Below are 126,257 nucleotides of genomic sequence, written 5' to 3'. Positions count from 1 at the left end.
AATGGCCTCATAAAATGAGTTGGGAAGTGTTCCTTATATTTTCTGGAAGAAGTTGTGTAAAATTTGTGTTCACTCTTCAAATGTTTTTGAAAAACTTCCAGTGGAGACAACCTGGGCCCAAGGATTTCTTTTGGGGGAGCTTTATGATACAAATTCAATTTCTTTAATGGTTATTTGGGATAAGTTTCATTTTAGTTGAGATTTAGTAGCCTGTGGGGTTTTGTCTTTGTTTTGGGGAGTGTTTGTTTTGTTTTTTCCCTGACACAGGGTTTGCAAGGTCTGCTTCCTAACCAGCAATTGAATCTAGGCCATGGCAGTGAAAGCACCAAATCCTAGCCAGTAGACCTCTTCCTTAGTAGTTTGTGTGTTTTGAGAAATTGAGTACAATTAGTTCTACACTTGAAATTTTTCAACACCACTCCCCTAATAAAAATTTTGAAGTTCATTGTGTGAGGCTGGTAGCATAGCCGTAGTTTCAAAGTCAAACAGGAGCAGATAATAATAGATTTTTGCTGTAAATGATAATAAATACTCTAGGTTAAAATATAAATAACATCTAACATACAATTAAAAGAATACAAAGGAATACCACTTTCCAGAATGTCTTAAGATTTAACTTTTCTAGATTAATTCCAGAGTTTAGGAATTATCTTTCTAAGAAATGTTTATGATGGAAAATTGACTTGACACAGTCTCAAGTCATTTTCGTTATCTTAATGTGTGGTTTTGGAATATGATACATTTTTCAAGCTTCTTTGAGGGTGACCCAAATAAAGAAATACATTTTACATGTTATTTCCAGTATGAAAAAAATTTTAATTAATATTTCAAATAATACTGTTTCTTGGAGAAGTTCATTGAAACCACATTTGACTGAATGCTTAATACTTGGCTTAAGACAAATGCACACAAAAACAATTCTGGTATACAAAAAATCTGAGAAATTTTTTATTTTTTTGATAGATTTTTTAAAATGATTTCAAAGTTTTTTTCATCATGAAATTTGAGGGTTTTTTCCTTGAGGTAGGAACTCTATTTTCTTTTTAGATATAATTGACATAAGTGCTATTTTAGTTTCAGGTGTATGACGTGTTTATTCAATACTTGCATATATTTCAAAATGATCACCAAAGTAAGTCTAGTTAACATCTGTCACTAGATGGAGAAATTGTGGGAAAAGGGAACCCTCCTATACTATTGATGGGATGTAAATTGGTGCAGCCACTAGAGAGAACAGTATGGTGGGTTGTTAAAAAGAACTAAAAACAGAGCTACCATATGATTCAGCAATCCCATTCCTGGGCACATATCCCAAGAAAGCTCTAATTCAAAAGGATACATGCACCCCAATGTTTATAGCGGAAATGTTTACAATAACCAAGACATGAAAGCAACCTAAATGTTCACTGACAGATGAATACATAAAGAAGAGGTGGTACATGTATACAATGGAATACAACTCAGCCATAAAGAGAGATGACAATGCCATTTGCAGCAACATTGATGGATCCAAAAATTATCATCATAAGTAGGTCAGAAAGAGAAAGACAAATACTATGTGATATCTCTTATACATGGAATCTGAAATATGATACAAATGATATACAAACCAAACAGACTCAGAGAGAACAGATTTGTGGTTACCAAGGGGGAGGGGGATAGAGGAAGATGGAGTGGGAGTTTGGGATTAGCAGATGCAAACTATTATATAGAGTGGATAAACAAAATGGTCCTTCTGTATAGCAAAGAGAACTGTATTAAATATCCTGTAAAAGGGAATTATCCGGCACTCCAGTGGTTAGGATTCCATGCTTCTGCTGCAGGGGCACAGGTTTGAGTCCTGGTCGTGGAACCAAGATATGGCAAGCTGCACGGTGCAGCCAAAAAATTAACAATATCCAGTAATAAACCATAATGGAAAAGAATATGAGAAAGAATATATGTAGACATATAATTAGGGCTTCCCTGGTGGTTCAGATGGTAAAGAATCTGCCTGTGATGCAGGAGACCCGGGTTTGATCCCTGGGTCAGGAGTATTCCCTGGAGAAGGGAATGGCTACCCACTCCAGTATTCTTGTCGGGAAATCCCATGGATAGAGGATCCCAGCAGGCTATTGGAGAAGGCAATGGCACCCCATTCCAGTACTCTTGCCTGGAAAATCCCATGGACGGAGGAGCCTGGTAGGCTGCAGTCCATGGGGTCGCTGAGGGTCAGACACGACTGAGCGGCTTCACTTTCACTTTTCACTTTCACGCACTGGAGAAGGAAATGGCAACCCACTCCAGTGTTCTTGCCTGAAGAACCCCAGGGACGGGGGAGCTGTCATGTTTTGGGCTGCCATCTATGGGGTCGCACAGAGTTGGACACGACTGAAGTGACTTAGCAGAAGCAGCGGCAGGCTATAGTCCATGGGGTCACACAGAGTTGGGCACGATTGAGCAACTAACAAGAAAGAAAGATACATATAACTGAATCACTATTGTACAGCAGAAATCAACACAATTTTTTAAATCAACTATACTTAAAACTTTTTTTAAAAAGCATAAAGATTAATTGCCTAATTATCCAACTTAAAATGTGGGGGAGAAAATGGCAATAAACCAAAAGAAAGTACAAACAAGGGAATAATAAAGATAAGACTAAAAAATAAACCTATATACTGGAGAAGATTAACAAGGTCCCAAATAGGTCTTTGTGTTATCATATACCAAAAACTATGTCAATCAAGAAATCAATCCTGAATATTCATTAGAAGGACTGATGCTGAAGCTGAAGCTCCAATACTTTAGCCACCTGATGTGAAGAGCTGACTCATTAGAAAAGACCCTGATACTGGGAAAGATTGAAGGCAGGAGGAGAAGGGGACGACAGAGGATGAGATGGTTGGATGGCATCACTGACTCAATGGACATGAGTTTGAGCAAACTCCAAGAGATGCTGAAGGACAGGTAAGCCTGGTATATTGCAGTCCATGGGGGTCACAAAGAGTTGGACACGACTGAGTGACTGAACAACAACAATCAAGATCATGTACATATTACAGGAAATAATAAATTAATCAACAGATTGAATAAAGACCCTCCCCCATCAGTTCCATACATATACGTTAATCTAATTTATGACTGTCAATAAGAAGGGAAATGATGGCCTTTTCATGTTCTGGAACAACTGGTGTACACACACATAAATTATACTCTTTTATCTTTCAGAAACAGATTGATTCCAAAAGATTTTATAACCAAAAATGTGGAAGACAAAACAATAAACCTTTAAGAAGATAATGTAGGAGACTAAATTTAAGACCTTGGTGTAAGATATTGATTTCTTGAAACACAAAAAAAGAACAAGTCTTAACATTTTTTTTCATAAATCTGACATTAGAGAACTTCTACTTATTGAAAGATTCCCTAGAGAATGAAAAGACAAGCTTTCAACATATATGACTAACACAAGATAAACATCCAGAATATTTTTAATAAAATTCTGTAAGACAATTTAAGAAAAAAATGAGCACATAACTTTAATATGCATTTCATATTAGACAAATGGCCAGTAAATATTTCCAGATAAAACCTTAACCTTAATTAGAGAAATGCAAAGTAAAACCAAAATGAGATTTCATCTCATATCCATCTACCAGATTGATCTAAACTTAAAATTCTGACAATTTCAAATGTTAGTAAGGAATAAAAGTTGAAAAATCTCCTTTGGAAAATACTGCATTGTCTAGTAGAGGTGATAATATTTGCATGTTCCAAATACCCTATGTTCAGTGATACAACATTCATAATATACATCCTAGAACAAAGGCCGGCAAACTATATCCACCCCCCTCCCCAGCTAAATCCTGCCACTGCCTGTTTCTGTAAATAAAGTTTTATTGGAACACAGTTACACTCATTCATTTTTATACATATAATTTTTATTTATTTATTTTTGGATGTGCTGGGTCTTCATTGCTGTGCAGGCTTTTCTCTAGTTGTGGTGAGCAGGGGCTGCTCTCTAGCTGCGGTGCACAGGCTTCTCATGGAGTGGCTTCTCTTGCGGAGCACAGGCTCTAGGGTGCACAGGCTTAATTAACTGCTGCACATGGGCTCAGTAGTTGTCCTTTATTGTGCTCATCTTTGCATGAAATGTTCCCTTGGTATCTCTAATTTTCTTGAAGAGATCTCTAGTCTTCCCCATTCTATTCTTTTCCTCTATTTCTTTGCACTGATCACTGAGGTAGGCTTACTTATCTCTCCTTGCTATTCTTTGGAACTCTGCATTCAAGTGGGTTTATCTTTCCTTTTCTCCTTTGCTTTTCCCTTCTCTTCTTTTCTCAGATATTTGTAAGGCCTCCTCAGACAACCATTTTGCCTTTTTGCATTTCTTTTTCTTGGGGATGGTCTTGATCCCTGCCTCCTGTACAATGTCACAAACCTCCGTCCTTAGTTCTCAGGCACTCTATCAGATCTACTCCCTTGAATCTCTTTGTCACTTCCATTGTATAATTGTAAGGGATTTGATTTAGGTCATACCTGGATGGTCCAGTGGTTTTCCCTACTTTCTTCAATTTAAGTCTGAATTTGGCAATAAGGAGTTTATGGTCTGTGCCACAATCAGCTCCCGGTCTTGTTTTTGCTGACTGTATAGAACTTCTCCATCTTTGGCTGCAAAGAATATAATCAATCTGATTTCGGTATTGACCATCTGGTGATGTCCATGTATAGAGTCTTCTCTTGTGTTGTTGGAAGAGGGTGTTTGGTATGACCAGTGCATTCTCTTGGCAAAACTCTATTAGCCTTTGCCCTGCTTCATTCTGTACTCCAAGGCCAAATTTGCCTTGGCGTCTACCACACAATTGCACTCATCTCACATGCCAGTTAAAGTAATGCTCAAAATTCTCCAAGCCAGGCTTTAACAGTACGTGAACTGAGAACTTCCAGATGTTCAAGCTGGATTTAGAAAAGGCAGAGGAACCAGAGAGAGATCAAATTGCCAACATCCGTTGGATCATCGAAAAAGCAAGAGTTCTAGAAAAACATCTACTTCTGCTTTATTGACTATGCCAAAGCCTTTGACTGTGTGGATCACAACAAACTGGGAAATTCTGAAAGAGATGGAAGTATCAGACCACCTGACCTGCCTCTTGAGAAATCTGTATGCAGGTCAGGAAACAACAGTTAGAACTGGACATGGAACAACAGACTGGTTCCAAATCAGGAAAGGAGTATGTCAAGGCTGTATATCGTCACCCTGCTTGTTTAACTTATATGCAGAGTACATCATGCAAAATGCCAGGCTGGATGAAGCACAAGCTGGAATCAAGATTGCCGGGAGAAATATCAATAACATCAGATATGCAGATGACACCACCCTTATGGCAGAAAGTGAAGAAGAACTAAGGAGCCTCTTGATGAAAGTGAAAGAGGAGAGTGAAAAAGTTGGCTTAAAACTCAACACTCAGAAAACTAAGATCACAGCATCTGGTCCCATCACTTCATGGGAAATAGATGGGGAAACAGTGGAAACTGTGACAGACTTTATTGTTTTGGGCTCCAAAATCACTGCAGATGATGACTGTGGCCATGAAATTAGAAGATGCTTGCTTCTTGGAAGAAAGCTATGACCAACCTAGACAGCATGTTAAAAAGCAGAGACATTACTTTGCCAACAAAGGTCCATTTAGTCAAAGCTACGGTTTTTCCAGTATTCATGTATAGATGTGAGAGTTAGACTATAAAGAAAGCTGAGCGCTGAAGAATTGATGCTTTTGAACTGTGCTGTTGGAGAAGACTCTTGAGAGACCCTTGGACTGCAAGAAGATCAATCCAGTCAATCCTAAAGGAAATCAGTCCTGAATATTCACTGGAAGGACTGATGCTGAAGCTGAAACTCTCAATACTTTGTCCACCTGATGCGAAGAACTGACTCATTGGAAAAGACCCTGATGCTGGGCAAGATTGAAAGCCACAGAAGAAGGGGATGACAGAGGATGAGATGGTTGGATGGCATCCCCAACTCAATGAACATGAGTTTGAGTAAACTCCAGGAGTTGGCAATGGACAGGGAAGCCTGGTGTGCTGCAGTCCATGGGGTCACAAAGAGTAGGACACGACTGAGCAACTGAACTGAACTGATGTGATATACTAGGATGCATACAGCAGTGCCTCTAGTATTCTTGTCAAATATATTTAAATGTAACCTAGTCGTGACAAAACAAGGAAATTCAGAATGTTAGGCTCAACATTCTAGCCTCTTCAATTCTTTAAAATGTTATTATGAAACACAAAACAAGTGAAGGGAATGCTGCTGCTGCTCTTGCTAAGTTGCTTCAGTCATGTCCGACCGCGCGACCCCATAGATGGCAGCCCACCAGGCTCTGCCGTCCCTGGGATTCTCCAGGCAAGAGTACTGGAGTGGGTTGCCATTGCCTTCTACGGAAGGGAATACTGCTCTGCATTAAAAAGATAGGCCCTTTTTTCACCATGTGAGAAAACAGCAAGATGGTGGCCATCTGTAAACCAGGAAAGGCTCTCAGAAGGAACAAAATCTGCCTGTATCTTGATCTTGGACTTCCCAGCTTCTAGAACTGTGAGACAAAAGCTGGTCCACTGCAACGTGTAACTTTGATTTGGAGTATGTATCAGTTTTTAAAATGCACATATAGGGTATCTGGGAACAACTGGGACAATGTAAAAGCAGATTATATATTAGATGATATTATGAGTCAATGTTAAATTTCTTACGTATATTCATGGTGTTGAATACTCATAATATTGCACTTATAAATAGAGCAAAAAACAAACAAAAATAGGTAAATAAGCATAGACAGATTAAGAGAATGGTGCAAAATGTTAAAAACTGGTGAATCTAGGTAAAGGACATAGAGTATACATCATTATAATATTCTTTTGCTTTTCCTATATCTTAAATTTTTAAAAATAAAAACAGTGAAAAATAATTATAAAAATACTTGAGAACCTGAGATCACTGAATAAATGCCTGACTCATATGTACTGGTATAAATCTAATCTATTGCCAGCATTGATAAAGAGTCTTAAAGAAAATGACCCGATGCCAGGAAAAAGAATATATTTACCAGTAATGTTCATGGGCAACCACTACCATGGGCTCTAGTTGCTGGGCTCAAGCGATAACTAATCCTTGAGGGTCTGGGCCATAATGTAAATCTGAAACTCCCGCTAATAAACAGGGAACCTGGGTCTTATGAAAATTATTGCTTGTGTATTCTTTCCCCTTTGCAGTTTTCTCCATGGTTTTTCTGGATTTTATCTTCTTCCACAGAATTTAGGTTCCTTGACTCATTTCTTGCTCCAAAATCTTCAACATCTCCATTTTCTTTGAATTTTAAGATTAAAATTTACATACATGAGTAATATGTTTTCCTTGTAAGGAAAAAAAGAGATTATCATTAATACCTAAAGTCCTCTTTGACACTCTCCCCCTTTACAATAAGTCCTCGCTTCTTGCCTCAAAGGTTACTATTGACAGGGGCATATCCTTCCAAAAATATATATTATTTTTTATATTAAATATATCATATAGTATGCTGAAAAAAGATCCTCCTCAGCTTCTGTGATCTTTATTTCTAAAGGTCTTTAGTTCTGGGGGGGTCAAAGTACCTCTGTGAATCTGATAAAGGTGCCTCTACTTTCTCTGGAAAAGAAAAATCACATTTATACACATACAAAATGTCATAAGTTTAATATACAATAAGAAACCCATCTACATAGAATCTATTCATCTCAGGTTAGTAATTCCTGTTTTTTAAACAATAACCTTTTTTCTCTTGCAAGCAATCATCACAACTATTCAAAAGCCAAAAGAGACAACAGACAATCAAGATGTGGCTTGAGACCTATGCACATCTGTCTAATTTGAAACCAGAATGTGTCACCTCTTTAAAAAAACAAACTACATTTCCTATGTATCCTCTTGAAAAAATTTTGGTCCACTCTGACATTCTGACCCACTCTAAGTCAGAGCGATTTGACTATCTCTATTTCACACAGCTATACTGGATCAAGCACACAGGTTCATTCACTCAACAATCTTGGTCACCAAACTTGCTACTCCACAAAATTGGGAAGAAATCAAAGTATTTGGTGCTGCTGCTGCTGCCAAGTCGCTTCAGTCGTGTCCGACTCTGTGCGACCCCATAGACGGCAGCCCACCAGGCTTCACCATCCCTGGGATTCTCCAGGCAAGAACACTGGAGTGGTTGCCATTTCCTTCTCCAATGCATGAAAGTGAAAAGTGAAAGTGAAGTCGCTCAGTCGTGTCCGACCCTAGCGACCCCATGGACTGCAGCCTATCAGGCTCCTCCTTCCATGGGATTTTCTAGGCAAAAGTACTGGAGTGGGGTGCCATCGCCTTCTCCTAAGTATTTGGTAAATGGTCCTAAAAATCAGATAAGCTTTATTAGTTCTTGATCTTCCGCCCCCTAAGCAGTGATGAAACAACAGCTCCATCTCTTTTGGGCTGGATGTTCACAAGTTTATGATTTTTTTTTTTTAAGAACAGGAGGTCATGAAGTAAGTGAAGACAAGCCCAGGCTTATCAACAGACCTACATTAAGTTCTTTTCTCTCTTTGAGTCAAGGTACGCTCATAGAATGGAGAAGGAAATAGCAACCCACTCCAGTACTCTTGCCTGAAAAATTCCATGGATGGAGGAGCCTGGTAGGCTACAGTCCATGGGGTCACAAAGAGTGGGACATGACTGAGCAACTTCACTTTCTTTCTTTCTATAGTTTCTTTTGGAGAAGTAAATGGCGACCCACTCCAGTGTTCTTGCCTGGAGAATCCCATGGATGGAGGGGCCTGGTGGGCTGCGGTCTATGGGGTTGCAGAGTTGGACACGACTAAGCAACTAACTCACACATGCTCATAGAAAAGGGGAACAGGGTTTGACCTAGAATTCAGGAAATCTGACTAATGTTGGACTCTACTGAAATTTACTTTTCTTATGTATAAAGTTATTTTATTGTTTTATTAACTGGATGCCTCTCAACCTTACCCAACAAAGTCCCCTTAATAGTAGAAAAGAATGCCTACTTTGAAGGGCTGTGGTGGAGGAAAAAGAGGATACCCTAAGGTTGCCTTTGAAAATATGCTTCTTAAAAAAAAAAAACAGCCGACTAAGTTGATTTTGCATTCTTCCCCATAATTACATGTATTTGATCCAGTAGAAAAATCAGGCCTAAATTATTTGCCAAATGAACTGATGACCTTTTCCAGATTATCAAATTGGTGTTCAAGGAAGAAATAATTTGACCATCCATCTTTTTTTCACAATCACATATATGTTCTTTTGCTAGTCACACTCCTACAGACGTTCAGATGTAGGCATGATAAAAGTACCTTTATATAAGAAATCATCACCAGTCACACAACCACTCTCAATTATGGACACAAAACAAACTACAAAGGCAGAGGCTCCATAATCTCTCAGACAATCCCACACAGTTATAAAATGCTATTACTATGCAGCTTCTAGTACGAATCACCTGACATCCAGCAGCACATAGAATCACACACAGGCAGAAACACAATCCTACACCCGGTCACTGAGGGACTCCTAGTCCACCCGAAAATATCTCGCAATATCTCGCACATATTCACCTGCACCAAAGGGACACACAGGGTCTCGTGTCAATCTGACGCTCAAACTGATTCCCTGCACCTGCCCTATCTGCCTGTCCCACTTTGTCCTGACCGGCCAACACCACTCAACAGCAGCCGCAGTCTTTGCCCCAAAGGCTAGAGCCAAGCGCGTCCCACGCCTGCGCAATGAGCGCAGGCGGGCTCTCCCAGAAATCTCCGGGGCGCGGCATTTGGAGCTAACTGGTTCTAGCAGCAGTGGGGTCCACGAAGCCCGCCGGGAGTTGGTGAACTAGGTCTCCTAGCGTCCTGGCCGTCAGCCACAGCCTGCCCGGAGTTGGACTACATTTCCCAGAGCCACCGCGTCCCGAAGCGGCTTCATTTCCTTTTTTTTTTCGCGTGATTTGGGGACGTCGCATGGGGAGAGGGCTGCGTCCCTGGAGGAGTTTGGCCTGGCTCCCGCAGGGCGGGCGAACCCGAAACCGGGCAGGGACTCCGGGCACCAGATCCTGGGCCCTGAACTGCACCCTCTATCGAGGTATGTCCGGAACGCCAGGGCGGAAACGCTCCGAGGAAGCGTCGTGGTGTGTGTGTGTGTGTGTGTGTGTGTGTGTGTGTCAGGCAACCTGGTATTGGTTACCGTATCGGCGAATGGGCGTGTACTACTGTGGTTTTGTGTGTAAGCGTTTGTGTGAGTGTGAGTTGTTTGTGACTCTGAGGATGTGGTAGTTCTGCTTTGACTGTATTCCTGACCGCTTGCTTCCCTGAGTGGAAATGTGCTTATGTGACAGTATAATTGTGTGTGGACCGTTTGTTCAAGACTGCGGCTTGCGACAGTGTTGTTGTGACAGGCTGTTTGGAAGTGCTTGTGTTACTTTGAGGTTGTGTGTGTGTTACTGGGGTTTGCCTGTGACTTTGAGGTGTTATGATCGTGTTTCTGTAACACGATGTTTGTGATTGCCTGTTTCCTTGAACTGGTACTTGGTTGTGTTTTTCTGACTATCTGATTGAATGACTGTGAAAAGAGTAAAAGTGTTGTTGTGAAAGGTTATTTTGGGCTTTGTGTGTCCCCAGCAGGGTGCTTGTATGTGCTTGAGTGATGTGTATGTTCGGTGTAGGATTGGATTTTCAGACTAGATGGTCAAACAGTGAAGTGTTAACTTGGTGATTGTGACTGGCTGTGAGACTGTGGAAATGTGATCGTGTGCGACTCTGTAAGTCATTTGTATGTTTCATAGCCTGTGACCTTATGGAAGTTTATCTGGATACAGAGGTAAAATTGCATCTTGGTATTTCTGGATTCATTCTGGGGCTGAGTCTGCCTGTGGATCAAGAATCCCATGTGGGTACCTCCCTGGTGATCCAGTAGCTAAGATGCCCTGCTTCGGATCCAGGGGGCCTGGGTTCCATCCCTGGTTTGGGAATTAGATCCCACATGCTGCAACTAAAGATCCTTCATGCTGCAACTAAGATCTGGAACAGCCAAATAAATAAATATTACAAAAAAAAAAAAAAACACAAAGAATCCCATGTGGTCCTCTGAGGATGACTTCTTTCTCTTTTGATCACAGTGATTCATTTCCCCTCTTTTCACACATTGGCTGTGGTGCTTCATTTTTCATATTTATCCTTAGTTTGCTGTGGAATTTAAGATGTAACTTCCCTACTGCTTGCTGGTGCCCTCTCACCTTATAACCTTCAGGGTTTTGAATGCAGAAAAGTGACAGGAAGGAATAAGTCAGAAATTTGAACTCCTGATTCAAGAATATTAGTTATTTCTAAAGCACAGATTTTTGAGATGAGAATTTTAGAACTGATGGCACCTTCAAGACAGGTCACTGGGAAATGTAATGGAATTCCAGGAGTGGAAATACTTCCAGAGAGTGTTCTAGAAGAGTCAGTGAGAGACTTGGGAAATTGTATACTCCACTGCAGCTTGTCTCCAACAGACAGCTTTGAATTCAGAAACAGATTCTAGCCCAAGATGGCTGTGATCTTGGCCCTTCTTTCTAATACAGAAAGTGCAGAACTGTTCTAGTTTCCTTCTGATTTTCCTCTGTATTAAATGAGGGGTAGATTAATGGGGTGGGGGTTCTAATTTAGAGTATACCTTCAGAAAGGGCCAGTATCTCATGGTTCTTTTTTTTTCCCCCTCTGAGAGTAGCACCCAGAGGAAGGAAGAATGACTGTTGTACAGTCAGAAGCAAGCTTCAAGGTGTGTATATGTTTCCTCTTTGTTTCATGAAATGATTTTGTTTTTTCAGGACGTAAGAATCTTTTCTTTTTGAAATGTCCCACCTAAGCCTTCTCAAATGATGGAGGGGGCAGGCAATTTTCTGTAGACTGGGAGCAAGGAATTTATGTGCAGTTAATTGTGATAGATGCTTCCTGCTGCTGCTGCTGCTGCGTGGCTTTAGTCGTGTCCGACTCTGTGCGACCCCCACAGACGGCAGCCCACCAGGCTCCCCCGTCCCTGAGATTCTCCAGGCAAGAACACTGGAGTGGGTTGCCATTTCCTTCTCCAGTGCATGAAAGTGAAAAGTGAAAGTGAAGTTGCTCAGTCGTGTCCAACTCTAGCGACCCCATGGACTGCAGCCCACCAGGCTCCTCTGTCCATGGGATTTTCCAGGCAAAGTACTAGAGTGGGGTGCCATTTCCTTCTCCAGTGCATGAAAGTGAAAAGTGAAAGTGAAGTCGCTCAGTCGTGTCCGACTGTAGCGACCCCATGGACTGCAGCCCACCAGGCTCCTCGGTCCATGGGATTTTCCAGGCAAGAGTACTGGAGTGGGGTGCCATTGCCTTCTCTGTAGATGCTTCCTGCTACTGCTAAGTCACTTCAGTCGTGCCCGACTCTGTGCGACCCCATAGACGGCAGCCCACCAGGCTTTCCCATCCCTGGGATTCTCCAGGCAAGAACACTGGAGTGGGTTGCCATTTCCTTCTCCAGTGCATGAAAGTGAAAAGTGAAAGTGAAGTCGCTCAGTCGTGTCTGACTCCTAGCGACCCCATGGACTGCAGCCTACCAGGCTCCTCCGTCCATGGGATTTTCCAGGCAAGAGTACTGGAGTGGGGTGCCATTGCCTTCTCCCAGATGCTTCCTAGTAGTGGTTAAATTGAGGAAGAAGGACCTTGAGATCCATAAATTTCAAAAGGAAGAGCTCTGTTGTGTTATTTCTGACATAGCAGCATTCTGTTTTAACTTTTTTTTTTTTTTTCAGAGATACACAAAAGTGTAATGAACTATCACATGCCCACCTTAAAAGTTATCACTTGGTAATCTTATTTCAGTTATTCTGCCTTCAGTTCATAATCCCTCCTAATTTGCCTTTGGATTTCTTCTTTGTCGTTATGGGGTTATTTAGCAACACTTTATTTAGTTTTCAAACATAAGAAAAAGAAGAAAACAAAAGAAAAAAAAGAAAAAGAAAAAGATCATTTTAAGGATCTTCCAGATGTTTTTCTGCTACTGATTTCTAATTTCATTCCATTATGTTCAGAGAATACACTTCATATGACTTGAATCGTTTTAAATTTATGAACATTTATTTTATGACCCAGAACGTGTGGGCTCTCCTATAAATGTTTGGTGTGCACTGAAAAGACTGTATTCTGCCACTGTTGGGCGGAATGTTCTGTGAATACTTGCTAAGACTGTTGGATTGGTAGTGTTTAAATCTTCTGTGTGCTGTACTCAGTCGCTTCAGTTGTGTCCAACTCTTTGCATCCCTATGGACCTGAGCCTGCCAGGCTCCTCTGTCCATGGGATTCTCCAGGCAAGAATACTGGAGTGGGTTGCCATGCCCTCCTCCAGGGGATCTTCCCAACCCAGGGATCAAACCCACATCTCCTGCATTGCATTCTTTACCCCTGAGCCACCAAGAAAGCCCCCTTAAATCTTCTGTACTCTTATTGAGTGAGTTGGATTTACCTTTCTTTGTAATTTCTATCAGTTTGTTTCATTTATTTGGAGGCTGTATTATTAGTTACATAAATATTTCAGACTATATGTCCAGATGTTGAATTGACCCCTTTATCATTCTGAAATGGTTTCCTCTGGTAATATTCTTTGCTTGAACATTTAATTTATCTGATATTTAATATAGCCACTTCAGCTGTTTTTCATTAATGTTAGCATGGTATATCTTTTTCTGTGTTGTTACTGTGCAGGTGCTAAGTTGTGTCTGAGTCTTTGAGACCCCATGGACTGCAGCATGCTAGGCCTCCCTGTCCTTCACTATCTCCTGGAGTTTGCTCAGATTCATGTCCATTGAATCGGTGATGCTATCTAGCCATCTCGCCCTCTGCCGCCCGCTTCTCCTTTTGCCTTCAGTCTTTCCCAGCATTAGGGTCTTTTCCAGTGAGTTGGCTCTTCACATCAGGTGGCCAAAGTATTGGAGCTTCAGCGTCAGTCCTTCCAATGAATATTCATGGTTGATTTCCTTAGGATTGACTATTTGATCTCCTTACAGTCCAAGGGACTCTCAAGAGTCTTCTCCAGCACAGTTCCCCACAGGCATCAATTCTTTGGCACTCAGCTTTCTTTAAGGTCCAGTCTTTTTCTGTACTTTTAACCTATTTGTGTTCTGATAAAGTACATTTCTTGTAGGCAGCAGTTCGTTGGATCTTGTGTTTTTATCCAGTTTAACAATATCCATTTTTTAATTGGAGTGTTTTTACTATTTGTATTTAGTGTGGTTAATGGTACAGTTTGGGTCAAATCTATCATCTTGCCATTTATATTTGTTTCATCTGTTCTTTCTTTTTCCATTTTTTTCTGCTTCCTTTTGGATTGAGAGGAAGAGTTTCAAAATAACAAGGCCAACATTTTTGCTAATCTTATAAATACAGAAAACAGCCCAGACTTCATGTAGTTCAATAGGACATAACCCACTAAAGGATCTGTAATCAAATTCTATGTTTTTAAAGTCACCTATAATAACCTTTCTTATAGGTAAACCATCAACTTGAGAGACACAGGCTCCTTTGTTTCACCTTGCTTTCTACTTTTAGGGATTGTCTTCTCACCACTTTGATTTAATTTTGTTTTAAAATCACATAAAATATTTACATATTTCTAAAATCAAAACTATAGAACAAGGTGAATTTAGAGAAGTCTAGCATCCATTCCTGTCCCTTTCACCTTGTCTCTTCCCTCTGTAGATAACTCCCTGTACTTGCCTTTATTCTTCTACTTTTCTTTCAAGTGATATATATGTATGAGTGCATGTGTTTGTATGTATCTGAAGTAGTGAATAACATTTGGTTGTTTCCTTTATATGATGTTAGCAGCCATTGATAATCTTTCCTTTAGAATCCATTATTTTATCAGAAGTTACAGAATATTATTTAATTCTATAATTTCTTCTGCATTTATTAGCTGGGATACTTCTACAAAGGGAACCATCCTCTCATCAGTGTCTTAGTTACTCTGAAGTATAGCTTATGCAAAAAAAGTAGAATAGGGAATTCCCTGATGGTCCCGTGTTAGCACTCGGTGATCTCACTGCCCAGGCCCAGGGTTAGTCCCTGGTGGGAGAACTAAAATATGGCAAAAAAAAAATAGGATGAGAGCTTAATTTTACATCTCATTATTTTTCAGTGTCTTTCAAAATTTATCCTATGTTTTTCTTTTAAATTACCATTAAGAACTTGTTGATTCAAATATGTTTGGTATGTTCAGTCTGTAGCAGTTATTCTTATTAAAACTTAAATTATCTTTTACCAGTGGGATCTTCTTTACTACTTTACTACTTCTGACTTGGCTCTTTTTGAATTCCTTATGATGGCTTTTGGAGTCTTTGGTAGATTCCAAACTTTCTGGTGTGACAGGATGTTCTAAGCCCATATTTTCCTGTGTTAAATATGAAATCAGCCACTTCTATATGGAGCTGTGGTTCCTTTTAGTGGTAAACTGTTTTAAAAAGCCACAATTAGGGTAATAGTTTTCATTGCTTCTGGTTGTTATTGCTTGTAGGTTTTTTTGTGTTTTTTTTGCTTGTAGGTTTTTATAGAGCTGGTTACATATGTATTTTTTAGAAGGAGAAAAATAGATCCTGAGTTTATACTGATATTTCCAATGAATTTAAAGGTTATAGTTTTTCTTAATTTTTACATTTGTATCTCTTTTTGTACTCTGGAAATCTTTATTCTTAATAACATTAAGATAACTACATATTTGCTTCATTTTCATTGATATTTGTGTACCTGATGTTATTATTTCAGAATGTAAATATTTTAGAATAAGAATGCCAATATAATTAATAACAGTATAGCTGCTGAAAAACAGTTTATATTTATTTTGTCTGTAGGTTATATTGCACTAGGAATCTAATGTCAAATGTATATATTTTAAAGTTCCTTGAAATAAACACTTCCTTTCTGTGTTTACCCTGCTAGTATTATGAACAGATAAGTTTGTTTCAATTTGCTTTTGGTTCTTAGGGGTTTTTTTTCCAGTTTGATTTAATTTTGTCTTATATGAAACACAGTTCCAAAGTCAAATGGAGTCTATTTGATATTACCTTACAATTTTTTGTGTGTCTGTGTTAATGAGAGATACTGAACTATAATTTTTTTCTTGTAATATTTTTGTCAAGTTTGGTATTATGGGTTTTTTGCCTCAAAATGTAAAAAAGAATGTTTACTCTTTTTCCTACTTTCTGAAAAAGTTTATGCAAGAATAGTACTATATCAGCCTTAAATGTTGGTAGAATTTACTGGTGAAGTCATCTGGGTCCTCTCTGTGGACAGGGTGTTTTGTTTTTTACTGAAAATTCAATTTCTCTAATATCTGTGGGGCAGTTTCTTTTTTGTTTCTTCTTCTGTGACTTTTAATAATTTGTCTTTTAAGGTATTTGTCCATATCATTCATGTTGTCAAGTTTATTGGCATAGAGTTGTGTCATCCTTTTAATGCCTGTGAAGTCTGTAGTGTATTCTCCATATTGGTAATTTCTTTTTCTCCATAGACTTGCTAGAAGCTTATCAATTGTATTAATCTTTTGAAAGAACACATTTTTTACTTTGTTGATTCCCTGTCAATCCATTTTGGATTTTAATGGATCCATTTTGAATCCATTGTGGATTTTGTGTTTATTTCTTTATTTCTTTTCCTCTTACTTTGAGCTTCATTTGTTCTTTTCCAGCTCCTGAATGTGGGAACCTAAATCACTGATGGGATCTCTCTCTTTTTACCTATCATTTAAAGCTATAAAATTTCCTTTAAATACTGGTTTTGCTACAGCCCACAAAATTTGGTAATTTGCAGCTTGTGGAATCTTAATTCCCTGACCTGAGATTGAATCCATACCCCCTGCAAGAGAACTGTGGAGTCCTAACCACTGGACTTCCAGGGAAGTTCCAATAAGTTGTGTTTTCATAGTCATTCAGTTCAATCTATTTTCTAATCTCCTGTGATTTCTTCTTATGGGTTATTTAGAAGTATGTTTAATTTGCAGATATTTGAAGTTCCTACTAAAACTCTTATTGTTATTTCTAATTTAATTGTGTGTGAACCAAGACCAGAAAATATACTCTGAATGACTCACACTTAAAATATTTTTAGTACTTTGGTTGTGGTTATCCTAAGGGAGTTGCAGTCCAGGATTCAGGCCCCCTCGCCAGTCATGCTCTTAATGCACATCTGCCTTTCTAACCCAAGTGCCTCCATTATAATCTCTCTCGCCTCCATTATAATCTCTCTCTCTTTTTAAAGAGTACATTTATTTTACCTATTTGGTTGCTGCTGTGCACAGGTTTTCTCTAGTTTCAGAGAGCTGTAGTTGTGGCGCTGTGCTTAGTTGCTCTGTGGCATGTGGGAATCTTCCCAGACCAGGGATTGAACCTTTGTCCTGTGCACGGGCGGGCAGATTTTTATCCACTGTACCACCAGGGAAGTCCTTCAATACCTCTTTATCAGGTAACTCTGCCAAGAGTTCCTTATCATGGATAGGGAGGCAAACCTTGATACTTTGTCTCCACTGTGACTTGGTACTCAATACTCTTCTGCTCCTAGCCCTTCCTCTATCTCCCTCTCCATGAAATGGGAGGGGCCTCTTTTTTTGGTACTCCTTTGACAGTGAGATGATTCCACGCATCTGTATTTATCCTTCTGACCCTCTTTACGTGCTGTTTCGTGGGGGAAAATGGATCAGTAGGGGAGTCAGCACTTTCTCTTGGCTAGCCTCTTGCTTATACTAGCTGATTAGTAAGTGATTAAAGATTAAGGGCTTGACTGGTACTTTATTTTGGCTGTTGTCTTCATCAGCTTTTCTAACAACTGGCAGCTCAGCTCACTCTAGCACATCTCAGCTTTTGACAGTTGAGTGTGATGTTCTTGACAGTTGGGTATGATAGCAATTATATCACAGTGCTTGATAGTTTTGAATAAATCCTCTATATTGTTACTAATTTTTAAAAATTTTTGTTGTATCATTTACTGAGAGAAAGATGTTAAAATTTCCAAATCTGATTGTGGATTTGTCTATTTCTTTTAGTTCTGTCAAGTTTTGCTTTCAGTATTTGATATTTTTTTGTTAAGTCTCTACACATTTAGGATGGCTATGTTTTCTTGATAAATTTATCATTTATTTCCAGTATTACTCTTTGTCTTGAAATCTATTTTGCCTTATATTAATATGAGTATATAAGCTTTCTTTTTTTTTTAATTTTATTTTATTTTTAAACTTTACAATATTGTATTAGTATTGCCAAATATCAAAATGAATCTGCCACAGGTATACCTGTGTTCCCCATCCTGAACCCTCCTCCCTCCTCCCTCCCCATACCCTCCCTCTGGCTCGTCCCAGTGCACCAGCCCCAAGCATCCTTATACTTAGCGTTTGTATGATATATATTTCTCCATTTAACTTTTAACCTATCTGTGTCTTTGTATTTAAAGTGTGTTTCTTATAGACAGCATATAGTTGGAATTTGCTTTTTGTCTTGTTTTGATATTGTCCTTTTATTGAAATAATTGGATTATTTACCTTTAAGGTAAGTAAAATTTAGTTTAAACCTGCCATGAATGGGAGCATCCACATAGGTCTTTTAAGAAAAACTTGGCACTGTTTGGAGTTTAATTAGTTCACTTAAATTTGTATCTTTAGCTCTGTGATGCATTTTTAATTGTGATTTTCATTTCACCTGAATTCTCTTTTATTGTTATGATGGGCATAGTTACCTATTGCAGCTGGAAGAAGTGGAGTTTCTAATTATTTGTTGAGCACCTGTATCAGTGATTCTCTGTAGAGGCAGTGACTTTCTGCAGGGATGTTTTAGAAATATAACTGGGTGCTTGTCAATGTTAAGATAACTGAACTGAGGTTGAAGGCTTCTGGCTTTTGAAAGACTGAAGCAAACCATGAATCTAGATCATAGGTTTGACAGCTTTTCTGTATAGGGCTAGACGGTACATATTTTAGGCTTAATGGGCCATATGGTCTCTTGCAACTCTCAACTCTGCCATTATAGTGTGGAAACCACCAAAGACAGTATATAAATGAATGAGTATAGAGTATAGATGTATTTCAGTAAAGCTTTATTTTAAAAGATAGTTGGTGGGCAATAGTTTGTCCAACTTCTTGATCTAGATGTCCTGCAGTACACAACAAAAAAATTGTTCAGTGACCCGCAAAATGAGGACCACAGCTGCGGGCGGGGTGGAATGTGTTTTTTATTATTTGGGTCTAGAATCTCTCGCATACTTTTCAAATTGTTCAACTTTTCTCTTTTACTATTAATTGCATAGTTTTACTATTAGCTAAATCTTCCAGGAATGCTATCATGGTTTGATAAAAGATTGTACTTTGTTTTATTCAGAAATTTACTGAGTTTTTAAAAACCGTTTTAAAAAGTTACAGCACTGGTGGCAACGCTGCTTGTGATATTTGACTTGCCAGTTAGCTCATACTTGTAGAAGTCTCTGTTTGTAGTTAATGTGTTTCCTTGATTCTACAGACACAGACACACAGACACACACACATATGGCCTTTATTTTAAACTGTCAACTGTAAGTGATGTCAACAACATGTTTTCTGTGGTTGTAAGCATAAGTGTTTAACTGTTTGTGCCTTCTGTGTTGTTGTGTGTGATCATTAACATATTAAAATGTAACAGGTGGGCATTCTCTCTTCTTTTTGGTATGAATGAGTGAAGTCGCTCACTCATGTCCAAGTCTTTGTGACCCCATGGACTATAACCTACCAGGCTCCTCTGTCCATGGGATTTTCCAGGCAAGAGTACTGGAGTGGGTTGCCATTTCCTGTACTGTATATAAATGTGTCTTATTGCCTACAAGTTTCATTTTAGAAACAGAGAAGTTGTAAATATTTTCTTTTGTATATTGAGAGAGCATTGAGTTTGACCAGGGTAACAGCCATCACCTACCTCTTTCACCCCTGCTTAGTGTGTATTTTGTGGATAGTAGAAAGAGACAGGAAGAGGTAAACAACAAAGATAACTCTGACTTATCCATATGGAGCTTTGTACAAAGCATGGGCTCATGGTTTTGTTTTTCCCTCCCCAGCACTACCTTTTCCAGACTGTGCTTCTCTAAAATAGGAATCTAGAAGATGATCAATCATGTCTCACAGCTCTAAAAACCATGGCTCAGGTAAACCAGTACCCTCTTTGAATAATCACTTTTTTACAGAGTATGTGCATGTTTGTATTGCTTATTCTGAAAACTTCCTTCCTGACTCACCGCACTCAGAAATGTGCTTTCTGGTTTGTTTCATTGTTATAAGTGATAGTGTTTTCCCTAAGTATGCCTTTCTAATCTAGTTTATACTCACATGCTTAGGCAAAAATCCAATGAGCATCTTTGACTGGGAGCACTGATATAACAAAAGCAGAGACACAGAGATGTTTACACACCACACAGGAGAAAACTTTGAAATTCTCTTTAGACCTAAGTTTCCTGGTTAGACAAGGTAGGATTTGCTGTTTACTGGGCTTAGTGTCCGTACATAGCAAGACCTCATGCTTTGTGAGCTTTTAAGATTATCAGCATAATTAGGGATTGAATACAGAGGGATCAGGGATCTACCCTGGGAATCCTTGATTGACCAGTACCAATAACATGGATCATTTCGAGATTCAGTATGTTGGGCTAATCTTGAATGTGTAAGTTTAGATTATCCATGCCACCTTTCTGTTGCTTGGAATAAGGAAAAAGGTGAGTTTTTTAAGTGATGAATAGCAACAAGAAAGATCATTATTCATATGATGATGCTATTGAGAATTATAAACTCCCAAAAGTAAGAAATGCTTACAAGGTTTTTATATAACCTAAAGTATTTAAAGATGCACACTTACTAAGTTAGATATAGTCATTATATGGAGCTGTTGTATAGCCTATTTTAAGTATTTATTAAATCGTTGGTAATAGGAAAATGCTTATGATGTAATGTTCTTTTTTTTTTGATGTAATGTTCTGATATTAATATAATGAACCTGAGGTTTCAGTAAATTCTTTCATTTTATACAAATCTTACAGAGATTTTATAAGATTTTACAGAAATATTTACCAAATGTTTTTCTTTCTTAAATGGAGAAGAAAGAGAAACTCGCATTTATTGAGCATGTATGGTATATAAGATACATATTATACAGGGTACTTTGTGTGCTATTTCTTTTAATTGGGATGTTGCATTTACTTTATGAATTTCCAGATTTATGTGTATAATGAGATATTCTATATGCAGCAACATAGATGGATAATCTATCTACAGCGACAAGCATAAAAAGAAACCTGAGAAGCACCCATTTGTTTAGTGTCTCATCCATGTAAAAGACTGCCCAGCCAAATTGCTCGGTTCCCTTCTTTGTAGAGAGCTCTCTCCATCATCTCCCCTTCCATTGAAAAAGTATTTTCTTTATTTTCACAACTACTATTATGTTTCTGTTTCAGAGATCAGTGATGTTCAGGGATGTTGCCATTGACTTCTCTCAGGAAGAGTGGGATTGCCTGGACTCAGCTCAAAGAGATTTGTATAGAGATGTGATGTTGGAGAACTATAGTAACTTAGTGTCACTAGGTAAGAACATCTACCCCTAGTATTTCAGGATCTATCTTTGGAATGGCTGTTTTCGTTTCCATTATTTCAATGTTGTTTTTAAGTAATTAACTGCGTTTTGTATTATTCTCAAAGGAATACTTTTAAATTGCTAGAAGTAGAATGGATAGTTTCATTCAGTTCAGTTCAGTCGCTCAGTTGTGTCCGACACTTTGCAACCCCATGGACTGCAGCATGCCAGGCCTCCCTGTCCATCACCAACTCCTGGAGTTTACTCAAACTCATGTCCATCATGTGGGTGATGCCATCCAACCATCTCATCTTCTGTCGTCCTCTTCTCCTCCTGCTTTCAATCATTCCCAGCATCAGGGTCTTTTCCAATGAGTCAGCTCTTCGCATCAGGTGGCCAAAGTATTGGAGTTTCAGCTACAGCATCAGTCCTTCCAATGAATATTCAGGACTGATTTCCTTTAGGATGGTCTGGTTGGATCTCCTTGCAGTCCAAGGGACTCTCAAGAGTCTTCTCCAACACCACAGTTCAAAAGCATCAATTCTTTGGCCCTCAGCTTTCTTTATCGTCCAACTCTCACATCCATACATGACAACTGGAAAAACCATTGCCTTGACTAGACAGACCTTTGTTGGCAAAGTAATATCTCTTCTTTTTAATATGGTGTCTAGGTTGGTCATAACTTTTCTTCCAAGGACCATGAGTCTTTTAATTTCATGGCTGCAGTCACCATCAGCAGTGATTTTTGGAGCCCCCAAAAATAAAGTCAGCCACTGTTTCCACTGTTTGCCCATCTAATTGCCATGAAGTGATGGGACCGGATGCCATGATCTTCGTTTTTTGAATGTTGAGCTTTAAGCCAACTTTTTCACTCTCCTCTTTCATGTTCATTAAGAGGCTCTTTACTTCTTCTTCACTTTCTACCATAAGGGTGGTGTTATCTGCATGTCTGAGGTTATTGATATTTCTCCCAGCAATCTTGATTCCAGCTTGTGCTTCAACGAGCCCAGCGTTTCTCGTGATGTACTCTGCATATAAGTTAAATAAGCAGGGTGACAATATACATCCTTGACGTACTCCTTTTCCTATTTGGAACCAGTCTGTTGTTCCTTGTCCAGTTCTAACTGTTGCTTCCTGACCTGCATACAGATTTCTCAAGAGGCAGGTCAGGTGGTCTGGTATTCCCATCTCTTTCAGAATTTCCCACAGTTTGTGGTGATCTACACAGTGAAAGGCTTTGGCATAGTCAGTAAAGCAGAAGTAGATGTTTTTCTGGAACTCTCTTGCTTTTTTGATGATCCAGCGGATGTTGGCAATTTGATCTCTGGTTCCTCTGCCTTTTCTGAATCCATCTTGAACATCTGGAAGTTCATCGTTCACGTATTGTTGAAGCCTGGCTTGGAGAATTTTGAGCATTACTTTACTAGCATGTGATATGAGTTCAGTTGTGCGGTAGCTTGAGCATTCTTTGGCATTGCCTTTCTTTGGGATTGGAATGAAAACTGACCTTTTCCAGTCCTGTAGCCACTGCTCAGTTTTCCAAATTTGCTGGCATATGGAGTGCAGCACTTTCACAGCATCATGTTTTAGGATTTGAAATAGCTCAACTGGAATTCCATCACCTTCACTAGCTTTGTTTGTAGTGATGCTTTCTAAGGCCCACTTGACTTCACATTCCAGGATGTCTGGCTCTAGGTGAGTGATCACACCATCGTGATTATCTGGGTCATGAAGATCTTTTTTGTATAGTTCTTCTGTGTATTCTTGCCACCTCTTCTTAATATCTTCTGCTTCTGTTAGGTCCATACCATTTCTGTCCTTTATCGAACCCATCTTTGCATGAATTGTTCCCTTGGTATCTAATTTTCTTGAAGAGATCTCTAGTCTTTCCCATTCTATTGTTTTCCTCTATTTCTTTGCACTGATTACTGAGAAAGGCTTTCTTATCTCTCCTTGCTGTTCTTTGGAACTCTGCATTCAAGTGAGTATATCTTCCCTTTTCTCCTTTGCTTTTTGCTTCTCTTTTCACAGCTATTTATAAGGCCTCCTCAGACGGCCATTTTACTTTTTTGGATTTCTTTTTCTTGGGGATGGTCTTGATTGCTGCCTCCTGTACAGTGTCATGAACCTCCATCCATAGTTCATTGGGTACATTTATCTCCTCTATCCTTTAAATATAATTGCTTATCTTCCTTCTGTCTTCCCTCCTGTCTTCCTTGATGATCAGGGGAGAGAAATGAATTCTGGGACACTTGTAGTATTGCCAGAAAAAGCAAGCTATGATTCATTGTTAGAATTTAGATCTACCAAAGCAACTCTAAATATTTTTTAAATAGGTGCAGAAATGTATGGTTTTTCTGACAACAGAAGAGCTTATAATTAATATAGTGAGACAGAGGATCAATGTATTTTACTAACTATTCAAGTAAACACAGTTCATTACAAAAAAATTCTCTTATTTGTGTTCTGTAGTTGAATATCATATTTTAAGAACTGCGTATTTTACAAAGAATGAATATGCTAGAACTGCCTTTTATTGGAAATTAGCTCAGGAAGAACCTGTGATTGTCGAAGAAAGTTGATTTTTTTTTCCTATAGCAAAAGAAGGAACAGAGCCTATATCAATGAGAACTTTAATAAGTGATTTTCCTACCTAAATAATGACTTTAGTCCTTGGACTCTTCAAGTCACTAGCATATAATTGTCTCTTGCCTCTTCCCTCCCCTTCTCCTGCTCCATAACAGCCCTTTTATATAAATTTGAGGGTCAGTTACTTTCCAGACTTTTCTGTATTTAGATTTATTGTCTCCATTTCAAAAACTATGTTTGTTTATTCAAAATCTATTTATTTATTGGGAAGACTATTCTCTGCCAATGATTGTAGTAGGCACTGGAGAAATAATGATCTAAACAAGGATCCTATTCTGCTGAAACTTACATTCTTGTGGGAGAAATACAAAAAAATAAGGAAACAAAAATATGTGTGTGTGTGTGCATGTATGTGTACATATATTTATTTAATAAATATGTCAATTGCAGGTAGCAGTAAAGAGTATGAATAAAGGTAAAGTCGAATAGGCAAATAACTAAATGGCAAATGGAGGGGTGCATTATTTTAGGTAGATTTTGGAAAAACCTCTCTAAGAAAATAATACTTGAAGAAAGACTACCTGAATAAGGGCGTGAGTCAGGGGGAACAGTATTCCAAGTAGATGGAGTAAATAGTAAGTATAAAGGGCTTGGGGTGGGCATTAACTTTGTAGGAAAAATAGGAAAACATTTTACCTAAAGAAAAGTGAATGACAGAGTAATAAGAAATATAGTTAAAGAATAGAAAAAAAAGAGTTGACATTTTATTCTCTAAGGTGATGCCCTCTGAATCCTGGCCGAAGCAAATGCATATTGTCTCTGAAGCAAAGTAAGAGGGCTTTAAAATTCTCACAAATTAAGATCAACAAAAGATGAGCTCACAAATATCATCAAACTCACAAGGAAACAGGTCACAGGTGAGTGATAGATAATCTAAGGAAACAACAGATTATGTGGCAAATGACTTCACATATTGGAATTTTTAAATGTAAGTATAAACTAGTGGTGAAATATTCAAAGAAATAAACTGAATCACAAAAATGACAAGCAATAAAAGGTTTTTATAAAGGAACAGATTTGGAGGAGAACCAAATTGAATATTTCTAAAGGTTCTGTTTAGTTCTTTTAAAAAATATTAATAATCATTCTAAGATTGATAATTTGACTGCATGGAAATTATTCTCTTTATAAAAAGACATAAAAGATAAGCCTTGAATTTGGTGAAGATACTTGCAATGCATATTCAGAAGAATTAAATTAGTATGTGGAATATAAAAATCTTCTATAGATGGTTAAGAAAAAGGTAAAAGACATTTATAGACAGTTCAAGGAAAAGGGAATGCAAATAGCCAATAATCATGAAAAACTTTAACCTCATTAGCAGTCCAGAAATGCAAATTAAAACCAGTGAGATAATTGTTTCACACACACTAGATTGGCAAAAATTAAGAAGTATGACAGTATCAAGCGTTTACAACTATTTAAGGCAGAAGTATTATATACTTCATTATTCACAATAGCAAAAAAATGGAAATGACCCAAATGTCTGTCAGCTGAATGGATGAATAAAACTGATATATCCTTATAATGGAATATTAGTCAGCAATTAAAAAAGAATGAAGTTGTGATACATACAACATGGATGAACCTTGAAAATATGCTAAATGAAAGAAGCCAGACACAAAGACTATTTATATGATTCCCTTTAAATGAAATGTCCACAATAGACAAATCCATGGAGAAAGAAAGTGTATTAGTGGGTGCCCAGCCCTGGGGTGGGGGCTGGGAGGTGAGGGTGGATAGAAAAGTGAAAATGGGGGAGTTGAAAATGGCTGCTAATCGATATAGGGTTTCTTATTGAAGTGATAAAAATGTTATAAAATTTGATTGTGATGATTGTTGCACACACAACTCTGTGAATATAGTAAAAACTGTTGAGTTGCATGTATGCTAAATGAATGAACTGTAGGTATATGAATTATACATGAGTAGATCTGTTTCTTTTAAGAGTTCTATACCTTACTGACATTGGTATCAATTGGCATAACCACTTTGGAAAAATATTTAGAAATGATTTCCAAACTTATATACACTTTGGAAATAGCAGGGTTCCTTTTAAAATTTCAGGTCCAAAGCCACACCCCAGACCAATTAAATCAATGAGTACAGGACACTGATATTATTTTTTTGAAGGTTCCTTAGGTTCAAATAAATGTTCTGACATGTTTGGTGGCTACTGTAATATATTATCTGAGAATTTATATTTTAAATTTAACTGTTATTGTCAATATGAATATGTTTGGATTTATTTCTCTCCTGTTTTAATGCTTTAGGTTTACTCTTTTTTTTTTTTTTTGAGTGTGTGGCATGCAAGGTCTTAGTTTTCCAGCAGGGATTAAACCTGTGCCTTCTACAGTGAGAGCACAGAGTTTTCACCACTGAACTACCAGGGAATTCCCTTGGCTTACTCTCTTGATCTTCTTTGATTCCTTTTAAAATCTTTCCTTAATTGGGATGGGTAGAGTTATTTTTTTTAGGTCCATTTCCTCCCTTGTTTAGTTTGGAAGACATATACCATTTATATGCTCTTACTGGCTATCTTTAATTTTTTTTATCACATGCACTTTATTCATTTTAATGCAGTGCAGTTTTGTAGTTTTCAGTAATTGTAATATTTGAAAAATTTTACATTTTAATGGAAGTTAAATATTTTACTAGATATTAACTTTTAATTAATAGTAAAACATAGTTATTCTTTCCACATGTAATATTTGGTTTGAATACTGCTTTGCAGAGGTCTTGTGATAAACTATATGCCTCACTCTCATACCTAGGATTTCAGGGGCAACAATTAAAAACCACAGATATAAAGGATTGTTCAGTTCAGTTCAGTTGCTCAGTTGTGTCCGACTCTTTGCGACCCCATGAACCACAGCATGCCAGGCCTCCCTGTCCATCACCAATTCCTGGAGTTTACCAAAACTCATGTCCATCAAGTCGGTGATGCTATGCAACCATCTCATCCTCTGTCGTTCCCTTCTCCTTACACCTTCAATCTTTCCCAGCATCAGGGTCTTTTCAAATGAGTCAGCTATTCACATGAGGTGGCCAAAATATTGGAGTTTCAGCTTCAACATCAGTCCTTCCAATGAACACCCAGGACTGATTTCCTTTAGGATGGACTGGTTGGATCTCCTTGCAGTCCAAGGGACTCTCAAGAGTCTTCTCCAACACCACAGTTCAAAGCATCAGTTCTTCGGCGCTCAGCTTTCTTTACGTCCAACTCTCACATCCATACATGACCACTGGAAAAACCATAGCCTTGACTATACAGACCTTTGTTGACAAAGTAATGTCTCTGCTTTTTAATATGCTGTCTAGGTTGGTCATAACTTTCCTTCCAAGAAGTAAGTGTCTTTTAATTTCACGAGTGCAGTCACCATCAGCAGTGATTTTGGAGCCAAAAAAAATAAAGTCAGCCACTGTTTCCCCATCTAATTGCCATGAAGTGATGGGACCAGATGCCATGATCTTCGTTTTCTGAATGTTGAGCTTTAAGCCAACTTTTTCACTCTCCTCTTTCATGTTCATCAAGAGGCTCTTTACTTCTTCTTCACTTTCTGCCATAAGGGTGGTATCATCTGCATATCTGAGGTTATTCATATTTCTCCCAGCAATCTTGATTCCAGCTTGTGCTTCAACTAGCCCAGCATTTCTCGTGATGTACTCTGCATATAAGTTAAATAAGCAGGGTGACAATATACATCCTTGACGTACTCCTTTTCCTATTTGGAACCAGTCTGTTGTTCCATGTCCAGTTCTAACTGTTGCGTCCTGACCTGCATACAGATTTCTCAAGAGGCAGATCAGGTGGTCTGGTATTTCCATCTCTTTCAGAATTTTCCACAGTTTGTGGTGATCCACACAGTCAAAGGCTTTGGCATAGTTAGTAAAGCAGAAATAGATGTTTTTCTGGAACTCTTGCTCTTTTGATGATCCAACGAATGTTGGCAATTTGATCTCTGGTTCCTCTGCCTTTTCTAAATCTATCTTGAACATCTGGAAGTTAACGGTTCACATATTGTTGAAGCCTGGCTTGGAGAATTTTGAGTATTACTTTACTAGCATGTGAGATGAGTGCAATTGTGCGGTAGCTGGAGCATTCTTTGGCATTGCCTTTCTTTGGGATTGGAATGAAAACTGACCTTTTCCAGTCCTGTGGCCACTGCTGAGTTTTCCAAATTTGCTAGCATATGGAGTGCAGCACTTTAAAAGCATCATCTTTTAGGATTTTAAATAGCTCAACTGGAATTCCATCACCTCCACTGGCTTTGTTTGTAGTGATACTTCCTAAGGCCCACTTGACTTCACATTCCAGGATGTGTGGCTCTAGGTGAGTGATCACACCATCGTGATTATCTGGGTCATGAAGATCTTTTTCGTATAGTTCTTCTGTGTATTCTTGCCACCTCTTCTTAATATCTTCTGCTTCTGTTAGGTCCATACCATTTCTGTCCTTTATTGAGCCCATCTTTGCATGAAATGTTCCCTTGGTATCTCTAATTTTCTTGAAGAGATATCTAGTCTTTCCCATTCTGTTGTTTTCCTCTATTTCTTTGCATTGATCGCTGAGGATGGCTTTCTTATCTCTCCTTTCTATTCTTTGGAACTCTGCATTCAAATGGATACATCTTTCCTTTTCTCCTTTGCTTTTCACTTCTCTTCTTTTCACAGCTATTTGTAAGGCCTCCCCAGACAGCCATTTTGCTTTTTTGCATTTCTTTTTCTTGAGGATGGTCTTGATCCCTGTCTCCTGTATAATGTCACGAACCTCTGTCCATAGTTCATCAGGCACTCTTGTCTATCAGATCTAGTTCCTTAAATCTATTTCTCACTTCTACTGTATAATCATAAGGGATTTGATTTAGGTCATACCTGAATGGTAGTGGTTTTCCCCAGTTTCTTCAATTTCAGTCTGAATTTGGCAATAAGGAGTTCATGATGTGAGCCACAGTCAGCTCCTAGTCTTGTTTTTGCTGACTGTATAGAGCTTCTCCATCTTTGGCTGCAAAGAATATAGTCAGTCTGATTTCGGTGTTGACCATCTGGTGATGTCCATGTGTAGAGTCTTCTCTTGTGTTGTTGGAAGAGGGTGTTTGCTATCTACCTTGAAATGAATTGGTGGCTGCTGTGGCAGTGAGTAGAGATTTATAAAAAGATGTGAAATTGACATGTCTATGTCAAATACACATTTCATTTTCACAAAATTCTTATCAGGATTGTACCAGCAGTGTGTGACTGTACTCTTTTTCTACACTTTGATGAACATTGGATAATTATTACATTAAAATACGTGTCAATTTGTAGATAAAAAATTGAATGACATGAGTTTAAATATTTTAGGAGTATTTCTGTCTATTTTGGTCATTTAATCATTACTGTTATTGTTTGTGTCACTTAAAAAACACATCCTTAAGAAAGGTGACAATATCTCCCTTCTCCCAGGACAATAAAGAATGTTAGAATACTTTCATTTTGATTAATCTTTCCAATCTGATATGTTATTTTTGACTAATATTTTAATTGTTTCCTTTAACCCCCCACAGTGGGCATTAATTTTGTTTTATAGTGGTAGTATTTGGTTGTAGATTTATTTGCATGATTATCTTTTTATTTGCACACTGTTCCTCTCCCATCATACCTTCCTACTGGGATTGAAATACATTAGGCAAGACCAATTATTAGTAAATACTCTTCATTTTATATTTTTTGCTTCACCTTTATTTTTACCTGATGATTTAAGTGGGTATAGAATTCTATGCTGACAATTATTTTTTTCTCAGCGCTCTGAAGATATTATTCCACTGTCTTCTGGCTTCTGTTGTTGCTCTTGAGAAGTCTGCCATCTGTCTCATTGTTGTTCCTTTTGTAAGTAATCTGTATTTTCTCTCTGTTTTAAGATATTTTCTTAAGATCTTAATATAATTGATTATATTGTTTTATTTCTAGAACTTTGTTATTTTCCCTCTCCTTTAGATGTTTTCATTTCTTCTATATTTCCTCTCGTTTTGATTTTATATTTTCATATATTTCAAGCATTTATATTACATGTATCATTCAGTAATTACAGTTCCTGGGAAACCAGTCTAATTCTTCAGTTTCTTGCAAGCATGGGGGCTCTTGTGTAATGATAAATTATCCATAGCACTTTTTCTTCATTTGATAGAGATTCTAGGGCAAGATAAAAATGTTCCTTGTCGTTTTCCTTTGAGGTCAGATGGATCTTTTTCCTTTCTCTTTTTCCTTTCCTTTCTCTGTAGGCCTTGGACAGTTCTGATTTTGTGAAGAGAAGCAGTGCCAATCCTTGACCTTTTTGTCTCTTGGTTTTTTTCAATACCGTTAAGATACAGACATTTAGGCAAGTGAAGTCAGCAAATGTCCCAAGGGTAGCTGTGACTTCAGAGCTAACCTCTGGCTTCTGATGATCTCTTCATTTTGCCCCCTTTGGATCTGCTTTACTTTTTTTTTTTTTCTTTTTTGAGGACTTCCCTGGTGGCTCAGACGGTAAAGCGTCTGTCTACAATGCGGGAGACCTGGGTTTGATCCCTGGGTCGGGAAGATCCCCTGGAGAAGGAAATGGCAATCCACTCCAGTACTATTGCCTGGAAAATCCCATGGACAGAGGAGCCTGGTAGGCTACAGTCCATGGGGTCGCAAAGAGTTGGACACGACTGAGTGACTTCACTTTCACTTTACTTTTTTTTAACTGTGGAATACTTGTAAAAGGAATACTTGTAATACTTTGTCATATATTACCTAGCATTTCTTGGTGTTTTGGGGAAATCTGACCACTGTTCATCTACTTGCAGTATTGAATCCTTCTACCTTTGAACATACTATATCTACTTTTCTTTTTATGTCCTCTATAAAGTTTCATTGCCTTTTTAAAAGATCTTGCACATTTTTTGGTAAGTAATTTCCGTAGTACTTCATAAATTTTGTTCATATTATAAATAGGAATATTTTGTTCTGTGAAAAAATTCATAGATATAAATACACATACATAGAGTGAAATATTCATCTCTGTAAATTGATAATAACCTTACAGAAGTATCTAATAGTTTTTCAGTGGATCATTTTGGATTTCTAGGTTGATAATTTGCTCTCCACATATAATATATGATCCTTTTATTTTCTATATGTACCATTAAAAGAAAACTAATCAGTAGAAGGAGCTGAGTATTTGAGTATATCACATTTTGAAAACAGTTAGTTTTGTTTTTCAAACTAATTGGGGGTGCTTCTAATGTTTAATTTAAAAATTTTCTATTAAATATGTTTATGTAGGTTTCTGGTTAATACCCTTAATTAGGTTAAGGAAGAGCCATTTGGTCTTAGAGTCTTAAAATACATTTTCTGATGTTGAGCTATTTCTGTGTTTGTAGGATAAACCTTATTTGATAATGATGTATTAGTCCTTAAATACACAGCTAGATTCTCTGTTGCTAATATTTTACTTTTAAAAATTTACCTATGTTTGTTTGTGAAATTGGATTGGTTTTCCTGAGCTTTCTTTGTCCAGTTTTGTTACCTGAGTTCATTTAATTTTGTAAAATGACTTGGATGGATTTCTATATTTTTATATGTTCAAGAACAGTTATATATGATCTTGCCAATAATACTGTCAGTCATCAGTATCTATTGCCTTTTAGGAGCATAGACATTGAACTCAAATTTTAAATTCTAATGTGGTTATTGATATATATTCAGATTTTCTATCTTCATGGGTCATTTTAAAAATTATTTTCATCCATTTCAGCATTTTTTAATTTACTGTTTAGTTATATATAGTTTTTTTTGTCATAAGCACTTTTTAATTCCTTTGGATTTGGGGGATTTAAGGTCTTTTCTTTTCCAGTGTTTTGGCTTTGTGCCCAATCTGATTTTTTTCCTACATGTCAAAGTTCTGTATCATGTATTGGTGTTTGCAAATAATTAACTTGTAGTTTTGCTAGCCATTTCTATTCTTTCTGCATTCTAGTTTACTTGTTTATTGATTTTTAGATAGCTAATTGTTTTATTTCTCTCTCTCCTTCTTGAGTTGAACCTTAATTCTCTTGTTTTTAATTATTTCTTATTTTCTAATAAATGGAGTTAAGGCTATAAGTTTTCTGTGGTACATTAGCTGAATCTCATGGGATTTCCCACAAGGCTACTCTTGGTATTTAGTTTTAAATTGTGGGTTTTACTTTTCTGTCATTTTCCTTTTATGATAATCATTATATGGAAGTATCTTAATTACATTATATATTTTTTGCATGCTTTTGTAATTTCTAATTTTGTTGTAATGTGTTAACATGTCATCAGTTTTACCCATCTACCCATCTTATGTTCCAGTCTTCTCTGTCTTTATTTCTTGTCTGTTTATATTAGGTCCTAAAAGGGGGTAAAATACTGTTTCCTTCTACTTACACAACACTTTTGATCCTAGATGTGTGGATTTTCCCATACCAAGCAATTCTCTAGTTCTTGGTGGACACCAACTGGGTATTCTAAAGTTTAACTCAGTTCTGACACTGACTCCCCAGAGTAGTACAGACACCACAAGTTAAGGACTCAGTCCAATAAGATTGACCACCACTTCAGATGACAATTCCAAGTTCCAAGTTGTCACAGGTACTTCTGACTGACTGGCTGTAAATCAGGGTTTCTCAGTGGCTATAAATCTCAGGTTCAATAATTTGCTAGAATGGTTCACAGATCTTAGAGAAACGTTGACACTTAACAGTTTATTATAAAGGATACAACTCAGGAGCAGCTAAATGAAAGAAATGCGTAGTTTTTACTGTTTATGCTGGAATCAGCCTATCAATAATCAATACTGTGGCCAGACCAGCCCTTGTAGTTCTTATGATGATTGCAAGTATGTATCAGTAGTATGTATCAGGAAAACTTTAAGAAAATAGAAGTTTATTTACTTACAGGACCTGGAAATTACACAGCACATCTGAGGCCATACAGTGAGGTTATTAGGGAAGGGAGAATGCAGGAGAGAGAAAGAGAGCCAGCACACAGGCCTGTGTGAGCCTGGGGTTCTGCTTTAACTGGGATTGAGGATTTCACAGGCCCACTCATTAGTGAATTTAAAACGTGGAATTGGGAGTCTAAAGCGTGGGAAGATAAAAAACAAGTGGCCCAGTTTATTGAAATCAACTAAGGTCTCTAAAACAAAGGAGCTCACTGTGGGGATGCAGCCTGCCTCAGCCTGCCTCTATCTAGTTGTGTGGCTGGCAGCGTGTTTATTGGTGCAGACATGCTTGAAATGAATGCCTTGACAATCAAAGTTTAACTCATACTCTTGCATTACAGAAAAGAAAAAGAAAAAAAAAAAAAAAAGAAAAAAACACCAACTGTAAGGCTTATACCATAGGAAGGTATGGAGAAGAGTTGCAGAGCTTCCATACCCTCTCCAGGTATACCACTCTTTTAACACTTCAGTGTATTCACTGACTCAGAAGCTCTCTGAATCCCTTCTGTTAGGACTTTTCATGAAGGTTTCATTACATAGGCATGACTGATGAACTCACTGGTCATTTGTAATTAATTCAACTTCCAGGGGATCTTCCTGACCCAGGGATGGAGCCCACATCTCCTGCATTGGCAGGTGGGTTCTTTACCACTGGGCCATTAGGGAAGCTCCAGCAACACTTTACTGTGGCATGAAATCAGTTTAGTGGTTTTTGACTCTGTGTGTGAGAGAAGATGGAGTGGAGAGGAAAAAGATGACTAAAATGGTGTAGTATAGAATAAAATAGAAAACAGAATAGGCATTGTTTTATAAAACCAAATATATATCAGGTTCTGATGTGAAAGGTAAGTAGTACACAATGTTTGGAAAACACTGAGGTTATTTCCTATGGATATTATTTCCATATATATTTTTTCATATACAGTCTTTTCTACTATGGAAGTTCTTTTGAAATGACAACAGAAATTTTCCTCTTACCTTTCAGACTTGCCCTCAAGGGGGGCAAACAAGCTCTTATCTCCAAAAAAGGACATTTATGAAACAGGATTATCCCAATGGGAAATGAGTGCCAGACTTGAAAACTGTGATCTTGAGAACTCTAGTTCCAGAGATCATTTGGAAGTCAAAGGCACATTGGAAAAGCAACAAGAAAATCAGGCATATTTCAGTCAAGGAATGATCATATATGACAACATGTCTATTTTCAACCAGCATGCTTATTTATCTCAACATCCCAGGTGTCATTCTACTGAGAAACCCTATAAATGTAAGGAATGTGGGAAGGCCTTTAGACGAGCCTCACACCTAACTCAACATCAGAGTATTCATACTGGTGAAAAACCCTATGAATGTAAGCAATGTGGGAAGGCCTTTAGTCGTGATTCACAGCTCAGTCTTCATCAGAGACTTCATACTGGTGAGAAACCCTATGCATGCAAGGAATGTGGGAAGGCCTTTACTCAGAGCTCCCAACTTATTTTACATCATAGAATTCATACTGGTGAAAAACCATATAAATGCGAAGAATGTGGGAAAGCCTTTATTCGAAGCTCACAACTCACCCGACATCAAAAAGTCCATACTGGGGAGAAACCTTATGAATGTAAAGAATGTGGGAAGGCCTTTACTCAGAACTCACAACTTACCCTGCACCAGAGACTTCATACTGGTGAGAAACTCTATGAATGTAAAGAATGTAGGAAGGTCTTTACACAACTCTCACAACTTATTCTTCATAAGAGAATTCATACTGGTGAAAAACCCTATGAATGTAAGGAATGTGGCAAAGCTTTTATTTGTGGCTCACAGCTTTCTCAACATCAGAAAATACATAATGGGGAAAAGCCATATGAATGTCAGGAGTGTGGAAAGGCCTTTATTCGTGGCTCATTACTTATGCAACATCAGAGGATTCATACTGGTGAAAAACCCTATAAATGTGAAGAATGTGGGAAGGCCTTTATCCGTGGCTCACAACTTACTCAACACCAGAGAATTCATACCAATGAGAAGCCCTATGAATGTAAGGAATGTGGAAAGACCTTTAGTCATGGCTCACAACTTACTCAACATCAGAGAATTCATACTGGTGAGAAACCCTATCAGTGTAAGGAATGTGGAAAGGCCTTTAATCGTGGCTCCCTCCTTACCCGACATCAAAGGATTCACACTGGTGAAAAACCCTATGAGTGTAAGGAATGTGGAAAGACCTTTAGTCGTGGCTCAGAACTTACTCAGCATGAGAGAATTCACACTGGTGAGAAACCCTATGAGTGTAAGGAATGTGGGAAGTCTTTTATTCGTGGCTCACAGCTTACACAACATCAGAGAATTCATACTGGTGAGAAGCCCTATGAATGTAAAGAATGTAGAATGGCCTTTACGCAGAGTTCACATCTTTCTCAGCATCAGAGACTTCATACTGGTGAGAAACCCTATGTATGTAATGAATGTGGGAAGGCCTTTGCTCGTGGCTTACTACTTATACAGCACCAGAGAATTCATACAGGTGAGAAACCGTATCAGTGCAAGGAATGTGGGAAGGCCTTCATTCGTGGTTCACAACTTACTCAACATCAACGAATTCACACTGGAGAAAAACCCTATGGATGCAAGGAATGTGGGAAGGCCTTTAGTCACGGTTCTCAACTTACTCTACATCAGAGAATCCATACTGGTGAGAAACCCTATGAATGCAAAGAGTGTAGAAAAGCCTTTACTCAAAGCTCACATCTTTCTCGACATCAGAGAGTTCATACTGGTGAGAAACCATATCAGTGTCGGGAATGTGGGAAGGCCTTTACTCGTGGTTCACAACTAACTCAACATCAAAGAATTCATATCAGTGAGAAATCTTTTGCATATAAGGAATGTGGGATAGACTTCAGTCATGACTCACAAGTTTATATATGAATTACCTGATGCTTGTAATTAATATAGAGAGCCTTCTCTGGTCATTAATTCATTATTATCAAAGAATTGTTAAAATGTGAACATGTAAACACATGTGCTTCATAAAGTTCAGAATCAGTGAATTTGTATGGGGGAAAGATAATGCTAATGTAATCCATGTAGAAAAACCTGTCATTACTGGAAACCTACTCAAATTTAACAAATTATAATAGACAATAATTCTGTTCATGTAAATATAGGAAGACTTTTAGCCATAGACATATGTCTTTTTCAAAATTATCTGACTCTTTCAGTTGCTTTCCTTTGTGATGTTTAACATGATAATTAACTGCTGCTTTGGTTTACTCAGTTATCAGATAGACCTAAGAAGAATACCTTCCTTATAAGATTCTCAGAAGTATTATATAAGTTATTAAATGTAAGGTTCTTAGACCAGTGCCTTCAACATAGCATTTTACAAATATTAGCTATCATTATTACTCGTGTTATTTTAGAGAATTTGCACGAGAAGACATTTATGAGTATAATGAATATTGAGAAATCTTTCATTAGCCCTGAACCTTGATTATTTGAGAGGAGGGCACTGTATGCTGTAATGAATATGAGAATGCTTTCATTCACATCTTGTCCCATATGCTGTAAGAGGAAATTCATAATGAGAAAAAGAACCCTGTAGATTTAATCAGTGAATCGTTGAAGAGATTTGAATTGTAACAAAGTCCAAAAGCTCTTATTTTCTGCCATCTCTGACCACTAGGTACGAGTGTTACTTAGAAAGGAAAAAAAAAAAAATGGATAGCCAAAATAAATCTTTCTACTAAGAAATTTTTAAAAATTTGAATGCACAGCTTTTGAGTTAAACTAAAAAAACTGATATTATAGTCTATTTTGCAATTAAAAATGATGTGAATCTGTATCAGAGACTATTTCCCTACCCCAAATTCATTCTTTTTTCTTCAGTAATAGAATTCTTGGCTGAAAAACTTTCTCAGCCTCCCTTGAAGATCTATAAGCTGGAAGAAGTGTTTGTATGAATAGAACATTTAAGAAATAATTTCCTTTTTTGCACTTTTTTGTTTCACTGCCTACAATGTGGATATTTAAATCTGCAGCTCTGGCAATTCTGTAGGAACTTTGAGAATGGTATCTGAGTATTAAGGATGATGGAACAGGATTACAGAACATGTCTCCACTTACGTTGATTTTATGGAACAGCCATACCATTTTGGGTCTGCCTGCCTTCTGTATTTCTTTATATAAAATTAAACTTGTTTGTTGATGCTGTTGTCATTTTGTTATTGACACTAAAAATTACAATGGATATAAAAGTTTGTACCTGAAAGTGCAATGCTGTGGGTAAAAGAAATCTCAAATATGGCATTAACTTAGGGTGATGGGGAATGAGGATATATGCTCAATTCTGGCTAGAGAACTGAAATGAGCAGTCATCTTACAAGAAAGGTCTTGTACCAATTAAGGCTTTAATGTTGGAAGAAATGGTAGAAATGACTCAGAGTGTGTGTGTTGAATGTTTTTTGCTGCTTTCTTTCAGTAATATCCTGTGAAAGACATAAACTTAGTGTAGAATTAGCTAGAGAGAGCCTGCTAGCAGAGATTGAAAGCAATATTGCTTTATTAAGAGATGCTGTCTCAGGGCTGCAGGTGCTCAATCCAGTTTAATGGTACCTTCTTAATTTTGGAACTTGTGGGATTCAAAATAACAAAATTGATTCTCTACTCCTAACTGAAGCCACTTTAGAGTGGTCTTCAATAGCAGTCTGAACAAAAAAAAAATGAGACCATTGCCCCATCCATGGAAAGACACTGAGTCTCCTTCAAAGACTTTAAAGTATTTTCCCCACCCAAGCCTGTCATTTTAAAACTAGTCATATTTACTACGTTCCAGCTACTGTCTTAGGTGTTAGGATATATTAATGAGAATTCTAGCAGAAGAAGATGGAATAATAAATTGTAGAGTATGTTAGAACATAAATGGTATGGGGGGGGGCTTTAAAAAGGAGTTGGGAGGAATATGATAATATTTGTTGCTGTATGAAATAGAATGACCACAGTAGACCATGGAGAAGGAAAGATCTGAGTCAAGATTTGAAGGTGTGAGGGAGTAAGTCTGGTTATCTAAGGGAAGAGCATACTAGACAGAGAAAGTTAGAGCAAAGGCCTCACAGTGGAACTCTGCTGGTGTATTTGAGGAATATGGGGAAAGTTATAGTAGAGGTCTGTGTAAAGGGATGATTGATAGAGGAGGTCAGGTAACAGGGCCATATCTTGTAAGTCACTGTAAGCATTTTGGATTTTATTCTGAGGGAAATGGACAGTCCTTGGAGAGTTTTGAATGGAGGACATAATTTGTCATGTTGCTTTTGTGTTAAAAAAATAAAAACTGGGTACAAGACTATGGTATTAATTCAGATAAATAATGGTGGCTCAGACCAGGGTGATAACAATGGTGAGAAGTGATTGGATTATAGATACATGTTAAATATGATGGAGCAGGCAAAATCTGTTTAGGGAAAGGATGTCAGTTGTGAGAGGAAGAGAAAAGCCCAAGGTGACATTACCTCAAAGGTTTTGGTTCCAAGCAACTGGCAAGGTATGTTCCCATCTGCTGAGATGCGGAAAGCTACAGTTCCATCAGTTTTATTGAGTAACCACTTGGATATTCTAGCTTGTACTAGTCTAGAGATGATATTAATTTAGTAGTCATTGCCTATGTATATTTAAATTAAGGAGGCAGGCTAAGATTATTAAGGACCTACATGTAAATGAAAGAATAGCAAAGACTGATCCACAGTGTGTTCCAACATTAAAGAGTTCATGGGTAAAAGCACAGACCAGTAAAAAATGCTAAGGAAGACCAGTGAGATGGAAGGAAAACCGAGACTGACATTACAGAAGCCAAATGAAAGTGAGTCAAAGAAAGGATAATCAGAGATACAGATACCTTTGGCAAGTTACATAATTGTGTAAGGCTTGAGAATTGACTATTGGATTTAGATGTTACTGTTGACCTTGAAAAGAGCAGGGTTATTTCTGATGTCTCTATTTTGGAGTGAAATGAAAGCCTGATAAGAGAATAGAAATTGGAGACAGTATAGAGATAACTGTTTGGAGGTGTTGTGCTGCAAAAGAAAACAAATAATAATTAGTTAATAATTAGTGTAGCAGTAGGAATGGGAGTGTTTTGTTTTCAGGATGGGAAAGTAATAGCAATTTTGTATGCTGATTGGAATAATCCAGTAAGGGACAAGGATGGATGATTTAAGACAAAGAAGAAAGACTTACTGGAGCAAAGACCTTGTGTAGGTGAGAGGGAATAAGATGAGAGGATGGGAGGATTAATTTAGGTGATACCATGGGAGACTTATTCCTGGCAATAAAATGGCAGAATATAGAGTACAGATGCTGGGAAGTGAGTAATGATGTAGAAGTCTTCAGAAGTGTTCTTCTGCTCCCTTCAGTGCATTCATGAAGTGGTAAGCAAGGTTAGCTGGAAGTATGAGAGATAAGTTTGGGGTTTAAAAGAAGAGAGATATGAAATAGTCACTAAAATGAGATACTTAATGTACTGTATAATTAGGAACATTAAAAGGCAAACAGGCTAGTAAAAAGAATCATAAAGTTTAAAACTATGTTAACACAAGACCTTTGGAATTGCCATTCAGTTCAGTTCAGTTCAGTTGCTCATTCGTGTCTCTTTTCGACCCCATGAATCGCAGCACGCCAGGCCTCCCTGTCCATCACAAACTCCCGGAGTTCATGTCCATCGAGTCGGTGATGCCATCCAGCCATCTCATCCTCTGTCGTCCCCTTTTCCTCCTGCCCCCAATCCCTCCCAGCATCAGAGTCTTTTCCAATGGGTCAACTCTTCACATGAGGTGGTAATTGCCATTAAACAGTAGCAAATAGTTTGAAAGGTTCCTGTTTTTGAGGAAATTGTTCTAATTAAACCCAGTTGTAGCCTGCCGCAGTCTGATTCAAACCCCTCAAACAGTCCTCATACTATGATACAAACCCATCAGGAAATTATCCATTTATGTAAATTCTCCATAGGAAACTATGTAAGAAAAAAATATATACATCTATACCGCATGTGGTCTTTCTTCATTTGCTTTTCAAAAGAAACTATTACATATATATAAATTTTAATGTGCTTTGCTTTTTCACTTATTTTGGCAGTTGTTCAAATTTTCTGTTGCTGCATTAACAACTGCCCCAAACTTGGCTTAAAAAACAACAATCATTTATTTAACTCACACATCTACAAAAATTTGTCAAGACTTAGCAGTGACGTCTCAAGTGGAGTAACTTGAAAGCTGGGAGTCATCTGATGGCTAAAGGCTAGAATCACCAAAAGACTCACTCACATGCCTGGCATTTGATTCTGGTTGTCTGCTGAACCACAGAATAGTTGGCCACAGTAACTACATATGATGTCTCTATGTGGCCGCCTAACCTGTGACTTGAGTTCCAAGAGTGTATCCCAAAGAAGGTGGAAGTGCATACAATTACTATTATCTAGCCTCAGAAATCACATAACATCATTGTATCATACTCCCTTGGTTGAGGCAGTTTTAACTCAATGAAGTATCAAAGTAAAAAGAGCTTGTAGGATAAGATACATTGTGCTATATGTGGAAAATACAATATGCCACAAAGATGCTTCCATACTTAACTTTGGAAGTCACATAATCTCACTTCTGCCATTCTCCATTGCTTTAAGCAGTTACATTTTTTTTTTTTTTTAATTCCTTAAAAAAAAAAATGGCTGCACCAGGTCTTAATTGTGGCACATGAGATCTTTAGTTGCGGTATGTGGGATCTAGTTCCCTGACCAGGGATCAAACCCAGGCCCCCTGCACTGGGAGCTTGGAGTCTTAGCCAATGAACCACTAAGGGAAGTCCCTCAAAAAAATTTCTGAAGCACTCATTTTTTATTATTTAAATATAATTGATATACTTTTATTACATTTCAGGTATATTACATAATGATTTTGTATTTGCTAAATGATCACCATGATAAATCTAGTAACATCTGTCCCCATACAATGTTATTACAGTATTATTGACAGTATTCCTTATGATGTGTATTGTATTCCCATGGCTTATTTATTTTATAACTGGAGATTTGTATCTCTTTATCCCCTTCACCTATCCCCTGCCCCAAATATCCATTCTTCCCTTTGGCAGCCACCCATTTGTTTTCTATGAGTGTTTTCCTTTGGCAGCCACCCATTTGTTTTTTTTTGTTTTTTTTTTTTAATTTTATTTTATTTTTAAACTTTACATAATTGTATTAGTTTTGTTTTTTAGACTCTACATATAAGTGAAATCATATGGTATTTGCCTTTATTTTATTTAGCATAGTACCCTCGATGCATACGTTATTAAAATGGCAAGATTTCATTTTTATGAAATGAGTAATTCCATTGAGTATACTGAGTTGAATATCTATATATCTATATACACCCACACACACACACACACACATACCACATATTCTTTATCCATTCATCTATTACTAGACACTTAGGTTGCCTCCACATCTTGGCTTGTAAATAATGCTGCAGTGAACATTGGGGAGCATATATCTTTTTGAATTAGTGGTTTTTTCTTTGGGTAAATACCCAGAAGTGAAATTTCTAGGCCATATGGCAGTTCTATTTTTAATTTTTGGAGGACCTCCCATAATATTTTCCATAGTAGCTTCATCAATTTACAATCCCGTCAACAATGTGCAAGTGTCCCCTTTCCTCCACATTTTTGCTAAAACTTGCCATTTGTTATCTTTTTTAATGACAGCTATTCTGACAGGTGTAAGGTGGTATCTCATTGCAGTATTAATTTGCATTTCCCTTATTAGTGATGTTGAGCATCTTTTCATATGTCTGCTGGCTATCTTTGGAAAAATGTCTCTTTGGGTCCTCTGTCCATTTTTTAATTAGGTTGATTTTTTTTTTTTTGATGTTGAGTTGTATGGGTTCCCTGTATATTTTGGATTTTTACCCCTTATTGGAGATATCATTTGCAAATATTTTCTTGCATCAGTAGTCTGCCTTTTTGTTGATAGTTTTTACTTTCATTGTGCAAAAGCTTTTGAGTTGAATGTAGTGGCATTTGTTTTATTTTGCCCTTTGTTTCCCTTGCATGAGGAGACAGATCAGAAAAAGTATTGCTAAGACCAGTGTGAGAGATTGTACCAGGCAGATACATCTTAATGGGATGGTGTCATGTTTTAAGAAAGCATATAAGATGGGATATATTTTAGTAGCATTCTTGGAAAATATATTTTATCCAGGAGATTCAGATATGAAGAGTTTCTTTGTGTTTATGGTGGTATAATATTATTATAGCTGTATATTATTATTTTGTTGGTGCACTTTGGCAGAATTCCAAAATTCTCATTTTCTTCCTGGGAACCTGGCTACCAAGCCCTGTACCAAATTTTCCATTCTCCCCTACCAGTTATGGTCCTGTGACTAAGTGAAATGTCATCAGAAGTGATACACAGTTCCCCTCTCATTTGCTCAAAGAGTAATTTCCATGAGTATAGAAATAAATCCAAATGCATCATTAATTCCAGTTAAGATAAATATTTAATGTGGCTATTAAAGGATACATTTTACTTCTGGTTCTGGACCAAGATGGAGTATAAAGAATTGTTAAACTATGGTAGAAAAGTAACTATAAGATATAAAAACACTTGTTTTAGTTGCTAAGTTGTGTCCAACTCTTTTGCAACCCCATGGACTGTAGCCCACCAGGCTTCTCTGACCATGAGATTTCCCAGGCAAGAATACTAGAGTTGGTTGCCAATTCCTTCTCCAGGGTATCTTCCGGACCCAGGAATTGAACCCACGTCTCTAGCATCTCTTGTATTACTAAGCAGATTCTTTACCACTGAGGCAAGGGAAGCCCAAAAGAACTCTGAAGAATACCTAGAGGCTGAGGGAGAATATCAAAGGAAAGATAAATTTTGAAGGTGAGTCCCATCTTTTAACTCTGGGGTTCAGTTCAAATTTCACAGAAGGTGTGGTTTCAGCCCCACTGGATGGTGGAGAATTTTGGTGGCTTTCCAGGGCCAGAGCTGATCTATAGTCACTGAGCAAGCAGGAGACAAACCTTTGGGACACAATTGAATTGCAGCTGGTAGAGTTGAGGTGCGGGTACACGGTTTAGAAAAGAGTGTCTGCATTGAAAGGGACATGGGAAATTGCCAGGGCATAAGTGACTGACAGCTGATGTGTGGGCACCTAAAGCTGCTGTAGCCCAAGGACTACAGTTCACATTATGTACATCAGGAAGGAAGTTTGTTGGCTTTGGTTGGGCTGTAGAGTTGCCAGTCACAATGGAATGAAACTATTAGAAATAACAGTAGCGGTAGGAAAGAGGGAAATCCACAAAAAATGTGGAAATTGAACGTACTCTTAACCAATATATCAGATAAGAAATCACAAGGGAAATTAGAAAATATCTTGAGACAAATTGAAATAAAAACACAAGACACAAAGACATGGGATGCATCCAAATCAGAGGGGAATTTATAGCTATAACATTTACATTAAAAAAAGAGCTCAAACCAATAACCTAACTTTACAACATATGAAACTAGAAAAAGAACAAGCTAAACCCAAAGCTATCAGAATAGAAATACTAAAGATTAGAGCAGATATAAACCGACAAATAGATTCATGGGATTAGATTTGATAAGACAGAGTGCCTGAAGAACTATGGACAGAGGTTCATGACATTGTACAGGAGGCAGTGATCAAGACCAGTCCCAAGAAGAAGAAATGCAAAAAGGCAAAATGGTTGTCTGACTAGGCCTTACAAATAGCTGAGAAAAGAAGAGAAGCTACAGGCAAAGGAGAAAAGGCAAGATACCCATCTGAATGCAGAGTTCCAAAGACTAGCAAGAAGAGATAAGAAAGCCTTCTTAAGTGATCAATGCAGAGAAATAGAGAAAAACAATAGAATGGGAAAGGCTAGAGATCTCTTCAAGAAAATTAGAGATAACCAAGGGAGCATTTCATGCAAAGATGAGCACAATAAAGGACAGAAATGGTATGGACCTAACAGAAGCAGAAGATACTAAGAAGAGGTGGCAAGAATATATAGAAGAACTGTACAAAAAAGGTCTTAATGACCCAGATAACCACGATGGTTTGGTATCTCACCTAGAGCTAGACATCCTGAAGTGTGAAGTCAAGTGGGCCTTAGGAAGCATTATTATGAACAAAGCTAGTGGAGGTGATAGAATTAAAATCCTAAAAGATGATGCTTTTAAAGTGCTGCACTCCATATGCTAGCAAATTTGGAAAACTCAGCAGTGGCCACAGGACTGGAAAAGGTCAGTTTTCATTCCAGTCCCAAAGAAAGGCAATACCAAAGAATGTTCAAACTACTGCACAATTGCATTCATTTCACATGCTAGCAAAGTAATGCTCAAAATTCTCCAAGCAAGGCTTCAACAGTATGTGAACCATGAATTTAGAAAAGGCAGAGGAACCAGGGATCAAACTGCCAACATCTGTTGGATCATAGAAAAAGCAAGAGAGTTCCAGAAAAACATCTGCTTTATTGACTATGCCAAAGCCTCTTGACTGTGTGAATCATAACAAACTGGAAAATTCTTCCAACGATGGGAATATCAGACCACTTGACCTGCCTCCTGAGAAATCTGTATGCAGGTCAAGAAGCCACAGGTAGAACTGGACATGGAACAACGGACTGGTTCCAAATTGGGAAAGGAGTACATCAAGGCTGTATATTGTCACCCTGCTTATTTAACTTATATGCAGAGTACATCATGCAAAATGTCTGGCTGGATGAAGCAGGAGCTAGAATCAAGATTGCTGGGAGAAATAATCATAACCTCAGATATGCAGATGACACCACCCTCATGGCAGAAAGCGAAGAGGAATGAAAGAGCCTCTTGATGAAAGTGAAAGAGTGAAAAAGCTGGCTTAAAACTCAACATTCAGAAAACTAAGATCATGGCATCCAATCCCATCACTTCATGGCAAATAGATGGGGAAACAGTGGTAGACTATATTTTGGGGCACTCCAAAATCACTGCAGATGGTGACTACAGCCATGAAATTAAAAGATGCATGCTCCTTGGAAGAAAAGTTATGACCAACCTAGATAGCATATTAAAAAGTAGAGACAGTACTTTGCTTACAGAGGTCCGTCTAATCAAAGCTATGGTTTTTCCAGTAGTCATGTACGGATGTGAGAGTTGGACCATAAAGAAAGCTGAGGACCAAAGCATAGATGCTTTTTAACTTTTTAACTCTTGAGAGTCCCTTGGACTGCAAGAAGATCAAACCAGTCAATCCTAAAGAAAATCAGTCCTGAATATTCATTGGAAGAACTGATGCTGAAGCTGAAGCTCCAATACTTTGGCTACCTGATGCAAAGAACTGACTCATTGGAAAAGACCCTGATGCTGGGAAAGATGGAAGGCAGAGGAGAAGGGGATGGCAGAGGATAAGATGGTTGCATGGCATCACCGACTCGATGCACATGAGTTTGAGCAAGCTCCAGGAGTCGGTGATGGACAGGGAAGCCTGGTGTGTTGCAGTCCATGGCATTGCAAAGAGTCGGACATGACTGAGTGAACTGAAACTGAGAATTCTATATAAAAATAATAATAAACCCAGAAGCTGGTTTTTTGAAAATAACTGCAAAATCAGCAAATCTTTCTCTATGGCTATATATATAGACAGAGATAGAAGACTTAAATCACTAAAATCAGAAGTGAAAGAAATACTATAAACAGTTGTAGACCAACATACTGATAATCTTGATTGTTGGGAAGCCCAGTACAAAATAGCCGGTTGGAGGAAGTCCTTGGGAAAATGGCGAAGGGCCAGAAATACCCTGGCTTGGTGTGCTCGGGCAGAAAAACATCTCCTGCCTTTGGTTATGTCCAGTGCCAAGATTTAATAATAAATATTAAGGATGTTGCTTGAGAAAACGGGTTATGGGATAAGCACATGGGTCACTTAAGAGTGCACTGTCCTTGAAATATTTTTACTGATTAGGTGTTAACCCTGTACACGTTCTGCTGGCTGTATACTCTAAGCTCTTTGTTCCTACTTCTATAAAAAGGCTTGACTGCAGAAATAAACTTGTCAGTCTTGCAAGAGACTGTCCGAGTGTTCTTCTTTCAGGTTCGTCGCTTCCAAGTCCTGGGGAGAAAAATCCCCAACAAGTGGCGCCTGAACAGGGACTTTCAAGTCCCTGGAAGGAAGGCTGAACAAAGCGACGAGCCCCTGAAGAAAGAGGTAAGCAGGATGGGACAATATAGCAGTAAAATTCCTTTCATTTCTATAATGCATCATTTTTTGAAACAAAATGGTGTTAATGTTTCAAGAGACCAGTTGAACGACTGCTATCATATTTTACTGGAACAATTCATGGTTCCCAGAAGAGGGGCACTCAATCTAGACATATAGAAAAGGGTTAAAAATAATGTTTTGCAAGCATATCGGCAAGGGTTACATGGTCACTCATACGGGCTATCATAGAACAAATTGAAGGGCATAACGTTAATTTGGAAGTAAAAAACTATTCAATCTTTACATGAATATGAGCATAAGGAACAAGATATGCAAGGTGCTTTGAAATATAAGAATGTTATGCTCAATCAGACACAATCCTTAGAAAAACAACTTAGAGACATATATACAGGATATGTCAAAACTGAAGCCACTTAGAACGGTGGTCATTTCATTCAACGGACAGCCCAAATCTGAGGTTTTTCCTTCTGCTCCACCTGTAACAGCAATTGCTAACTTTGCTCGTACTAATCATTTCACTCCTCCTTGGGAGATGCCTACTTGCGCTTTCGCTTTCCCAATGCAATTTAATCAGCCTGCCCAAGACCAAAATACTTGGGCTAATCTAGATTTTGGCATGTTGTCTAGCTTTAAGAAAGCATGCACTCTGTATGGACCTACTTCTCCTTACTGTATAGAATTTCTCGGAGGATGGGCTGACCATTGGATGCCATATGATTTTTTTCGAATAGCAAAGATAATTCAAAATCCTCAACAATTACTTCAATGGCAAATATGGGTTAAGGATGAGGCCCAACAAATGCTGATTGACCAGCAATCTCATGGTAACCCTGCCAATTTAACCTATGATATACTCACTGGAACAAGAGCCATGACCGATATGATTGTGCAGTTAGCTAATATTACCCCTCAGATGTTACATTTCATTAAAGAAACTGCCTGCAAGGCATAAGCAAAGGTTGATAGCACTAACTCTGATGGTTCATTTGTTAAGATTACTCAAGGACATGAAGAGGAATATTCTCAATTTATAGGAAAATTCAAGGATGCAATTGAGAAATCTATTAAGGATGTGACTTTACAAAATATTATTTTAAAACAACTTGCTTTTGAAAATGCTAATGAGGAATGTCAATCCATGCTTAGACCAATTCAAGAGACTAGCTCTCTTATGGAATATTTGAAAGCTTATAAGGATATCAGATCTAATTACCATAGAGCAAAATTGGCAACATTAGAAAACTTTAATGTACAGAAAGCTACTAATGCCAAATGTTTTAACTGTGGGAAGCCCGGCCATATGAAAAAACAATGTTGCATGCCAACACAGGCCGGAAAAAAATAATACTAATAAGAAGAGACCTCCAGGAGTATGTCCAAGATGTAAAAAGGGGTTCCATTGGCTGAATGAATGTCATTCTAAATTTGATAAGGATGGAAACACTTTGAACCCCGATGCACAACAACAAAAAAAACCAGGGAAACTAATAAAGGGGCCATCTTCTAGCCCCACTACAAAAGGAGGACCTAGCATTATGACGATACAAGCAGCTACATCTAAGAGTGCTTGCATTGATGTACCTAGTCCTTATGATATGGAACTAATAGATTTATACAATCCCCACAAAATTCCCACTGGATATTATGGCCCGATTCCACCCGGGACAGTGGGACTGATTTTGGGACGTAATAGCTGCACAATAAGAGGTTTAATGGTATTGACTGGTGTTGTGGATGAAGATTATGAAGGGGAAATACATGTTATAGTAAATGTTATGAAAATGGGAAATATATACTTACAAAAAGGGGAATGTTTTGCACAATTATTACTTTTGCCAATGAAGGCATCTGATAAAGTTCGGCAGGGAGGCTTTGGCAGTACCAACCTTACTGCTGCACTATCCACCTTATTAAAGGAACATCAGAAACCCATACTTACTTTACACATATGGGGAAGAAATTTCACAGGCATGTTAGATACTGGAGCTAACATTTCAATCATTAGAGCTGCAGAATAACCCCTTGATTGGGGTAAGATTATGGCTCCTTTTAGACTATTAGGAGTGAATAAAACTGATGCCACACAAACTTTTGTCAATGCATCCTATTTACAAATGTATGGCCCTGATCAAATTGTAGCTTATCTTAAACCATATATTACTAATATCCCTATCAATTTATGGGGATGGAATTTTCTTGAACAAACGAAAGCCACAATTTCTTTAAATGAACCTTCTTAATGGGGGCCATTGAGTTAACACGGCTGCCTTTCGATTGGGAATCTGATACCCCAATATGGACACCTCAATGGCCCCTAACTAAAGAAAAATTGGCAACTCTTACACAATTAGTAAATGAACAATTACAAAAAGCCCATATAGAACCTTCATTTTCCCCATGGAACTCTCCTATTTTTATAATGAAAAAGAAATCAGGAAAATGGCGAATGTTGATAGATTTAAGAAATGTTAATAATACCGTGTTACCTATGGGGCCCTTACAACCCGGATTGCCCTCCCCTTCTATGGTACCAAAAGGATGGTCTATAATTATTATTGACTTACAAGACTACTTTTTTTTACTATACCTCTGCACCCTAAAGATAGAAAACGTTTTGCCTTTTCAGTTCCATCTATAAATCACATGGCTCCTATTAAAAGATTTCAATGGAAGGTGCTACCTCAGGGAATGATGAACTCTTCTACCATTTGCCAATATCTCATATCTGTTTTATTACAACCTATTAGGGATAAATGTCCTACTGTGTTTATAATTCATTACATGGATGATATACTTCTTTCTATGGAATCTGAATGCTATTTGCAACAGTTATACAATGAAGTTACTACTACTCTTCAAAATCATGGCCTGCTTATTGCGCCAGATAAAATTCAATGGAAAACACCCTTTAATTATTTAAGACATGTTATGGAAGAATCTAAAATCAAACCTCAAAAAACTCAAATTTCTGTGCAGTCTCTACACACGCTGAATGATTTTCAAAAATTGCTAGGAGATATTAATTGGTTGCAAGGAGATCCAACCAGTCCATTCTGAAGGAGATCAGCCCTGGGATTTCTTTGGAAGGAATGATGCTAAAGCTGAAACTCCAGTACTTTGGCCACCTCATGCGAAGAGTTGACTCATTGGAAAAGACTCTGATGCTGGGAGGGATTGGGGGCAGGAGGAGAAGGGGATGACGGAAGATGAGATGGCTGGATGGCACCACTGACTTGATGGACGTGAGTCTGAGTGAACTCTGGGAGTTGGTGATGGACAGGGAGGCCTGGCGTGCTGCAATTCATGGGGTCGCAAAGAGTCAGACACGACTGAGCGACTGATCTGATCTGATCTGATCTGATTAATTGGCTACGGCCATCTGTTGGCATCCCCACCTATGCCTTACAAAATCTATTTAAAATTTTAGAGGCATCCCCTGACCCTAATAGCCCTAGAAAGAAGAACTGGCCTTAATGGAGAAATGCATTCAGCAATCTTTTTCAACTCGGCTAGATTATGATCAACCAGTTTCTTTATATATATTCCCCACTGAACATTCGCCCACTGCAATTATAGCTCAGCATAACCCAATAGAATGGGTATATTTACACACTAAACAGTCTAAAAAAATTATATCATATATTGAGAAAATAGGGCACTTAATTATGTCAGGAAGAAGCCATATATACAAACTTTGACTTGATTTGATCCATATGCAATACACGTTCCCTTGACAAAAAAGGAATTGCAAATTGCCTTACAATATAACTTGACCATGCAAATGGTATTAAGTGATTTTCAAAATGTTATCTCATTTCATTTGCCAAAAGGAAAATTATGGGACTTCCTACAGTGTACTAAATTCATTGTAACTAATATCATTACATCCCAACCTATTTCCAATGCACCCACCTATTTCATTGATGGCAACAAGAAAGGCATAGCAAGGATTGTCGGCCCTGATATCAAAGAGAAATTACCCACTACCTATTCTTCAGTACAAAGAGTTAAATTATATGCTTTATATGCTCTTTTGTCGCTTCAGCCATTATCCTTCAACGTATATACTGATTCCAAATACCTTGCTTCCCTTTTTCCTGATTTTGTTACCGGCTTTTTATGCAACCTAGATGAAGAATTATATACTCTCTTTTCACAGACTCAAGCTTTAATTCGCTCACGTATGGAACCTTTCTTTATTCACATATACATGCTCATTCAGGTTTACCTGGCCCTCTAGTTGCAGGAAATAATGCTGTTGACAGGCTCATAGCTCCCATTTTATGTCTGCCAATGACAAACATGCTAATCTTCATACCAATACTAACAGATTGCACTCTAAATACCATATTCCTCTCACGGAAGCATGGCATATTATTAAAACCTGTGATGTCTGCACCCCTCTGCGCTTACGAACTACAGTTTCAGGAGTTAATCCCCAGGGGCAACAGCCTAACTCCCTTTGGCAATCTGATTTCACTCACTGCTCCTTAGGAAAGTATTCTTTGCTTTTTGTCTCAGTTGATACATTTTCAGGATTTATCTGGGCAGTACCTGTCTCTTCAGAATCCAGTAAACACGCCATTTCCGCACTCTTACTCACCTTCCCCGTTATGGTGATTCCTTCTGTCTTGAAAACAGACAATGGACCTACATTCACCTTGTATTCGTTTCATTCATTTTTATCAGAATGGAACATAACGCACATTACAGGAATACCCTACAATCCTCAGGGTCAAGCCATTATTGAAAGAGCCCACCGCACCCTAAAAACTCATTTATTAAAACAGAAAGGGGGAATATGGAAGAGGAGATACACTTCTTATCCCATGAACCCTCAGTTACTATTATCTTTAACTCTTTATTCCCTAAATTTATTAAACCTAACAAAAAATAATTCTGACACTCGTGCAGACAGACATTTTGCAGAAGACAAAAACAGCAAATTAGAAATCAATACACCAATATGGTATAAGCAATTTAATCAGTGGCTGCCAGGAATCTTATGACTCCTAGGCAAGGGTTATGGTCTTGTCATTGCAGATGGAGAGGAAATCTAGGTTCCCCTTTGCCATGTCCGTTACCGAGAGGGATCCCAAGACCGGACTCCCTCGGCAAGTGATGAAGCTGACACGAAGGGTCTCGTCAATAACCTTGGAGGAGCCAATGAGGAAACGCCACCGTCTGAATCCTTACCTGACATGGGCTCAAGTGAAAAACATGACTCGTCAAGCTGAGCAGACATTGAAGAACACTGGAACTCCTATGACTCCAGATAAGCTGTTTCTGGCAATGTTATCTGTTCTTTCCTGTTCCTCTGGGGTAAATGCAGAATATGTTTATTGGGCATACATACCCAATCCACCACTTCTCTCCATAGTGGATTGGGTAGCTAAAGCCCCTATGATCTTTACTAATGACAGCATGCATTTTCCAAGTCCCTGGTCCACAAAGCAACCAATTTGTGAAGAAGATGAGGGAAAGCCAATCAACATTTCCGTGGGATTCAAAACCTTGCCTATCTGTTTCGGATCTCATCCCCTTTGCATGACTATCTTCCCACAGTGGTGGGCATACTCTGCCAACAATGGGACTGCTTTGCGTCTGGGAATGTTTGCTTTGGCATCTTTCTTACTTATGGCTCCGAGCGACATTATCCAGGCCAGATAAGCCAACTATTCAAACTCGCTTTTTCAACCAGAGGAACCTTCATGTCATACTGTATCTTGGAGAAGAAAACAGGAGATACAACCATTACATTGGTTTGATTGTCAAGGCCAATTTGGGAAAGTTTCTATAATTCAGCAAAATCATACTAATCATACATTTAAATTTGTTGACTGGGGACCTCACGGTTTGTTTGTAAACTGTTCTGAAGAGCAGGAGGAACATCATAATTGCTCCTGGTTTAATAGATCAAGCATTGGAGGCTTTCATAAATCTAAGACAAGTTTCTGGACTGATAAGGACATGTTGCTGAATTAGTATAATGGGGGCTTATCACCCCCACGACCCAGGATTGTTGTCCCCATTGTGGGGCCAGAGCAATGGCACATTTGGAAACTTCCAGCAGCCTTAGAGCACTTCGCTAGTGTTTATGGGACTGTGGGTGTGTTTCATCCTTCTAATTATACCTTCCTATACAATAGTACTGGTTATATTCAATCGTGTGTTCACCTTCCATACTTGTTTATTGTAGGGCATTTTGATATTGATTTATCGGCCAAGATTGCAATTGTACTGCATGTGCATTGTATACCTGCCTTAATCACACCATTTCATATCACAATGCTAGCAGCTAGTTAAACAAAAATCTGAGTTATGGCTAGCTAGCTAGTTAAACAAAGATCTGAGTTATGGCTTCCCGTAAACTGAGCCTTGGACTGATTCTGTATTTCTTTCTGTATTGTTGAAAACTGGACTTAGGCGATCTAAGTGCATCATTAGGTGGATTATTACAGGCATCTTAAGCCTCATCTCTATTGTGACTGTAGGAACTTTGTCCAGTATGGCTTTACATAATTCTATACAAAATCATGATTTTATCACTGCTTGGCACAAAGACTCTCATGATCTTTGGACTCAACAAGCTCAAATAGATCAGCAATTACAAACACGAATTAATGAGTTACAAACTGTGGTTATCCACTTAGGAGATCAAGTGCAGCAACTGACTTTCCAAACATGTATATGTTGTCACTGGAATTTTACTTCTTTTTGTCTGACTAACATGCCCTATAATAGCACTGAATATCCTTGGGATAAAGTTAAAGTGCATTTGCAGGATCTCACAGATAACTCAAGTTTAGACATCAATTTGTTGAAACAAGGTGCTAATTTTCAAGTTAAGGTACCTAAGGAATTGTACAGCAATCAATTTTATGATACTTTAACCAAAACCCTATCATCTCTAGACCCTAGAGCTTGGTTTTCAGGAAGCAACATTTTTATATATGTATTAATCACCCTGCTTTTTCTGTCATTGCTTATAGGATTCAGATGTCTCTCCTCAAGACTCCATGCCTCCTACGATGGAATCCAACTAGCAGCTGCCGTGCTTAAATTAAAAACAAACGGAGGATATGTTGGGAAGCCCAGTACAAAATAGCCGGTTGGAGGAAGTCCTTGGGAAAATGGCGAAGGGCCAGAAATACCCTGGCTTGGTGTGCTCGGGCAGAAAAACATCTCCTGCCTTTGGTTATGCCCAGCGCCAAGATTTAATAATAAATATTAAGGATGTTGCTTGAGAAAACGGGTTATGGGATAAGCACATGGGTCACTTAGAGCGCGCTGTCCTTGAAATATTTTTACTGATTAGGTATTAACCCCGTATGCGCTCTGCTGGCTTTATACTCTAAGCTCTTTGTTCCTACTTCTATAAAAAGGCTTGACTGCAGAAATAAATTTGTCAGTCCTTGCAAGAGACTGTCCGAGTGTCCTTCTTTCAGGTTCGTCACTTCCAAGTCCCGGGGAAAAAATCCCCAACATTGATGAAATAGGCAATCTTCTAGAAACACATGAACTACAAAAAAAAGTTCAAGAACAGATCTTGATGCTGGGAAAGATTGAGGCAGGAGAAGGGAGCCCTTCTCCTGAGGGCTCCCTTCAAAGGATAAGATGGTTGGATGGCATCATTGACTCAATGGACATGACTTTGAGTGAATTCCAGGAGATAATGAAGAACAGGGAAACCTGGTGTGCTGCAATCCATAGGGTCACAAAAAGTCAGACATGACTGAGCAACTGAAAAACAACAACAAATAGGCCTGTAATAACAACAAAAAAGGCAATTAAATCAGTAATCACAAACCTCCCAACAAAGAAAAGCTCAGGACAAGATGGCTTAACTGGTGAATTTTAGAATAACACCAATACTTCTTAAACTCTTCCCACAAATTGAATTAAATAGAAAACTAACAAACTCATCCTAAGAGGTCAACATTACCTTGATTTCAAAGCCAAAACAGAATAACAAAAAAACAAAACCAAAAAATCTACTGGGGAAAAAAAAAAAAAACAAAACCTGAAAGCCAGTAACCCTAATGAATAGAATGCACATATCCTCAAAACAGTACTGGCAATAATAATAAACTAGTGAATTCAGCACGCTATGGAAAGGACTAACATGTTCAGTTCAGTCGCTCAGTCGTGTCTGACTCTTTGCAACCCCATGAATCGCAGCACGCCAGGCCTCCCTGTCCATCACCAACTCCCGGAGTTCACCCAGACTCACGTCCATCGAGTCAGTGATGCCATCCAGCCATCTCATCCTCTGTCGTCCCCTTCTCCTCCTGCCCCCAATCCCTCCCAGCATCAGAGTCTTTTCCAATGAGTCAACTCTTCGCATGAGGTGGCCAAAGTACTGGAGTTTCAGCTTTAGCATCATTCCTTCCAAAGAAATCTCAGGGCTGATCTCCTTCAGAATGGACTGGTTGGATCTCCTTGCAGTACAAAGGACTCTCAAGAGTCTCCAACACCACAGTTCAAAAGCATCAATTCTTTGGCACTCAGCCTTCTTCACAGTCCAACTCTCATATCCATACATGACCACAGGAAAAACCATAGCCTTGACTAGACGAAACTTTGTTGGCAAAGTAATGTCTCTGCTTTTGAATATGCTATCTAGGTTGGTCATAACTTTCCTTCCAAGGAGTAAGCATCTTTTAATTTCATGGCTGCAGTCACCATCTGCAGTGATTTTGGAGCCCCCAAAAATAAAGTCTGACACTGTTTCCACTGTTTCCCCATCTATTTCCCATGAAGTGATGGGACCAGATGCTATGATCTTTGTTTTCTGAATGTTGAGCTTTAAGCCAACCTTTTCACTCTCCACTTTCACTTTCATCAAGAGGCTTTTTAGTTCCTCTTCACTTTCTGCCATAAGGGTGGTGTCATCTGCATATCTGAGGTTATTGATATTTCTCCCGGCAATCTTGATTCCAGCTTGTGTTTCTTCCAGTCCAGCATTTCTCATGATGTACTCTGCATATAAGTTAAATAAGCAGGGTGACAATATACAGCCTTAACGAACTCCTTTTCCTATTTGGAACCAGTCTGTTGTTCCATGTCCAGTTCTAACTGTTGCTTCCTGACCTGCATACAAATTTCTCAAGAGGCAGATCAGGTGGTCTGGTATTCCCATCTCTTTCAGAATTTTTCACATTTTATTGTGATCCACACAGTCAAAGGCTTTGGCATAGTCAATAAAGCAGAAATAGATGTTTTTCTGGAACTCTCTTGCTTTTTCCATGATCCAGTGGATGTTGGCAATTTGCTCTCTGGTTCCTCTGCCTTTTCTCAAACCAGCTTGAACATCAGGAAGTTCATGGTTCACATATTGCTGAAGCCTGGCTTGGACAATTTTGAGCATTACTTTACTAGTGTGTGAGATGAGTGCAATTGTGCAATAGTTTGAGCATTCTTTGGCATTGCCTTTCTTTGGGATTGGAATGAAAACTGACCTTTTCCAGTCCTGTGGCCACTGCTGAGTTTTCCAAATTTGCTGGCATATTGAGTGCAGCACTTTCACAGCATCATCTTTCAGGATTTGAAATAGCTCAAATGGAATTCCATCACCTCCACTAGCTTTGTTTGTAGTGATGCTTTCTAAGGCCCACTTGACTTCACCTTCCAGGATGTCTGGCTCTAGGTCAGTGATCACACCATTGTGATTATCTGGGTTGTGAAGATCTTATTTGTACAGTTCTTCTGTGTATTCTTGCCACCTCTTTTTAATATCTTCTGCTTCTGTTAGGTCCATACCATTTCTGTCCTTTATCGAGCCCATCTTTGCATGAAATGTTCCCTTGGTATCTCTAATTTTTTAACATTAACATTGTGGCCAAGTGGAATTTATCCAGGTCCTGTGAGGGTGTTTCAACATAGGAACCCAATGTAATGTGCTACATTTATAAAATAAAGAGGAAAAATCTAAATAATCATATCAACTGATGCCGAAATCTGTCTGAATTAAAACTATAAAACTCTTAGGACAAAATATAGGTGTAAATCTTTGTGACCTTGGATTAATGGTTTCTTAGATATGATTCCAAAGGAAAGAAATAGACAAATTGGAATTTATCAAAATTAAAAACTGTTTTGCTTCAAAGGGCACTGCCAAGAAAGTAAAGAGAGAACCTACAAAAATGGGATAATGTTTATAAATAACATATCTGATAAGTGACTTGTCTGAGTCCTTTTGCTCTAAGGAATACCATAGCTGAATGGCTTATCCACAACAGAAATGTGTCACAGTTCTTGAGGCTGGAAAATTCAAGATGAAGGTGCTGGTAGATTCCATGTCTGGTGAGGGTCTACTTTCTGTTTCATAGGTGGATATCTTTTCACTGTGTGCTAACATGGCAGAAGGAGCAAGTGAGCTCTTTGGGCTCTTTTATAAGGGCACTACTCCCATTTGTGAGGGCTCTGCTTTTATGACATAATTGTCCTCTGAATGCCCCGCCTCCAAGTACCTTTACATTTGTCATTAGGGTTTGACACGTGGATTTGTATTTGTGGGGGCGGGGGGACACAAACATTCAGACCATAGCAGAACTTGTATGTAGAGTACATGAAACACTCTGATAGTTCAACAATAAAAAGAACGCCATTGTTAGGGACTGAGTATGCCTATGTTGAAATCCTAACCCACAACTGGAAGTTGCAGCCTTTGGGAGGTAATCATTTCATAGTGTATAAATATACCAAGTGGGCTTCTCTGGTGGCTCAGAGGGTAAAGCATCTGCCTGCAATGTGGGAGACCCAGGTTCGATTCCTGGGTCGGGAAGATTCCCTGAAGAAGGAAATAGCAACCCACTCCAGTACCCTTGCCTGGAAAATCCCATGGACGGAGAAGCCTGGTAGGCTACAGTCCATGGGGTCATAAAGAGTTCAACACGACTGAGTGACTTTAGTTTCTTTTCTTTTTCTCTCTAAATATACCAAAACATTACATTGTACATTTTAAATATATATAATTGTTTCAGTCATACCTCAGTAAAGCTGGGGGAAAAAAGAATGATGGGGAAAAAATTGTGTAGTAAGTAGGCTATAAAACTCTCAGCATAAAAATACAGTCATGCTCAAAACACTGATCCCTAGAGGAAAAGTCACCAGATTAACAGTGATTGCATTTGGAAGTCGATTGTATACAAACTTCTTTCTGAAGAAAATGGTGACTATGGGTTGAATGAATGGTGAATATGGCGTGTCTGAGGTACAGTGAAGAAATAACTGAAAAAGCAAACATTAAATGTTTTTTTTATTATGAAATAGTTTAAATATACAGAAAGATACAGAGAATAAAACCCCACAACCAGCTTTATTATTTTAGAAGAATTGGTATTTTTTCAACAAATGATTTCTCATTTTTCTCCCTCTCCAGAGGTCATCACAATTTGATGATTATTTCCATAAATGTTATTACAGTATTTTCATATGGTATTCAGCCATGAAAAAATACATAATTTTGATTTGCATGTTTTCAAACTTTATATAAATAAGTAGAACCATATCATACAAAATACCCCCTAGTTCAATTTCAGTATTGTTTCTCAGATGTATCCATGTTGACAGAAATATCTCTAGTTCCTTCATTTAAAGTCTAACATTTAAACCCCAATAATTTTTTTGATTCCCTAAAACTTTTCATTTCTACAAACACTGAAATGGGTCTTCATGTACATCTCCCTGAACCCAAGAGGCTCTGTAGAGGTTTAAGTTGAATTTCTGGGTCAAAGAGTATCCATATCTTCAACTTTACTAGATATTGACAAATTCTTTTTAAAAAACTACAGTAAGTCCCCTACACAGGAATGAGTTCTGTTCCAAGAGAATGTTTGTAAGTCCAATTTTTCCAAGTCCAACTGTTAGCCTGGGTACCCAACTGACACAATTGGCTATATAGAACTCTACTGAAATAGCTTTCCCTGGAGAAGGGAATGAATGGCAACCCACTCCAGTATTCTTGCCTCGAGAATTCTGTGGACTATTCACACAAATAATACATAAAAAGCAAAAAATAAAGAACACATTTTTAATCTTATAGTACAGTACCTTGAAAAGTACAGTAGTACAGTAAAACAGCTGGCATACAGGGCCTGGCATCAAGGGAACAGGCAAGACTTATTGACTGAAGGAGGGAAATAGGATATGGTAGAACTGGATTGTCAGCAATAGAAGATATCAGCTACATCACTGCCTGCTTTTACGCTTGCTTCTGGACATCCTGGACTTGAAACAAAGATACTGTACTACTGTGCTCTATACTGTGAAGTACACAAAAGCACAGCTACTTGTAGAGGATGGACGCGTGTCACGAGGTACGCCAGACATGAAAACTAACTTACATGACTGGACATGTAAATGCACATACACATCTTTGAAAGCTTGCAACTTGAAGGTTTGTATGTAGCGGACTTACTGTATTTTCAACTGCATTGTATGATTATTTCTATTGCTCCACACCTTTCCAGTAATTAGTACTGTGATGCTTTTGAAATAGTTCATTGTGATTTTGTTTCCCTCACTGCCATGATGTATACTGTCAATTCTTTTACTACTCCCAAATCCATCCTTTCTCTACTGGTATTTAAACCATCTTTATCATATGCAAATTTTCTACAAGTAGATTTGGTTCAATAATTTTATTGCTGTTCTTTAGAAGTCACACTTCATAGACTAATTTTAAGATTTTATGTGAAATTAAAGGGCAAAAAGGCCTATTGAGGAATTTTGTTGGAATTGCAGTGAATTTGTTAAATCAGAAATAACGGACAACTTTATTATCTTGAGTCTCTTCAGCCTAGGCTACATAATACCCTTTGATTTATTTTATTCTTCTTCAGTTTTCTGGACCTAGAAAATCTATTAACTCCTTGAGGATCTGGTCTTTGTATCGATCATGTTGTCTCCTCCTGTCTAAATCAGTGTGTGGCAAACAGCAGCTACTCAATATTCACTGAATGAATGAAACTGTATATATATGTGTGTGTGTGTGTGTGGTTTGTAATTTTCTTCTCAATCCCCTTTTGATTTCAGTTTTATAATCACCTGATAAAAATTTATAAACTTTGTCTTTTTTTCTGTAGTATCAAACAGTTTAGATGAAATCACCTAGATTAACCCATACTGTTACTTGGGACTGATGTCTTTTTATGCTGCAGTATGAATTCTTGAGGTTTTAGAGTTAACTGCAATACTCTCCGTGCTTGATCTAAATAGAAGTTCTGTATTTTTCTCATTTTCTTTAATTACTTTATCTAATTCTTTCTCTTTAGAAACCTAAACCCAGCTGTGTTATATAGTTCTACTTCTATTACTTGCCTATAGTAAAAACACTCCTACATACATTCTAAAGTTTTTAGGTTGTCCCAGTTGTGACCTGCTGCTTTCCATGGATGTTCTTCTTTGTCTACTAAGGAATCTTGTTTTAGCTGTAAGGATTAAATGAGTTAATATATGTTATGTAGAATAGTGCCTGGTGCATAGTAGGCACTCAATACATGTTAGCTATTATTTAATTGAAGATCTGCTATATTTGATGCACTAGGTGAAGTACTTTGCATGCAAATTTCTTACTTAATATGCACCAATCTACAATAGACACTATTTCATTTAATATTCACATTTCTACACTACAGTGTCCTTTATTATCCCTATTTTAAGAATTAAAGAAAACCCTGAGTTTCAGACAAGTCAAGCAAATTGTCACAATGTCACAAGTCAAATTCACACAATGCCAGAATAGTAGGAGAGCTATGATTTTCCAGAATCTAAGCTCTTAGTCCTGGTAAGTGCTAGATCTAGTGCCTAGATCTGAGAGAGAAACAAATAAAATAAGGCTGAAATGTATAAGAACTAGATAATGAAGTTCCTCATAGACAGTTTTAAAGACTGTAGATGTTAAAGAACAACAGCAAGGCAGTGATGTATTATTATACTTGAAAATGTTCATTTTGGGTGCATGGTGGGAAATGAATTTAAGGGGACCAAAAATTGATACAGAAAGATCTGTTAGAAAGCTATAGAGTGATCCTCATGATTGGTCAACAGAAACTAATAGAATTCTATAGCTGAAACTACCATTTAGTAATCACTTTTGAAAATCCAGATGCACATTAGAAATAGCTTGGATGCTAATTAGATTAGAATTAGCTTGGATGCTAATACACAAATGCCCAGGTATTACTTTTCCCCCCAAAACTCCAGATGTGATTCTAATGAGCAGCCATGTTTAAAAACAACTGGACTATATGATGATCTTTTACTTTTATCTAGTTTCACTTTTTCTATTTCATATTCAGTTCTCCCATTTCATTTACTTGGTTTTCCAATCTCTGTCTCATTTTTTGTTGTTCTCAAGCCTTTATCAAGTGTAGTAGAAAAGCTTTTGTATACATACATACATATATAATATTATATGTGTTTTTAAAATATGAATTTTTGCTTAGCGAAAAAATTTATGACATTTTGGCTCCACTTGTTTGACTAAGTATGAATAGAATGCTAGATTTCTAATTTATATTCACTCAAAACTTTGATATAGTCCCACTTATTCTGGCATCTAGTATTACTGGTAAAAGTCTAGAAAGCTTATTATTTTAGTGATTAAAAAAAATTTTTTTTGAATGATGCTTGAAACTTCAATTCCGAGAATATAAAGAAATACTATGTTGTTAAAAAAACAAACAAGAAATTAACACGTGATACAGTAACTATAGACTTGGTTCAAATTTCAGAAAATTTTATGCTAGAGTCCATTATTAGTCTTCATATCTTACTCAAGATTCCACACTGTATTTAGTTGCATTGGGCATGAAACAAATTCTGATAAATTCTCTTTTCATTTTTATTGTTACAAATATTTTCTAATTTTCCTTGTTATGGTTTCTTAGATATACCCATCATTTAAAAGTGGACATTTAATTTCCAAATACATGGGTTTTTAAAGTATCCTTGATATTAATTTCTAATTTTGATATTAATTTCTCATTTACATGCTTTCTTCTGTGCACTCACCCTCTGTGCTTTTCCAGTCTTTTAACTTCATTGAAGCTTTTGATGGCTAAGTCAAAGATCTCTCTTGGTAAATGTCACATTGCACTTGAAAATATGTAGGTTATTTTCAAATATTTTTTCATACCGATTCCTAACATAATTCCACAGTGATAAAAGAGAACAGACTCTTTATGATTTAAATACTTTTAGACCATGAAACATTTGCACCTCATTTTACATCCCTGGATATGTTACAGAGTCTCTTGGTTTATAGTCTATGGGAACTTCAATAGAACTTATATCCTACTGTTGTGTGAAAATTATATAAATCTTAATTATGTTGAATTGGTTCATAAATAGTTCTTTTCTATTCTATATCCTTCTACTTTTCTGCCTATTCACTCTATTAATTTTTGAGAGTTTGATATTGAAACTCCAACTAAAAGTCTTAATTTATCTACTTAAAAAAATAATTGTAATATATAGTGGAACTATATAACTTTGTTTTGTATTTTCCAAGTCTCCTTTAAATGTGTTGTCATACTTTGATAATTAAAAAATTTTTTAAAAAAGAGAGCTATAGAGTGATCCATGTGAGGTGAATCTTAAACTGGGATGGCAATATTAGAGAAAAGAGTATAAATTCCAAAAATATTTATGAAATAGTCTAAAGGACTTGGTGACTGACTGGATTGGGTGGTGAGAGTGACTCCCCAAGATGGATTCTCTGATGATGAGCAAGGTGGGCATGCTGCCTGAAAGTTTTCTTGCATTCCTTACATTCATAGGGTCTCTCTCCAGTATGAATTCTCTGGTGTTGGGCAAGGGATCCACAGTAACTAAAAGCCTTTCCACAAACATTACATTCATAAGGCTTCTCTCCAGTATGAACTCTCTGATGTTGAGTAAGGGATGAATCATTGCTAAAAGCCTTCCCACATTTAATACATTCATAGGGTTTCTCTCCAGTATGAACTCTCTGATGTTGAGCAAGGTAGGCAATCTGGCTGAATGCTTTCCTACATTGCTGACATTTGTAAGGTTTTTCTCCAGTATGAATTCTCTGATGTTGAGCAAGGTGTGAATTCTGGCTGAAAGCCTTCCCACATTCCTTACATTCATAGGGTCTCTCTCCAGTATGTATTCTTTGATGTACAGTAAGGTATGCACGAAGGCTAAATGCTTTCCCGCAGACATTACATTCATAAGGTTTCTCACCAGTATGAACTCTCTGGTGTTGAGCAATAGATGATCTATTGCTAAATGCTTTCCCACATTCAATACATTCATAGGGTTTCTCTCCAGTATGGACTCTCTGATGTTGAGCAAGGTAAGCAAACTGGCTGAAGGCTTTCCTACACACCTTGCATTCATAAGGTTTTTCTCCAGTATGAACTCTCAGGTGTTGAACAAGGTGTGCATTCTGACTGAAGGCTTTCCTACATTCCTTACACTCATAAGGTTTTTCTCCAGTATGAATCCTCTGATGTTGAACAAGATTTGATCTCTGGCTGAATGCTTTCCCACATTCTACACATTTATAGGGTTTCTCTCCAGTATGAATTCTTTGATGAAGAGTAAGGGATGAGCTCTGGCTGAAGACTTTTTCACAGTCATTACATTTCAGAAGTTTCTTCTCTGTATAGATACTCTTAGGCTTAATGGCAATTAATTTTTTTTTTAAGCTTTTATGTGTGTTATGTTTATGTACTTTCTCCTCTTTGGGGATTATCTGTTGTGTATGAAGTAGTGTGTTGGGATGGAAACTTCTCCAAGTTTTGTTATATTCTTGTCCTCTTTCATTAACAGGGGCTTCTTCATGAGTGATTGTCTCTTCCTTGAAACATGCTTTCTGATTCATTGGTTGTCCTTCAAGATGGCCCTCACATTTCCATTCTTCTTTCAAACTGGAGTACTCAAGGCCATAGCTTGTAAGTTTTTCTATTACCTTCTGAGATGATTGTGGTTCATAAATGTCCTGCTTTGGGGTTAATTCTTCAGTCTCACACATAGATTCCCAGTCTGAAAAATAAGAATAATAAAAAAATACTCTATTAAGTACCAGAAGGTACATTTATTAAAGTGCATCTATAAAGTGTGTGAATTTAACGGCACATAAGAACACTGGTTTTTGTAGTTCTGAAGAGTACAAAAACAATAACTGAAAATAAGTCATGGAGTACCTGGAGGAAAAGAGTGGAGAAGACTCCTGAAAGTCCCTTGGACTGCAAGGAGGTCAAACCAGTCAGTCCTAAAGGAAATCAACCCTGAATATTCATTGGAAAACTAATACCGAAGCTCCAATACTTTGGCCATCTGATGTGAGAGCTGACTCACTGGAAAAGACCCTGATACTGGGAAAGATTGAGGGCATGAGGAGAAGGGGGCAACAGAGGATGAGATGGTTGGATGGCATCACTGACTCAACGGACATAAGTTTGAGCAAATTCCAGGAGACGATGATGGACAGGGAGGTCTGACGAGCTGTTGTCCATGGTGTCACAAAGAGTTGGACACGACTGAGTGGCTGAACCACAACAACAAACTCGAGGAGGAATGATTAGAATTATAAGGAAATCAATACAGTAAATCATAGGTCAATAAGGATTTATGTAGGTGGTTGGACCTGGTTATAATTCTATGCATGTATGAATAATACAGGAACTGAAATAATCTCCACTCTTATGGTTACTTCTTTCAAGAACATTCATTGAACCTTGTGCCAGGTACTGTTCTATATGCTTTCAGTTTCATTTCAAAAAGAAATGAAGATCCTTACCTTCATGGATCTTACACTCTTAGGGAGACCAGAAATAAATGCTAAATAAGTAAATTTTGTTGTATGTTAGAAGGTACTAAGTGCTATGGAAAAAGAAAAGCAGGGTAAGAGAGATCAGGAGTGATGGTGAAGTCAAAGGAGGGAATCATAAATAAGTTAACACTGAAACAAAGAATTGAAGGAAGTGAAAAAGTTAGTCACTTAGATATTCAGACAAAGAACATTCTGGACAGAAGAAACAGCCTAAAAGCAAAGGCATGTTTGGTTTGTCTGAGGAATAACAAGAAGGTTAATGTGGCTAGAGAGGGGTGAGATGAAGTCAGAGGTAAAGGATAATTAAGATTATTTAAGCTTTATAGGCTTCCTAAGGAACTTGGCTTTTACTCTGAGTGAGATGGAGAGCCACTGAAGTGGTATGAGTAGTATGAGTGGTAAGAGCCAATGAAGTGGTATGAGTACAGAAGTGACATCTAGTTACAGTTTAGTGAAATTACTGGAAGGTGGAGAGCAAGAAGAGAAGAAAAGGGACCTACTATTGTAGCAATCAATGTGAAAAATAATAATTATTTAGACCAGAGAGATATCAATGAAGATATAAAGAGGTAGTCAGATTCTATTTAATTTTTTCTCTTGGAAAGGCCAAGAAGATAGCCTTACAGATTGGATATAGAATGTAACAGAAAGAGATAAGATGAACATGCCTTCCAAGTTTATGGTTTGAACAATGGAAAGATGGAACAGCTGTCAACATTGGCCAGTGAACCCTCCCACACTGTTGACAGAGAACAAACTAGTAAGGAGAGGGACACAGGGGGATGCAAGATAGGGGCAGGGGATTTAGAGGTACCAACTGCAATGCATAAAATAAGCTACAAGAATATACTGTACAGGGCAGAGAATATAGAGAGTATTTTATAATTACTGTAAATGAAGTATAATTTATAAAACTTTTGAATCACTATGTTGTATATCTTAAACTAATGTAATACACTAAATCATCAACTATGAGTGCATGCTCAGTTGCTAAGTTGTGTCCAACTTTTTGCGACTCCGTGAACTGTAGCCTGCTAGACTCCTGTGTCCATGGGATTTTCCAGGCAAGAATACTGGAGTGGGTTGCCATTTCCTTTTCCAGGGGATCTTCCCAACCCAGGGATCAATACTGTATCTCTTGCACTGGCAGGCAGGTTCTTTATCCTGGAACCATCAGGAAAGCCCACACTAAATCAACTGTACCTCGAAATAAAAAGAAGTCTGGATTCGAGATTTTTAAATTGGAAGTTGCCAGCATATAGATGGTATTTCACAAGTCTGTATTATCAAGAGAATGAGTATATATAGAAGAGAAAGGAGCAAAGGAATAAACCCCAGAGCACTCCAACATAAAGATATTCAGGAAAAGAGGAGAAACCAAAAGATATTAAGAAGGGCAAATGTAAGCAAGAAAAAATCAGAGGTGAGAACATTAATACCACATGATATTAAAGGTTATAATAGAAATCAACTTGTTCAATGATTTATACCAAAAAAGAATAAAATACACTTTCACAATAACATACACAGTTTGGAATATATTATTAAGAAATGACACAAAGGGAATTCTCTGGCTGTCCAGGGATTAGGACTCCATGCTTTCACTGTGGAGGGTCGGGTTCAATCCCTGGTCAGGGAACTACAATCTTGGAAACCAAACACAGCAGATAAAAAGATGAAAGAAATGTCATGAACATAATTAATAAAACAATGGCTAATAACAGTAATCATTAATAAGAATTATCTTTCTTTATATATAAAGTATACATTGGTACTTGCAAAACACCACATAGATAAAGGCACATAATAGAACATAGAAGCTATGTGGGAAAGTACTATACTATTTATACTTCTTTTTTTCAAATAAGAATATTATCTTGCAATTTTAGAATCAATTTTAAAAAGCAATAGAAGAAAGCATAAGGAAAAAAACTTTACAGTTCTAATAAGGGACCACCCCCTAAAAACTGAATAAATGGAAAAGATGCACAACCTTGCTTTTTATATGAGGAACCAACATGGTAAAGCCACAAAGTCTCATCAAATTTACCTATTATGTTCATTCAATTACAGTCAAAGCCTACTGTGATTTCTTAAAAGAACTATGCAATAAAGAATGTGGCAGGCCTTTGTCCCTGTTTCCCAAGAGGTAACCTCTAAGTCATCTGAACTCCTGGAAGGAGGTCTTTGGTTATTCATGGTGAGCCTCTTGGACTACACCTGATATTAACACTAATAAGGTGACTCATGATGAGTCCTTAGGTCGTTTTTGCTAAGGAGATGACTCAGGCTGGAGGCAAACCATGTTGGAAAGACCAACCATATGATCAGAGGGTTGGAGCTTTGAGCCACCATATCAGTCTGACTTTTGGGAAAGGAAGAAAGGCTTGGAGATTAAGTCACATTGGGTAATGATTCACTCAGTCATGTCTACATACTGAAACAAAACAAAACTTAACCTCCTCCTGCCGCCCCTCCTCCCCAAAAACACTAAAAACTCTGGACACTGAAGCTCAAGAGAGCTTCCCTGGCTGGTAATATTCTTTTGAATACTGAGATGCCTGATGGGCCCTTACGACAACTGAAACCTTACATCTGCAACTTTCCTGACCTTCCACGTTTGGGGCCTCTCCTTTTGGCTAATTCTCATCTGCAGTCTTTGTTACAGTAAAAGCGTAATCATAATAATATGCTTGAGTTCTGTGAGTCATTCTAGTGAATTATCAAACCTGAGGGTGACTGTAGGCATTCTCAAATGTGCAGCCAGCTGGTCAGAAATAAGGATGGCCCCAAGGATGCCCCAACTTGCAGCTGGTGTCTGAAATAAGTACAACCTTGTAGAATGCTGTCCTCTCAGATTTTACAGTTTGGCAAACTCTTTGCAAGAATTTTTTTCTTTTTTTGAAGAAATTCCCTGGTGGTCCAGAGGTTAGCACTCAACACTTTCACTGCCATGGGTCTGGGTTCAATCCCTGGTCAGGGAACTAAGATCCTGTGAGCCAAACTGTATGGCCAAAACAAAAATATTGTGACTTAAAAAAAAATTTATTTTTAATTCTAAAGTTCACCAAAAAATATACATGAATCTAGGATAGACTATATGTTAGCCCATAAAACAATCTTAATAAATTTTCAAAGAGTGAAATCATACTAAGTATCTTTTTTAATCATAATGGACTGAAGCTATAAATCAATAGCAACATAAAAACTGGAAAATCCACAAATACATGGAAATTAAACAGCACACATTTACACAATCAATGGGTCAAAGAAGAAATCACAGAGGAATTTAAAAATATCTTACAATAAATGAAAATAAAAGTGCAACATACCAAAATTTATGGGATGCATCAGAAATTGTTATAGCTGTGAAGGTTTACATCACAAAAGAAGAAAAATATCAAATAAATATTAACTAGAAAAAGAGCAAACTAAACCAAATGTAGAAGAAAGAAGAAAAAATAATAAAGATTCAAGCAGAGATAAACCAAACAGAAAATTTTAAAAGCAATAGAAAGAATCAATTAAACCAAGAGTTTGTTTTTCAGTAAGATCAACAAAACTGATGAAACTTTAGACTGAAAGAGCAATTCAACTGAAGTCAGAAATGACTCCAGTCAGAGCAATTAGGCAAGAAAAGCAAATAAAAAGCACTGAAATTAGAAAAGGGGAAATAAAATCATTTCTGTTTGTAGACAACAATGATCTTACACATAGACATTCTTAACACTCCACAAAAGAAAAACAAACACTTGTTACAACAAACTCAGGACAGAGTCAGAATACAAAGTCAACATACACCAATCAATTGCATTTCTATACATTAACAATGAACAATCTGAAAAGAAAATTAAGGAAACAACTCCATTTACCACAGCAACAGAAAGAATAAAATACTTCAGAATTAATCAAGGTGAAAGACTTATACAATGAAAACTATAAAACATTGGTGAAAGAAATTAAAAGATAATTGTAAATAAATGGAGACATCCTGTGTTCATGGATTAGAAGTTAATACTGTTAAGATGTCCACACTACCCAAAGCTATCTACAGATTCAATGCAATATCTATCAAAATCCCAGTGACTTCTCCAGAAATAGAAAAATCAATCCTAAAATTCATATGTAATCTTAATGGACTCTGAATAGTCAAAAGAATCTTGAAAAGGAAGAAGGTAGTTGGAGGTGTCACACTTCCTGATTTCAAAACATATTACAAAGCTACAGTACACAAAACACTGTGATATGACATAAAGATATATGTGTGTGTGTGTGTGTGTGTGTGTGCGCGCGCGCATGTGTGTATAGCAAATAGAGAGCTCAGAAATAAATCCTTATATATATTGTCAAATGATTTTTGATGAGTGTGCCAAGACCTTTCCATGGGGAAAAGGACAGGCTTTTCAATAAATGATGCTAGAAAAATTAAATATCCACGTGTAAAACAAAGAAGTTGTTACACCACACATAAAAATTAACCCAAAATGGATAAAAGACTTAACCTAAAACTTAAAACTAAAATACTCTTAGAAGGAAACATAGGGAAAAATCTTCATGACATTATATTTAGCAATGATTTATTGGTTATGATACGAAAAGCATAGGTAATAAAAGAACAAAGTAGACAAATTGAACTTCATGAAAATTAAAGACTTACTGTGCATAAAGGACACAATCAACAGAGTGAAAGGCAACCCACAGAGATTATGGGAAAAAATATTTGCCAATTATGTATCTGAAAAGAGGTTAATATTCAGAATACATAAAGAACTGCTAAAACTCAACAATTACACAATTAGATTATTAGACTGGACAAAAAAATGTTTAGTTATATACTGTTCACAAAAGAAACACATAGAAAGTAAGAGAGTAAAGGAGTGAAGAAAACTACACTAAAGAAAGTTACAAAAGAAGGCCTTTATAAAGTTCTATCAAGCTAAATAGTTAAGGGAAGAATCATCACTAAAGAGTAATAATAATAGAATTCACCAAAAGATAATCTTTCTGGGATTACCAGAAAGATAATCCCCAAAACATATTATAAAACACTTTCATAATACTGCTCAAGGGGATTTTTTAAAAAAATCAATAGACTCAGAAGAATTGACCAGCACAGTTATTGAGCTTAATCCAATGAACATATATCAAATGCTGTACTACACAAGCAGCAGACATTTTCCAGAACACACAGTTTATCAAAATTTACTCCCTAGGCATAAAATAGGCCTCAAAGTACTTCAAAGCATACTTATTAAACAGACCGTATCCTCCACCTGTAATGTAGTTAAAACAAAAACTTAAATTTGGAATTTAAAGCTTCCAAACAATTCATGGTCAAGAAAAAAAAAATCAGTGGAAATTAGAAAATGCTAAGATATACATGATAACAAAAAGACTACATATTAAAACATGTGGACTCTATTCCTAACATAGTCTTAAATGCTTAGAAAAGAGAAAGCCTCTAAAACACTGAATTATCTAAGTTTAAAAGCTAAAAAAAAAAAAAAAACAACCCTGGTAGTATAGTGGATTTGAATCTGCCTGCCAATACAGAGGACATGGGTTTGATCCCTGGTCTGGAAAGATTCCACATGCCTCGGAGCAACTAAGCCTATGTGCCACAACTACTGAGCCAGTGCTTTAGAGACTGTGAGCTGCAATTACCGAGCCCACACACCACAACTACTGAAGCCAGTGTGGTCTAAGGCCCAAAAGCCTGAACACTGAGCCCACATACTCCGACTACTGAGCCTGCGTGCCTGCAGCCTGTGCTCTGCAACAAGAAGCCACCACAACAAGGAGCCTATAGGCACAAAAATGAAGAGTAGCCCCCACTCACCCCAGTTAGAAAAAGGCTGCACGCAGCAACAAAGGCCAAGCACAACCAAAAATAAAATAAACAAAATTTCTATAAGTATTTTAAAAGAGAGAAAATAGCATAAAAATGTAGGAGGAATAAAATAGAGGAGAACTACCTAACAAAAATTTAAAGATAAATTAGAGACAATCAGTGAGGTAAAAAATGTCTGAAAACATTAATAAGTTGAAAGATTTGTCTCTCTCTTTTTAGAAGGAAAAACAGGTCATGATTACATATACTGCTGCTGCTGCTGCTGAATCGCTTCAGTCATGTCCAACTCTGTGCAACCCCATAGACGGCACTGGAATGGGTTGCCATTTCCTTCTCCAAGGCATGAAAGTGAAAAGTGAAAGTGAAGTCACTCAGTCGTGTCCGACTCAGTGACCCCATGGACTGCAGCCCACCAGGCTCCTCCATCCGTGGGATTTTCCAGGCAAAAGTACTGGAGTGGGGTGCCATTGCCTTCTCTGATGATTACATATACTACCAACTTTAGATAAGAGAAAATAATAACTTTAATAAATTTGAAAACTTACATGAGAAGTATAAATCTTTAGAAAAATACCATAACTCCACAACTATAGGAGAAATAAAAAATAGATTCTTATAATAGTAATTGAATTATTAAATTCTTTTCATACATAAAAAATTCCAGGCCAAGATGAACAAAGTTCTACCAGACATCCAAAAACAAACATTTTTTATATTTTACCCAAAATCTTCTAAGGAAGAAAAAGATTTTATGAGATTAGGACAACTTTGATTCTAAGATCTGACAAGGAGTACACAAAAGGAAAATTGAAGGCCAACCTCACTGACACAGATGCAAAAAACCTAAAGAAAATATTGGCACATAGCAACTAGCTATGAATGGAAAAGATAAAGATAGGTCTGTCTCAGGAATACAAGATTGGTTCAACATTAAAAACATAATTCACTACATAAAAAAGAAAACATCGTCTAATCACCTACAGATATAGAAAAACATTTATTGAAATTCAAAAGCTTTCTACAATCAAAACTCTTAACAAATGGTAATGAAAGGGTATCTACCAGAAACCTTTAAACATCAGAATTATTAGTAACAAAATATTACAGCACTTCCTAGGTGGCGCAGTGGTAAAGAACCTGCCTGCCAATGCAGGAGACGTGTGGGTTTAGTCCCTGGGTCGGGAAGATCCCCTGGAGGACGATCCCCTGGAGGACAGCGTGGCAACCTACTCCAGTATTTTTGCCTGGAGAATCCCCATGGACAGAGGAGCCTCGTGGGCTTACAGTTCATAAGGTGGCAAAGAGTCAGACACGATTGAAGTGACTTAGCATATACAAAGCACTTCAATTGAGGCCAGAAATTGATAAAAATACCTGCCATCACTATTTTGATTCATACTGTATTGGTGATCTAAGGATAATAGAAAAAAGAAATTAAGGATTAAGAATTTAAAGTGAAGAAACTGCCATTATTCACAGACATACTCACCCACAGAAAAAGTAAAGGAGATCTAAAAATTACTAATAGTAGTGCAAGTTTTCCAATGTTGCTAGATATAAGGTCAAAGTATAAAAGTTAATTTTATTTCTGTGTATGAGCAACAAACTGAAAACACAGAGAACGTTTAACACAGGAACAAAATTTAAATGTCTAGAAATTAATCTAATAGAAGATGTGTATGTCCTTTATAGAGAAAATTCTAAAACCCATTGAAAGAATTAAAAAAATCTAAATGAACAGAAAGATAAACTATGTTTACAAATAGAAAAAAAAAATCCAAAATCAGTATGTAGAATAAATAAAATTTAAACCAAAAGCCAATAGCTTTTTGTTGTTTTCTGGTGGAAACAAGCTGACCTAAAAACTTCAGTTAGATGTCCAAAGGGCAAATTCTGAAGAACATAAAGAAGGTATAGGGACTTACTCTAACAAATATTCAGTTTTTACATTAAAAATTTTTTTTAAGATAATGTGGTACTTTCAAGAGAGAGGGGACATATGTATACCTATGGCTGATTCACACTGATATATGGCAGAAACCAACACAATACTATAAAGCAATTATCCTCCAATTAAAAATAAATAAAATGTTTTAAAAGATAGTGTGGTACTGGCGAAAGGAAACAGAATCAATGGAATGGAACAGAGGTCAAAATCAGATTAATAAATATACTATTATGTTGGCCGAAAAGTTCATTAGGGTTTTCTGTGGCATCTTAACTAAAAATCCAAACGAAGATTATGGCCAACCCAATATAACCTGATATATTAAGAGGTAACATTCAGGACAATAAGCAAAGAAAGCTCACTTCTTCAGTAAATGCTAAGACACTTGGTTTTCCATAAGGAGTAGAAATTAAATACTTCAATCTCAAAAATCAATTTTTGGACTATGGCACTAAATGTAAAGAAGAATCTATAGAGGACAGTTTGAGAATACCCATATGACTTCAGAATGCAGAAAGGTTTCTTAAAATATGAAAAATCATAGGCTACACAAATCAAAACTACAATGAGATATCATCTCATACCTGTCAGAATGGTCATCATTAAAAAGACCACAAATAACAAATGATGGTGAGAATGTGAAGGAAATGGAATCCTCCTACACTGTAGGTAGGGATGTAAATTGGTACAGCCACTGTGGAAAACAGTACAGAGGTTCCTCAGAAAACTAAATATGATCAGAAAACTACCGTATGATCTAGCAGTTCCATTCCTGGGTATATATCCAAAGAAAATGAAAACATCAATTCAAAAAGATACAGGCACCTCAGTGTTCATAGCAGCATTGTTTACAACAGCCTGTGCATTAACAGATGAATGGATAAAGCTATGACATACTGGGAGTGGAAGACTTAGTGCTTTCACTGCCATGGGCTCAGGTTTGAACCCTGACTGGGGAACTAAGATCCCACAGTTGCACAGTGTGGCCAAATAAATAAATAAATAAAAGCAACAAGGATATATGGTATAGCACAGGGAGGATAACCAATATTTTATAATAACTTTAAATGAAGTATAATCTATAAAAATACTGAATCACTATGTTATATACCTGAAATATATGTATATCAACAATACCTCATAAAAATATATATCTCTCTCAAACTGAACAAAGGACTGAGCAGGCACTCAACAGAAGAGGAAATCAAATAGCCTTTTATAAATTAGATCCCAAATATTTTTTAGTAATCAAGGAAATTCAGATGACAAGTATAAGTAAATATTTCACACATGTCAAATTTGCAAAAAATTTTAAATTTGTTCATTCTCAGTCTGGAGCAATGAATACTCTCACACACAGCTATTAGAAATGTAAGTTAGTACAAGTAATCTGGAAAGTAAAATAGCATTATGCAGTAAATTCCTGGCTATATTCTCTACATGAACTCCAGCACATGTGCACCATCAGTCACACGTAATAAGGTTCATAGCAGTAACATTTATAATAACAGAAGACTGAAACAATTCAAATGCCCTTCAGTGGATACATGATGATTTTCACAGTGGAATATATTACATTTCACCAGGAAAAAATTTCAATGAAAAATAGTGACTAAAATCAATATAGATGAATCTGAGGAATATAATTTTGAGTTGAAAAAGTCAGAATTACCAGCACAATGTATTTCCATTTTCATAAGAAAATTGAAAATATGCAAATATAAATATTTTGCTTAGGGATATATGTGGAAAAACTACAAAGAAAAGTCAAGAAATGATAAGCAAAGTTGTAGGATAATGGTTACTCTAGTGAGGGGTAGGGATGGGCCAAAAGTAGGGAGCGATACATCACTAAGAAGGAACCCTCAAAGGCCTAAAATGGCACTGATAATCTTCTATTTCTTAAGTTAAGAAGTAGGTACATTTTTTGTTATATTATTACTTAAACTACACAGTTAGGCTAATATATACTTATGTGTGTGTAATTTATTTAATAATAATAATTAATAAAATTTAGCCATGTCTTCTTTGACACTACAGTTCCACATCAAAAATTTTTCTTAGAAATCTGAACAAGAACATAAAAGTTTGAGGAGAGGTAGTCGAGATGGGGGTGGAATGAGATGGGGAGTAGTGTTGACAGAGATATTTACAGAGACCCTAATTTTCTTCTGAATTTTAGTCTTCCATTTTACCTGAATGCATCCTATGTCTGTATGAAAATCATTCCTATACCACAAAGCTAAACTCTTAACCTCTTCTCTCTTAGATGTTTTCTAGCTTCTAACCTGTGTTTTTGTTAAAGCCTATCTTCTCAATTAACCAGATTCTTCTCTCACCTCTCTCTGAGCTTCCTTTATGTCAGCTTTCTTTTTATATATGCTGTTAACAGCTATATTGTATTTCTTCTACAAGCCTATCAATTATTTGATTTTTTACATTTTTGTATAACACCTTAGCATCTTGCAAGTACTCTGTTTAAAGTACAAATTCAATAATCTTGATTAAAAGAATGAGTGAACTGACCATTAAGAGAAAAATGAGGCATTCAGAGATATATTACTACTATTATAATACTAGTAGCTATCAGCTTTTGAGCTCATAATATGAGAGAGGAACTACTGAAAGCACTTTAAAAATATTATCCTAGTTTACAGATGAGAAAACAAAGGCACGGAGAGATTAAGTCAGTTGCTCAAATTTTCACTTCATGTAGGTGTCAGGGTTTGAACTTTACTTTGGTGTTACAGCTGTGCATAGAGCTCAAAAGGTCATCAGATTAAGAAAAGATTCTTTTTTTTTTCCTTCGGATGTTGAAAGCTTTATTTTGAAATTTCATGCAGACAGAAGATGGAGGGCCAGACACAGGGCTGAGGGAGGCTTGTGCACCTGAGCTTGGTAAAGGCTGGAAGAGGGGACTTCCCTTGTGGTCCAGTGGTTAAGAATCTGCATTCCAATTCAGTGGATGCAAAGATCCCATAGGCTGCCGAGCAACTAAGCACCACAACTACTGCGCCCCCAAGATCTAGGGCCCATGCTCTGAAACAAGAGAAACCTGCACACCGCAATGAGAAGCCTTTGCACTGCAACAAGAGAAGCTCTTGAGCCGAAACTAGAGAAAGCATGTGTGCTGCAACAAAGACCAAGCTCAGCCAAAATTAAAACAAAACAGAACAGAAAGGCTGGAAGATGCTTATGAAACTAGAAAAGGAAGGAGACTCAGAGAAGAGGGGGTAAAGTGGGCAAGGAGAGGCAGTTCAGAATATCAGCTTTTGGAGAACAACCTCAAAGGACTCAAGTTTCTACTAAGACCTAGAACATTTGAGAGGAACATGCCAACAACAGAGTGAAGAGGTGCTACCTTTGAGGCAAGCTGGGCTGTACCCTGCAAAGGTTTTCGAGTGCCTATTTCCTCTTCACTCACCTGAGCACAAGTCTTTTGTCATCTCTCTCTTCGCCATCCAGGGCTCCTTCCCTTGTTCCAACAATAATATCACACTTGGTTTAGAAAAGCAAAGTCCTGCATAGATGAAAAGAAACCAAATTTGGTCATGCTGTAGATATCTGAGAACTCACATTCAATTATTTGATCATTGGGGAAGAGGGGGCTTACAGTAAGCCAGAGAAAAATTGATGAGGACATGCATACAACGGACAGGGAAGCTGAAACTTCCAACACAGATTAATAACAGAGCCATTCACTGCCAACTCACAAATATTAACCTGTTACTTTGGCACAGGCAGGAGACATTCCGCCAAACATTACAGATGCTAACCCCCAAAATCACAATGATACCCTTATGAGTAGAAGCTCAGTTTTGCAAGAAGACATTCTTACCCAGTGATACCAAGATCCTGTAGTTCTCCAACATCACATTACTGTACAGATGCCTTTGAGAAGGATTTAGGTAATCCCACTCCTCTTGGGAGAAGTCTACAGCCACATCTCTGAAGGTCACCAACTCCTGAAATGAAATGAAATAACCTTATCTCTTTCCATACTCACCTCATTCATTCTGCCCCAGGCACACAGGGCTCCCAGATATACTTTCAGATGTGGAGAATGTTCCCCCCCAGGGCTTTTGTACTTCTCAGATCATTCTGTATAAAAACAGCAATGTTCTTATCCCAGTTCCCTATTCCCCTAACCCTGCTTATTTTTCTCCATGGTACTTAATTATTCTGTTATTTATTGTCTGCTCCCCACCTCCACTAAAATATAAAGTCCAGGAGGGCAAAGTATGTTTTTGTTTTGGTCACTGCTATATCCCAGTTACAGAAAAGTATCTGACACACATGAGGCTTATTTAAATATTTGCTGAATAAACTGAATTAATGAATGAATGTTTTGCAAAAGTCAAGAAGCTATAAGAGGATGTAAAACGAGACCATAAAGTGCTTACTGTATCTCCCAAAATTGTATTACACCAAGCAAAACAAATCATCAGTTCCATTAAAATGCAAATACTTTAATCCAGAATATTTAAAATTTTGTGTGAAGAAATGAGTCTTCCGTTCAAAATAGTATTTTGGCCTATAGTGGCTAAGCAAAGTTCTTAAAAACTTGGAGTTATGCTATGATTCAGCTGATTCCAGGTTTCCATAATGTGACCATCTAATGAAAACTAATATACATTATGTGTTTGTGTGTGGGGATATATACACACATGTAAATTATTTTCTGGTTTTTTATTTTTTACAAAATTAGAAGAGGTGAATCTGTCAAACCAAGAAGATTATTTTATTGGACATTTTATTCAATTTTGTCATAGTTTAAAAAACTCTCTCTGCAAAATAAAGTTTGAGCAAACTCTGGGAGATAGTGAAGGACAGAGAAGCCTGGTGTGCTGCAGCCCGTGGGGTCACAAAGAGTTGGACACAACTTAGTGACTGAGCAAGAAAATTAAGTATCCTTAAAGTGTTTTTCAACACTCAGCAACTATTTTTCTTAATTATATGAAGTAGTTTGTGAATTTCTCCCTCTTTGACCTAGCAATAACATCCCTAATATATTGCAGAAATGTTCCTGTTTGGTTTGGTCATATACATGCTTCCAAAAATGTTTTCCTTAGCTTACATAGATATGTATAATAAACACATACATTTTTAATATATGATATACACATTCTTCACTGAGTCCTTCATTTATACAGTCAATGAAAATAATTACAGTGTCAATACAAGGAGCTTAAATTCTAACCTTCAAATATCTGACCTCTAACAAAGAACCTCTGAAAATATTTGACCTCTAACCAAATACTTGGTTTCAAACTCCATTCAAAATTATAATCAAACGCACCTGAAGAAACAGTTCCCTTGACCATTTTGCCTTACAAACACGTTGTTCTCAGCAGAGAAGACAACTTCCCCTGAGGCCTTGTCATGTATTTCTCACATCCCTTGTACTATAGCACATGAAGCTGAGGTAAGTGACCTCTTAGCTCCTTATACTTGCTTTCAGACCACTGTCCCACCCTCTTCCCTAAAATATACCTAGTTTTCCATCTCATGAAATCAGGCTGTAGCTGTGTATGATCCCTTCTTCTTTTAATTATCCAGCAGTTTCTGGTAGATACCAATTCTTTGTCATTCCTTGAACACTTTAGTATCTTGTCTTACTGTCACTTTCTCCAATGCTATTCCCATTATACATAATCTTTGGTCACTTCAATATTCATAAAAATAACCCTTCCAACAACCTGGCCTCTCAGTTTTCTGACCCCACTTTCTCCAATAAGCTTGTCCTCCACATTTCTACAGTCACTTTCATGATCATGCCCTAGACCTTGTCATTATCAGTTAGTACCAACCCCACCATAATCTCAATTCTCCTACTCTCACTTTTACCACCTATATTGCAATTCCCACCCCCCCCCCCGCCCCAGTACCCTAATTAGGATGGGCTTCCCAGTGGCGCTGGTGGTAAAGGACCCACCCACCAATGCAGGAGACATATGAGACATGGGTTCAAGCCCTGGGTTGGGAAGATCCCCTGGAGGAAGGCATGGTAATCCACTCCAGTATTCTTGCCAGGAGAATCCCATGGACAGAGGAGCCTGGTAGGCAATAGTCTATGGGTCACAAAGAGTAGGACAGGACTGAAGTGACTAGTATGCATACCCTAATTAGGATCATCCCTTGACCCCACTAGAACCTACAAATCATTAATCTTACATTTTCACTGCTCTTCATTCCCACATACCCTCACATCCTAGAACAACCATTTGTTATAATCACACCCAGGCACATACTCTCAACTTCTCTGCCCCCTTTTCACTTAACTATACTCATCTGGGCCACAGCTATCACTGAGCATACTTGGTTTCTGTACCCTGCACACATTAATTTTTTTTAGAGAAATAATTCTAACTGGTCTCATTTTAAATTCATAATCACTAACTTCAAGTGAACCACAATAATACATTTCTATCTACCTACATGATACAATTCTCTAGTCCATTCATTTCCCCTACCCTCCCAAATGACCATTTGATACTTTCTTCCCTCTCCTCACATCTTCAATCCCTCCATCCTTACTCTCAGCTAAAAATCTACCTTTGTTTCACTGAAAAAAAAAAAAGCCATTTTAAGAGGATTTCCACAAATTCACACAACATCTACATTTTTACTTGCATGTGGGCCATACACTCTGTTTTTTTAATCTCTCTCTCTTTTTTTAATCTTTATTGAATTTGTTACTACTTGTGTTTTATGTGTTGGTTTTCTGGCTGCAAGGCATGTGGGATCTTAGCTCCCCAATCAGGGATGGAATCCATACCCCCTGCATTGGAAGGCAAAGTCTTAACCACTGGACTGCCCGGGAAGTTCCTGGCCCATACACTCTAACTTGATCCTATTACTGTAAATGAACAGCCCACTTACCTAGCAAAGGTCAACCCTTCCATTTGTATCCTAGGCTTCAAATCCTCTCAGCTACTCAAGCACAGTCTTCCAGCAATTCCCTCCTCTCTCCTCTTCATCTTCAATTTCCCTTTCTGCTGCATCTTTAAATCAGCCCACAGACACATACCTGTCCTTAAAAAACCTTTTTGACTATAGTTTTTCCTCCAGTTACCACCTATTTCTCTTCTTTCCTTACAGCTAAACTATGTGAAAGAGTGGTCTCTACTTTTCATTATTTCTCTCCCTGTCCTGAAGAGGAATGACATAATGTGATGTGTAACAGGAACACTGTGGCTGCTCTGTTGAAAACAGACTAAAGACAGTAAGGGTGGAAGTAGAGGGACAAGTTAAGAGAGCATAGCAACAATCCAGGTGAGGAATGATAGTTTACATCAGAATGGAAACTGGTGATAGTAAAAAGAGGTCAGGTTCTGGATATATTTTCAAGGCAGGACAAACAATTTCCTGATGGAAGACTTTTAGCTTGAACACCTTAGATGGGAAGTATGTAAGAAGTTTCTAATTGGTTTTCCTATTTCTATCCTTGTCCCAGTTTCTTTTCAATAGCAGCCAGAGTGAGCCTATTAAATGGCAATCAGATCATGCCATTCCTATGCTCCAGAACTTCCAATGGCTCATTTCACTCAGTTTGAAAAATCTGAATTTGAGGTATCCATTCTACAATCTAATGAAGATGCTGAGTGGATAGCTGGATACATGAGTCTGGATTTCTGGAGAGAGTTCTGGGCTGTATACAGTTTGGTAGTTGTTGGCATATAGATGGTATATAAAGCCGTAAGACAGGGTGCAATCAACAAAGGAATGAGTGTAGATAGAGCAGCAAAGAAGGACTAAGCCCTCTTAGTTAACAGGTACTCAGTAAAAAGTTTGTGGAATGAATGAACTTCTGGATGGAGACTAGAATGAAGAAGTTATTCTGTTTCTAGGGGAACAGCATTTTAGGCAGAGAGAACAGTAAGTGCAAGGCCATGAGTCCAGAATGTACTCAGTTCACTTGCAAAGAAGTTAGCGTGGCTGCAACTGAGTGAGTGTAATACAGACAGAATGAGAAAAATTAGATGAGGTCACAGGGATAGCCAGGGACCAGATTATGTAGGGCCTTGCAGGTCAAGGCAAAGACTTCAGCATTTGTCCAGAATGAGGTGGGAATCCACTGGAGAGTTTTAAAATGTGACGTGATTGGTTACTCAGAAGCTTCAGCAGAAGGAAAATTAATGTCCGCCTGTTTTGAAAAAGGAGGAAAATATTTCAGGAAAAAGAAAACACCAACTCACCTGGTACATGGCTTTAAGAAGTCCAACAGCCATTCTTTACTCCCCTTGACTCTTCTCCTGGGGAATGGCAGTGTCTTTAGATGAGTGAGATGGGGAAGAGAACATGAGAAACCAGGCTTTCCTTGCAGCATACACAATCATCAGCCAAGAATTTTTCTGCTTTTCTTTCCTCTGTTGCACCCTTCCCTCCACTAGAAAGCATAATGGAGACCTAGGAATCTGCTTGCAAACAATTTAACCTGTGCCCAAATAACTTCCTAATTCATTATTTAAACAAGAAATGTTCCAGATTTTACAGTTAAAAACTCCAAGTGATGCAACCATTTGCATAAAGACACAGCTAATAAATAACAGCATTAAAATCAAATAAAGGTCTTTCTGACTCCACTTTCCTTCTCCTCTCCAGTAGGTAAGTGATTCTGTCTCCCCACCACTGCACGGTTTGGGAGATCTTAGTTCCCTGACCAGGGATTGAACCCCGGCCAGGGCAGTGAGAGCACCTAGTCCTAACCACAGGATCGACAGGGAATTCCTAGGTCAGCGGGTTCTGAAACCTGGTGGCACACTGGCATCACCTGGCCGGCTTTAATAGATATTGGTGGCAGAAGAGTCTCATTCGGTCCCCCGCTCCTAAACACACACACACACACACACACACACACACACACACACACACACACACACTCACAGATTCTTAAAAACTACAGCGCCAACCACCATCTTGCACAGATCAGAGCAGCCATGGGTACCGGCAGTTTCACCGTCACCCTCACCAATAGCCCTTAGTCGCAAAAACTATGATGGTCTCACTCACACACTCCAGTCACAAGGAGGCCGAGGACAGAGGAACAAGAGAGGCAGAAACTATCCTTCTGCCTCAACTCAGTCTCACTCTCTGTGGCACCAACCATCGCTCACTCGCACACACATAGTCACATAGATATGATGCATACAGGCACCGCGGGTGACAGGCTCACACACCGTAAGGTAACAACCACCGTCTCACACGAAGTCACACAGAAAGCCAGGGGGCCAACGTCCGGGTGACCCACTTCCTTCCTACCTGCAGAACCGAACTGCCGGAAGACCAGCTCCCAGCCCGGAAGGCTCGCGTAACCTCCCCTCGGGCCCACCTCCTGGTCTGAACCTGATGGAACCCAGCCTCCGCGAGCCCGGAAAGAGGCGACTCGGCCTCCGGAGGACACAAAGGGGCAACGGGCCCAGTGCTCGCGGGGGCCACTGGGAAATGTAGTCCTGACCAGAAGCAGCCTTGGCGCTCTGGAGTTCAACTGCCCTGGGAGTTTGTACCACCACCTCCTCTGCCCCAGCTTTTGCCAAGCGGACCTCTCCCTGGACTTGCAGGAGGAGCCTGCACGTCTCAATCGATTCCTCTCAGCCCTGAGGCTGGGTCCACCACAGAGACTGCGTCGAGCGTCACCCTAATCTGTCGAGATTGATGGACCCAGGCATAAGGGATCGGTCCACCTTCCTTAGCGACGCGTCGGAGAATTACAAACCGCTTGTTAGCCTCAGGGGCCGGGCGGGGCCGAGGGGAGCGAAGTGGGCGCGTTCTAGTGCACGCGCGTCTACACAAAATGCATGAGAAGTGAGTTCCTCTGTTTGAGCTGGGGGACCTGAAGAAAGTGTGTATGGGGCAGTTGGAAATGGAATGCGCAGGTACGTTGGGCTGCATCCAGTCCCTCCTTCCCCAGGGCGTTCTTTCCCAGGGAATGGTTTGCCCTGAAGACAGGAGGGGAGAGGTCAGGATAGAGAGTGTCATCTTTTGCATATGATTCCTGAGTTTGTGATTTAGTGATAGTGGATGTGAATGTGTCCCCTCTTCCTAAAACGGCTCCTCTGTCGGGTATCTTCAAAGTTTGTTTACCCCCTACATTCAGATACAAATGTTCTCTCAAGAGGACTTAGCTGATTACACTTCTCCCCCGGACACTTCACGGCTCCTTTGTTGTTGTTGTTTAGTCGCTCAGTCGTGTCCCATTCTTTGAGACCAAATGGACTGTAGCCTGCCAAGTTCTTCTGTCCATGGAATTCTCGAGGCAAGAATACTGAAGTGGGTTGCCATTCCCTTTTCCAGGGGATCTTCCCAACCCAGGGATTGAACCTAGGTCTCCTGCATTGCAGGCGGATTCGTTACAGAATTGCAGTCAGAGCCACCAGGGCTCCTTAACCTGACTCTATACCTGCTTAAAACAACAGTGTTTGTATTTTAAGGTTTTTACTTTTTTTTGCCCTGCTAGGTCTTTGCTGCGGCAAGGGCTCAGCAGCTGCAGTGCAGGGGCCCCAGTGCCCCACGGATGTGGGATCCCAGTTCCCCTCAGTTCAGTTCAGTTCAGTTGCTCAGTTGTGTCCTACTCTTTTCGACTCCACGGACTGCAGCAAGGCAGGCCTCCCTGTCCATCACCAACTCCCTGAGCCTACTCAAACTCATGTCTATTGTGTTGGTGATGCCATCCAACTATCTCATCTTCTGTCGTCCCCTTCTCCTCCCACCATCAATCTTTCCCAGCATCAGGGTCTTTACCAATGAGTCGGTTTTTCCCATCAGGTGGCCAAAGTATTGGAGTTTCACTTTCAGCATCAGTCCTTCCAGTGAATATTCAGGACTGATCTCCTTTAAGATGGACTGGTTGGATCTCCTTGCAATCCAAGGGACTCCCAAGAGTCTTCTCCAGCACCACAGTTCAAAAGCATCAATTCTTTGGCGCTCAGCTTTCTTTATAGTCCAACTCTCACATCCATACATGACTACTGGAAAAACCATAGCTTTGACTAGACGGACCTTTGTTGGTAAAGTAATGTCTCTGCTTTTTAATATGGTGTCTAGGTTGGTCAGAGTTTCTTCCAAGGAGCAAGCGTCTTTTAATTTCATGGCTACAGTCACCATCTGCAGTGATTTTGGAGCCCAGAAAAATAAAGTCTGTCGTTGTTTCCATTGTTTCCCCATCTAATTGCCATGAAGTGATGGAACTGGATGCCGTGATCTTAGTTTTCTGAATGTTGAGTTTTAAGCCAACTTTTTCACTCTCCTCTTTCATCAAGTGGCTCTTTAGTTTTTCGCTTTCTGCCATAAGGGTCGTGTCATCTGCATATCTGAGGTTATTGATATTTCTCCTGGCAATCTTGATTTCAGCTTGTGCTTCATCCAGCCTGGCATTTTACATGATGTACTCTGCATATAAATTAAATAAGCAGGGTGACAGTATACAGCCTTGATGTACTCCTTTCCTGATTTGGAACCAGTCTGTTGTTCCATATCCAGTTCTAACTGTTGACCTTAATACAGATTTCTTAGGAGGTAGGTCAGGTGGTCTGGTGCCGGGGTCCAGCCCCGGTGGATCCAGGGAATTCAAAGCAGGGACGGCGTCGGCGAGGATCAGGAAACAACTGCTTAATTAAACGTTTATTAAGGATATAAAGAGTGGTGAAATAAGGATAGCTCAGCGAAGAGATTCAGTGAAGAAAAGAGGCTGAATAAAATTCCAAAGCAGGAAATTTACGTCACCTACGAAGGCCGCAGGCGTCCTCCCGTTCTCCCGAAGGAGAGGAGACACTAAGGCCTCCCTGGTCAGATCTTAGAAGCCCAGGCAAAATTAGTAGGCTTGACGAGCTTCCCTGCCTCAGAGGAAAAGTTCAGCTAGAGGGTGAAATAAAGAACGACATGGGGAAAAAAAAAAAAAAAGAACGACATGGGGAGACCAAATTTCAGGACATACTTTATTTTCCAAAGTAGTCTTATACCTTAAGTTGTGCATAGAGGATAATGGGGGAAGGGGTAGAGTCATGCAAGGACAGCAGTTACTGATCCTTATCGAAGCCAGGCTTTCAACTTATCATATGCAAAAGTTTAGGTGATTTACATCATCTTCTGGCCAGGAGGCCTGTTAACATTTTAAGAAACTTATTTTTCTCTAAAGGTGATTATTCTAAAGTCAGGCGCCAGCCTCCAAAAAGCACTGGATAAAGTTGCATTCCTATAGGGCAAAGGTGAGGTGGGCTCAATCAAGAAAAGAATTAACTCAAGGGTCCAAGATTACAAACATTGAGGCTACTACTTACATTTCTATACACCCATTATATCAAGCAATACACTGCCAAGGACACAGTAGGTAAGGGATATGGAGACTTAGCAGCAAACATTGGCCTAACAAGTGAAAAACCCTTCACCAATACAATTTCTAATCAATCTTTTAACTACTCAAAGGAATCTGTGTTTAGACAGTTTAGAACATCTCATGCCTCTCACAGTTGGGAGGCTCTGAACAATCATATGTGGCCGGAAAAACCTATTCAGGCAGGCTAGAGGATTTTCAAAGGAGTTTGTAGGTTGAAACACTGTCACACCCAGGAATTATTAACTGGAGCTGTAAGCTAACTCTTGTTTCAGAGAGAGGTAGTGGGGGACAGCCCCCCGTAAAGTCTGAGGTGTAGGTGAAAGCACAAAGCAGAAAGTAGGCAGGGGTACTCTTTCTGCCCCCTTCTGATGCCTATGTCAGAAGCTTTCTCTATCTCCTTTATACTTTAATACAACTTTATTACACAAAAGCTCTGAGCGATCAAGCCTCGTCTCTGGCCCCGGATTGAATTCTTCTCCTCCGGGGGCCAAGAATCCTGGTGTATTCGCGTGATTCAACAACAACCTTTCATTATGAAAGATGGCCTCCTGATACATAAGCAAACCCTGTTAAGACAAATATACACACATACACACCCAGAGGACACTGTACAGAAATGTTTATAGCAGCATTTTTGCTAAGAGCCCAACCTTCAAACTATACCCAAATGCCCATTAAAAGTTAAGTGGATGTTATGCTACATCCACACAATGAACTACAGCAGTGATACTCATCAGTCTATCACTATATATAGTTACATGGATTAATTTTACAAACACGAAGTAAAGCCACTCAAAGGAGAAAATATATGGTTTGATTAATAAAGCAACAACAAAAAAAAAGAAAGTAGGCAGACTCTGGTTTTGGGGGTAGATGCTCGAGAATTTCCAGGGAGACTCCTGAGGCTTGATCCCGCCTTTGCGTATGCCAAGCCTCCTTCCTCATGACCTTTGCCACGGGCGGAGCTCGCTCCCCGAAGTCTGGTATTCCCATCTCTTTAAGAATTTTCCACATTTTTTTGTGATCCACAAAGTCAAAGGCTTTGGCGTAGTTAATAAAGCAAAAGTAGATATTATTCTGGAACTCTTGCTTTTTCGATGACCCAACCTGCAGCTCCTTCATTGGAAGGTGGATTCTTTACCACTGGCCCATCAGGGAAGTCCCTATATTTTAAGTTTTTGTTTAAGTTCCTGTCAACTGACTGTGACTTTGTGGGTGCACTACCCTTTGGTTCTGTCACCGTGTGTTTCATAGTGAGAGTCAGTCAGTTCAGTCAGTTCAGTCGCTCAGTCACGTCCAGCTCTTTGCGACCCCATGAACCACAGCACGCCAGGCCTCCCAGTTCATCACCAACTGCTGAAGTCTACCCAAACCCAGGTCCACTGAGTCGGTGATGCCATCCAACCATCTTATACTCTATCGTCCCCTTCTCCTCCTGCCCTCAATCTTTCCCAGCATCAGGGTCTTTTCAAATGAGTCAGCTCTTTGCATCAGGTGGCCAAAGTATTGGAGTTTCAGCTTCAACATCAGTCCTTCCAGTGAACACTCAGGACTGATCTCTTTTAGGATAGACTGGTTGGATCTCCTTGCAGTCCAAGGGACTCTCAAGAGCCTTCTCCAACACCACAGTTCAAAAACATCAATTCTTTGGCGCTCAGCTTTCTTTATAGTCCAACTCTCACATCTATACATGACTACTGGAAAAACCATAGCCTTGACTAGATGGACCTTTGTTGACAAAGATGCAAAACTGTGTGTGTGTGGGGTGAACATGGTGCATTTCTGTGACCATGTGTGTGATTGTGTTACTGTGTGTGACATTTGTGATGCTGTGCAAATGTGCTATAATAGAAAGTGACTGATGGAGAGTGGAGGAAGGGTGTGGTATGATAGTGCATGAGAAATGGTGAGGACTAGGCTAATGGATGTAGGTTTGTGCAAGGAATTCTGCTCAGTGGTATATGATTAGAAAGCACCTACTGTGTGCCAGATGCTGTTGCTGTATGTTGTACTGGGATAGACCTAGAAGAAAAATTAACTTTAAAAATGGAAAATAAAAAATCAGAGTAGAAGGGCAAATTCAAGAGGCCTATTATATGTGTATTTAGATAACAAACAGATATCTGGATCAACACAAAACAGTGAAGAGCACCAAAGATGGGAACTACAGGGTTAACACACAACACTATTTCCTTTTTTAGTATTTATTTATTTATTTAGGCTGCCCCATGTTTTTGTTATGGCATGTGGGATCTAGTTCCCTGACCTGGAATTGAACCCTCACCCCTGCATTGGGATCTCAGAGTCTTAGCCACTGGACTACCAGAGAAGTCCCAGTATTTTATTATTTAATTCTTGCCAAAATACAAAGTACTATTTAAGCAAAAATAAAAACAGTGTAGTCACGGTTTTATATATTCTTAATACATAAATTAACAGATATAGAAGCAAATTGTATGACAATAATAGCACAAAGGCCAGAAGAGAAGTAAATAGAAATAAACTATTGTAAAGTTTCCAGTATTCTATGGGGAGTAATGTAATATCCCCCATGCAATTTCCATTTTGTGTCAATCAAAACATACCATTGGCCCTGATTTAGTTTTTTAAAAAGTGATATATTTATGCATACACCAGTTACAGTATATATAATAAAGGAATGGGGAAGAGGAAAATGAAAGACTAGAGAAAACTGTACTGCAGTAGTCAGGATATAGTAGAACCAAATTGCATTTTTCTAATTGAGAATGTCCTCTTGGTAGGTAGGAACAGAATTTTGGAGTAAAGTAGCAGGATTCTGTTTTAGTAGACACCTCTCTGTTGCTGGAACATACCAATTATATCTTCATCCTTCATTTCCAACTGTGTAGGTGAGTATGTCTCATTGATTGGCTGCCCATCAAATCGTATTCTGATCTGCCTTATTGACAAACTCAGTCATTCACTATAGACTTTCATTAGTTTACTAAGTGGTTGTATGCCTCTTAATCCTTTTAAAAAATACTTATCTGTTTATTTGGCTGCATCAGGATTTAGTTGTGGGCAAATGAACTTTTTAGTTGTGGCTGGCGGGCTTAGTTGCTCCACAGCATATGGGATCTTAGTTCCCTAACCAGGGATCAAACCTTCATCCTTTCCATTGCAAGGCAGATTCTTAACCACTGGACCACCAGGGAAGTCCCTATGCTTCTTAAAGTGCACCACCTGCCACCTTCAAATTAATATGATCATTGTTCTCAGCCTTGACTCCCCACTTGGCCTTTTTGTCAGCCATGCCAAGAACTAATCTCCTCAGCTGCTGCTTCACTGGATCCACACCAAACACACACACAAGCGGCAACAGGAGCAGCAGCAGAAGCTGCTCGTAGCTTTGAGCTTCACTCCTTCTTATTTTTCTTATATCCCCAAGCTAGGCAAACTCAGGTGCTCTCTCCTTTGACACTAGCAGGTGATTTAAACTATACAAGCCTCTGCCATAAACACTCCAAGCCAGTTTCCTTTCCTTGCTTTCACAAGCCATTTGCGGACTTTCTTGGGATGCCTGCTTTGCTTTTCCTAGAAAGCTTCATTGTGTGACTGAGAAAATGTTCATTTCTTCTTGGTGTTTGTGTGCAGCCTCATCCGTCTCAATATCCTAACCAAATTTGGGGTTGGGATCCATTCTGTATTTGCCAATTTTAATAGGAATAGACACCAATGTCTTTTTTCATAGGTGACATAATCATCTCCGTAGAAAATGCAATGAAACCTCTAAATACTCTAGTAGAAATACTAAGTGAGTTTAGCAAGGTATCAAGCTACAAGTTACAAAAATCAATTTTATTTCTTATATATAGTTGGAAATTGAAATTTGAAAAAATACCAATTAAAATGCATCAAAACCTCTGAAATACTTAGGGGTAGACCTGACAAAAGATTTTGTTACCTGTACATTAAAAATACAAAACATTACTGAGAGGAATTTAAGAAGAGATATATTATGTTCATATTGTGTTGCATAGTTATGAGATTCACCATTATAAAGATGTCAGTTCTCCCCAAATTATCTATATACTGAATATAATCTCAGTGAAAATGCCAGATAGATTTTTTAGCGAATGAACAAATTCCTTCTAAAACTCTTCTTGGTGTTTGAAATTAAAAAAAAAAAATTTGTGTATGAATGTATATAGCAGCTTTAGTTGTAACAGACAAAAGTTGGAAAAGCCCATATGTCCTTCCATGAGTGAATGGCTAAACAAACTGTAGTATGTTCACATGGAATTCTACTCAGCAATAAAAAGGAATGAATTACACATATAACAACATGTATGAATCTCCAGGGAATCATGCTGAGTGAAAAAGTCAGTACTCCAATTACATACTTTATAATGTATATACAATATATAATGTATATATACATTATATCAGGCTTCCCTGGTGGCTCAGAGGTTAAAGCGTCTGCCTGCAATGTGGGCGACCCGGGTTCGATCCCTGGGTCGGGAAGATCCCCTGGAGAAGGAAATGGCAACCCACTCCAGTACTCTTGCCTGGAGAATCCCATGGAGGGAGGAGCCTGGTAGACTACAGTCCATGGGGTCGCAAAGAGTCGGACACGACTGAGCGACTTAACTCACTCACTCATACATTATATAATATATAATGTATAATGTCACTTATGTAACATTCTTGAAAGGTAAAATTACAGAAAGGGAGAACAGATTAGGGTTGCCAGGTCTTACGGAGAGGGTTTCGGGAAAGAGAGAAGTGGGTGTGGCTATAGAAGGACAACATGAAAGATTCTTATGATGATGGAAGTGTGTTGAGAGTATCAATGTCAACGTTCTGATTCTGTGTATAGTATTGCAAGATGTTACCACTGGGGGAAATTGGATAAAAGGTATCTGGGATCTCCCTGAATTATTTCTTAAAACTACATGAGAATCCAGAATACTGGAGTGCGTTGCCATTTCCTCCTCCAGGGGATCTTCCTGACCCAGGGATCTAACTCTAACAATCTCTTGCATTGGCAGGTGGATTCTTTACCACTGCGCCACCTGAGAAATATTCTTGCCTGAAGAATCCTATGGAGAGAGGAGCCTGGCGGGCTATAGTCCATGGGGTCACAAAAGAACTGGACACAACTGAGAGTGTGCGTGCGCGCGCGCGCGCACACACACACACACACACACACACACGAGAATCCAGAATTACTTCCAAACAAAAAGTTAAAATTTAAGAAAGTTAGGCCAAAAGGAAACAAATTCTAAGGTGGTAGAACAAAACCCAACTGCTTTAAAAATGTAAATTTACTAAATATGTCAAAGAGTAAGACTGCCATTTATTTTAAAAATAAATATTTAATGAGACATACTTCAAAAATAAAACAGTTAAAAGAAAAAGTATAGAAAAAGATAATGCACTAGCCAAAAGAAGCATGGTGAAGCTATAGTAATATCAAAACAGACTAAGACAAAAACCAATATTATAAATAAAGGGTAAATTGCATAATTTCTTTTTTTTTCATAATTTCTTTTTAAAAAGTATTTATATTTGGCTATGCTGGATCTTTGTTGAGGCATGTAGGAGCTAGTTCTCTGACCAGGGATCGAACCCAGGTCCCCTGCATTGGGAGCACAATATCCTACCCACTGGACCACCAGGGAAGTCACAAATTACATAATTTCTTATTGGATCAATTTAACAGGAAGCTAGTACAACTCTAAATATGTATCATCAACAAGAGAGCTTTAAAATATATAAAGCAAAGCTTTACAGAAATAAAAGGAGAAATGGACAAATCTACAAGTATAAAAAATGAAATCAGGAAGCTGGATGGCCATAGAACCAGCTCTGTTCTCTCCTCATCTTTTAACAAAATAATTAGCAAAAAACAACTCATACAGGTGACAGAAGAAATGTACTGCTGGTAAACACACTTGAGACAAATAATTAAGACTTATTTAGAGGACATGTTCTCTCTATGCAGTGTTTAGGAGTCTCTTTACCCTATCTGGGGCTTCCCTGGTGGCTCAGAGGTTAAAGTGTCTGCCTGCAATGTGGGAGACCTGGGTTCAATCCCAGGGTTGGGAAGATCCCCTGGAGAAGGAAATGGCAACCCACTCCCATATTCTTGCCTGGAGAATCCCATAGACGGAGGAGCCTGGTAGGCTGCAGTCCATGGGGTCGCAAAGAGTCGAACACGACTGAGCGACTTCACTTTTCTTTCACTTTACCCTATCCAGAAAGAGATTCACACTATTCTGAAACAGTGCTGGTTATCATCTAGTGAAATGAAGCCTGTGAAAGGAAGATTATTTTTTTGTGCTTCCTAGAGATAACATAGTTCTTTAATTTTGTGGCTTTGTATAGCTTTACAGTAAGCTTATGAGCTAGAAGCCTCTCTGATACCTTCAACAACTTCAAGTTCCTGATATTTAGCATGCTGTAGTCCGCAGTATTCTGTTCTCTTTGCCAACATACTATTGCATAAAAGCGTCGTGTTTTCATAGAGATTTTCTCCATTTTAGTCTCTACTGCAAAATTATTGTAGTGAGTCTTCAACTTTCATTGAAAACTTTTAAAATTCTTAAATCAGAGTGGAACTCAAATGAAATGTTGAAAAAAATCAGGTCTTTATGACAGGAGTGACATTAGAGTCCGGTTTGCTAGATTCTTAGGTTTTTGCACCTGGTTACTTCTCTGCTTTTCCACCTACACTTTTCACTCCTGATGTTGAGGCTACTTTGAATTATTGACATGTTCTTTCATCTGATGACTCAATGTCTTTGCCTTCTTCAACAACATCTTTCTAAATTACCTGTATCACCTTTGTCCATAAAATACACATGGACGTGGAATAACACAGTGTAAAAAAAAGTAAGGGTGTTTCCAGCAATACACATTCACAAAACTACGATATTTTTCCATTTAATATTTTGGTGACTGTGGGGTGTTGATATTTTACTAGGTGCCCGTCAGAAAAACAGTAACACAATGAACACAAGCACACTGTCTCTCAAAAACTGCAGGGTCAGAATTAAGAGGTCCCTAGAACAGACGACGCGACCATGGTTACAGGAATCAAATTCGCACGACTCCAAAATCACTGGACCTCAGAGTCTCTCGACCCGCTAGGCACCCTACCACAAATCCCACCGCAGAACTTTCACACTCGATCACCCAAGGGCACTCCTCCTTCTCTGACTGCCGCCCGGAGCTTGAGGCTCAGGCTGGCCCATCTCCTCGTCACGGTGCCCAGATCTTTTCCCACCTTGACCCCACTGAAGTCCAGTCCCAGGTGGGGCCGGGATCAAACGGAACTAAACCGACTCAGTGGTGCTTCCTTCACGGACCAGATACAATAACGCCGAGAACCCGAAGATACACCAACTGCACGGAGCAAGAGACTTTTTGCGGAAAATAGATTTGGACCGAGGAGGCCTCTGGGAAATGTAGTTCTGGGCAGCAAAACCGCGGACCTTTTCAGATTCTCCTTAGCACCAAGTAGCACTCCCAGGCTCCGAGTGCCAGACTCATGGGAGGCAGCTTCTGCAAAACTCAGCTGAGGTCCCTCGGCCGATCTGAGAGCCCCTCCACGGTGCGGTGGGTCATTCCTGTTACCCCGACAGCGGGAGGGCCAGTCCCTCCTCCGCGAGCCGCGGGGGCCTCTGGGAAGAGTTAGCTGCATCTAACGGACCTGGGCTGGTGCTGCCTACCGCCACAGTCGGCGCTGACCTGAGTGGCACCCCTCCCTGGGGCCGCACCGGCTGTGCCACTCGGGCGGTGTTGAGGTGTGGAACTGTGGCCTGTGTCTGCGGGCTTGCCGGTGAGTCTTCGGGAAGCCGCGAGCTCAGAATTCGGGACTCTTTGTGCTGGATGGTTCAGGGGCCTGCGGCCCACTGGGTGCCTGTGTTGTTGGAGGAGGACGCCGGGCAGGGGCGGCGGGTTCCCTGAGGCCGTGGGAGTGGAGGGTGAAAAACTGAGCGTGTGACTCGATAGGACTTTATTTTCCAGACATTTGTCCGTGACTCATATGGCCCTGGAGTCGTGTGTGTAGGCAGATTTTGTGGATGTGTTTTTTCCTTTTCTATTTCCATATGAATGTGGCTTCAAACTACGAAGCCTGTGTGTGATTTGTGAGACTGTACCAGTGCTTCGTTTCTTTGGTTCTGGTCATCGTAAATATGTTTTTCTATTAGACATCAGTAGCCCCAACACGTTGTTTTATTATTTGTTTCAAATTGTATTTTCGTGTATTCGCCATATTTTGTGTGCTTAGTAATTTCATGCTCCTTGCCCCCCACTCCCAGCCCCAATTCACAAAATAAAGAAAAGCTCCAAGAAAACAAGAATCATTCATACTTCTGCCAGCCACTATCAAATTTTATTTCCCATCTTTTCATTCCCCGTGAATATATTATATATATATGATCAGTAGCTTGAAAGTTGGAATCACACTGTACATACAATTGTGTAGTCTACTACGTATGGCATTTAACAATGTGCAATTAATATTTTTTCATTTAAACAATTACACATCTATGTGATCATTTAACAGGTTTTTTATGGTATACATGTTAATGCATTTACTCTTGTTGATGGGTAATTTGGTTCTTTTCAGCTTCTTGCCATTGTAAAGAACGTGTTTATTAGCAACTGTTTGGCACATGTTATGATGCACTTTATTAATTTTCGGGGGACAGGGGGCAGGCTCTTAGAAGTGGAATTGATCAGTTGAAGTGTATGTGCTTATTGAAGACTACCTGCGTTTGTGCTAAGTCGCTTCAGTCATTTCCTGACTCTGTGCAATCCTTTGGACTGCAGCCTGCCAGGCTCTTCTCTCCATGGATTCTCCAGGCAAGAATACTGGAGTGGGTTACCATGCCCTCCTCCAGTGGGTATTCCCAACCTGGAGATCGAACCTGTGTCTCTTAGCTCTACCTGCATTGGCTGGTGGATTCTTTACCACTAGTGACACCTGGGAAATGCAAAGACTCCCTGCTGCTGCTGCTGCGTCGCATCAGTCGTGTCTGACTCTGTGCGACCCCACAGACGGGCAGCCCACCAGGCTCCCCTGTCCCTGGGATTCTCCAGGCAAGAACACTGGAGTGGGTTGCCATTTCCTTCTCCAATGCATGAAAGTGAAAAGTGAAAGTGAAGTCGCTCAGTTGTGTCCGACTCCTAGCGACCCTATGGACTGCAGCCTACCAGGCTCCTCCGTCCATGGGATTTTCCGGGCAAGAGTACTGGAGTGGGGTGCCATTGCCTTCTCCGAAAGACTCCCTAATTCTATCCAATTATTCTCTGGTGAAGTTCCATCTAATCTACAGTATTATTGGCATAGTATTAGATTGCCTATATTTATACACCCTTGATAACAATGGTTGTCATTAATATTAGTAACCTTTGTTAACCTCATAAATGTAAAATATTTCCTTTAATTTGCAGTTATTTGATTACTATTGAAGTCAACCATTTTAAAAATAATTTTTTGTGAATTATGTGTTTTCTAAGTTATTTTTCCAAAGCAGTGTTCTATTTTCAAATTTCTTTTCCAGGTTCTTCAGGTATTATGGATTTATTCATTCATCTACTCACCATTTATTGAATGCTGCATGTGACAGGAGTTAAAAGATGCTTGGGATATAGCATTGAACAAAGTAGACAGACTCTGCTATCATGGTACTTAAATTGTTGTGGGTCAGATAATAAGGGGGGTAAGTAAATTTAATATAACATACATTACATAGTGAAAAATTCTAAGAAGTAAAGAAGGAGAATATATAGAATCAGGGATAGGACTTTTAGATGGGTTAGCTAGAAATGCATCCTGAAAATGTAATAATAAGGATATGAAGGAAATTAGGAGCTAATTATGCACAGCACATGCGTATAATTAAGGGAAGAGGGAACACCAGTTAGAAAAGCCCAGGTGGAAATATGCCTGTTACCAAGAGGCGGCTGCTGCTGCTGCTGCTGCTGCTGCTGCTAAGTAGCTTCAGTCGTGTCCGACTCTGTGCGACCCCAGAGACAGCAGCCCACTAGGCTCCCCTGTCCCTGGGATTCTCCAGGCAAGAACACTGGAGTGGGTTGCCATTTCCTTCTCCAGTGCATGAAAGTGAAGTTGCTCAGTCGTGTCCAACTCCTAGCGATCCCATGGACTGCAGCCTACCAGGCTCCTCTGTCCATTGGATTTGCCAGGCAAGAGTACTGGAGTGGGTTGCCATTGCCTTCTCTGTACCAAGAGGCTAGGGTGGCTGAAATAGAGCAGATAAAAGGGAGAGTAGTGGAGAAGGAAATGGCAACCCACTCCAGTGTTCTTGCCTGGAGAATCCCAGGGACGGGGGAGCCTGGTGGGCTGCCGTCTATGGGGTCGCACAGAGCTGGACACGACTGATGCAACTTAGCAGCAGCAGCAGTAGCAGCAGTGAGAGATGAGAGAAGAAAAGTAATTGAAGGGCCGGAGGCCAGATCAGGTTGGTCCTTGAGGGCCATGTGAATGATCTTGACTTTTACTCAGAATGAGGTGGGAAGCTGTGGGAGAGTTTTGAACATGTGATTTTATCTGCTTATTATTTAAGAGGATTGCTTTGGTTGGTCTGATGAGAGGATTAGGGGAAGAAGACAAGGACAAGGGAAGAAGTGGAAAGACTAATTAGGAAACTGTTGCATTAATCAAGGGAAAAGATGTTGGTGACCTGGACGAGAGTAGTAAAAATGGTGAGAAGTAGTCATGTATGGCAATTTGCTGATAGAACTGATGTGATGTATAAGTACGACAGGATGACACAGTATTTTTTAATATGAGCAACTTGAAGATTGGAGTTATTACCTGAGAAGGGAAAGAGGGTAGGAAAAATCTGGGACATAGGGAAATAGTGAGATTTCAGTTTGGAATATTATATGTGAAGTATGAGGTACCCATTGGGTATTTAGGTGGAAATATTAAGTTGGCAGTGGGATATACAAGTCTACAGTTCTAAAGAAAGGTCTCAGATTGGAGACATACACTTGGCAGTTATTAGCATGTAGATGATGCACGCGTGCATGCATGTGTGCTCAGTCATCTCCAACTCTTTGTGACCCCGTGGACTATAACCCGCCAGGCTCCTTTGTCCATGGAATTTTCCAGGCAAGAATGCTGGAGTGGGTTGCAATTTCCTACTTTTGAGGCTATTCCTGACCCAGGAATTGAACTCCTGCTGCTCTTGCATTGGCAGGCAGATTCCCAGGCACTACACCACCTGGGAACCCCTTTTAGGTGATATTTACAACCAGACTGGATGAGATCACGTTGTAGGGTAGATGGAAAATGATAGAGGTAAAGGACTTATCTTTGGGTCACTTCAACATGACAAAGTCTGGGAAATGAGGAGGAATCAGCAAAAGAGACTGAAAGGGACCAGCTAGAATGATTGAGAGACTCGTGATATCCTGGAAACCGAGGGAAGAATGTGTTTTAATGAAAATTGTGTCAGATGCTGCTGATAGCCCAAGCAAAAGAGGACTGAGACAGTAATGTTGAATTTAGCAACATGAAAATTGTTGGTCACCCTGCAAAGCAGTTTCAGTAGAATAAGGACCTATAGAGAAAACTGGACAAGATAAATTGGTGATAACAAGTATAAACAACACTTTAAGTTTTTTCTCTTAATGGAAGGAGTGAAATGAAATGGTAGGTGGAGTTAAGAGGTAAATAATAACCCTGTTCATATACTGAGTGAAGTGATTCAACAGAGAGAGAAACTTGATAAAGGAGGAAAGGGGAGAAATGCTATAGACACCTCCTTAAATGGAAGAACAAACGTTAGGGTCTGAGGATAAAGGAAAAGAATAAAATAATCACTTAGGAGAGTGGGACAAAGAATGGAGAAATATAATATGATCTCCAGGCAGCATTGAAGACCCACTTGCTGTTAGTTTTCATGAATTTAAATTGAGCCTATTCCACGTGGTTGTTTGGTTTTTCCCCTCCTGTACTGTTCATATGCATGGTTGTCGCCACAGACAGGGGAGAGGAGAGTAAAATTTAACCAAAGTTGTTGGTTTCATGAAATAAGAAAGAATGATGTGAGAGAAAGGGGCAAGGGAGTCTAAGTTAGCAAGAATTAATTATACTAATTGACCGTGGCTTCAAGGCCAGGTAAGTAGAAAAGTGGTGGGAAGAGGGTGAGGGAAAATGAAAAACTATAGAATGAAGGAATGGAAGCTCCTGATGGTGGTGAAAAGTGGTTGAGTTGAAATGCAAGAGGAAGTAAGGTGGAAAGACAAGGATATTTTTCCCTTTAGTTGCCAAATGTTCAAAATAGGACAATCCTTCTTTTTATCACCTATTTGTTTTTGAAAATGTGGAATATTGTTAGCTATATTTCAGTAGGGATTACAAAATGGTGATATTCAAATCCTGTCATTCTTTATTTACTAGCTGGAATATTTTCCTAAGGAAAAAATGTCTGTCATCAATTCTGATTAGTTTAAGACACAGTTAGCATTTATAAGAATTTGTTGTTTTCTGTGTAAATATTTAAGTCAATAATTGTAGTAGCTGATGTAAAGTATGCTTGTGTGTCTATGCATGCATGCCTGCTAAGTTGCTTCAGTCATGTCCAACTCTTTGCGACCCTATGGACCATAGGCCGCCAGCCTCCTCTGTCCATGAGATTCTCCAGGCAAGAACACTGGAGTACGTTGCCATGCCCTCCTCCAGGGTACTATCCTGATCCAGGGATTGAACCTGAGTCTCTTACATCTCTAGGATTGGCAGGCAGGTTCTTCACTACTAGTGCACCTGGGAAGCCCTTCTCTGATACAGAGCTATTGATAAGTTCATGGGGCATCTCCTACATATGCACTCCTATTCTTGTTCACCAAATGTGCTTAAGCTCTCCATGATGTAGTAGTCATCTTTATAGCTATCAGCATCTTTGGGGGATGTATATTCTTGGCCTTCCTGATGGCTCCAAGTATCATTTTGCTACAGAGTGACCTTTAAACTACCTTGTGGGTACAGGTTTCTCAAACCACAAAGCAAACCTTGTCTAAGGTTTTTATTCTCTTTTATTCTCTTTTTCAGCTCTGCCTTCTCAGGCTCAGTCCATTCCCAGAAAGAAGAGGAAATGAATGAATTCCAGGTAAATTTTAAATAGCATATTTGTTCCAGAGTAGTTTAAGGGAATTGTAGTAATCCATACACTAAACTGGAAAATCCTATATAGATAAAACATATTTTCAGAGGAAACAGAGTTGGAAGATTAAGACCAGGAAAGTTAAAATATGATTATGCAGAAATGTATTCATTTAGAGAGATTAAAGTTGGGCTTCAGTTTTGAATTTCATTACTATAGGTAAACAAGAGCAGAAATTCATTATATATTTAAGTAAGTTTTTCATTGGCACCTAGGTCAATGAATATATTATAACATATATAGGGAGACTTTCTGTAGTTGGTAAAACAGCTTTTCTGATAGTCCGGGGTTTTCTTTATAATTTAAAAAAAAATCTTGGCTGTGCTGCATGGCTTGCAGGATCTCAGTTCCCTGACCAGGGATTGAACCCAGGCCACAGCAGTGAAAGTGCTGAATCCTAACCGCTACCACCAGGGAGGTAGTCTGTTTTGATCAGGGATAAAGCAAAGAATATATGTTAAAATATCCCAGCATTGGAAATAACACAAATCAACATCAACAGAAAAAGAGATAGTATTTCATGCAGTGGGATAGTGTACACACACACACACAAAACCAAAACACACAGAGTACTGCAACTTACAATATGGATAATCTCACAAACATGTGGTACCATTTATATGAAGTTTGAAAACTGAGAAAACTAGTCTCAGTGTTAGAGAATAGTGGTTACTGAGCAGGTATTTACTGGGACGGGATATGAGGGAATCTTGTAGTATGCTGAAAATGTTCTATATTTTGATTGAGTGATGGGTACACAAATATGTAAATATATAAGAATGTCTCAGTTTGTGCATTTAAGATTAGTGCATTTTACCACATTATTCTATGTATGTCATACCTCATTTAAAAATAAAAAGCAGACTATCTGAAGAAATAGATGGGATGTGCCTTTCAAATGACCCTATATAATTATTTTTTCCATGTATGTTTGCTGTGATTTGGCCACAATCTAAAGTAATCATTTATGGTAAATTCTTTTACTTTCAGTCTACTAGAATGTGAACAGAGTAAAAGTTTTATTTGGTTTACTGCTGTATCTACAGCCCCTAGAACAGTGCTTGGTATACTTGGTTTTTGTGAATGTGGTTGTAATGAATCCATGGTTCCTTATTTCTTCATTTTACTCTTAGAGTAAGTAATGTCTGTTTCCTCTTCAAGGACATTTCCTCAGAACTTCATCCTTTTTCTTCAAAGTTCCTTTGGAATCTTTCTCTTTCAGATTTTATCCTGTACTCTTAGCTACTAAACATATTTCAATTTACTGCCTTTTCACTCTCAGCTCAAAGATTTGCTTTACTGAAACATACCTTTCTTTGACCTGGTGCCCCTATCTCATAGCTTCTCTGTATGTCTAGTTTTTCCCTCAGTTAATTTTCAAAGTGAACACATGTTCGTAGCCAGCATTAAGCACTGGATAAAGAAATAGAATATTACCCTAACACCCATTGGACTCCTTCTGTACCTTTCCAAGTTATTACCCCTACTCCAGGGGTAACCACTGTTTAGTGTATATCACTATAGACTCTTTCTGCATATTTTTAAACTTTATGTAACCTATGTACTTGGCGTCTGACTTCGTTTAATATTTTGTCAGATTTATGTTGAATTGCTGCATGTAAGCTGTAGTTCACTCAACTTTATTACTGTATATTATTCAATTATATGAATAAACCATAATTTTATATATCCATTCTATCATTGATTGGCATTTAGGTAATTTTTATTTGGGAATAATTAAAATATTGTTCCTGTGAACTTTCTATTAGATTTTTGTTGCACATATGTGCATATCTCTTTCTACCAAAGCAGAATTGCTGAGTCATAAGTTATGTGTAAGATTACCTTTTATTAATACTGCCAAACAGTTTTCCAAAGTGGTTGTCCAAAATTATACTCTTAACAGTGTATGAGAGTTCTCAGTTATTCCAAGACAACAACATCTTGAGTGTATTTTCTATGGTCACTAGCTTGTTTTTTGGTATAATATCAAATTCATAGGTAGTAAAACAGAAGCTCAACTAAGTTTGAGTACATAAAAATTACATTCTTCTGTTGATACAATCACCATAAATAAAGTAAATTTGAAAAACCTAACAATAATTTTAGTAATACATACGGCAGACGAAATCTGGTATTTAAATATTTACAAACTAAATTAAAATCGAATAGAAAACTGCATATAATACATGAAAATAAATCCACAATTGAAAAAATAAAAAAGAACAAATGCCCAGTAAAAACTGTAAATAATATCTATTGTTAATCAAAGTTTTACATGGATTACCTTATATAGTCTTCAAAAGAGTCTCTCTTTCCTATTTGTTTATGTTTTCATTTATTTCCCTCAACTAGTATGTAATTTCCAGGAGGACAAGAACTTATGTCTATCTTCCAGCTATATCCTTGGACTCTAAACCAGTGCTGGGCATATCTAGTAACTCCGTAACTTGCTGAATAAAAAACTATAACTCTAGGGCTCAAATATGAATTATTTTCTCATTCTCTTTAGTGGCAGTTAATACTCATAATGAAAACCTCAACTACTATGAGACCCTCAAATAGTCTCTGAGCTATCAAAAAACAAAAACAAAACAGGTTCAATTGTTTAATTCTCTGGTTCTACTACTTTAACACATAGAAGAAATAGAAGAGCTGAGATTTCAGTGGTATTGCAGAGACTGAATCAAATGAACTTGTTGATACATTGTACCTAGGTGTTGTAGAAGAGTTATGAATCAAAATATATGCTACAGTTCCATTTTTGGAAAAAGGGTTGGTGTTGTTATTAAGAAAGGTAAGAAAGTTAATGGCAAAAACTGCTGAGTATTATATTACTCCTGACAAACCTAATACGGAATAGGTATATGTTACCTGAAATAGTGAACTACTGATGGCAAACTACTAACTGGATTCTAAGTAGTAAATGAACATGATAATGAGAAAAGCAAAATTTTCTGTTAGAAAAGATTATTTTTACAGTCATAAAATCCAGTATTCATGAAAGAATCTCATCATTTTCTTTGGATGAAAACTCCATACATGAGACACTGTGTGTGCATGCTCAGTTGTGTCTGAGTCTGCGACCCCATCGACATTATAGCCCTCCAGGCTCCTCTGTCCACAGAATTTTCCAGACAAGAATACTGGATTGGGTTGCCATTTGTTTCTTCATATACATTATTTTTTAAATATTCTTTTCCATTATGGTTTATCGCAGGAGATTGGATATAGTTTCCTGTGCTGAATATAGTAGGATCTTGCTGTTTATCCATTCTAAGTGTAATAGTTTGCATCTGCTATCCCCAAACTCTTTGTCCATCCCTCTTCCTTCCCTGCTACCCATTGACAACCACAGGTCTGTTCTCTATCATGTGTCTGTTTCTGTTTTGTAGATAAATTCATTTGTGCCATATTTTAGATTCCATGTCTAAGTGACATCATATGGTATTTGCCTTTCTCTTTCTGACTTAGTATGATAATCTCTCGTTGCATCCATGGTGGTGCAAGTGGCATTATTTTATTCTTTTTTATGGATGAGTAGTATTCCATTGACTGTGTACCGTATCTTCCATCCATTCATCCAAGACAGTAAGCTTTAAAGAAACAAAAAGAATGTTACTTTAAAATGCCAATTAGTGCATTAGATAATAAAGATAAATGGTTAGGACTACTTCTGCATCAAACTGCAGAAAATTTATTATAAGGAATACTGTGAAAAATAAGAAACATATCAGTAGGAAACTTTTATTGATCTGTCTTAGCTCATGGTAGACACAGACAACAAAATGAACATAACTACCAATAATAATTTGATAGAGCTAATTGATTGTCATAGCTTATAGCCTGGAAGCAATTAATATCCCCTTTTTAGATATGGAAAAACTAAAAGACTGACCATATATTAGGCCCAAATTCAATAAATTTCAAAGTACAAACTATGTTTTCCACAATGCAATTACATAGGAAGTTAATGATAAAACTTCAGAAAGAAAACATTTCTGCATGGAAGTTTTAAAACTAGCATAAGGAACTTAGGATCAAGAAAGACAGAATTTAAGATCATGGTTCAGGCCCTAATACCCTAACCATACTTAATCTTAAGCTGGAAAAATAGCCAGTAGTGGCTTGAAAATAGGATGGTCTCAGCATGAATGCAGTAGTAGAACTAAAGATAGAGAAGCTGGAGATTGTTCATCGATGATGCTTCTCATAGCTGGTTCTCCTGAAGGGGATCTAGGAGCATATTTTCATGGCTGCCAGAAAAATAGCACTTTGAAAAGTTCTCTTTCTGGCATGAGCATTTATCTGTCTTAATAGATTTACCTAGTGTTATTGACTGTCTCTGACAGAAATCTTACATAACAATTGCTTAAACAGGGCAGAATTTTGTCTTTGTAGGAATTCTGCTCGGTTCAGTTCAGTCGCTCAGTCGCGTCCAACTCTTTGCGACCCCATGAATCGCAGCATGCCTGGCCTCCCTGTCCATCACCAACTCCCAGAGTTCACTCAGACTCACGTCCATCGAGTCGGTGATGCCATCCAGCCATCTCATCCTCTGTCGTCCCCTTCTCCTCCTGCCCCCAATCCCTCCCAGCATCAGGGTCTTTTCCAATGAGTCAACTCTTCGTATGAGGTGGCCAAAGTACTAGAGTTTCAGTTTTAGCATCATTCCTTCCAAAGAAATCCCACGGCTGATCTCCTTCAGAATGGACTGGTTGGATCTCCTTGCAGTCCAAGGGACTCTCAAGAGTCTTCTCCAACACCACAGTTCAAAAGCATCAATTCTTCGGCGCTCAGCCTTCTTCACAGTCCAACTCTCACATCCATACATGACCACAGGAAAAACTATAGCCTTGACTAGACGGACCTTTGTTAGCAAAGTAATGTCTCTGCTTTTGAATATGCTATCTAGGTTGGTCATAACTTTCCTTCCAAGGAGTAAGTGTCTTTTAATTTCATGGCTGCAGTCACCATCTGCAGTGATTTTGGAGCCCCGAAAAATAAAGTCTGACACTGTTTCCACTGTTTCTATAAGGGATATCATAGTGTTTTCTTTCTTCATCTGACATGCCCATCCATGGGGTTGCCAATTGCAGGATCCCATCTTTCTCGTGGCAGAGTAATATTCCATTGTATATGTATGTATTACCTCTTCTGTATGCGTTCATCTGCTTTTTGGTCTCTGCTTTTTAATACACTCTCTATGCTAGTCAATAGCTTTTCTTCCAAGTAGCAAGTGTCTTTTAATTTCATGGCTGCAATTACTGTCTGCAATGATTTTGGAGCCCAAGAAAATAAAGTCTGTCACTGTTTCCACTATTTGGCTTGTAGTGATGGGATCAGATGCCATGAGCTTCATTTTATGAATGTTGAGTTTTAAGCCAGCTTTTTCACTCTCCTCTTTCACTTTCATCAAGAGGCTCTTTAGTGCCTCTTCACTTTCTACCATAAAGGTGGTGTTATTTGCATATCTGAGGTTATTGATATTTCTCCCAGCAATCTTGATTCCAGCTTGAGCTTCATCCACTCCAGCATTTCACATGGTACTCTTCATATAAGTTAAATAAGCAGGGTGACAATATACAGCTTTGACATACTCCTTCCCCAATTTTGAACCAGTTCATTGTTCCATGTCCGATTCTAACTATTGCATACAGTTTTCTCAGGAGGCAGGTGAGGTAATAAGTATTTGTTCTTTTATTTTTTTTAATAATTTCTGAAATTAATTTTTGGCTATGCTGGGTCTTCATTGCTGCATGAACTTTTCTCTAGTTATGACAAGTGGTGGCTACTCTCTAGCTGCAGTGTGTGGGCTTCTCATTGTGGTGGTTTCTCTTGTTGCAGAGCACAGGCTCTAGAGTGTGCAGGCTTAATAGTTGTGGCACATGGGTTTAGTTACTGTGAGGCACGGCATGTGGGTCTTCCTAGATCAGGGACGGAACCCCTGTCTCCTGTATTGGCAGGTGGAGTCTTAACGGCAGAGCCACCAGGGGGAGCCCCAACAATATTAATTCTTTTGATCCACGAACATGGAATATCTTTTCACTTATTTGTATTCTCTTCAGTTTCTTTCATCTCCTTGGTTAAATGTATTGCTAAGTATTTTTGTTGTTTCTGATACTTTTGTGAATGCGTGCATGTGTGCGTGTCAAGTCATGTTTGACTCTTTCCGACCGCATGGACTGTAGCCTATCAGGCTCCTCTGTCCATGGGATTCTCCAGGCAAGAATACTGGAGTGGGTTGGCATTTCCTCCTCCAGGGGATCTTCCTGACCCAGGGATCGAACTTGCATCTCTTATGTCTCCTCTTCACTATTGTGAATGGGATTGTTTTTATTTCTTATTCAGATATTTTGTTGTTAGTGTATACAAACAGAGCTGATTTCTGTCTATTGATTTTGTATCCTGAAACTTTACTGAATTTTTTGATTTGTTCTAACAGTTTTTTGCTGGTGATTTTAGGATTTTCTGTATATAAGATCATATCATCTTAAAAAGACTTTTCTCCTTTTTTTTCCTTGCCTGACTGCTCTGGTTAGGATTACTCATACTATACTGAATAGGATTGATGAGAGTACCTTGTTCTTGTTCTGGTCTTAAAGGAAAAGTTTTCAACCTTTTACCATTGGGTATGATGTTAGTTATTGGCTTATCATATATTGCCTGACTTATGTTGAGCTACATTCCTTCTATACTCAATTTGTTGAGAGTTTTTATCACAAAAGGATATTGTATTTTGTCAAGTGCTTTTTCTGCCTCTCTTGAAATGATCAGACATAATAATTTCTGTCTTTCTATTAATATGTCACATGTATAGATTTGCATGTGTTGAACTATCTTTGCATCCCAGGATTAAATCCTTCTTGATCATGGTGTTTTAACATGCTGTTGAATTTAGTTTGCCTATATTTTGTTGAAAATTTCTGCATCTACATTCATTAGAGACACTGGCCTATAGTTTTCTTTGCAGTGTCCTATCTCCCTTTAGTATCAGGGTAATGTTGGTCTTGTAAAATGAGCTTGAGAGTGTTCCCTTCAGTTCAACTTATTTTTTTGTGTGAAAGTTTGAGAAAGATTGGCATCTGTTCATCTGTAAATGATTGGTAAAACTCATCAGGGAAGCCATGTAGTTTTTGGCTTTTCTTTTTTGGAGGGAGAGGAGGATTTTCTTTACTGGAAGATTTTAATTACTGATTCAGCTCCTTACTCATTATATCTGTTCTGATCTATTTCATGGTTCAATCTTGGTAGGTTGTATGTTTCTAGGAATTTATCCATTTGTTCTAGGTTATCCACTTTGTTACCATATAACTGTTCATAATAGTCTCTCATGGTCATTGTATCTGTGGTATCTTTCAGATATCACATGCCCCCTCTTTCATTTTATTTATTAGACTCCTCTTTTTCTTCTTGATGGTGTCCTTAGCACAGTTAGTACAATCTGCTTCTCTGTAATGTCCTCTGAGAATGTTATCTGCTGCTCTCTCAGACTTTTCAGTCATGAAGCTCAAAATTCAGTATGCTGGATATGATGAGAGAAAAATGAGCCTCTTTGGCACCATATCATATAGCTGAGAAAACAGGGTACTCACACATTTTTACTTTCCTTCACGAGTGAAATCATGGACCAGGATTTCTCTTGGCCCTAAGCTATGTTGCCTTGATGGAGGAGTGAGGTAGGTGAAAGTCAAACTGTTCCTCTTACCCTTTATGATGAGTCCAAACTTGTATATTTTGCTCCATTGGTGCACTGGAAATCTTTGCTAGAGACCTGCACTTTCACAAAGGCTGTCTTTTGTTGGGTGCTTGTCTCAGACAGTCATTTTCTGGGGGCTCCTGAACAGTGGCCAAAAGAGGCTAGAGTCAGTTCACATGCCTCTCAGGGGTCTACAGCAAGAACTGTGGTCTTTATGCTTATTTTTCAACATTTGGGTAGGCAAGACTCCTTCTGAGTACCTTGCATATGGTGCTGGATCCCGCAGTTCCCATAAGGGCACTTTTGTCCATGGATGGATGTCAAATTATTATTTTTGCAGTGGGGACTGAATGAGGGATGTCTTATTTAGCCATGATTGCCTTTGGTTTCTTAAGCCTGATTATTTACAAGTCCTTGCTCTTCAGTAGGAAGGGCTCCAAAAGAGGAGTTTCCATTATTCTCACAGCATACTCTGAACCTTAGTGAATGTTCATGTTCATAGGGTCCTTTTAGGACCTAGAAATTAATAATCAGAAACATTTTTTGTGAGTTTGCTCCTGGTGATTTCATCTTACCCCATCTGTCACAGAAATTCCTGAAAGTATAGGAAATATGGACAGCTCCCTTTGTTCCAGTGCTCTTTGTCTTATGTTTATATTTTTGGGATATTTTGGTTTTTAACTAGAAAAAGTGCATTTGATTTCTATGTCTAAAGCACACTGCTTTGAAGAAATTTGTCACCATTCCTCATTTCTGACACTTTAAATCTTTCTTTGTACTATTTTTTCATAGTTCTGGTTGTAATTCAGATTTAGAATTTTAAAATTCTAAAATTTAAATCCATTTAAAAAAACTTCATTAACAAATCTTTTTTTCTGTATCTTTTCATATTTGTAGGATTCTGTTTGTGGCACTCTTTTTTAGTATATGTGAACTCTGCAGTTTTCATGGCTGCAGACACATATCATAGGCTTATGAACAATAAATCTTCATTTTCAATTTAGATTTTTTCTGGCCTAATGAACAATATGTGCAACTGCTAAATCAAAATATCTCCAGTTGGATGTCCTACTATGTTTCAAAGTTTGTATACCATTCTCTCCCCTTTTCTGCTTCTATCCAAATCATATTTTCATGTGTTAGTGAATCACAGGGATCTAATGAGTTCCCAAACCAGTTAACTTCGAGTGAAGTTTTATATCCCCCCAGTTTTTACAGTCAGTATAAATCGGTACCCAAGATCTCTTTAACCCACAGTAGTTATTAAAGATATGTGCTTGCTAAATCAATGAATGAACACAAACTGACAGGATATTGCTAAAATGATTTTTTTCTTTCAGACAGTAACAAAAACATAAAATTTATTTTATAGTCTCTTACCTTTGTGTATTACGTGAACAAGTTTCAATATGTTTTGTCCACAACATATAAGGTAGATGACTTCAGATTGAGTGGGAGTATGTTGTTACAGGACACGGTGACATTCAAAGATGTGGCTATTGACTTCACTCAGGAAGAGTGGAAGCAATTGGATCCAGCTCAAAGAAACCTGTACCGGAATGTGATGCTAGAAAACTATAACAACTTAATCACAGTGGGTAAGGGTAGTTTCCTATATAACTCAAATTCTGGGAGTAAAGTTCCCTTTTTCCCCCCAGTGTTTCTGAAATGGGTCCAACCTTCAATTATTAGACTGAGTTTGGTCTTTAGATGCCTTTGTTCACATGCACATGCATGTTGCAGCTTTCAAAGCAAAATGTCATCTATGGTTATGTTTCAGGGGGCAGCATCCCTAGAAACAATGCTTTTCTTATCTTTCAGAAGGCCTTGGGCTAGCCTCAATTCTTGAATGATTCTTTTTTCCTACTATTTATGCCCAAATCTTACATCCTTTCCCTTTCACAGGATGTCCGTTCACCAAACCTGATGTGATTTTCAAGTTGGAGCAAGAAGAAGAACCATGGGTCATGGAGGAAGAAGTGTTAAAGAAACATTGTCCAGGTTAGTGAAAGGGAACCATAGAGGTGAGGAAGGGCCAAGGCCCTTTAACAGCTAATATGTAAGTTCTTGATCCCTCTGAAATATTCCAAAGGTATATTTTTTTAGGCCATAGAATTCCATACTGACGGTGTGAATTTTTTATATATGTAAGATGTCATTTTTGAAACTTTTTTTGAAAATTCACATTTTTGTTGTGAATTTAAATATCCTAACTCTGTAAAGCTTTGAAGTCAGTGGTACACTGGTTTCATAAGATTTAGAAACTTTCCTTCACATTCTTCACAATCTGTATAAAATTACTCATTGTGTTATTTATATCTTCCGTTAATTCTACAGCATTCTCAGCATCATCAAATATTAGCTCTCATTCATTGTCTTAACACTCTACCACTGAAAATCAGATAGATCCTAGACATTTTTATTTTTTCCTCCATATTTTTAAATCTCCTGTTTTCTTCCTTTGTAGCTCTCTGCTGTCTTCTCAGTAATTACTTTAAATATATCTTCCAATTTACTAATTCTCTCTTCAATTGTGTTTATTTTAAACTCATACACCTTTTAAAAAAATTATTTATCTTTGGCTTTGCTGGTTCTTTGTTGTTACACATGGGCTTTCTCTATTTGCAGCGAGCAGGGGCTACTCTAGTTGTGGTGCACAGGTTTCTTATTGCAGTGGCTTCTCTTGTTGCAGAGAACAGGTTCTAAGTGCACATTCTTAAGTAGTTGAGGCACATGGGCTCAGTAGTGGCTCTGGGGCTCTAGAGCTTGGGCTTATTAGTATTGTGCCACACAGCTTTATTTGCTCTGCAGCATGTGAGATCTTCCTGGACCAGGGATTGAATGCATGTCTCCTACACTGGCAGGTGGATTCTTTACTACTGAGCCACCAGAGAAGCTTAACTCATCCACCTTTGAAAAAAACTTTTAGTATAAGTATTTTGTATTTTTAGAAATTCCTTTTGTTTTTGCAAAAAATTCTCACATCTTTCTGATTCTTCCTAATAATTTCTGTGGCTTCTTCAGATTTGTGTTTTAATTTTTGCTTCTTTAAAAATACTGTACATAGCTCTTTTGTATTGTCTTCAGGTTTAAATGTCCTATTTTTGACGACTCAGTGTGTTTTGGTTCTTCATGTGCTCGATGATAGCTGATTGCAATTTGAGTTTTTTAAAATCTTAATTTATGATAATCTTCTTGTCCTAAATTGAGTTGCTTTCTTCTGAAGATGATTTACATGTGTTTCTGGTGGGCACCAAGAGGCGTTTCCAGGTAAGGATCAGTTCTTTGAAGGTAGGCTTTTGGTAGGAACCTCAATTGAACTTTTCTTCTTTATTGATAGCCCAAGAGCCTTATATTTTACTTAATAAGGCTTTGCATAGGTATTCAAGTCAGATCCATCTTCAGGCTGCTTTCAGTTCTGCTCTCTTAGTCATGGTCTTGGCTAATACTTGATTTTGTTTTGTTCACTTTTTGTGTGTGTATAGTGCTCAGGTTGTTGGAGAATACTGCAGTGTTCTTGGAGATTTAGGCTACTTCCTATAAGCCCAGTAGTGCTTCAAAATTTCAGCTGATTTTATCCACTGTCTAATTTTGCAAATGAGGTTACCCTATTGTAATTTCAATGTTAAAAATCCGTATGTAGTCTGTCTCTTTTATTCCCCCGACTTGCATGGTGTTTTTTGTTTTGGGTGATTTTATTTTTCTCTTTATTTCTTGGTTCTGCTGGTTAATCTTGTTTTAGCCCTTTTTGTTTTCTCATTGTTTCTTCCTCATGCATTTGTATTTCTATAAATATCTTTCTATATTTCTAGCTCTTGATTTATACCTGGTATTTTCACTAAGTTTTATCATTCATGGCAATATTCAGTCAAGATTTCATTCTGTATGTCATAATTTTCTTTAGCTTGAATTTTTGTCTGCTTTCTTTATATCATGTTTTTTTCTTTTCTCTTACATTTTTTAAGAGATATGATTTCAATACCTTCTCATTTTTGAGTGAGGATAGTTCCTTCTTAACCTGATTTTTAAAGAAGTATAATGTTAGGGAAGGAAAAACAGTTCTCAGATCTAGAGCACAAATCTGCAAACTAAACTGCTAACAAAACTGCAAACTTTCTTTTCTGAGGAAGAAAGTTCTCAGATTTAGAGCACAAACCTGTTGGCCAGCCACTTGTTTTTGTAAATAAAGTTTTATTGGAATACATTCATACCAAGTCATTTACATCTTGACTGTTACTATTACAGAGGCAAGGTTGAATAGTCGTGTCAAAGACTATATGACTCATGAAAGTGAAAGAAAGAAAGTGAAGTCGCTTAGTCATGTCTGACTCTTGGCAACCCCATGGACTGTAGGCTTCCAGGCTCCTCCATCTGTGGGATTTTCCAGGCAAGAATACTGAAGTGGGTTGCCATTTCCTTCTCCAGGGGATCTTCCTGACCCAGGGATCAAACCCCAGTCTCCCACACTGCAGGCAGGCTCTTTACCATCTGAGCCACCAGGGAAGCCCATATGACCCATGAAGCCTAAAATATTTGCAGTCTGACCTTATTTAAGAAAAAGTTTGCCAACTCTTGATGTATAGGAGTACATCTGTGCTTCATACTAAAGCCTTTTATTCTGCATGGTTGTGTGAATATAAGTATGTTTAGGCTTTATTTCTTCTCATCCAAAAAGGAACTGTGGCTACAAGTCTCATAACTCTGAATCTTATACTCTCATCCCAAGACGTCTTCCTAAAAAGATAGTATTTCACAGTGTTTCCTTGCTCAGTCCTGGTTTCCTTGACATAGTTAGGGATGTCAAGTCTCCTGTAGTCAGTCTGCACTCCCAAATTTCCATGTTGTAAACATGGGTTAATTAATTCTTCCCTTCAAGGTACGGTGTCCATTTTGACAGTGTCAGCTGTTTGCTCTGCCCACAATCGGAATGAACAATTATCGTCTCTTAGAATCCTTTTTCCCCTGTTCCACCCTTCACTGTATTTGTCAACATTAACTCATTATAATTGGGGTTATAGCCACCACCTAAGATCACTGAAGCATCGACGTTTCAATTCTTGTTTGTATACAGGAAAAGAGATCAGATAGTTTTTCATTCTACCATCTTAAAACATGGAGTCTTTTCTGTCACATTTGGTATTTTGATCTTGCTCCTGGAATTTGTCACTTCTACTTGGACACTACCTTAAAGACCTGATCTTGCCTTCTCCCTCGACCTCTTTTGTTTAATTGAGCTTTTCTGTTTCCCTAAACTGAGGTGACTCAAAAGCTTAAGCTCAGTATACTATTTTCTACCAAGTCTCTAACTTCCTGCTTTCACAAGAATCTTTCATTTCCTTTATTCTCAGTCTGGCAGAGAGGAAAATGGAGATTATTTTTTCCTCCCTATTTTTGAGCTAAGCAGCCACTACGGACTGGATGTCTTACCCTTTGGTATGTAGATTTTCATTTATTCTGTTTGAGCCAGTTCCTTATCTCTGAATTCCTCTGCCTGGTGTCCTTGATGTAGAGCTATTCTGCTTATCTTTCTCAAGAGAGTAACCTCACATATTCTCTAGGATGGAAGAGTAGTCTTTGTCTTCATTAGTTTATACCGTTTTTATACTTTGCCTCATTTTCATGTGGTTTTGGGTAGGATCAGAGATAAATTCATATATCAATTAGGTCATATTTAATTTCTCATTCTTTGTTTTCCCTTTTGCTCAGTTGTTGTTTAGTCACTAAGTCATGTCTGACTCTGTTGCAACCCCATGTACTATAGCCTGCCAGGCTCCCCTGTCCATGGGATTTCCCAGGCAAGAAGTCTGGAGTGGGTTGCCATTTCCTTCTCCAGGGGATCTTCGTTACCCAGGGATCTAACCTGTGTCTCTTGCACTGGCAAGCAGATTCTTTACCACTCAGCCACCTGGGAAAGCCGCCTTTTGCTCAGTACTTACTCCCTTTTCAGTCATGCTAGGTAGGCTTTTCTGCTTTTATATTCTGATTCTTTTATCCTATTTTTACCTTCCTGTTGTTTGCTCTCATTTTATTAATTACTGTAGGGGTCAGGTGAATTTTTTAAAAATATGTAGTATGTGCTTACAGTACAGATTTTTAAAGTACAAAAGGATACATATTGAAAACTAAATTTTCTCCTCTTACCCATGTCCTCCTCTATGCTGGCAACCTGTAGTATCATTTTCCTTTAAGCTATTACTTATTTGTATTTTCAAGCATTTTTATTGAAACCACTTTAAGTTGATAGGTTAACTTGTGAATAACTATCATCTCTGCTGTTGAATGTTCTTTTCCAAGAATGTGATATGCCTTTTGTCTTAGTTTCCTAGGGCTGCTATAACAAAGTAGAGGCTAGAAATATAAATACAGGGTGTAAGTAGGGCTCATGTTCCTACTGAAACCCACAGAAGATTCCTTGCATCTTTCAGCTTCTTTTATCCCCAGATATTCCTTGGCTTGTGACAGCATAACTCCAATCTGTGTCTTTAACGTCATATAGTGTTTCCCTGTGTTTCTGTCTCTTCATGTGGCAATCTTTTAAGAACACCAGTCAGATTAGGGGCTTACCCTACTCCAGTGTGACCTCATCTTAACTAATTACATCTGCAGTGACCTTATTTTCAAATAACTTCATGTTCTGAGGTACTGAGCATTAGGACTTAAACATATTTTAAAGGTGGGACACACAATTCAACCCATAATACTGTTTCATGTGTTCAAATCTGTGTGTGCATGTAAAGTTTTATAATTTGTGGAACTTTCTAATTAAATATATTCCCAATTTTTTTGTATTTTTATTATAAATGTAGTCTTTTGTTATCTTTTCTAAATAGCTATTTGTATATATGAAGGTTACTAAAACTGAGTATTAATTTGCTATAGTGAATTTAATGAACTTTCTATAAATTTTCAGGTAACTCTTGATTTTGCAAAGAAAGAGTTTTAATATTGACAAATAATGTGAATTTTTCCTTTCAAAGTTGTTTGTATGTATGTGGGAGGATGACCCATGCTGTGCAACACATGGGTCCCTAGTTCCCCAACCAGGGATCAAACCCATGCCCCCTTTCATTGGGAGAGCAGTCTCAACCACTGGACTGCTAGGAAAGTCACCCTTTCCAAGTTTTTATACCTCATTTCTTTCTCTTATTTAATGCTCTACCCTGTACTATAATAATAGTTGTTATAGTACTCATCTTTTTCTTTTTCCTGACTTTAATGTGACTGCTTTGGGATTTTTCCCATTAGGAATGGTACCAAGGTTTAAGTTGTACTGTGATTTTTCTCTAGTTAAATATGTTTCCATTTTATAAAGTTATTTTTATGGAAAAATGCGTGTTGAATTTTTAATATGTTTTTAATATCTTTGGAAATGATTACTTGACTTTTCACTTTTGACCTATTTACTATTACTACTATTTACTTATAGATTTCTCTAATATTGAAACATACTTCTATTCATGGAAAAAACCAACATATGTATGTCTTATATTTAATATGCTTCCGAGTCACTTTCTTTTCCTTCTAGGTCATTTTGAATATAGTTTTTGCACTGATATTCAAAAATGAAGTTGATGTATAGTTTGCTTTTTGGGTGTCATCTTTATCCGGTATTGGTATTATGTTTGTCTCATATACAAAAAAGAATTCTTTTTTCTTTCATAATATGTTGTATAGCACATGCTTAACAGCTGTCCTTTAGATAGTTGTTTAAATTCCCATGTTAATATCTATGGGCCTTGTCTATTTGTTTTGTTTGGGGGGATTTCTTTTCATAAATTTATTTGTGGAAAATGGTCTTTGTTTTCTACATCTTATAGAGTCAGTTTAGGTAATTTATATTTTTCAGAAATTATTTCTATCAAGCCATTTATGAAAGTTTATTTCCATAGAATCTTATAAAATACTTTTATAGTTTTTTAGCTTCCTGTTTTACCTTTTTCTCTATTGATGTTTCTTCATTTGTATATTCTGAATTCTCCCTCTTATTTATCCAATAGTTTTATATTTTTTATTTCAGATCCCATTAAGCAATCAAAGCTGTTTGTATTTCATAAATACCTGCCTCTACTCATATTTCCTTTCCTGGGATTTACTGAAGCTTAGGAAATAGGAGCTATATATAAACCTAGAATTTGCTTAATAGGAAATGAGGCTATAAGCTAAGAATCCCATACATGTATTTTTTTGGTTTTAATTATGTATAATTTTGGAAAATTTTACAAATGACATTTATTTGCAATTTCTTTTAGGAGAAATATGGGGGATGGATGAGCAGCTGAAAATTCAGGACAGACTTTTGACACAACTTGAAGATAAATTCACAAAAACACTGACTGATGAAAAAGTCAGTGAATGTCATAAGAAATTTGCAAATGCATTTCCTCTGAACTCAGACTTTTTTCCTTCCAGTCACAGTGTCTATGAATATGACTTATTTGGAAAATGTTTAGAACATAATAATTTGAACTATTGTGAGAGAATCTTTATAGGAAGAGAAGACTGTGAATATAAGGAGCCTATGAAATCATTTGGCAATAGCTTATCCCATCTTGTAGTAACCCCCTTTAAGTGTAATCATTGTGGAAAAGGTTTTGATCAAACTTTGGACCTCATCAGACACTTGAGAATTCATACTGGAGAGAAACCCTATGAATGTAAAAAATGTAGAAAAGCTTTTGGTCACAAGGAAAAACTGATTAAACATCATAAAATTCACAGTAGGGAGCAGTCTTATGAATGTAATGAATGTGGGAAAGCTTTCATTAAAATGTCAAATCTCATTAGACATCAACGAATCCATACTGGAGAGAAACCCTATGCATGTAAGGAGTGTGGGAAATCCTTCAGCCAGAAATCAAATCTAATTGATCATGAAAAAATTCATACTGGAGAGAAACCTTACGAATGTCATGAGTGTGGAAAAGCATTCAGCCAGAAGCAAAGCCTCATTGCACATCAGAAAGTTCATACTGGGGAGAAACCTTATGCATGTAATGAATGTGGTAAAGCCTTCCCACGAATAGCATCTCTTGCTCTTCATATGAGAAGTCATACAGGAGAGAAACCTTATAAATGTGATAAATGTGGAAAAGCCTTCTCTCAGTTTTCCATGCTTATTATACATGTGAGAATTCATACAGGTGAGAAACCCTATGAATGTAATGAATGTGGAAAATCTTTCTCTCAAAGTTCAGCCCTAACTGTACATATGAGAAGTCATACTGGTGAGAAACCTTACGAATGTAAGGAATGTAGAAAAGCCTTCAGCCACAAGAAGAACTTCATTACACACCAAAAGATTCATACTAGAGAGAAACCTTATGAATGTAATGAATGTGGGAAAGCTTTCATTCAGATGTCAAATCTTGTTAGACACCAGAGAATTCACACTGGAGAAAAACCCTATATATGTAAGGAATGTGGCAAAGCCTTTAGCCAGAAATCAAATCTCATTGCTCATGAAAAAATTCATTCTGGAGAGAAACCCTATGAATGTAATGAATGTGGGAAAGCCTTCAGCCAAAAGCAAAACTTTATTACACATCAGAAAGTTCACACTGGAGAGAAACCTTATGATTGTAATGAATGTGGTAAAGCCTTCTCTCAAATTGCTTCCCTAACTCTTCATCTGAGAAGTCACACAGGGGAAAAGCCTTATGAATGTGATAAATGTGGGAAAGCCTTCTCTCAGTGCTCACTGCTTAATTTACATATGAGAAGTCATACAGGTGAGAAACCCTATGTATGTAATGAATGTGGAAAAGCTTTCTCTCAAAGAACTTCCCTTATTGTACACATGAGAGGTCATACAGGTGAGAAACCTTATGAATGTAACAAATGTGGAAAAGCCTTCTCCCAAAGTTCCTCCCTTACAATACATATACGAGGTCATACAGGTGAGAAACCCTTTGACTGTAGTAAATGTGGAAAAGCCTTTTCCCAAATCTCATCTCTTACACTTCATATGAGAAAACATACAGGTGAGAAGCCTTATCATTGTAATGAGTGTGGTAAGGCCTTCAGCCAAAAGTCACACCTTGTTAGACACCAGAGAATTCATACTTATTAGAAATAGAAACTTTATGAATCTTGTGAGTATGGAAAAAGACTTCAGAAGGAATTTGCATTTCCTTGCACATTACATAATGGGATCTAGAGCAGAAAACTGTGAATGTGGGAAAGCCTTTTTAAGAAGCCACACATTTGTGAAACAGAATTCTTACCAAGGGGACAAAATGTATGAGAAAGCTGATTATCAAAAACCTTCAGTAGACATCTTACCTAATGATATTTATCCAGCATTCTCACTAAAATCTGAAACAAGATATTTGCTATCAGGTTATCAACATGATACTTGAGCTCCTAGCCATTGCAGAAAAAGAAATACTCTTAACCTTTTTATACTAGAATAATAATAATTAGAAAATATGTTGATATAAAATATTTATGAATAAACATGATAATGAATTACAAGACATATATATGTAGTTAAATATTTTGAAGGTCACAAAAGAACACCTGAAATTTTGAGAAAAATAACATTGTCTAAAAAGACATAAAATTTCTCACAAATCTCTAAAGTACTTCCACTCAAAGTTGTTTTCTTTAACCAGTTATGTTTTTAACAATTTCACAAACTGATTGAAATTTTATATAGGAATGTAAATGGCCACAAATAGGTGAAATATGTAAAAAATACAAGAGAGAAGATACACCATTAGATATCATTTATTTAAAGCTGGCATCATTGTTTTTACACAATGTTCTTAAGGAGTATATCAGTGGAAACAAACTGAAGATTGGAGGAAGGAGATATGGGGATTTTGTGTATTATAATGCTATTGAGATCACTGGAGAGAAAATGACCTATTAAATAAATGGAAGATTCATATTAACAAAAAATGTTAGCTCTCTAGTTTTTATCATATGCAAAAATAAAATCCAAACAGACTGAAGACTAGAACATAGAAAGCAAAATTCTGTATGATGAAAATAAAATAGACTATATTTACTACCTTAGAGTAATAGGATTACTTTAAACATACATAAATGTGGAACATTCAGTTCTATTTTGGTGCATTGGCTTCAGAGGCACCCACATATGTCACAGAGATACATATATCTTTGTGTTAACTGGATCATGGTTTGTATTCCTGTAAATAGAATACATGCATTTCCATTAATAGAGGGATAGAGTGATACAATATGGTTATTTCTATGATAGAACATAATATTTAAAGATACAAATTTGACATAATTACATGGATAGACTCCATAATACTGACAGAAAAAGCAAAATGTACAATGAAATAAAACATTTTTTTTAAAAACATTTCTATAAATTTAATAAAACAATGCAAAGAACAGTACTGTGTGTTGATCATGGATACATATATGACATTGCCTTTTAGGAAGTGAAGGCAGTTGTTATATTTATCTGTAATATTTCTTTAATAAAAGACAAAGCAAATATGACAGTAGTAATGAATCTGGTTGTCAAAATTATGTTGTAGTTTTTTTAAATTATTATTTCTTGTCTGTATTTTCCTGTTTCTCTAAAATAATCAAGTAGATAGAGAAAACCTGGACCTATATGGATTCTTATTTTTGATCAGATATAACATTTACAGAAAGTTATCTTTAATAATGATACATAAACCAAACCTGAATTAAGATATTTTGCTTACCACCTCATGTTAATTAGCATATACAAATCAGAAGTATACAGCATCTATTTGAAGAGAGCTTTAAAATTTTTCATTTTTTATTTTAAACATGAGTTCCTCCCTATTTGAAACCAGCAAAGAAACAAATTTAGGAAAAAATATCACCTGCATTTGGGTTGGTTTCAAACTAAGGGGAAAAGACCACTCATGCATAATGTAAAATGTTAATGTTGTAACATATCAAGACAAGGATACTCATATTGGGACAGAAGAAGTGTCAAAGTATATAAACAAATCTTTCTTTGGCTTCTGAATTTTTAAATGGGAATTCAGATAGTGGTTATTTTTATGTGTCAGGTAAGAGCTCAGTGAATATGAAGGTTCACTTCTTCCTATACCACAGCTGTTTTATATTAATGCCTTTCAATTTTTTCTAATTTTTTATTGGAGGATAATTGCTTTACAATATTGTGCTGGCTTCTGCCAAAAATGAACTCAAATATTTATAGTACTGAAACTTCTTTCCTCTGAATCAGTTCAGTTCAGTCGCTCAGTCATGTCCAACTCTTTGCGACCCCATGGACTGCAGCACACCAGGCTTCCCTGTCCATCACCAACTCCCGGAGCTTGCTCAGACTCATGTCCATCGAGTCTGTGATGCCATCCAGCTATATTATCCTCTTTCATCCCCTTCTCCTGCCTTCAATCTTTCCCAGCATCAGGGTCTTTTCCAATGAATCAGTTCTTTGCATCAGGTGGCCAAAGTATTGGGAGCTTCAGCATCAGTCCTACGAATGAATATTCAGGACTGATTTCCTTTAGGATTGACTGATTTGATCTCCTTACAGTCCAAGGAACTCTCAAGAGTCTTCTCCAACACCACAGTTCAAAAGCATCAATTCTTCAGTACTCAGCTTTCTTTATAGTTCAACTCACATCCATACATGACTACTGGAAAAACCACAGCTTTGACTAGATGGGCCTTTGTTGGCAGAGTAATGTCTCTGCTTTTTAATATGCCATCTAGGTTGGTCATAGCTTTTCTTCCAAAGAGAAGAAATCTCATGGCTTTTAATTTCATGACTCCAGTCACCACCTGCAGTGATTTTGGAGCCCAAAATAATTTCTCTGAATAGCCCATTCATATATTTTATCTTTTTCTACTGGAACTTCCAAAAATACTTTTATTTAGAAATTATTACAGATTTATATAAGTTGAAGAAATAATACCCTAAAGCAGGGGTCCCCAACCTTTGGGATCTAATACCTGATGATCTGAGGTGGAGAAGATACAATAATAATAATAATAGAAATAAAGTGCATGATAAGTGTAATGTGTTTGAATCATCCCCAAACCATCTTCTTTCCTCACCACCCACCCCACCTCTGGCCCATGGAAAAATTGTCTTCTGTGAAACTAGTCTCTGGTGCCAAAAAAGTTGGGGACCACTGCTCTAGAGGACTTTTAGTTTGTGTACCCTATATCTGCATTCCCCTAATGTTAACATTTTACATGACTGTAGTTATATATCAAATTTGACACTAATTAGATTCATAGGCCTTATCAGATTTCACTGATTTTGCGTGCATTTGTGTGTCTTGTTACAATTTTACCTAGTGTAAGTTTTTGTAATGACCACTACAATCAAAATATAGAACTTGAAACACCACAAGTATCACTTATTCTATCCCTTTGTAGTCATACCTTCTTTCCTCCCCTTGTACCCCACTCCTAATCCCTGACAAACACTATTCTCCTTAATTTCACTATACCAGGAGTGTTCTATAAGTGAAATCACTGTATTACCTTTAATATTTATATTTACCTACCTAATTACTATGTAACCTTTTAAGGTTGGCTTTTTTTCACTCAACATAATTCTTTTTAGATCAATTCCACTTGTTGCAGGTACAATAATTTGTTCTACTTTGATCTACAGAGTTCTAAGTACATTTCTTTGTATTAACTTTTTAGTAGTTTAGAACTTCTAGGTATTACTTTATACATACATGACTTATCACAGTCTACTTTCATTAACACTGAACCAGTTCAAAACCTTATTTCTCCCCTTTGATTGTATAGTTACCATAAATATTTCCTCTATATACCTTAAGAACTACATAAGATAGTGTAGCCATTTTTTATTAAACCATCTAACATAATTGGGAACTCAACATTAAATGTACCCATATGTATACTTTCTGTCCTTTCCTCACTCCTGATATTGAAGAACTTCTTAGATCTCCTGAAAATTCTCAGTTTTCCGTTGTCTGAGCATGTCTTCCTTCACTTCATTCATGAATATTTTTTGCCAGTACGGAGTTCTGGGTTGACAGTTTCTTCAGCACTTAAAAAATGTGCTACTTCTAGATGTCCTGTGCTCTGATGAAAAATATGTTATTTAAGTCACTGTTTTTCTGTAGGTATAGATCATTTCTAACACTGCTTTCAATTTTGTTTTTAGTTTTCTGAAGTTGGATTATCATGTGTCTTGTAGATTTCTTTGGGTTTATCCTATTTGGGATTTGCTCAGTTTCTTGAATATGGAGGCTTACATTTATTGCCAAATTTGAGGAGTTTTCTGCCATTATTTCTTTGCATTCCTCTACAGACTCACACTCTCTCTTTTCCTTCTAGGACTCAGCATATTTCCCCTCTCTTTTGCTCATATTGGGTAATTTCTCTTGTTCCATCTTTAAATTCCCTGACGGATTCCTCTGTCCTCTCCACTGTGTTCTTGAGCATATTCACTAAGTCTTTTATTTCTGCTACTGTATTTTTCAGTTAAAATATTTCATTTTATTCTTTATACTCTCCCTTTCTTTGCTAAGATTTCCTACTTTTTCCCCATCTCTTTCAAGTGTATTCACAATTTGTTCACTGAAGCATTTCTATGATTGCTGTTTTAAATTTGTCGGGTAACTTAAATGCTGCAGTTCAAAAGGTGGCACGTGTTCTTCTTTCAGCTAACACCATAACTAGACAAGTTGATGAAATAGAGGATACTGAGGTGCAGCTCTTAGGATTAATGAGTCACTGTGATACACAATTCAGGTCGACTAGTCTACCAATGTTGACAACAGGCAAAAATACTTGCTTTTGTGAGATATATTTGTCAGGAGGAAGTGTCATGTTATTCAGTTGCTCAGTTGTGTCTGACTCTTTGTGACCCCATGGACTGCAGCATGCCAGGCTTCCTGTACTTCACCATCTCCCAGAGCTTGCTCAAACTCATGTCCATTGAGTCTGTGATGTCATTCAACCATCTCGTCCTGTTGTCCCCTTCTCCTCCTGCCTTTAATCTTTCCCAGCATCAGGGTCTTTTCTAAAGAGTTGGCTCTTTGCATCAGGTGGCCAAAGTATTGGAGCTTCAGCGTCAGCATCAGTCCTTCCAATGAATATTCAGGATTGACTGGTTTGATTTCCTTGCAGTCCAAGGGACTCTCAAGAGTCTTCTCCAATACCACAGTTCAAAAGCATTGATTCTTCTGCACTCAGCCTTCTCTATGGTCCAACTCTCACATCCATACATGACTACTGGAAAAATCATAGCTTTGACTATATGGACCTTTGTTGGCAAAGTGATGTCTCTGCTTTTTAATACGCTGTCTAGGTTGGTCATAGCTTTTCTTCCAAGGAGCAAGCGTCTTTTAATTTCATGGCTGCAGTCACCATCTGCAGTGATTTTGGAGCCCAAGAAAATAAAGTCTGTCACTGTTTCCCCATCTATTTGCCATGAAGTGATGGGACCAGATGCCATGATTTTCATTTATTGAATGTTGAGTTTTAAGCCAGCCTTTTCACTCTCCTCTTTCACCTTCATCAAGAAGTTCTTTAGTTCCTCTTCGCTTTCTGCCATAAGGATGGCATATCTGCATATCTGAGGTTATTGATATTTCTCCTGGCAATCTTGATTCCAGCTTGAGCTTCATCCAGCCCAGTATTTCGCATGAATATAATCAATCTGATTTTGGTATTAACCATCTGGTGATATCCATGTGTAGAGTTGTCTCTTGTGTTTTTGGAAAAGGATGCTTGCTATAACCAGTGCATTCTCTTGCCAAAGCTCTTTGTTAGCCTTTGCCCTGCTTCATTTTGTACTCCAAGGCCAAACGTTCCTGTTACTCCAGGCATCTCTTGACTTCCTACTTCTGCATTCCAGTCCCCTATGATGAAAAGGACATCATTTTTTGGTGTTAGTTCTAGAATGTCTTGTAGGTCTTCATAGAACCATTCAGCTTCCTCGGCATTAGTTGTTGGGGCATAGACTTGGATTACTGTGATACTGAATGCTTTGTCTTGGAAATGAACAGAGATCATTCTGTCGTTTTTAAGCCTGCACCCAAGTACTGCATTTTGGACTCCTCTGTTGACTATGAGGGCTACTCCATTTCTTCTAAGGGATTCTTGCCCACAGTAGCAGATGCAATGGTCATCTGAATTAAATTTGCCTATTCCAGTCCATTTTAGTTCACTGATTCTTCTAAATGTCAGTGTTCACTGTTGCTATCTCCTGTTTGACCACTTCCAATTTACCTTGATTCATGGACCTAACATTCCAGGTTCCAGGAAGTGCATGAGGATATGTTACGTGCACTTTTGTTGTCAATTAACACCCCAGCCACAGAATCTTTGAATGATTACATATCAGGAAAACTGAACTGGTTATTTTGTGTCGGTATACATATGGACAGAACTGCTGCCACGACTGAACAGCTTTCTGGTTTCACAGGTTGGGCCAAAAAAGTCACTTCTGAAAGTGAATCTATGCACTGTGTCACCCATAAAGAAATGCTGGATAGCCAAAAAATGTCACCTGAACCTAACAATATTTTATGGGATGTGATCAAAATTAACCACATTAAAGTACATGCCCTTAACTCACATCTGTTCTTGCAGCTCTCTGAGGAGATGGATGCAAAGCACACATGTTTTATACACAGAAGTGAGATGGCTTTCTAAAAGTGGATCGCTAGCCAGAGTTCTTAAGTTACAAGAGCTGCTCCAGAGATTTCTTTTAGAAAAGCAGTCATCACTGGCAGCACATTTCATTGACATAGAATAGGTGGCAAAACCTGCTTGTGTAACATATTCAACAAACTCAATCTGTCACTTCAGAGAATGACAACAACATTCAGGTTGGCAGATAAAGTGGCTGCATTCAAAATCAAACTGGAATTATGGAGGCAACAAGTGAATAGTGGAATTTTTGACACATTTCAAACATTAACAGAGATTTTAAGACAGACTGAGAAAAGCAGCCCCAGTCAGTGCATGACACCTCTCTCAGCTTTCGAAAGAGTTTGAGCATTACTTCCCAGCCAAAAAAAGATCCCGAACTGTGACGGGATGGATCCATGACCCACTTACGAATAAGCCAGGTGAATCAACACTGTCCATGCTAGAAGAGGATCAACTGCCTGCAATCGCAAATGATGGTGGCCTTCAAGTATGTTTTTGACAACTTCAAATCTCCTTATGTTATGGATTAAAGTCAAGGGAAAATATTCCGAGATTGCCACAAAAGCAAAGAAAAGCCTGCTTCCATTTCCAACATCCTCTTTTTGAAGCAAGAGTTTTCTGTAGTGACAGCAACCAAAACAAGATTACAGAGTAGACTGGACATAAGCAACACACTTCAGGTGTCAATGACTCTGAACACCCCCAGATGGGACTGCATAGTTGGAGGAAAACAAGCTCAGGGCTCCCACGAATTGTACATTATGCTGAGATGTTTAACTATTTCATTATATATCACAATGTAATAATAACAGTAATAAAGTGCACAATAAATCTAATGCTCTTGAATCATCCCAAAACCAGCCCTCCCCACCCCACTCCATGGAAAAATTATCTTCCATGAAACAGATCCCTGGTGCCAGAAAGGTTGGGGACTGCTGATCTACACTATCAACTAGAATATGCTACTAAACTATACAAATCAAATCAAAAGAAAAAAGTAGATACCCAAGAAAAATTAAGAAAAAGATACGAAGTCATTTTGCAGAAAGGAAAAATCAAATATTTTATGTCAAAGTTAATGATATTCAAACTTTTCAATCATCAGATAAATCAAATTTAAACAAGATACAAATTTATACACAGATTGTGAAAATTAGAAAGCCAGATAATGCCAAATGTTGGTAGTAGTGTGGAGAAAGAAGAACTCATACACTACTAACAGGAGAGTTTACTAGTGGAGAGTTTTTGGTCAAATTAAGTGCAAGTGAACCTGATGACACAGTAATCTCGTTCTCTGGGGTATACATCCCAGAGAAAATTTCACATTTCCACAAGAGAGATGTATAAGAATTGTAATCATAGTCTTGTTTGTTATGGTCACTCCTCTTGCCACTCTATGTTCGTTATGTCACTCTTGTTGGGGGAGTGAAGTTTTTTGGTGGGATTAGAGGCAATCTAGTATTCTTCACTCAGGGAATGGCCAAATAAAATCAGCTGAATATTATGGAGCAGTACAAACAAAAGAACTAGACATGGGTTTTGCTGAGTGAAAAAAGTTTTAATAAGTCTACTGTGCCAAGTTGCTTACATAAATTAAAAGAAACAAAAAACAGTAACACTTGCATTTTATTTTGTTAGAAGGAGACACTTAAAGACATGGTGAGTGTGAAGGGATTCGAGTTAAGGATAAAAGGGAGTAATGTAAAAGTTATATTAAAATAATAATAATAATTACATTTGTGTATTTTTTAATACTACAAACAGCATATATAATTTCAAAAAATTATTTTAAATGGAAAAAGTTAGATATATGTTTTTAAGACAATAGATGGCTTTGGGAGAGCAAACGAAAGTACCTGACCTAGCTCTGAGGAGGGCATGAAGCCTTCTCTGAATAGATAAATAAACCCCATATTAACTGGGAATACAGTAACAGATATTTTAATTTGAGGTAAAGGGAAGTGGCATAGAAGTGGCAGAATGAGTGGAGTTTATGCAGACTGCAAGAAAATTATATGGAGTCCAGAGATAACTTTACATAATCAGAGGCCAAATGATGATGCATTTTGTACAGAAAATGTTAGGTTTTATCCAGTGGATAAAGGGAAATAATAATAAATTTAAGCTGGAAAGTGACTGATGTGGACAGATTCTGGCACCACGAAGTAGACGTGCTGCAGTAAAATGTCATTAAAAAAATGGTGAAAGTAGCTTTGGAACTGGGTGATAGGTAGAGGCTGGAAGAGTTTTGAGGTTCATGTATGAAAAAGCCTAGTTTGCATTGATGGGACTGTTGGTAGAAATGGGTGCATGCATATGTGATAGAAATACAGTCGTTAAAGGTGATTCTGGTGAGTTCTATGAACACGCTGTTAGAAACTGGAACAAAGGAAATTAATAGAAAGTGACAAAGAACTTGGCAGGACTGCTTTCATGCTTTGTGGAAATCAGTGACAACCTTTTATTAGGTAAAGATTTTTAAACAAAGTGCTGAAGGTGTAGCCTAGTTTCTTCTTAAGGTTTATTATAAAATGTAAGAGGACAGGGAGATAAAGGAATTGTTGAGCAGGAAAGAACCAGATCTTGAACATTTAAAAAATTCTCAGTCTATCCACATTGCAAAAAAAGAGAAAATGAGTTCTGGAGGCAACACCAGGAGTGTAGCTGGACACTCTCTAAAGAGTTTACCAATGGATTTAATCAGCCATCTCAATTGGAGCCAGTATCAGATGGGATTATAACAACAGAAAAACTGCCAGCTGGAACTAAAGGGAATAGAGAAAATGGGGAAGAATGAAGAAAGTCTGTTTTACTTCTAAGATTTCACAGGACAGACAGGTCAGTCAAGCTATCTAAACTTGGACGTGTGTAATCCCTTGAAAAAAAGGACGAGATGAGGATCTAGTTTAAGATAGCAACATAGAGGAATCCTGAACTCATCACCTCCTCCTGCAGACACAATGCATCTACAGCTACACACAGAACAATTTCCTCTAAAAGAAACCCCAAACCAGAGGAGGAACTCCCACACATTTGGCAAACAAGGAAAAAACCCACATCAAAACAGGTAGGAGAGGCCTAGAGACAATTTCACCATACACCCCACCCTTGGCACAGCGACCTACAACTGGGAGGAAACTTCACAACTCTGAGCTTCTCCCTGAGGAGCAAAGGATTTGAACTTCACATCGGGCATCCCAACTTTTAAGACCTGCATCTAAGATGAGGCCCTCAAACCCTCAGCTTTGAAAGTCAATGAATGGGATTTGCATTCATGAGACCTACAGGATAGGACAAACTGAGAAACAATTCTTAAGGGGCTCCAGCAGACCCACCTTGCTACCTCCCAGGGCCCAGCACAGAGGGAGCCTAATTGAGACAGCAGTGAAAGGGGCAGGACACAAATTCCAGATAATGAGGAAGGGGCACAGCTGTTTGGATGCAATGAAGACTGGCTGGAGGTGGCCGAAATCAAGGTGGCTTTGAGAACAGTCTGGTCATTGACCTTTACCACATTATACCTTCACTATAGTACTAAAAATTACTCCCTCTTGAGCAAACCCTAAGTTGGACCATAAAAGCCCAAAAAAGTGCACAGTGGTCCAATTCCTGGGAAATCCTCACCTTACATCAAAATAACAACAATGTTCCTCCCACTCATTAGCCTATGAAATTCCTGAACCTATAAAAACCTACAGCCTGTCTATGGCCATATCACCCTGAACACACCCAACCTTGTCTGATCTTGGAAGTTAAGCACGGTCAGACCTGGTTAGTACTTGGATGGGAAACCTACTACCCCATGCCCCAGGGCCACTATCACTTAAGACAGTCTGCATTCTACCTATGGGAGGTGTATCTCTCTAAATTAACTGGTTTTCCCTTTACTCTGGGCTCACTCTTGAATTCTTTCCTGCATGAAGCCAAGGACCCTCACTTGGCAGTCTGTCCTAAGGACTCCTGCAGGTCCCAGGATGGTGACATTTCCCTCCTACAACATAATGAGTATCCAACTTTCAATGAAAGGAGCCAATCTGCAAAGCTTAAGCCTGAGGAGCAGGTACCTAATTTAACACGTCACCAAGCGTACCAAAATACTCTCCAAATGACCAGCAGGGCTTATGTTTCTAGGTCCCAGAGGGCTGTAATAAACAGAGAGGTTTTTTTAACCAGCTACCCACCCCAGGGTACAGTGGAGAGGTAGCAGACTGAGATGCCCAGTCTTTCTGTGAAAGAGGCCTGTTAGCTTATCTTCGGAAAAGGCAATGGCACCCCACTCCAGTACTCTTGCCTGGTAAATCCCATGGACAGAGGAGCCTGGTGGGCTACAGTCC

General features: G+C 38.1%; 3 protein-coding genes and 1 pseudogene across 16 annotated transcripts; 3 read left to right on the top strand and 1 right to left on the bottom strand.

Annotated features, from left to right (window-relative positions):
• Positions 1-9,562: 9,562 nt before the first annotated feature.
• ZNF420 (zinc finger protein 420) lies at positions 9,563-37,444 on the top strand. 5 transcript variants are annotated; one of them, NM_001102552.1, is given in 5 exon segments: positions 9,833-10,147; positions 11,774-11,824; positions 20,134-20,220; positions 21,520-21,646; positions 34,238-36,957. In NM_001102552.1, coding segments are annotated over 3 exon segments (2,064 nt in total). In that variant the 5' UTR covers positions 9,833-10,147; positions 11,774-11,824; positions 20,134-20,211; the 3' UTR covers positions 36,166-36,957.
• Positions 37,445-57,733: 20,289 nt separating this feature from the next.
• ZNF570 (zinc finger protein 570) lies at positions 57,734-81,485 on the bottom strand. 6 transcript variants are annotated; one of them, XM_005218896.5, is made up of 5 exons: positions 81,360-81,485; positions 80,297-80,370; positions 75,937-76,063; positions 75,523-75,618; positions 57,734-63,509 (listed from the first exon to the last, which is right to left on the bottom strand). In XM_005218896.5, the coding sequence occupies exons 2-5, from the start codon at positions 80,327-80,329 to the stop codon at positions 62,155-62,157; spliced, it is 1,611 nt and encodes a 536-aa protein (XP_005218953.1). In that variant the 5' UTR covers positions 80,330-80,370; positions 81,360-81,485; the 3' UTR covers positions 57,734-62,154. The 6 variants fall into 6 exon arrangements, with proteins under 6 accessions (XP_005218953.1, XP_059732476.1, XP_059732474.1 ...); XM_059876493.1 differs by having other exon boundaries at positions 80,297-80,353; XM_059876491.1 differs by having other exon boundaries at positions 81,278-81,365.
• Positions 81,486-81,588: 103 nt separating this feature from the next.
• ZNF569 (zinc finger protein 569) lies at positions 81,589-116,782 on the top strand. 5 transcript variants are annotated; one of them, XM_059877065.1, is made up of 6 exons: positions 81,589-81,973; positions 93,969-94,092; positions 97,484-97,541; positions 106,766-106,892; positions 107,200-107,295; positions 113,544-116,782. In XM_059877065.1, the coding sequence occupies exons 2-6, from the start codon at positions 94,019-94,021 to the stop codon at positions 115,361-115,363; spliced, it is 2,175 nt and encodes a 724-aa protein (XP_059733048.1). In that variant the 5' UTR covers positions 81,589-81,973; positions 93,969-94,018; the 3' UTR covers positions 115,364-116,782. The 5 variants fall into 5 exon arrangements, with proteins under 5 accessions (XP_059733048.1, XP_059733047.1, XP_059733049.1 ...); XM_059877064.1 differs by lacking the exon at positions 81,589-81,973 and adding an exon at positions 92,086-92,236; XM_059877066.1 differs by lacking the exons at positions 81,589-81,973; positions 93,969-94,092 and adding an exon at positions 92,086-92,236.
• On the top strand, positions 90,800-90,856 carry VN2R415P (vomeronasal 2 receptor 415 pseudogene; annotated as a pseudogene).
• Positions 116,783-126,257: the final 9,475 nt, after the last annotated feature.

This window comes from Bos taurus, chromosome 18 (genome assembly GCF_002263795.3).
Source record: "Bos taurus isolate L1 Dominette 01449 registration number 42190680 breed Hereford chromosome 18, ARS-UCD2.0, whole genome shotgun sequence".
Lineage (NCBI taxonomy): Eukaryota > Metazoa > Chordata > Mammalia > Artiodactyla > Bovidae > Bos > Bos taurus.
The sequence above is the reverse complement of the archived record's forward strand: the minus strand, read 5'-3'. Positions and strand labels throughout refer to the sequence as shown.

Bases quoted from the DNA above. Each gene is read 5' to 3' on its own strand.
- ZNF570 (XM_005218896.5), bottom strand. From the start codon at position 80,329: ATGGCTGTTGGACTTCTTAAAGCCATGTACCAG. The intron at 75,619-75,936 runs GTAAGAATGTCT...TCATCTATGCAG, and splicing joins CAGGATCTTGGTATCACTGG to GACTTTGCTTTTCTAAACCA. The intron at 63,510-75,522 runs GTGAGTGAAGAG...CTTATTTTTCAG, and splicing joins GACAAAAGACTTGTGCTCAG to ACTGGGAATCTATGTGTGAG.
- ZNF420 (XM_059876480.1), top strand. The intron at 21,647-34,237 runs GTAAGAACATCT...CTTACCTTTCAG, and splicing joins TAGTAACTTAGTGTCACTAG to ACTTGCCCTCAAGGGGGGCA.
- ZNF569 (XM_059877065.1), top strand. From the start codon at position 94,019: ATGCTGCATGTGACAGGAGTTAAAAGATGCTTGGGATATAGCATTGAA. The intron at 97,542-106,765 runs GTAAATTTTAAA...ATGTTGTTACAG, and splicing joins AGGAAATGAATGAATTCCAG to GACACGGTGACATTCAAAGA. The intron at 107,296-113,543 runs GTTAGTGAAAGG...AATTTCTTTTAG, and splicing joins GTTAAAGAAACATTGTCCAG to GAGAAATATGGGGGATGGAT.